Source organism: Mauremys mutica, chromosome 4 (assembly GCF_020497125.1).
Source record: "Mauremys mutica isolate MM-2020 ecotype Southern chromosome 4, ASM2049712v1, whole genome shotgun sequence".
NCBI lineage: Eukaryota > Metazoa > Chordata > Testudines > Geoemydidae > Mauremys > Mauremys mutica.
In genome coordinates, this window is record NC_059075.1 from 150,735,067 (window position 1) to 150,851,091 (window position 116,025).

Consider the following 116,025-nt stretch of genomic DNA (forward strand, 5'->3'; position numbering starts at 1 on the left):
CCTCACCTGGTGTGACTACAACAGTGATACAAGTTTATATCTTATTTCCCTAACTCCAGACATAGAAATAATCCATGCAAACAAATAGGATGAACACACTCAGTAGATTACAAGCTTTCTACTGACCTTTTGCATAAAGCATATTCCAGTTACATCATATTTACATTCATAAGCATATTTCCATAAAGCATATGGAGTGCAGTGTCATGCCTGCCCTTTAAATTCTCTGGGAATTTTGAAAGTCCCCTTCCGTGGAGTGCTCTCAGCGCATCTTTCCAGGTGACCCTGCCTCCATGCGCCAGGACATCCCCAGCATGAAGCAATGCCGAGGTGCTGGACCTCATCAGCATTTGGGGAGAGGAGGCTGTCCAGTCCCAGCTACGCTCCAGCCGTAGGAATTATGATACCTATCAAGGGCCATGATGAAAGGAGCCATGACCGGGACACACAGCAGCGCAGGGTTAAAGTGAAGGAGCTGTGGAACGCCTACCACAAGGCGCTGGATGCAAACCGCTGCTCCGGTGCTGCCCCCGTGACCTGCCGGTTCTACAAAGAGCTGGACGTGATACTTGGGGGTGACCCCACCTCCACTCTGAAGAGCACCATGGACACTTCAGAAGACATGGCAGCCCAGAGTGCAACAAGGCCGGAGAAAGAAAGAGGGAGCGAGGGTACTGAGGAGGAGGGGGGCCCAGAACCAGAGGATGGCCTGGCATCCCTAGATGCATGCAGCCAGGAGCTGTTTTCAAGCCCAGAGGAAGCTTGCCAATCACAGCATCTGATTCTTGGGGAAGAGCAAACAGCAGAGGAGGCGCCCAGTAAGCGGCTTTGATTTTGTGACGGGAGTTGTTGGGTGTGGGTTGTTGGGGCGAGGAGGGTTGCAGAAAGAAGGCTTGGCTGTGTGCATGCCTAGATGCAGAATAGGACATTGATGTTCTCTCTCACACCGCGGTAATCGGCATCAGTGACCTCATCGAAGGTCTCATGCAGAAGCTGGGCACTCCGCTTACGCAGATTCCTTGGCAGAGTTACTGTGCTCCTTGTCCCAGTAAGGGTAACATACCCACGCCACTGTGCCGTGAGGGGCAGCGGGACCATTGCTGCACACAGGCAAGCTGCATAAGGGCGGAAGCCGCATTCTTGCAGAAGACCCCCACCTTGCTTCCCAGGTCACCCTCAGAAGCGAGATATCTTCCAGGAAGAACCCAGCCTGTGGAAAATGTGGGGACAGTGTTGAGTATAGGGGCCCCCTGCAGCTGTTGGCTCTCCCCAGGACACAGGACCCCAGAGGACCGTATGGCCCTGGAACAATCAGTTCCCCCTGCCCTTGTGGTTACTCACCATTTCGGGGCTCTTGTGGGTTATGAGCACTCGCCTTGGGACAGGCAGTTTGTGCTGTTGTGTGATCTGTGCTTGTCTTTAAAATTGGCCGAATCATTGCTCTGTCTAGCGTTAACAATGCTGCCTCTGTAAAATGTTGCATTTTGGCCTCACAGATGCAACCTTGAGATCCCAGCCCTCCTTGTTATCAACGGCCGAAAGGTGGCGCAGCCTCAGGAACTGGCCACGAAGAAGCAAGGAGGACCTTCTGCACGAAGTCATGCAGCAGTTCCTTGCTGAAAAAATCAAAGATTACAGGAGTGGTGGGAGAACGAAAGGAGAGTTCGCCAGGAAAATGCGGATCACCGGCAAGAAACCATGGAGCGGCTCCTAAGCATTATGGAGGGCCAAGCGGACTCAATGCAGGTGCTCGTTGCACTGCATACAGAGCAGATCCGCACCCGCTCCCCCTCGCAGCCCTTGTCCCAAAACTCTTTTCCTTGCGCCCCCATGTGACCACCAACCTGCTTTACCAAACATCTGGTTTCTTATCACCACCAGCTGCCTCCTTCACCTTTACCTTCACTGTCCACCCCTGAAAACTCCAACCCTTACCCACTGCACTCAACCCCCATCCCCATGCAGTTTAGCCAGCCTGACGTGCAGCCCCCGTTGCATGGCCCTCCAGACAGCAAGGCTGCACATGATACCTGGACATGGGCAAATCTGTGAATGTTCTGACCCCACCCTGCCCTTCCCTCCTCCCACACAGCACAGATGTGTCATGCCATGTGTGTTTCTCCAGCAGGTGTGTTTCTTTTCAATAAATGATTTTTTTTGTTTTGGAAACATTTTTTATTGCATGAAGGAAAAGCGAGCATAGCCCAGGAAAGCAACAGGCAGCCCTATTTAGGGACAGCACTGCTTTCTTTGAATGAAGAGGGGGAGAGAAAACAATCCCTAAACACGGCTTGTTCCAGCTGACTCCTGTTGGTTAACCACGACCAACTTGACATCCAGTTTTGCGGTCACAAGAGAAAACCAACGACTAAATAGAAACTATGCTTTGCATGCTGGTATGTACGGACACTTCTCGACAGCGATGATCGCCATGAACGCAGGGTAGCAATTATAGGTAGAGAACTTGCACATTATAACATGGATGTCACAGCCTTAACCGAAACACACATCTCTGGTATCAGCCGGTTTACAGAGGTTGGAGGAGGTTATTCAAATTATTGTGTGGGCCTTCCTGAGGGACGTCCAAGACAAGCAGGAGTTGGCTTTGCCATCAAGACGTTACTAGTTCCCCAGCTTGAATCCCAGCCACACACCATCAGTCCTCACCTCATGACTGCAAAGCTTAGACTGGCTGAAGCATGGACAGTGCCTTGTACTTGTTAGCGCATACGCACCCACATTGCCTGCTGCAGACAATGAAACGGAGACTTTCTACGAGAGCCTGAATTCAGTGATCTCTTCATTACCTTTTAATTCCAAGCTATATATACTTGGCAATTTTAATGCTAGATTTTGTCAAGACTCCACCACATGGCACAAGGTGCTTGGACATTATGGCATTGGAAGGGAGAACTCAAATGGCTCCCTCCTGCTTCAAACTTGTGCACAGCATGAGCTTGCTATTGCAAGCATGTTCTTCCAACAAGCAAATTAATTCACCCTCGGTCTAAGCATTGGCCTATGATTTCATTGTATTACAAAACAAAGAGACATCTCTGATGTTAAGCTGACTTGTGCCATGTGTGTCACTGGCTACTGGTCTGACCATTGTATGGTACACACAGTGTCATCTCCTTGAGCCTCTTTCCACCAAAACATCATCATTCTGCTGTGTGCCAAAAGGAGTTGGATGTAGGTAAACTTGAAATGCTGAAGACACGAGCATTGTTTCAACTCAGTCTTGATGCCTCCTTAGCCATCAACAATGAAGGTCCAGAGCAGCCAGTCACTATTGAGGAGGGCCAGATCAACATCAAGGAAACAACCTATAAAACTGCTGTCGAAGTACTGGGTTTCCGAATATGCAAACGCAAGGACTGATTTGATGACAAGGACAATGATGCCTGTGCTCGTCTCGACAAGATGCATGTGACATACCTGGCTTGGATTAACGATAAAGAGAAAGCCTCCAGGAAATCAGCACACACTTGAGATAAGCAGAAGGCACAAATCAAATGACGGCAAATGAAAGAGGATTGGTGGAAATGTAAAGAGGTCAAACTTCAAGATGCAGCTGACAGACACGATTTTAAAGCATTCTATGATGGGCTGAAGGCAGTCTCTGGGCCACTCCGATGCTGGTTCTACACCAATGCGCTCTGCTGATGGCAGCACTCTGATTACAGATAGTACTGAAATCATTGATTGCTGGGCCAAACATTTTCACAATGTATTAAACCAGACACCAACTCTTGACAGCAGTGTTCTTGAAGAGATTCCTCAGTGGGCTAATGATTCACAGCTGGTTACACCCCCAACTCTCAATGAGGTACAAAAAGCTGCCAAGTAGATGAAATCTGGAAAGGCGCCTGGTGGTGATGCGACCCCATCGGAGATTTACAGACCTAAGTTTAGAACAACCTGAGGTTTTAAAAATAGACTGACAGACGCTGTCAACTGCGCCAGCGATTTATGAACTAGGCATTAAACTGTCACCTCCAGTCTTGTCACAGCAACAGAAGCTCAAAATTTGTACAGTTTGACTTGTGCAGCCGGCAGGCTGCCCCGGGCCTTGGGCTAGAGAGGATTTCTGCATCTCCCCCTTCCAGCACTCACCCAAGCCCAGAGTCCACTCCGAGTCACCTGCCAGGGTGGGTGGGCTGCCATGCTCCTCCCCTTCGCAGACACAGCCCTGCTCCCTTACAGCCAGGCTGCAGCGGCAGCAGCCAGCGAGAACAATTGTAACATAAAAGTGGGGATAGGGACATGCTGAATCGGAGCATATGAGGGTGGCAGCCTGGAAGTGCTGTTCGACCCAGCCTGCTGAGTCCAGGGACATATAAGGGGTCAGCTTGGGAGTGCTGATCAACGCGGTCCTCTCAGATGCGTTCTGTTAATGTGCGTGTGCTCATCTGATTCCAAGGAAGGAGGAACCCAGCCCTGGGGAACCTAGGTCCTGCAGGAGAGCTCCATTGGGAGAGAACTTGCAGCAGGCAGAAGTAGAGCTCCGTATGAGAACACAAGTGACACAAGCAGAACATTGATAGAATTACCAACACCCCCGCCAGGAGAGTAACCCTAATAAATGAGCGTACCCCAAAGTAATGGACAAATCTGCTAACATTTGAGCAGCAGCGTCTATGGTTTCAGCTAGACGTTTCATAAATGAACTTGATGGTGTGTTTCTGACATGTATCCTGAACAAAGGGCAGTTTGAATTAAGGCTTATCAACCTGTAACAAAACCCTCCCCTCCCAGAAAGGAAATAATTTAACAAATTACCATTGATACAGTCTTATGTATTTACATATTGACATAGCACCTTTCTGTCAGGATGGTTTTCACACCAACTCCAATTTGATCTTACAAAATATTGCATAGGAGATGGGAGTTTTCCTGCTGTGAGCAGACAGCATCCCCTTCCCATACTACAGCTATCTTCCAAGGTGGCTGCATTTTCCAGTCATACCCTACACTGATATCTAGGTCCTCTATTTGGGAAGTTTTTTTGTTGTTCTGGAGTCCACTCCTGCAAACCACACCCCCGGCCATTCACTGATCCAACAGATGAGCCAGGAACATTTGCATTTCTGCAAGTTATGGGGAGAGAGAGGAGACAGCCACTTCTTCCTAACCACACCCATCCCCTTGGGCACCAATTCTTCGCTCTCCGCTTGGGGCAGTGTTTGCCATTCACATCTCAACAAGGCCATCTAGCCATGCACCCAGGCCTGCGCGGGATTGTGCTGGGATAAGCACATGAAGGAGTGAAGGGGCACGGATACAGGAGGGCTAATGAGAGTGGTTGATTACAGCAGGGAAACTACACTTGGGCAAATATCTCATTTTTTATTGAGAGAAATGCAGTTTATTTGGTGGGATTAGTGGAGGGGTGTTTGGTATTGAAAAGGTACAAAGGCAAGCGTGAGGTATGCGTACTATAGAGGGGACATTTGGGTTTTAAATGCTCAATACAAGCCTCTGGGCATCCTGAAGGAAAGGTTTGGGTTCTGTGTGGTTACTTTATAAAAATGAACCCTGCATAGCCCTGATGACTCAGAGCCCACAGAAAGCCCCTGAGCTTTTCAGGAAGCATAACCTTGGGCCAGATAACTGCATTTGTGGCCCTCTGCCCTTGGCACTGTGTCTAATACATCAAGGGGAATGCCAAGCTTTGGCCTATCTGTTTACAAGCATGTCCAAAAACCAGTGTTTGTTCATGGTACCACTATTCTGAGAAACAGCTTGTAATTCCTGGAAACCCTGCCCCAGATGGCAAGTAAACCTAAAATGTCCTTTCATTGTTCTCTATTTTTATTCGTAGAATAGATCTCCTTCTCCGCTTTTCACCAACCGGAGCTGCATCAAGAAAAAAACATCTGGCTGTAATCAATTACAGTTGCCTGTAGCCATGTTGCAATTAGTTTGTTTTTTTTAAATGACCTTTTATTTCCTAGGCCACATTAGGAAGATCATGGCAAAGCTCCGTGGAAACCAACAGGATTTTTGCCTGAATACGGAGTGTAGGATTTATCCCTGAGTGAGAGAGACTTGGCAGGGCCATCGGTTACATTAGAAAACTGATTGTCTTACTTTTATTTGTAGGGGCTTAGGGCACCTCCTTCCTAAAGATTGATGGGCAGCTGGGACAGCAGAGGATGGAAAGACATCTGAGTCTCAGGCTATTGCACTGGGAATATTATAGTAACAAGTGCCTAGAAAATTGTCAGTTTGGCCCCAGCTTCCAGTATCTAATCTGTGTCTGGAACGTTAGACGCTCCCCCACTGCCTCGGGTAAGTAAAGACTTAATAAGGTGCAAAACAAACCACCATTTATTGAGGAAAGTGTATGGAAGGGGGGAAACCCGGGGGAAAGATAAATAACAAACACCTCAGTGGTTTCACCAGACAGGCATGAAGCCTGGCTCCCAACTACCCTTGGCGACACTTTGGGTTTTATACTTGCAGGTCCCAATGGCAGAGGCAAGCAGAAGATGGATGGCAGCTGATGACAACTGGAACCAGTCACCAGGCAATCCATGGGTTCCACTTGTACTGTCCCAATGTAGCTCGAGCAGGGGGAACACGGAACTGGAGCAGATGTTGTGGCTCAGGATCACTCTTCAATCTTCTCCAGGCAAGTGATGCTGGTGTTGAAGGTCCTCGGCTTCCGCGCAATTGACTGTTCTCTGGTTGCCTCTGTGACGGGCAGCGATAGTTGCTGTGCGCAGCGTCCTCAAGTTGTCTCAGTAGCGCAAAAGTTCTGAGGCTCTGGATCCTTCTGGAACCTTCTTCCCTTTTCCCGCCTTTCAGGGAACAGAGTGCCAGAGTCCATAGTGGTGGACTACCAAGATTGGGTCCAAGCCATAAATGTGTTCCACAGTACACACGAATAATCCTGATGTAAATTAGAATAACAGTGATATTAACAACAGCATTATCATATTATAACAGATGCATGAAAAATACCCTTACAAGGCCTTGTCCACGCAAAAGGCAGCTTTTGCTGACAAAACAGGGGAGGTGTGCACACCACAAAGCTGCTTTTGGCAGCAAAACTCGGCTGTTTTGCTGACAAAATAAAACCGCCTCAACGAGAGGCATAGAGCTTTTTGCTGAAAAAGCGTCAGTGCAGATGCTGCCGTTTGTTATATCGCCAGAACTGGCCTCCCTCCGTATCCCACAATGCCCACCGGGACCGCTCTGCTCACCGTTTTGAACTCGGCTGCCCTGCAGGCATGCGCCCCTCCACTTTCACAGCTCTGGGAATCTTTGATATTCCCCAGCCTGGGGAGCTCACGGAGCTGCTGGGATGGCTGTGGGAGAACTGGAAGGGACTGTGAAACATTGCTCTCCCCTGCCATAGGAACCCAGCAGCAGGCAGAGCAGGTTACTGCTGCTGCTGCTGGGAAGGCAGGGGAGGGAGGAAGAAACCATTCAGCCTGTTGTCTGAACTTAGAGACAGCATCCAGCACTCTCCCCCAACACACACTCTGTCTCTCTCACATAGACACCCTCCACAATGAGCCACCGACTTTCTAATCAGCTGGAGGGGGCTCGATCCCTGCTCTGCCCCAGGCCCTGCCCCCACTCCACCCCTTCTCCCCAAGGCCCCACCCTGCCCTGTTCTACCCCCTCCCTCAGCATGCCCTGCCCTCACTTCTCCCCCTCCCCACAGTGTCTCCTGCAATCTGTGGAACAGATGTTTATGGAGGGATGAAGGGGGAGGAGTTGATTAGTGGGGCTGTTAGGGGGCGGGAGGCACTGGGGAGAGGGGGAGGAGCTGATGGGGGGACTTCCACTGGGTTCCAAGCACCCACCATTTTCCCCCATAGGTGCTCCAGGCCCAGAGCACCTACAGAGTTGGTGCCTATGCCCCCCATCACATACTTCCCCAACACACACACTCTCCCCCAACCCACAAACTCTGTATCACACATACTTCCACCTTCCCCCCCACATACACTTCAGTTGAAAAGCAGCTGCCAATCTGGTAGGATGCCCATGGAACGACGGGATTGAGAAACATCCATCATGTGATGCTGTACCTGCCCCACGAGGCACTGTAAGCCCTTCCCAAAGCACCCTATGGCCAGTTCCATAGTGGGATAGCTACCCATGGTGCACTGCTTTGTATCAATGCAAGAACTGCTAGTGTGGATCTGCTCTGCCGACACAAGGAGCATTGTGTGGACATGCAACGGCAGTTTAATTAAAGCGGCATAACTTCTGTCGGCGAAACTCAGTAGTGTAGACGTAGCCTCAGACTGTTCCTCCCTTTCCCCAGAGAGAAAAATCCATTGGCTTGAATGTTGTTCCTATGCTGAAATTTTCCTTTTTGTGCTTTCCCACAGACCCTGTTCTATCTACATATGTCCCTACATAGACACATCTCCTTATCCTTTTTCTTTTTATTTATTTTTCAATTCCACATTTAGGCAGACTGCTAGGGTCAGATTTTCATACAATTCAAGCACGTGTTGTTACCACAATTACACACTCAGGTGTGTTGAATGCAAGTGCAAATTGCCAATTCTGTTGTTCCTTTATGCAAATGGAGCTTGAGGGCTACATATACTGTGACGGGGCAAGGCCAGATGGCTATAGGAAAGTAGTGAGAAACAGGCATGTTAGCCCCAGGCTAAACAAATTTCTGGTACCATGGTAACCAAATGGCAGTTGCTCCAGGTTAATCAAGACACCTGGGCCCAATTAAGATCCTTCTAGAAAGCAAGTGGAGATAGCTAGGTTGATTGGGACACCTGAAGCCAATCAAGGGCTGGCTGGAACTAGTTAAAAGCCTCCCAGTTAGTCAGGTGTGTGTGCGTGCCAGGAGCTGGAAGAGGAAGTTGTGCTGTTGGAGAGACTGAGCTGCACACACCATATCAGCCCCAAGGAAGGAAGCCCTGCGGTAAGGGTGGAGTGGAACTTGAGGAAGTGGGGGCTGCTGTGGTGAAGTAGCCCAGGGAATTGTATGTGTCCTATTTCTAAAAAGCCAGCTACCCTAGCTGATACTATTAGGGTCCCTGGGCTGGAGCCTGGAGTAAAGGGCGGGCCCAGACTCCCCCCCTTTGCCCCCTGATGAATCACTGAAACTGGGAGACAACAGAGACTGTGCGAGGGAGGGTAGCTTCTCCTCACCTCCCTCACGGGCTTATGATGAATATGGCTCAATAGGCGGTGACCCTTGCCTCTATAGAGAGAAGGGCTACGTGGAGGGTCATGGTGAGCCTCTGAGGCTAGTGAAATCCGCCAGAAAATGTGGGACCCACGGCGACAAGGACAGAGCTTTGTCACAATACCTTCTGAAATATAAGACCCAATACCAGATTTCTTTATGTGATCTGCATGTGTAGTTCCCATGTGGATTCTGATTACTTTAGTTAACTTCCACCGACCCAACATGAGAACTGGAAATGCCATCAGAAATTGTCTTCTGCACCTTTCAGTTTCCAGGCTGCTTACTGAACATTATATCAGATAAGCCACAGTAGATACCTCCTAGAGTGCCCACTACTGCCCCCCCCACCATCACTTGCTGCAGCAGAGAGCCCCCTAGTGCCTGCCCTGAGTGGGAGGGGAGGGGAGGGTGCCCCCTGCACTGCTCCCGCAGCGCTCTGGGCTAGTAAAGGGTTGTCTCCCTTGCAAACACTAGGCCAACCAGCTCCTTCTTAGCTTGAAAGCACTGTCAGGGACCCAGTGCATGGCAGCGTGGGACATGCCCTGGGGCCAGGCGTCACTCACAGAGGACAGCAGGGAGCTGAATCCTTCCTGAGACATCTCCAGCTGGAAGGAGCTGCCGCTCTGGGACTGGGTGCCTGGGGGGAGAGACAGACAGACATGGGAGAGACCATCATAGATGGAAAAGGCCCCATGTCCCAGTCCCTGCTCCCCTGAGCCAGTCATTCTTCCCACCTAGAGGCTGCATTGGATCTGGCACCCCATAGAGAGAAGGGCCTGAATCCCATTCCTCAACCCCTTGAGCAGAGGAGACAGGTATGAGATGTGTGGATGGAGCTAGACAGAGTGGGGCAAATGGGGATAGAGAAATAGACAGGGTTGAAAAGGAGAGAGAGAGAATATTTGAGGCTCATTCAAGCTCTGGATTCCCAGCTGCTCCTCATCCCATCTCAGCCTTGAAAATCCATTTCTAGAGTCCCAGGGCCAGTGTGGCCCCTCCCCTGGCTCTGGTACCTTCGATGGCGAAGATCTTCTCCTGCAACTGGTTCTGGATGTCCTGGAGGGCATCGTAATTGTCCACTTGGAAGACGTGCTCGTCAGTGGGCTCAGAGGCGATCACATGGAGCTCCTGTTGGGCAGCATCGCTGGAGAAGGTTTCACCGAACTTCACAGAGTAGAGGGAGGTACAGGGGAGACCAGGGCATCGGCGTCAGTCACAGCCAAGAGTCCTGGACCAACACCCAACCGCCCCGAGCCCTGCTGGGCCCTCGAGAGGCACTGCTCAGCCAGTGCCATGTGCCACTCCGGTGAGTGGAGGGAGAGCCACTGGAGCACCTAGGCACAAGTGTCAGTTTGGTGTGAGAAGAGAGGCCCATAAGCCTGGATTTATGGAGCCTGCCTCATTTTGGCACCGAGTTGTTGGTTGCATCAGCAGTGGGGCACAGGGGTCTTCTTGCCACAGAGACTGTCAGTGCTCTGGGGGCCTATAGTGAGAAGTGAGTGTGGGCAATGTCTCCGGGGGACGTCTCAGGGCAAGAGATGAAGGGGTGGGACCACCGAGCTAGACTGGGTGGGTTGTGAGCCATTGGTTCAGCGGTGGAGTTTAGGCACCTCCCAGTTGCTGGGCCCGACACAAGCAACAGACAAAGGTCGAACAAGGTCCAGTGGCTGGAAGTGGAATTTTCACCCATTCAGATCGGAAAGAAGGTGTCAGGTTTAACCGAGAGCGGAATTAACCATTGGAGCAGCTCACCACGGGCCTTGGTGGATTCTCCATCCCTGGCAAATTTTGTTCCAAGACTGGCTGGTTTTCTAAAAGATCTGCACTGGTTCCTGCAGGGATTATTGGGGTCAGTTCTGTGGCCTGTGCCACACAGGAGCTCAGACTAGATCATCGCAAAAGTCCCTTCTGGCCTGGGAATCTATGACTCTAAACCCGAGTTTGTTGATGAAAGGCAACTTATGTCAACCTCACTCTGTAAGCAGCTACACTAAAATGTAGCTCCCACCCATGTAACTCACCCACTACACTGACTTCATAACTCCACTTCTGCAAGGAAGCTTTTAGGTCAATGTACTTAGGTCGATGCAGTGTCCGTATAGTCACTGTGTGGCTAATATAGCCTGGGGCTCTGGCTGTTGGCCCTGGGCCATGGGGCTTCAGCAGTCAGTGCCCCACAATGCCCCACACTGATGGTTAAATCAGTACAAGGTCCCCTGGTGCGGATGCGCAGCACCGACAGGAGAGTAATGTGGACATGAAAAACCGATTTAATTCCCATGGTGGCTGTGTGACGACATAACTTAATTCGACCTAACCCCTGCATGGCTCCCTCTTGATAATGGTGCCCCCAGGAAGTTGCCCAGGTTGCTCACCCCTAAGACCGGCTCTGGTCTGAGTCACCAGGAAGGCGAGAAGATGCGCATAGTGACCATCTGCAGTTGTGCCTTTAATATTATCTCCTTGAGAAACTGCCAGCTCTCCTGAACTCCTTTCCCCCTTAGATTTCTGCCTACAGGACCTTACTTACCATCATGGTCAATGTGGGGTGTAAAACAGCAAAAGGCTGCCCCCTCTCACCCAGAGAGAAATGGTTTGGTTGGAAAGTTCAATGGGACACTGAAATCCATGCTGGGAATGTCTGCAAACAAGAGGGCCAGTGACAGGGATGAAACGGTACCTTTAATGCAGAAGCCACGTTTCAGAGGCTTGTCAACCACGCGGTGAGCAGATTACAAGACTTTGCCTGATCTTCCATCGATGATACAGGAATATCCAACAACTCTTGGTCCGCTCACAAGGATAACTTGGGGATCGTGTTGTCGAAACTCAGAGATGCAAGTCTTGCTGTAGAGGCAGGTAAAACAGGAGCAGCAAAGGTTCCTTGTTTGGTACACCGGGCAGGGAGCAGCCAAATCTCTCCTAGTCCCTTGGAAGTAGAAGGTCTTGTGACCTGGCCAGGATCCTGGACAAAGACGCAGGCAATCGGAGTGGTGGGGACAAAGGCTTCTCAAGAGGGTTTGGGCGAGGTAAAGAAAATCTTGTCAGAAAAGCCTGTTGTGGCCAGTCCAGCTTTTGGCCCAATGTGCACAGATGCCTCAGACACTGGTTTAGGTGCAGTTTTGATGCAGTCAGGGGAAAGTAACGAGAAGCAACCCTCTGGTTTCTTGAGTAAAAAACCGGTTCCCCTGCCCAACAGACTGACTGTCAAAGAAAAAGAGACTGCCATTGTGTGGGGAATCAGGTGGTTAAGGCCCTATCTCTTTAATAGCATATTCAGGGTGCTAGCTGACCACTCCCCGTGAACTGGTTACACACCAAATGCACCGTTTCCAATCTGCTGCGGTGGAGCCTGACGTGCAAGGAATATGTCATGTAAATTGTACCTATTAAGGACAATATACTAGCAGATGCTCCTGTCTGAGCCAATGCCTATGGATCAGTAGCTCACCCTCTGCAGCTTTGCAAGAGAGGATGAGTGACCCTGGGAGCCCCTCAGTGCCACCTGGCACAGGGACCCCCATACCATAACTCATACCAGGCCTGATGCACTCACTGCCCCTAACACACTGTCATAATACGGACCTACACAGTGTCAGGTAAGGTATCAGATGCAAATCAGTGAAACACTGGGTACAAAAATCCACTGTGTGATGTACATAGGGGTTGTGTTCAGAGTTACAGATGTGTGCTGGAAATATGTTCTTGGAATGTGCTTGGGAGGAAGTGTCTGCCCCAAGCCCGCCCTAGACAAAGGAACGTGGATTTATCTGCCTCACTGTCAGGCCGAGGACAATGAAAATACGTTGACATAGACGTTAAACAAAGCAATCGAGCTAACGAGCAATGGAGGGAAGAGCTTAGTGAGCTCACCAGGGACACAGACTCTGGCACTTCTGGAAGTTTTCCTGTTTCCTGAGGCAGAGACAATGGGATTTGGGGAAGTATAAGGGGACTAAAAAGACATTCTAGCTTCCAGCACATTGGGCAGAACATCCTCTGATTCTGTGACCACTGGGACCCTGGGGAGAACTAGAGATGCTGGTAACTGGGCATAAGTGAGAAAACTACTCAAGCAAAGATTGTAACTCACTAAGATTAAGTTTTAGGCCCTTGAAAGTGTGTTTGGTTCATGGCCAGACCTGTCCCTTTTTCTTTTCCTTAGTATCACGTAAATCTCTGTTCTTTGTTAATTAACTTAGTTTTACTATAAACCATCTCCGTGCTGTTGCATTGACGTATGAAGAGAGTCCTCAGCTAAGCTAACAGGCTGGTGTGTGGACATTGTCTCTTCAGAGGCACCAAAGAAAAATTTCTGTGAGTGTCCAGGGAGAGGGACCGGACACTGCAGGGAAACATCTCTGGGGAACTCAGGAACTGGGGCCACTGACCGTTACTGGCAAGGCAAGGTAAAGACTGGCAGAGCCTTGAGGAGTTGGCTGGAGAGGTGGACAGATGGGTGGCAGGGATCTGCCAACCAGTCTAATCTCCAGTAAAGCTCACTCCTAAGACAGAGGGGTTCTCTACCAAGACAGTTGCGCACAGTTATGGGTGTCCTGTAAAGAAAGTCACACTCTGTGCCCCATCTGGAGGCAGCTACATCTGTGTGGGCAAGGGATCCCTATATAAATGCTCAGCTTGGAAAGCGCATTGCTGTTGTGCAGGTTTGGAGGCACAAGGAGATGAACGAGGGTCCCGCTGTATATTTTTGAATGGGGAACAGGGTACTGGCTCTCAGTGTGGTTTTGCCACTTCCTCTTCTGTTTTGCAATTAGATGCCACAGGCTGGTTCCAGAGAAATTAGAAGCCACTAGCTCCCCATTTTTCTGAGTGGCTGACCCTCTGCAGCCTTGCAAGGGAGGATGGGTGACCCTGGGATGCCCTCGGTGCCACCTGGCAGAGGGCCCCCTGTGACGGTACCTCCCATAAGGCTTTATGGAAATATGCTTATGAATGGATATACATAACATAACTAGAATGTGTTTTATGCTACCTATACCATGTAACATATCTCAGTAAAGCTTATGATCTACTGAATGGATTAATCCTATTTGTATGCATGTATCATTTTTGTATTCAAAGTTATGAATGTTGGCCATATACTGGCTTGATTTCTAAATAACCTTTAGTAGAGCATTTGGTCAGTTCCTGGAGAAAGGAATGTTGAAGTTAAGTACCTAATCAAGAAACACTTAAAGGACAATGAATCATGGAAGGCTCCAATCCACATAAGAAGTCTACTTGAGGATGTTCAAGGTAGCATGTGATCCATGGCTGCTATCTGGTAAGAAACTGTGAGTCATGCATGGACATGTGACTTGCCCAGGTGACTCCAGAACTCCATCTTGGAGCTGGACTTTGCATAGGAGAGAGGAGGGGGTCTCCACCCACAGGAGAAAGTCTATTTAAGCCCGTGGGAGACCCCTCCATTTTGTCTTCAGCTGGCTAAAAGAGAGAACCTCTTCACCCCCGAGGATACTTGAAAGAAACTGGAACAAAGGACAGTAACTACAGGGGGTGTGAGTGATTGCTGGACCCAGACTAGAAGGAGGCTAGTCTGTAAAAGGAAACTTACTGGGTGAGATTTTTACCAGTATTCAGTTGTATGACTGTATTAGGTTTAGATTGGCATGGTTTATTTTATTTTACTTGGTAATTCACTTTGTTCTGTCTGTTACTACTTGAAACCACTTAAATCCTACATTCTGTATTTAATAAAATCACTTTTTACTTATTAATTAACTCAGAGTATGTGTTAATACCTGGGGTGCGGGTGGGGGAGACAGCTGTGCATATCTCTCTACCAGTGTTATAGAGGACAAACAATTTATGAGTTTACCCTGTATAAGTTTTTTTACAGGTAAAACGGATTTATTTGGGTTTAGACCCCATTGGGAGCTGGGCATCTGAGTGTTAAAGACAGGACACTTCAGTTAGCTGCTTTCAGTTAAGCCTGCAGCTGTTAGGGGACGTAGTTCAGACCTGGGTCTGGGTCTGCAGCAGGCTAACGGGTCTGGCTCAAACCAGGCAGGGCACTGAAGTACTAAGATGCCAGGGCAGGAAAGCAGGGGCAGAAGTAGTCTTTACATCAGGTGACAGCCCCCAGGGGGTTTCTGTGATTTAACCCGTCATACCCCCCCATACTATAACTTAGTGCTTCTCAAACTTTTGTACTGGTGACCCCTTTCACATAGCAAGCCTCTGAGTGTGACCCCCCCCCCCCTTATAAATTAAAAATACTTTTAAATATATTTAACACCATTATAAATGCTGGAGACAAAGCAGCCTTTGGGGTGGAGGCTGACAGCTCATGACCCCCCATGTAATAACCTCGTGATCCCCTGAGGGGTCCCGACCCCCAGTTTGAAACCCCTGCTGTAACTCATACCAGGCTTGATGCACTCACTGCTCCCAACACACTGTCATAATATCTTACATGACACTTTTTAGGTACATATTGGATAGAAACTAGTGACGCGCTGGGCACAAAAATCCATTGTGTGATGTACATAGGGATTGTGTTCAGAGTTATAGATGTGTGCCGGAAATATGTTCTTGGAATGTGTTTGGGAGGAAGTGTCTGCCCCAAGCCCGCCCTAGACAAAGGAACGTGGATTTATCTGCCTCACTGTCAGGCCGAGGACAATGAAAATACATTGACATAGCTGTTAAACAAAGCAATCGAGCTAACAAGCAATGGAGGGAAGAGCTTAGTGAGCTCAGCGGGGAACAGAGTCTGGCACTCCTGGGTACCTTACTGGTTCTGGAGGCAGAGACAATGGGCTTTGGGGAAGCAGAAGGAGACTAAAGACATTCTAGCTTCCAGCACATTGGGGACAGCACCCTCTGATTCTGTGACCACTGGGACCCTGGGCCTGGGGAGAGCTAGAGATGCTGGTAACTGGGCGTAAGTGAGAAAACTATTCAAGCAAAGATTGCAACTCACTAAGATTAAGTTTTAAGCCCTTGAAAGTATGTTTGATTCATAGCCAGACCTGTCCGTTTTTCTCTTGCTTAGTATCACTTAAAACAATGTTCTGTGTTAATTAACTTAGTTTTACTACAAATCATCTCCGTGCTGTTGCATTGACGTATGAAGAGAGTCCTCAGCTAAGCTAGCAGGCTGGTGTGTAGACACCAGGGGCGGCTCTAGACATTTCGCCGCCCCAAGCACGGCGACATGCCACGGGGGGCGCTCTGCCTGTCGCCAGTCCTGCGGCTCCGGTGGAGCTGCCGCAGGTGTGCCTGTGGAGGGTCCACTGGTCCTGCAGCTCCACCGAAGCCGCAGGACCAGCGGACCCTACGCAGGCACGCCTCTGGGATGTCCACCTGAGCCCTGCCTGCTGCCCTCCCGGCAACCAGCAGAGCACCCCCTGCGGCATGCCGCCCCAAGCATGCGCTTGGCGTGCTGGGGCCTGGAGCCACCCCTGTAGACACTGTCTCTTCAGAGGCAGAAAAGAAAAATTTCTGTGAGTGTCCAGGGAGAGGGACTGGACACTGCAGAGAAACGTTTCTGGGGAACGTGGGAACTGGGGCCACTGACTGTTACCGGCAGGGCAAGGTAAAGACTGGCAGAGCCTTGAGGAGTTGGCTGGAGAGGTGGACAGATGGGTGGCAGGGAGCTGCCACCCAGTCTAATCTCCAATAAAGCTCACTCCTTCTAAGACAGAGGGGTGACACAGTTGCGCACAGTTGTGGGTGCCCTGTAAAGAAAGTCACACTCTGTGCCCCCCGACCCCTGCCGGTGGCCACATCTCAGTGCTGGGCAAGGGATTCCTGTATAAATGCTCAGCCTGGAAAGTGTTTTGTTGTTGTGAAGGTTTGAAGGCACAAGGAGATGAACAAGGGTCCCGCTGTCTATTTTTGAATGGGGAACAGGGTCGTGACTCTTTGTGTGGTTTTGCCACTTCCCCTTCTGTCGTGTGATCAGATGCCACAGGATGGTTCCCGATAAGAACTGGGGAAATTAGAAGCCAGGTTGCCTCACTAGTTCCCCTTTTTTCTGAAGTGACCAACTCCCCTCCGTGTTTTTCTTTCCATTTCTGCATGTTCCGACAAAATATGTCAGACAAAAAAGAACAATCAAAGACAGTGGGGGTCTGCTGCTCAGCGGAGAAGTTGAGCTGGTAACAGAAGACGATAAGAAGGCAGAGTTGCTCGATGCCTACTTTGCTTCAGTCTTCTCACAAAAAATAACACGTGTCTGGATGACTAGCGAAGTTAGCAGTGACAATAAAGGGGAAGGGATGCCGATCGGGATAAGTAAAGAACACATCAGAGCTCTTCTGGCCAACGTGAATGAATTCAAATCAGCAGAGCTGGATGCTATTCACTGGAGGGTAGTGAAGTACTATTTCCAACCCCAACTGTTCAGAAATCATGAGGCAGGATCACCAAAAATCATGAGATTTTTTTAAAAATAATGAGATTATGTAAAAACAGGAAATTTGGAGTTATTTTTATTTGCGTTTGAGCTTTTAGGCTGCATTGGGGGCACATTTTGAAGCTTTCTCCACAGCCACAAGGGCTAGAAACTAATTTTTCTTTAATAATGAAGGCTGAAATCCTCACATATCCACTTGATTCCAGAAAATAATAATCATCATGAACCTCATGACAAAATCATGAGAGCTGGCAATTCTGCTGAAGGAACTAGCTGAAGAAACCTCAGCACCCCTAGCAATAATATTTACAAATTCGTGGATGACAGGAGAGGTCCCGGAAGACTTGGGAAGGGCTAATGTGGTGCCCATCCTTAAAGAGGGGAAAAGGGAGGAGCTGGTAAACTATAGACCAGTCAGGCTGACTTTGATACCTGGGAAGGTACTAGTGCAATGTATAAAACACTCAATTTGCCAATACCTGGAGGATAAAGGGGTAATCGATAGCAGCCAGCATGGAGTTTCCAAGAACAAATCATGTCAAACCAGCTTGATTTCCTTCTTTGACAGGGTAGCTGGTTTGGTGGATAGGGGGAATGTGGTAGACATAATATACCTGGATTTCAGCAAGGCTTTGACACGGTACCACATGACAGTCTCATAAGCAAGTTGGAGCAATGCAGGCTCGGCAGAACTACCATTAAGTGTATACTCTTTGTTTGTGGTTGTTTAACCAATTTTGTAACTATCAATGGAATGATGTCAGATTGGAGGGTGGTCTCAAGTGGGGTTCCACAAGGATCTGTTCTGGACCTGGTGTTGTTTAACATCTTTATTAATGACCTGGAAGTATGAATAGAGAGCTTACTGATCAAGTGTGCAGATGGCACAAAGCTTGGGGAGGGAGTTTGCCAATACTTTGAAGGGTAGAGCTAAAATTCAGAGGGATCTTGATAAATTGGAGAACTGGGCTATAGACAACCAAATGAAATTCAACAAAGACAAATATAAGGTGCTACACATAGGGAAGAAAAAACAAATGCACAAATACAGAATGGGGGAAAACTGGCTTGGCAGCGGCACTGCTGAGAAGGATTTGGGAGTTGTGGTGGATCACAACCTCAACATGTCAGCAATGCGATGCTGTTGCAAAAAAAGCAAATGCTATTTTAGGTTCCATTAACAGTGGCACAGCATGCAAGTTATGGGAGGTGATAGTACCACTCGGCACTGATTTGGCCTCAGCTGGAGAACTGTGTCCAGTTTTGGTCACAGCTGTATAGAATGGATGCAGAGAAACTAGAAAGGATCCAGAGACTAGCAAGAAAGATGATATGTGGTGGAATGCAAGTCATATGAGCAAATCCTGAAGGAACTGGGTATGTTTAAGCTTGGAAAAGAGGAGATTACGGGGAGAGATAGGGTGACCAGATGTCCCGATTTTATAGGGACAGTCCCGATATTCAGGGCTTTTTCTTATATAGGGACCTATTACCCCCCACCCCCGTCCTGATTTTTCACACTTGCTGTCTGGTCACCCTAAGAGGAGACATGATAATGGTCTTCAAATACTTGAAAGGCTGCCATAAAAAAGGTGTAGAAAAGTTGTTCTCTCTTGCCACAGAGGGCAGGACAAGAGGCAGTGGGTTCAAACTACAGCATAGAAGATTTAGATTAAATCTCAGGAAAAGCTTCTGAACTGTAAGAACAGCAGGACAATGGAATGGGCCTGCCTAGTGTTACCAGATTTTCCTGTTACTTTGGGGTACGCTCATTTATTAGGGTTACTCTTCTAGGGGGAGGGCGGGGGGGGGTGGTGTTCTGTAATTCTATCGATGTTCTGCTTGTGTCGCTTGTGTTCTCATACGGAGCTCTACTTCTCCTGCTGCCAGTTCCCTCCCAATGGAGCTCTCCTGCAGGACCTAGGTGCCCGAGGGCTGGGTTCCTCCAGCCCCAGAATCAGACGAACACAACCATGAACACACACAACACCAGAGTGCATCTGAGAGGACCAGGTTAATCAGCACTCCCAAGCTGACCCTTTATATGCCCCTGGACTCAGCAGACTGGGTCAAGCAGCACTTCCAAGGTGCCACCTTCATATGTCCCGAGTTCAGCACGTCCCTATCCCCAGTTTCACGTTACAATTGTTCTGGTAGTAACCCACTTGATGAGCAAACCCCACAGGATTTTTGGGCGCTGCAGGGATCTTTAGCTTAGGTACGAGGAGCTTTGCTGCAGAGCGAATGAGGAAGCCAAAAAACACCCACGACGGTGGGAGAGAGAGAGAGAGAGAGGCAACCAGCTTAACCATGAAGTCATTTATTGCCAGGTAATAACCATGCAAGGGGAGCCAAACAAACAAAACAGTGATAATATTAAATCAAACTTAAATTTGGTTATAAAAATCAGGTTTAGAAAACTTCAACCGATCACCCAAGTCAGGGTCAGAAGGCTACACCTAGAGAGAGAGAGAGAGAGAGATGGGTTCTCACCAGTCCATGGAGCTTGACTCGATCAGGGGTCGCAAGTGATGGTGATAGCTGAGGGTCTGAGTGCTGGAGACAGGCAGATCCCGCAGCACGATCAGTCAGGAGAAGATGAAGTCCCAGTGGAACTGATGCAGAGTTTGGATCGAGGCATCAGAACACTTACTTGAGCATGGGTAGGGGGTTTTGTAGGGAAAGAAGGGAGAACACTAGATTTGTTTACCGGTAAACTGATGACTCAAGGGAGTATACCAAAGTTGTTTTGTTCAGGCTAGACAATAGGAACAATAGATCAGGCTAGACAATGGATCATTCCTGGCTATGGGCGGTGTTCCTTGGAGAGAGCTCACAATGCAATTAGGGGGCTTCAGTAGTTTGGATACCAATTAAGGATTCATTACTAGAATTAGTCTGATAACTACTGAGCTGGGTGTGTGCAGCTGTGGGTCCATTAACATCTGGAGCAGAGATGCCCCATCATGCAGTGCTTCCCTGCTTTTCTGGTCCCAGAGTTCAGTGAGGTTCTTGCCTTGGAATCTCTGTTCTCCATCCTGTAGCCAATGAATATGCCTCCCTGTCCCATCTTCAATGCAAATGAGGCTAGGGGAGTTGCCTTAATCCTGTCACCCTTATCCCAGGGGTTTAGGTGTGTCTCCCACGGCCTTTTCATTGCTTTTTGAAAGTCTTTCTTCTGATCGGTTTTGGTTCAAGCAGAGGCTGGTGGGGGGGGGAAGGTCTTTCATGAGTCAGACAGGCTGGGTACTGCGCCCTGGTTCCCCAAGAAGACAGAGCTTACAGGTAACAAATGGCAACAAAAACTATTAGAGGTATTGAACAGCTTCCATATGAGGAGAGATTAATAAGACTGGTACTTTTCAGCTTGGAAAAGAGATGACCAAGTAGGGATATGATAGAGATCTCTAAAATCATGACTGCTGTAGAGAAAGTCAATACGGAAGTGTTATTTACTCCTTCTCATAACACAAGAACTAGGGGTCACGAAATGAAATTAATAGGCAGCAGGTTTAAAACAAACAAAAGGAAATATTTCTTTACACAGCACACAGTCAACATGTGGAACTCCTTGCCAGAGGATGTTGTGAAGGCCAAGACTATAACAGGGTTCAAAAAAGAACTAGATAAGTTCATGGAGGACAAGTCTATCAATGGCTATTAGCCAGGATGGGCAGAGATGGTGCCCCTAGCCTCTGTTTGCCAGAAGCTGGGAATGAACAACAGGGGATGGATCACTTGATGATTACCTGCTCTGTTCATTCCCTCTGGGGCACCTGGCACTGGCCACTGTCGAGAGACAGGATACTGGGCTAGATGGACCTTTGATCTGACCCAGTATGGCTGTTCTTATGTTCTCACACTGTTAAAATGTATTCCTTATTTATGGTCTGAATTTGTCTAGCTTAAACTTACAGCTATGGGATCCTGTTAGATTTTTCTTTGCTAGGCTGAAGAGCCCATTATTAAATATCTGTTTCCTAAGTAGATTCTGTGATGGGACAAGGCCAGATGGCTACAGTAAAGTAGTGAGGAACAGGTATGTTAGCCCCAGGCTAAACAAATCCCTGGTACCAGGTTAATCAAGACACCTGGGGCCAATTAAGATCTTTCTAGAAGGCAGTGGAGATAGCTAGATTGATTGGGACACCTGAAGCCAATCAAGGGCTGGCTGGAACTAGTTAAAAGCCTCCCAGTTAGTCAGTGAGATTCACATGTGAGGAGCTGGGAGCAAGAGGCACAAGGAGCTGAGAGGGAGAGGGTGTGCTGCTGGAGGACTGAGGAGTACAAGTGTTATCAGACACCAGGAGGAAGGTCCTGTGGTGAGGATAAAGAAGGTGTTTGGAGGCGGCCATGGGGAAGTAGCCCAGGGCGTTGTAGCTGTCATGCAGCTGTACCAGGAGGCACTATAGACTGCTGCAATCCACAGGGTCCTGGGCTGGAACCCGGAGTAGAGGGTGGGCCCGGGTTCCCCCCAAAGCTCCCAACTCCTGATCAGACACAGGAGGAATTGACCTGGACTGTGGCTTCTACCAGAGGGGGAGGTCTCTGGGCTGTTTTCTGACCCACAGGGTAAATCTGTGAGGCGAGCAAATCCGCCAATAAGTGCAGGACCCACCCAGGTAGAGGAGGAACTTTGTCACAATGCTTATAGACTGTAACGAAGTGGCCACTTAATTTTATCTTTGTTAAGCTAAATATATTGATCTGTTTGAGTAGATCAGTATTAGGCATATTTTCTATTCATTCTCATGGGAAGGTGCTCTCATGGATTGGTAACTGGTTAAAAGATAGGAAGCAAAGGGTAGGAATAAATGGTCAGTTTTCAGAATGGAGAGATGTAAATAGTGGTGTCCCCCAGGGATCTGTCCCCCAGGCCTATTCAACATATTCATAAACATATTCATAAATGATCTGGAAAAAGGGGTAAACAGTGAGGTGGCAAAATTGGCAGATGATACAAAACTACTCAACGTAGTTAAGTCCAAAGCAGACTGTGAAGAGTTACAAAGGGATCTCACAAAACTGGGTGACTGGGCAACAGAATAGCAGATTAAATTTAATGTTGATCAATGCAAATTAATGCACATTGGAAAACATAATCCTAACTATACATATACAATGATGGGGTCTAAATTCACTGTTACCACTCAAGAAAGAGATCTTGGAGTCATTGTGGATAGTTCATCCACTCAGTGTGCAGCAGCAGTCAAAAAAGTGAACAGAATGTTTGGAATCATCAAGAAAGGGATAGATAATAAGACAGAAAATATCATATTGCCTCTACATGAATCCATATAGCGGGTCCCATGAGGGGCAGCCTAGCCAGACAAGCCCCTCAGGGTTGAGCATGAGTCATGGGGGGTCCTGAGCCCACGTTCAGCCCTTACCCACTGTGACGGTGCTGCCCGTGGAAGCCAGCTGCGGTCACTCAATCAGGGTGAACTGCAAACAAAACGGGGCAGACAAACCCCAAACGCTGGTGGTTATTCCAATACTTAGATTTACCAAGCCAGCACAAAACAGCTTCTCTAGTACCTCACTGGTCACTTAGAAGTCCAAACCTTGCAGTTTCCTTAAAGTACCCAGCCTTAGGCCTCTGTCCAGACACACCTGTCAGATATGATGATGATTCCTGAAAATCTTATCTCATCATATAAAAGAAAAGGTTCTTCCAATCCCAAAGGATCAGCCACATACCCAGGTCCAATTATAACTTAGATCTTACCCAAAATACACGCTATAGCCAATTCTTATTAACTAAGCTAAAATTTATTAAAAAAGAAAAAAGAGAGCGTGCTGGTTAAAAGATCAATATAGATACAGACTTGAATTCAATTCTTGAGGTTCAGATACATAGCAGAGGTGATCTTGTAGTTGCCAAAAGTCCTTTCAGATATAGTTCGTAGGTTATAGTTCAATGTCCATATTCAGGGTGGCTCCAGTCAATGCTTGGGGATCTCAATCCTTGTGGCTTAAGGTTTCCCCCTCTTGAAACCCAAAGCAGATCTGAGATGAAGCAGGATCATGTCCCAGGCTTCTTATACATTTCCAGCAGCCTTTCGGCCTAAGAAAACAATAGGCTTAACTCCTTCTCCCAAACATCCTGGCAATTAGCACAGAGTAATTTATTCATTAAACAGTTCAGATACAGGTTACCACAACCTTCAAAGAGACACATAGACAATAACACTATTTCACTCAAGTATCATCATAAATGTTAATATTCCTTTTTGATCTTTGAATTAAAACTATAGCAATAGTCAAGACTTGTTTGCTGACATCACAAGACCTGAGCAAACATCTACCCTTCTACCTCTAACAATACAGACTTGCATTTCAAAGCTCTATTCATTTACAGATCTTCCTAACCCATCCTTAAGGTTCACCCGTGGGTCAGGTCAGTCGGTGAGGTGAGTTAATCGACTCTTTCTGGCCCTGTCATCTTTCAATGAGATATTATATCATACTCATAACGTCACACCCCCCAGCGCCGGCACTCCTGAACTGCTCCATGCTCCGCCCGAACCCTGTTGCAGCCTCCTGGAAGGTGATGGGTCCCTCCACATCCACGGCTCAGTGCCAGCACCGCAGGGGTTAAACAGTCACCAGTTAGAGCTTCCCCTATGGAGAATGGGCCAGTGCTTGGGGCTGAGGGGCCAGCTCCTTCTGGCTACAGGACAAACTCCACCCCCACCCCACCGTTCTAACCCACCAAATCCCAAAGCCAGGGATAGAATCCGGGCGTCCTGACTCCCAGCTCCTCGCCACCTGCTCCCAGCTGTCTAGCCCTCAAGAGCTATTTTATGCAAAAAATTCCCTGCATTCATTTGCATAGTGGTGGACACTACCACTTGAAAATAAAGATCATGAGTGGAGCTAGCGCTGCTGAACAAAGCCCTAGATTTATCTCCATCAGCTTTCCTGACATAGCTCTGTAGCTGGTGCACTTCCTGTAAGGGGAGAAGGGTCAGATCAGACTTCATGGACTGATAGATTCCAAGGCAGAAGGGACCATTGTGATCATCTAGTCTGACCTCCTGGTTAACACAGGCCAGAGAACTTCCCTGCGTTAATTCCTAACTGAACTATGGCAGATCTTTCAGAAAAATGTCCAATCATGATTTAAAATGTACAGTGATGGAGAATCCACCACAACTCTTGGCAAACTGTATGTGGTTGGTGTCACGGACTCATAGATCATGCCCACTCTTGGCCCTGTGCGGTCCATGGGGGGGTGCCCCTTTCAGTGAGACAGCTCTTTTCGGGGGTCCACTCTCTCTCGGGGTCAGGCCCCTCCACCGCCTGGAGCCGCACCTCTCTGAGCCTGAGCACATCTGTCTCTGCCGTGAACCCCCTCAGGGAGACCACTCGCTCTGGACCCCCGGGGCCTCCACCCCCCAAAGGGGATGATGCAACCCTGTTCTCTAGGCCAGAGTGACTCTCAGACAGCGTAAAACAGGAGGGTTTATTGAGAGTTGAACACAGCACAGGAAACTCTCAGGGCCTCAGGCCTGGCCTCCCTCAGCACAGCACATCCAAGTCTCCCCAGCATCCAGGTGGGCTCTGCCTGCTCCCCCTCTCCAGCCCAGAGCCCCCCTGCTTCCCCTCTCCAGCCCCAACCCCCCCCTCTGTCCATTGTCTTCTCTCCAGGTAAACAGGGTCGTAAACAGGGTTGCCTGGGCCTCCTCTCCTCTCTTCTGTCCTCTGGTCCCCTCTGGCTGGAACCGGCTGGTCAGGTCACCAGGGTCCTCTCTTTACAGCCCATTGTCCTCCCACTCACCAGAACCGGCTGCGACTCCTGAGCTGGGCCTCCAGGTCCCCAAGTTGCCAGGTGAGTCACTGAGGTATCCGTCCTCCAGGCCATTGGCTGGGGTCCCAAGTTCCCTCTCCTGTCCTTTGTAACAATAAACTCCCTCTCCCCTCACCTCTTTAAACCGGTAACACCCAGGGACACTGAGTCCCACTCGCTCCCTCTGCATGCAAACCATTGGAAAACATGAGAAAAAAACCCAAGAAAATCCCCCACTTCGTCACATCTCTCCCCCTAGTGATTTCAGCTGCAGCAGTCACTTAGCCAGTGACCTGGGGAAGTTCAGGCCCCCCACCCTGTGATAAATCATCAGCTATAACATTGGCACTCCCCTGCACATGGACCACCTCCATGTCATACCCCTGGAGGAGCAGGCTCCATCTCAGCAGTTTGGCATTAGCCCCTTTCATTTGATGTAGCCATGTCAGGGGTGAATGGTCAGTGTACACGGTGAAGCGCCGCCCAAACAGATATGGCTGCAGTTTTTTAAGGGCCCACACCATGGCGAGGCAGTCCTTCTCCATGGCCGCATAGTGCTGCTCCCGGGGCAGCAGCTTCTTGCTCAGGTACACAGTGGGGTGTCCTTCCCCCTTAGTATCAGTTTGCATCAGCACCGCACCCAGCCCTGTGTCTGAGGAGTTGGTGAACACCAGGAAGGGTTTGTTAAAATCCGGGTTTACCAGCACTGGGCCCTGGATAAGTGCCCCCTTCAGTGCACAGAGAGCCCTCTGGCACTGCTCGATCCAGACCACCTTGTCCGGCTTCCCCTTCCTACACAGCTCTGTGACGGAGCTGCCAGGGAGCTAAAGTGGGGCACAAACCTCCAGTAGTACCCCACCATCCCAATGAAAGCCAGGACCTGCTCCTTAGTCTGGGGAGCGGACCAATCCTTGATTGCCTCCACCTTGGCCGGCTCTGGCTTCAGGTGGCCGCCAACCACCTTGTGGCGCAGGTATGAAACCTCTGCCATCCCCACCTTGCACTTTCCAGCTTTTATGGTTAGTCCTGCATCCTGGAGGCGACCCAGCACCCTCTTCACCTGGGATACATGTTCTTCCCAGGTCTGGCTAAAGACACAGATATCGTCAATATACGCCAGAGCAAAGTCCTCCATCCCCCTTAGCAACTGATCCACCAGGTGCTGGAAGGTGGCAGATGCCCCCTTGAGGCCAAAAGGCAGGACCAGGAACTCAAAGGACCCTATTGGGGTGGTGAAGGCAGACTTCGCCCTGGCCTCCGGGTCCAAAGGCACCTTCCAGTAGCCTTTGGTAAGATCCGTGGTAGTGAGGTACCAGGCACCCCACAACTTGTCTAGGGTCTCATTGGTCCTACGCATGGGGTAGGCATTGGACACGGTGATGGCATTGAGCTTCCGATAGTCCACACAGAACCAGATCGACCCGTCCTTCTTGGGGACCAGCACCACCGGCGAGGCCCAGGAGCTGGCGGACGGCTGGATCACCCCTAAAGCCAGCATGTCCCCAACCTCTCTCTGCAGGTCCTGGGCTGTTTTTCTAGTGCTGCTGAATGGGGAACACCTGATGGGAGAGTTGGTTCCCGTCTCCACCTGGTGGACAGCCAGGTTTAGTGAGCCCAGGCCGGTTGGAGAACAGCTGCCAGTATGAATGCAGCACCTCTCTGATCTCTGCCTGTTGGGCAGGGGTTATCTGGTCTGAGAGGGGGATTGATTCCAGCAAGGGGTCAGCCCCAGCCTCAGGGAGGATCCTCTCCCTTCTCCTCCCACTGTCACATACAGCCAGCACCAACTTTTCCCTGTCCCAGGTTTCATCATGTTGACATGATACACCCGGTGGCTGTGTGCCCGGTTGGACAGCTCCACTACGTAGTTCACCTCGTTTACCTGGCTGATGACTCTGAAGGGGCCGTTCCAGGCAGCTTGCAGCTTGTTCTTCCTCACAGGGATGAGGAGCATCACCCTGGTCCCTGGTAGCATATGAGCGTGAACATGCTGAGCGGTCGTACCAGACCTTCCGCTTCCTCTGGGCCCTTGCTAGGTTTCCCCTAGCCAAGCCCATGTGCTCCACGCGCTTTTCCTGGAAGGTCAGTACATACTCCACCACTGATTCCCCATTGGGAGAGGCCTTTCCCTCCCACTCAGCCCTCACCAAGTCCAGGGGTCCCCTCACCTCCTCCCGTACAGCAATTCGAAAGGGGAAAACCCTGTGGATTCCTGGGGCACTTCCCTGTATACGAACAGCAGGTGGGGTAAATACTTGTCCCAGTCCTGCGGGTGCTGGTCCATAAAAAAGTTTTCAGCATCATCTTTAGGGTCTCATTGAACCTCTCCACCAGCCCGTTGGACTGAGGGTGGTATGCTGGGGCCCAGGTGTGTCAGACTCCCACAAGCACTGGAGCAGGGTTGACATGAAGTTAGACCCCCTGGTCTGTAAGGACCTCCTTGGGGAACCTCACTCTGCTGAAAATGGTCAGTAGCACATCTGCCATGGAGTCTGCCTCAATAGAGGACAAGGCCACCACCTCGGGGTAGCGCGTAGTGAAATCTACCACCACCAAGATATATTTCTTCCCTGACGGGGTCACCCTGCTGAGGGGCCCCACTATGTCCATGGCCACCTTCTGGAAAGGCTCTTCTATGATGGGCAAAGGGCTCAGACACTTATCTTGGGCCTTCCCTACCCTCTGGCAGCAGTCACAGGTCCTGCAATACTGTTGGACAGCATCAAAGACCCCAGGCCAGTAAAAGTTCTGCATCAGCCTTAGCCTGATGTGCCGGATGCCCTGATGCCCCGAAACGGGGATATCGTAGGCCAAGTACAACAGTTTGCGACGGTACTTCTGGGGAACCACCAACTGCCTCCTGACTTTCCAAGGTGCAGTTTGCCCTGAATCAGCCCATTCCTGGTATAGGAATCCCTTCTCCCACAGGAATCTCTCCTGGCAGTCCTCCCCACAGGTCCCTGCACTGCTGTGGCCAGCCAGCATAAAGATCGGGTTGAGCCACTAGTGATGATAAAAAAGAAGTTGAAGTCAAATCTTCATTCATTTGTCATATGATATTCCACTCTGTGTTCAAATGCTCTATTCTGTCTTGAGCACATGGCAGCCTCATTGCTGGTAGTGCCTCACTCCACTCAACTGTCAGTGTTTTATAAGACAGGGATCTGTAAAAGCTACGCAGAGGTTGAGTAGAATCTAGAAGTCGCTGTTGTAGATTTTCAAGACTCAAGTCTGTGTACTTTTTCAGTTGTCTTAACAAACACTTCTTGTCCTTTTCACTTAAGGATTCAATATAAATGCCTTCATTAGTCAACTTCTGGACTGAAGTCTTTGCTTCTTCCAGTACTTTTTCAATGGATAGCTCTCTGGTTGATCCAAATGTAGCTTCTACTGCTGGACAAAGATCTACTACTGTTGTAGTAGATGCCTGGATGGCATTGTTTAATGACCCAAGTGGTTTCAACAGTAGACTTACAAGAGTGAGAATGCCACTAGTCTTCTCTGAATGTAGTAGCAAAAGTAATCCACCAGCCTCACTACTTAGATCCATCCCATCTTGGTAGATACTTTCCAAAGCCAGTAATAATGGCTGGAGTAATTTTAAGACAACAGCCAAGGATCGCTCATGAGAAAGCCAGAGGGTTTTCCCAGGTTGGACTAATTTGAACTTCAGTCCCAGTGTATTTTCTACATTTTCCAAGATATTCAGTCTTTTTGGACTCTTGCTGAAAAAAGAATATAATGAAGACATTAAATGTATAGCTTTTAAAATGTCTTTTGAAGAGTCTGCAGCTCATACAAGCACTAGTTGGAGTAGATGATCTCTGCAGTGTGTATAGGAGAGATTAGTTACACTTTTCTCTGAGCAAAGCTTGTGCTCCACCATGTCTTCCAGAGAAGTTTGCAGCTCCATCAAATGCACAAGCAGCCATCCGTTTGGGGTCCAATGACAAGCATTTAACTCTAAGATGTGGGATGTCACAGATGCAGCCAATCTTTCTCCTATAACTTGAACATCTAGAAATGCATCTACTGGCCTACCACTGACATCAAGATAACATACACAAGGACTTAATACTTGATGCCCATTTGCATGGGTGCATTCATCAGCCATGTATGCAAATTTTTTTGAATGTGGTGAGAGAGTTCTTCACTTTTTCAACTGTTGAGTCTTTCACTGTTGCACCGCATGCTTCTAGCCAGTCAGTTGAGTTTCTTGCAGAAAGATAGTGAGCATTTGCTGGTCTTGTTCGGAACCAGTGTTCAACTTCAGGATGAACAAGTGACAATGCACTTAACATTGGCCTCCAGTTTGTAGTATCTCTTGCTTAAATAAAAAGTATGATGCCACAGCCATGTTTGTTCACATGAACTGTGTTGTGTCCCCAGCATTCTTAACAGCCTCATTAACACTCACCAGTGTTGTCTTTGGTCAGTGGAGACTCAGAGTTCAGTGGTGCTTTCACATGAGTTCACCTCACAGGTGGGAAGAAAGAAGGCACCTTGTTCATTCCTCCATCTGATCACTGTTCGCTCTGGCCACGGCTGTTCGTTGTGCCACCATTCACTCCATCGCTCTGTTGCCAATGGCCCTGCACCATCACCTTTGGCTGCCACCTGCCACTGTGACCTCTGCGAGTTGGTCTCTTGAGGTTCCACCCAGCTCTCGGTGATTTCAGCTGAGCTCTCAGTGCGGGAACCTCGCTGCTAGTGCAGTCTGGGCCGTCCCTTCCACAGGAACACTGTCCCCACAGCAGGACTAAGCACTTAGACCTGATTATCAGTGATTTCAGCTGCAGCGGTGGCTTAAAACAAAAGACTCTCTCTGGAGCCTAATCAGTTCTGTCTTTAAACAGTGGAGAGGAACAGGTCCCCACCCTCTCTCTTGATGCCCTCAATCAGCACAGGCTAAGTACAGTTCTACTGCCCGATACTCATACAATAAAAATTACAACATTTCTTTACCCCCCACATTCAAGTGATTTGTAACCCAACCCCAGCCAAAATCTGTCACTTGGGCAACACAGCTCTGTTTGCTGGATACCTAGGTAGATTAGGTGTGAATGTAAATACAATCTGGTCCTGAAGCCTTTTCCCCCTAGCCCCAGCTCATCACTAGCTGTCAGGGAGAGCTCATTTAGACTTTGCTTATAAATCATAATTTGAAATTATTAGGTTGGCCAACATCACCGAAATGAATGCACTGACATTGTCATAAAAAACAACAGCTGTATTAGGAAACTAGTCTATGTTCATACTTTTCAAATCTATTATACTTTTTCAGATACATGTGTTTTATGATACACTTTATATGCTTTTAAAGTGTGTATTAATGTTACAATTTCAATTCAAATTTCCAAACATTCACTACACTGGCAACACTGCATGTAACTAGTTCACAAAACTGGGGGGGGGGTGTTGGGGAAATTCAGGGGGGGGGTAAACACCCACATAGGAGGGTGTAGGGAAATCCCTGGATCCTCCTGCAGCTCTGTCTGGAATTCAGCTGCTGGGTTTGAGGATACAGCCCTGGCTGATGGTGCCTCAGTTTCCCCACCTTGGGATGGAGGCTCCGGCCCAGCCCTGTCAAGCCCTACCCTCGGTGCTTTGGTCCCCCACTTTGGGAGGTCCCGCATCTCTCTCTGGCTCAGGGTAAGGAACAGGGCGCTCTGAGTGCCATCCGGCCAGTTCTCCAAGTCATTACCCATTAGCACTTCGGGAGGCAGGTGATTGTGCACCCCGACCTCTTTGGGTCCCTCCTTAGCCCCCCATTTCAGGTGTATCCTTGCTACAGGCACCTTGACAGGGGGCCCGAACACTCCCCTCAGAGTCATGAAGACATTGGGCACTAGCTGGTCTGGGTCCACCACCTCGGACCGCACCAGCGTCACCTCTGCACCCGTGTCCCAGAACCCCTGGATGCTCCTTCCCCCCACCTCAATGGGGATGATGTGGCGATTGTCCCCCGGGGCCTGTCCCATGCTCACTCAGCGGATTGAGTACGGGCGCTCTGGACCAGGGCGCCTTCCTCTGCTGGCCTGGTCTGGCGGTCCCCTCCCCCTGGCACAGCCCTCTCGACTGCGGCCCCCTGGACTGGCGGTGCCCCCTCTCGGTGGGCATCCACCCAGTTGACACCCCGCAGGTTCTGCTTGGCCGCCATTTCCTTCATCTTCCTTCATCTTCAGGCATTGCGCCACCTTGTGTCCTGTTTGGCCACAGTAATTACATTTCAGGTCCCTCAAGTCCCACGAGGGGGGTCGGCCAGCCCTGTCATTCACGGGCACCCTTGAGTTGGGCTTCCTGGAGTCCCACCTTTGAGAGGTCTCTGGGTGACTCCCCTTCTGAGTCCCCAATGTGGGTCTCCCTCCTGCCCCTGATCTGCTGTCCACAAACTCATCCGCCAGCGCCCCTGCACTGCGCAGATCCTTGGGCTTCCGGTCCACTAGCCACATCTTAAGCTCTGGAGGGCAGATGTCATCCAGCTGCTCCAACCCCACCAGGTTATGCACGTCCTCTGCGGTGGTGGCCCTGGCGCCCTTCCCCCACTTGTGGAGATATTCCCCCAGCAGGTTGGCGACCTCCTTGTAAGTGACATCTGAGGTCTTGCGTAATCCCTGAAATCGTTTCCTGTACGCCTCGGGAGTCTGTTCAAACTTCAGCAGCAAAGCCTGTTTGAACAGGTCGCGTAGTCCCCCATCTCAACACCATCCATTTGGCTGAACGCCTCTATGGCCTTGGGACCCAGCAGGGGGGTCAGACAGCGCAGCCTGTCTGCGGGGTCAATCTGGTTCAGATCACAGGCCTTCTCAAAGGCTGTGAGGTAGGCATCAGTATTCCCCCCCTCCCAGCCCCTTGAACTGGGGCAGCAGTTTGGTGTCTAGATTCTCCACACCACTGGCATCTCGGGGCCCTTCCCCACTTACCCCTTGGCAGGCCCTCCTGGCACGCCTCTCCTCCAACTCCAACTTGTGCTTCCGCTGTACTGGACGGTCCTTTCGTTCTCTCTCCCTGTCCGCCAGTCTCCGTTCCTCCAGCTCCTTCGCTTTCAGCTCCAGCTCCAGTCTCTGCAGCTCCTCTAGGGAAGAGCCTGACTGGGGTCCCCCCGTGCTGACTGGGGAATCAGGTCTGATACACTCCCGGTCGCTACACAGACTGCCCCCACGGCTACTCCCCAGCTGTCCGGGCATCCCGGGAGCCCCCCTGGAGTCTGGAGCCTGTTCCTCAGACTGGTCATTCCCTACAAGCTGAGCAATCAGCCGCTCCTTAGTGAGCCTCCCGATGCTCAGCTCTCTCTCCCTGCACAGACGTGCCAGGTCGCTCTTACGGAGCTAGTTATAGGCCATTTCCAGGCTGGTTCCATTCAATCCCCTCGTTCTATCGCTGGCGGCCACTCACTGCAAAGCGCCTGCGCCCGCAACCAACCATCTACAGGGTGCATGCGCCAACCATCCTCTGCTGCCACATTGTCACAGACTCACAGACCGTGCTCACTCTTGGCCCCGTGTGGTCCATGGGGGGTGCCCCTTTCAGTGAGACAGCCCTTCGCAGGGGTCCACTCTCTCTCGGGGTCAGGCCCCTCCACCTCCTGGAGCCGCACCTCTCTGAGCCTTAGCTCACCTGTTTCTTGCCGTGGGCCCCCTCAGGGAGTCCCCTCGCTCTGGACCCCCGGGGCCTCCACCCCCCAAAGGGGATGATGCAACCCTGTTCTCTAGACCAGTGTGACTCTCAGCCAGTGTAAAAAGGAGGGTTTATTGAGCATTGAACACAGCACAGGAAACTCTCAGGCCTGGCCTCCCTCAGCACAACACATCCCAGTCCTCCTGCATCCAGGTGGGCTCTGCCTGCTCCCTCTCTCCAGCCCAAAGTCCCCCTGCTCCCAGCTGGGCCTCCGATATCCCTGGCCCCAAGCCCTGCCTCTGTCCATTGTCTTCAATCCAGATAAACAGGGTTGTAAACAGGGTCGCCCGGGCCTCCTCTCCTCTCTTCTGTCCTCTGGCCCCCTCTGACTGGAACCGGCTGGCTAGGTCGCTGGGATCCTCTCTTTACAGCCCATTGTCCTCCCACTGGCCAGAACCTGCTGTAACTCCTGAGCTGGGCCTCCAGGTCCCCAGGTCACCAGTCACTGAGGTATCTGTCCTCCAGGCCATTGGCTGGGGTCCCAAGTTCCCTCTCCGGCCCTTTGTAACAACAAACTCCCTCTCCCCTCACCTCGTTAAACCAGTAACACCCGGGGACACTGAGTCCCACTCCCTCTGCATGCAAACCATTGGAAAAACAAGGAAAAAACAAGAAAATCCCTCACTTCATCACAGTTAGTCAATGGTGAGTTAGGCTTCCTGTTAAAAATGTCGGCTTTATTTGCAGTCACAGACCAGGTCTGCACTCCCACTTACGGTGACAAAACGTATGTCTCTCATGGGTGTGAAAAAAATCATCCCCCTGAGCGACATAAGTTTCACTGGCATAAGTGATATTGTGCATATATATATATATATATACACACAATGTGATTATATGTTATAGGTCATTGGGACCTTGTATGAATGACTTATGCTTGGCATGAATGCATTTGTTTTAAGTTAGCAACCGAAGCAAGGACTATTAGAACTATTTGTTAAAAAACAATCTTATGTCCCAAGAAAAATATGGAAAATCATCAGAAAAGGAAATGACTCCAGCTGGACTGATATAAAATTGTATAAAAATTGGAGGAAATGACACACCTTGGATCATGGCAGCTCGCCCAGGATTGGCTCTTTGGATTTGTGTGGGTAGAGGGCCTAGTAAAAAAAGGCAAAGTACTGATGATGCGACAGAATGGACTATAAATAGGTGCCTATGATTTATGCAAATCAGAATAACTTATTGATCCAGAGCCCCGTGTGGATATAGATGTGGTTTTTCGCCGGCTCCCAGCATCTTATGATCTTACCCTGATGGAAGGAACCTCGACTGGCCATCGGGACCATCTGACCTTTGGACTCTGGGATAGTATGTTTGGGGTATGAACGTGGAGTGAGTAAGGTTTGTTTTGTAATCAATAAAGAGCATTTAGGGTATTATATACCAATACTGCATCCCATAGGGAGACCTCTATTGCAGGTCTAACACTGAGATGCAGCTGCCTCTGGGGTGGGGCACAGGGGCTGTTTATACAGGGATTCCTTGCCTGGCGCTGAGATGAAGCCACCTCCAGCATGGGTACAGGGGCTGGTTAGTCATCCAGCAACACAACTTAGAAGAAGCGAAGTCGACATCAGTGTAAACCCACCCCACTCCCTGAGTTTCCTCCATCATGGCCCTAGCCTAGCAGAGTCCTGCTTTGTTCCTGTGAGCTGCCACAGGGTGCAGCTGCCACAGGCCTGGGGTATGAGCTCCTCACTGGTGCAGATGAGTTGGGAGCCCTCTGCCCTTCTCACGCCGAGCGGCTCACACAGCCAAGGGGAGGCAGTGGCTCAGAGGGGTTTGCTCCTGCGGGAACGTCTGGGAGGGCAGCGTTTGTCCAGTGGTCATCACTGGGCGTAAGAAAAGTGTGTGTGGTTCTCAGTGCAGGGGTGTGTGAGCAGGTGTCTGTATGGTTTTTGTGTGTGTGTGTGTCTCTCTCTCTCTCTCAGTGGAGTGTTGGATTGTGACTGTCCATGTCTGGTTGTCTCAGTGTCATACTGTGTGTGTGATTATGAGTGTGTGTGTATTTGGGTGACTTAGGGTTGTTTTGTGTCATGTGTGATTTGTGTGTCTCAATATCGTCATGTGTCTGTCTCTGTCTCAGTGTAGTCTGTCTATCTGTTTAGCTGTGTGTTAGTCTCTCACTGCAGTTGTGTGTCTAATTGTGTATCTGTCTATCTCAGTGTAGTTGTGTGCCTGTCTAGGGGAGTTTGTCAGTCTGGTTGTGTGTGTTTGTCTTAGGGTAGGTGTGTTCACAGTATTTTCCCCAAGAATTGGAATTAGAGGGGTGTTTGAATTTACAAAGGGTGGGGATGGAAAATGATTAAATTAGCAACACCACATGTAACTAGTTGATCACTGGTGGGGGTGGTGGAGAAGGGTATGGGGGAGTTCAGGGTGTATGTATTTGGTCTTTGTTTTTTCGTCTGTCTCCATGTAGCTGTGTGTGCATCTGACTAGTTGGGTGTCTCAGTGTTGTTGACTTTTTCTTGTCTCTATTCTGCTCCCTGCCCCCTCTCCTGCCCCACACTGTTTGATGGGAGCAGGTCTTGCCCATCCCAGGCAGGGATTTCAGACTCGGTACCAGCAGGAGTGGGGATGGGGAGAACCTCTCCCTTAACTGCTTCCCCTCCCTAGCCTGTGATCAGATCCCTGTAGGGGTTCAGAAGCCTGAGTTTTGAGTATATCCAGCAGGCCCAGAGCCCTCCTTTAGGCTGGGAGATTACAGGTGCAGTGACTTTCCCCCGTGGCCTGAGCTGTGAGAACAGGTTCTGCTACTCTCCGGCCTCTCCTAGCCCCCAGGGAGCTGGGAAATGTGGCAAGCACAAGCTGGCACTTCTATCTCCTGCTTATTTCAGTGAAGAACTGTACGACCCTTGTGTCTAACATCTTGGCAGCAAATACTTCCCAGGGCCCCCCCTCAATCCCCAGGGCTCTGCAAGGAGCTGACAGGAAGCGTCACTTCGCTCTGTATCACAACTATCTCCTCCTTTCCCATTTCTTTTTGTCAACTGCACATGCTAGCTTGAGAAACACCCCCGAGCCCTCCCTGCCCCACCCATCAGTGTTTCTCTCTTTTCAGTATCACTTCTCTTTCCTCTGAACTCTGCTGCCTCCTCTCCAGGCAGCCTCCTTGAACCTCTCACTCCCTGCTCCCCACACACCCCTCACCCAGCACAGGATGGACCCCCTGCCTCTGCTCCTCTACCTGTGCGCAGGTAAGTGCCAGCCAGAGGGACTGGGAAACGCTGGGCTCCTCCACATGGGTGCCCAGTGAGTACCCCTCTGGCAGGGGGACGGAAGCAGCTGGACAGTTGGAGAACAGGCGGAGAACAGCCATGAGAATGATCAAAGTATTAGAAAACCTGCCTGATAGACTGAGCTCCTTGAATTTATCACTATTTAGATTCACAAAGTGAAGGCCCAAGGGGTGATGATCTCAGTCTATAAGTACCTGCGTGGGGAACAAATATTTAATAGTGGGCTCTTCAGTCTAGCAGAGGGAGGTCTAACAGGATCCAATGACTGGAAGCTGAAGCTAGGCAAATTCAGACTGGAAATGAGGTGTAACATTTCTAACAGTGACAGTAATTAACCACTGGAACAATTTACCAGGGGTCACGGTAGATTCCCCGTCACTGGCAATTTTACATCAAGATTGGATCTTTTTCGAAATGTTCCAGTCTAGTTCATACAGAGATTACTTCAGAGAAGCTCTCTGGCTCCTGTTACACAGGAAGTCAGGCTACATGAACACAGCAGTTTCTTCTGGCGTTCTAGTCTGTCATTCTGTGAAGGCTGATCTGCCCCTGTGACGCAACACAGGGTCCCTCTCCCCACATGAATCCAGGTCAGCAAGAGAGAAATCAAGGGCTTCATTCACCAGTGCTAAATGCACTCATTATATTTATTCTTCATGTGGGAATTTCTGCTCCTATGCAAATGAATGCATGGAATGATTTGTATAAAATGGCCATCCAGGGCTAGATACAAGGGAAACTTGAATGAGCTGTTGGGGAGGGGCTGGGAGTCAGGACTCCTGGGTTCTATCCCCAGCTTTGGGAAGGGAGTGGGGTCTGGTGCTCAGTCTCAGAAAGGTTTTGAACATAAGAACGGCCATACTGGGTCACACCAAAGGTCCATCCAGCCCAGTATCCTGTCTGCCGACAGTGGCCAACGCCAGGTGCCCAAGAGGGAGTGAACCTAACAGGTAATAATCAAGTGATCTCTCTCCTGCCATCCATCTCCACCCTCTGACAAACAGAGGCTAGGAACACCATTCCTTACCCATCCTGGCTAATAGCCATTCATGGATTTAACCTCCATGAATTTACCCAGTTCTCTTTTAAACCCTGTTATAGTCCTAGCCTTCACAATCTCCTCAGGCAAGGAGTTCCACAGGTTAACTGTGCGCTGAGTGAAGAAGAACTTCCTTTTATTTGTTTTAAATCTGCTGCCGATTATTTTCATTTGGTGGCCCCTAGTTTTTATATTATGGGAACAAGTAAATAACTTTTCCTTATTCACTTTCTCCACACCACTCATGATTTTATATACCTCTATCATATCCCCCTTCGGCCTGGTCTACACCTAAGATACGCAACTTCAGCTATGAGAATAGCATAGCTGAAGTTGATGTATCTTAGTTCGACTTACCTCGCGTCCTCATGGTGCGGGGTCGATTGCTGCGGCTCCCCCGTCGACTTTGCTTCAGCCTCTCGCCGAGCTGGAGTTCAGCAGTCAACAGGAGAGCGATCGTGGATCGATTTATCGTGTCTATGCTACACATGATAAATCGATCACCGATAGATCAATCACTACCCACTGATCCTGCGGGTAGTGTAGACATACCCTTAGTCTCCTCTTTTCCAAGCTGAAAAGTCCTAGCCTCTTTAATCTCTCCTCATATGGGACCCGTTCCAAACCCCTAATCATTTTAGTTGCCCTTTTCTGAACCTTTTCTAATGCCAGTATATCTTTTTGGATATGAGGAGACCACATCTGTACGCAGTATTCAAGATGTGGGTGTACCATGGGTTTATATAAGGGCAATAAGATATTCTCTGTCTTATTCTCTATCCCTTTTTGAATGATTCCTAACATCCTGTTTGCTTTTTTGACCGCCTCTGCACACTGCGTGGATGTCTTCAGAGAACTATCCACGATGACTCCAAGATCTCTTTCCTGATTAGTTGCAATGAACTTGCTGAGGCTAAAGCTAATGATGAGACTTTACGGAGGGTAATTAAGGCTATTACTGTTGGGTTGTCATAGAATCATAGAATCATAGAATATTAGGGTTGGAAGGGACCTCAGGAGGTCATCTAGTCCAATCCCCTGCTCAAAGCAGGACCTAATCTGCAACTAAATCATCCCAGCCAGGGCTTTGTCAAGCCTGACCTTAAAAACCTCTAAGGAAGGAGATTCCACCACCTCCCTAGGTAACCCATTCCAGTGCTTCACCATCCTCCTTGTGAAATTTTTTTTCCTAATATCCAACCTAAACCTCCCCCACTGTAACTTGAAACCATTACTCCTTGTTCTATCATCTGGTACCACTGAGAACAGCCTAGCTCCATCCTCTTTGGAACCCCACTTCAGGTAGTTGAAAGCAGCTATCAAATTGCCCCTCCTTTTTCTCTTCTGCAGACTAAACAATTCCAGTTCCCTCAGCCTCTCCTCATAAGTCATGTGCTCCAACCCCCTAATAATTTCTGCTGCCCTCTGCTGGACTCTTTCCAATTTTTCCACATCCTCATTGTAGTGTGGGGCCCAAAACTGGACAAAGTACTCCAGATGAGGCCTCACCAATGCTGAATAGAGGGGAATGATCACGTCCCTCAATCTGCTGGCAATGCTCCTACTTATATAACCCAAAATGCCATTAGCCTTCTCGGCAACAAGGGCACTCTGTTGACTCATATCCAGCTTCTCTTCCACCATAACTGCTAGGCAGGGCCGGCACTTCCATTAGGTGACCCTAGGCGGTCACCTAGGGCGCCAGGATTCGGGGGGCGGCATTTTGTGCGCTCCCCACGGGAGCTTCCGGTTCCGCTCCTGTCACACCGCCGAAGAAGGACCTTCTGCCAACGTGCCACGGAAAACAGCAGCAGGCAATTGAGCAGCTCAATGACTGCCACTGTCGCCTGCGCAATTTCGGCGGAGGGTCCTTCTTCGGCGGCGCGATGGGAGTGGAACAGCAAGCTCCCGTGTGCCCCGTGGGGAGCGCACAAAATGCCACCCCCTGAATTCTGCCTAGAACACCAGAAACCCTGGCGCCGCTCCTGCCCCTAGGTCCTTTTCTGCAGAACTGCTGCCTAGTCATTCGGTGCATGGGATTCTTCTGTCCTAAGTGCAGGACTCTGCACTTGTCCTTGTTGAACCTCATCAGGTTTCTTTTGGCCCAGTCCTCTAATTTTTCTAGGTCCCTCTATATCCTATCTCTACCCTCCAGCGTATCTACCACTCCTCCCAGTTTAGTGTCATCTGCAAACTTGCTGAGGGTGCAGTCCACGCCATCCTCCAGATTATTAATGAAGATATTGAACAAAACCGGCCACAGGACCGACCCTTGGGGCACTCCGCTTGATACCGACTGCCAACTAGCCATGGAGCCATTGATCACTACCCACTGAGCCCGATGATTTAGCCACCTTTCTATCTACCTTACAGTCCAATCTTCCAGCCCATACTTCTTTAACTTGCTGGCAAGAATACAGTTGGAGACCATATCAAAAGCTTTGCTAAAGTCAAGGAATAACACGGCCACTGCTTTTCTCTCATTCACAGAGCCAGTTATCTCATCATAGAAGTCAATTAGGTTAGTCAGGCATGCCTTGCACTTGGTGAATCCATGCTGACTGTTCCTGATCACTTTCCTCTCCTCTAAGTGCTTCAAAATTGATTCCTTGAGGACCTGCTCCATGATTTTTCCAGGGACTGAGGTGAGGCTGACTGGCCTGTAGTTCCCCAGATCCTCCTCCTTCCCTTTTTTAAAGATGGGCACTACATTAGCCTTTTTCCAGTCATCCGGGACCTCGCCAGATCGCCATAAGTTTACAAAGATAATGGCCAATTGCTCTGCAATCACATCCGCCAACTCCTTTAGCACCCTCAGATGCAGTGCATCCAGCCCCATGGACTTGTGCTCGTCCAGCTTTTCTAAATAGTCCTGAACCACTTCTTTCTCCACAGAGGGCTGGTCACCTCCTCCCCATACTGTGCTGCCCAGTGCAGCAGTCTGGGAGCTGATCTTGTTCGAGAAAACAGAGGCGAAAAAACATTGAGTACATTAGCTTTTTCCACACCCTCTGTCACTGGGTTGCCTCCCCCATTCAGTAAGGGGCCCACACTTTCCCTGACCGTCTTGTTGTTAACATACCTGTAGAAACCCTTCTTGTTACTCTTAACATGCCTTGCTAGCTGCAACTCCAAGTGTGATTTGGCCTTCCTGATTTCACTCCTGCATGCCTGAGCAATATTTGTATACTCCTCCCTGGTCATTTGTCCAAGCTTCCACTTCTTGTAAGCTTCTTTTCTGTGTTTAAGATCAGCAAGGATTTCACTGTTAAGCCAAGCTGGTCGCCTGCCCCAGGGCCGCCCAGAGGATTCCGGGGGCCCGGGGTCTTGGGCGGTGGGGGGCCCCCGCTTCGGCGGTAATTTGGCGGCGAGGGGTCCTTCCGTTCCGGGACCCGCGGCCAAAGTGCCCCAAAGACCCACGGTGGGGACCCCCCACCGCTGAATTACCGCCGAAGCGGGACCCGCCGCCGAAGTGCAGCCCCCACCGCGGGTCTTCGGGGCACTTCGGCGGCGGGTCCCGGGCCGGAAGGACCCCCCGCCCGCCGAATTACCGCCGAAGATCCGGCTGCACTCCGGCACCGGGTCCCGCTTCGGCGGTAATTCGGCGGCGGGGGGGGGGGGGGTCCTTCTGTCCTGGAGAGGAAGGAGCCCCCGCCAGCGAAGACCGGGAGCGAAGAAGCTCCGGGGGCCCGGGCCCCGCGACAGTTTTCCGGGGCCCCCGGAGTGAGTGAAGGACCCTGCTCCAGGGGCCCCGAAAAACTCTCGTGGGGGCCCCTGCTGGGCCCGGGGCCTGGGGCAAATTGCCCCTCTTGCCCCCCCCCTGGGCGGCCCTGGCCTGCCCTATTTACACATTGGAATGGTTTGTTTCTGCAACCTCAACAAGGATTCTTTAAAATACAGCCAGCTCTCCTGGACTCCTTTCCCCCTCATGTTATTCTCCCAGGAGATCCTGCCCATCAGTTCCCCGAGGGAGTCAAAGTCTGCTTTTCTGAAGTCCAGGGTCTGTATTCTGCTGCTCTCCTTTCTTCCTTGTGTCAGGATCCTGAACTCAACCATCTCATGGTCACTGCCTCTCAGGTTCCCATCCACTTTTGCTTCCACTATTAATTCTTCCCTGTTTGTGAGCAACAGGTCGAGAACAGCTCTGCTTGGTTGGTTCCTCCAGCACTTACACCAGGAAATTGTCCCCTACAGTTTCCAAAAACTTCCTGGATTGTTTGTGCACTGCTGTATTGCTCTCCCAGCAGATATCGGGGTGATTGAAGTCCCCCATGAGAACCAGGACCTGTGATCTAGTAACTTCTGTTAGTTGCCTGAAGAAAGCCTCGTCCACCTCATCCCTCTAGTCTGGTGGTCTCCCACCATGACATCACCCTTGTTGCTCACACTTCTAAACTTAATCCAGAGATTCTCCGTTTTTTCTGCTGTTTCATACTGCAGCTCTGAACAGTCATACTGCTCTCTTACATACAATGCAACTCCCTGACCTTTTCTGCCCTGCCTGTCCTTCCTGAACAGTTTATATCCATCCATGACAGTGCTCCAGTCATGTGAGTTATCCCACCAAGTCTCTGTTATTCCAATCACATCATAGTTCCTTGACTGTGCCAGGACTTCCAATTCTCCCTGCTTGTTTCCCAGGCTTCTTGCATTTGTGTATAGGCACTTAAGATAGCTTGCTGATTGTCCTGCTTTCTCAGTATGAGGCAGGATCCTCCCTCTTGCGCTCTTCTGCTCGTGCCTCCTCCTGGTATCCCACTTCCCCACTTGCCTCAGGGCTTTGGTCTCCTTCCCCCAGTGAACCTAGCTTAAAGCCCTCCTCACTAGGTTAGCCAGCCTGCTTGTGAAGATGCTCTTCCCTCTCCTTGTTAGGTGAAGCCCATCTCTGCCTAGCAATGGTCAGGACATTCCAGATCAACTCCACATTTTCAGTTCAAAGCAGAACTGTCTGTTAGTGATGGTGTATTGTTTAGAGGAAATAGAATAGTGGCGCCGAAGTTGTTACAAGCTGACATGCTCACAGGAGGACATGAAGGGCGCTTGGACCTGGAAAAATGTCAATGCAGAGCCAGGGAGAGACTGTACTGGCCACAAATGAGCAATGAGCTAGGGAAATTGTTAAAATGTGTGAAACAGGCCCCCAGTGCCAACCTGAACAGGGTAAAAGAGGCTGTGTTAGTCAGCAATGAACGGTTAAGGGCATGATCTAAAGTTGGCGTGGATCTATTTGCATACACAGATGAGGGCTCTGTTTTTACACTGGATTATAATTCTCATTCTCTGGAAGTTATTTTATTTGAAAATACCACACCAAAAACGTGGTATAATGCACATGAAATCCATATTTTGCAGACATGGAATCCCTGAAGTTATTTGCCCAGCGCTGAGATGCAGCCACCTATGGGGTGGGGCCTGGGGGCTGTTTGTACAGGGATTCCCTCACCCGGCACTGAGATGTGGCCACTTGTTGGGTGTCTCAGGGGAGGGATGGGGGGAGGTGTGACTCTGCCTCTCCGTGAGGCATGTGGGCTTGGTAAGATGTGGGCTCGGGCTGCGGTTGGTGGGCAAGAAGTGGACATGGTTGGCAGGGTCCTGCTGTAAAGCCACCACAGCTTCTTCCTGATTCAAAATCACATCTCCGCTGCCTGTGAAGCTGGGACCTCTCAGGGCACGGGGGGAGGTCACATGTTGTCATGGCTGAGAATGAGGATGACAGATTTGAGTCTGGGACTGGGGAGTTTGAGGCATATTGGGAGACGGGTCCTAAAAAAGGATGAAGGGAAGATTAGGGGAACCTGCTCCCACCCTCTCAGCACCCCCTTTGTCCAGCCAGCCCCACTATTTTCCTACCTCACCCCCCAACCCCACAATTCTACACCCCCCTTGCCCCACACCTGCTCCTCCTGCAAATCTGGAGGGTGTTTACCTCCTCCCAGCCTGGAGGGGGCCGCTCCAAGGGGACTTTCCATCCCAGGTCTGGGCTTGCAGGGATGGAGAGGGCAGAAGGGCTGAGGGAGAGGAGAGCAGAGCTACCCTGAGAGGTTATTACATTCCCTACTGCTCTCCCACAATTCCTCTCAGCCCTGCTTGCCTCCTGCGGCGGCCCTGATTGGCTACCCTTCCCCAGGAGGTTAAAGATCAGCCAGTTAGAGAGGGGTTTCCCCACTCACCCACTTCTCCCAGCCAGTTCCACGGGCGGAGGTGGGGAGTTAGTTAGCTACCCAATGCATTAGGGATTCAGTGTTGCCATCCACTGCCTGTTTCTTGTGTGACATGAGTTTAGGGAATCTCAAGCAGGAATCGCGAGGTTACAGTTGAAGCTCAGAGTTACGAACTGACAAGTCATCCGCACACCTCATTTAAATCAGAACTACACACCCAGGCAGCAGCAGAGACCAAAAGAAAAAACAAAAAAAGCAACTATAGTACCATGCTGTGTTAAAAGTAAACTACTAAAAATATAAAGGGGAAGCTGCATTTTTCTACTGCACAGTGTAACAGACGCAGACCAGTGGGGTACAGGAGTCTGGCAGAGGGCAAATATACTGGCCACTGGATGAGTAGTTTTCTGTTCCCTGAGTGACCAGAGCAGGGGATGCGCTAGAGCAATCAGGAACCTGCTAGAACCAATTAAGACAGGCAGGCTAAGTTAGACACTTGGATCCAATTAAGAACATACTAGAATCAATTATGGCAGGCAGGCTAATCAGGACACCCGGTTTAAAAAGGACCTCCCCTCAGTTAGTGGAGAGTGTGCAAGGAGCAGGGAGTGAGGTGATGTGCTGCTGGAGGACTGAGGAGTATAAGGGTGATCAGGCTTCAGGAGGAAAGTCCTGAGGTGAGGATAAAGAAGGTGTTTGGAGGAGGCCATGGGGAAGTAGCCCAGGGAGTTGTAGCTGTCACTCAGCTGACACAGGGGACATTGTAGACAGCTGCTATCCACATGGCCCTGGGCTGGAACCTGGGTAGAGGGCGGGCCTGGGTTCCCCACATCTTCCCAACTCCTGATCAGACACAGGAGGAGTTGACCTGGTCTGTCAGACACACCAGAGGGGAAGGTCTAATTTGGAAAGGGATCCGGCCTGTCCCTGACCCACTAGGTGGGACAGAGACTGAGGAGATTGTTCTCCATTTCCCCCATGCTGGCCAGTGCTGAGGTTAGCTGAGTGAATGGCAGGTTTGAGCCTCTAGCAGAAGCAGCCAAACTGAGGGCTGCTGTGAACCTCTGAGGCGAGCAAATCTGCCAAAAAGCACAGGACCCACCAAGGCAGAGGAGGAACTTTGTCACAATAGTAAAGTTTCAAAGCTGGATTATGTCAATGTTCAGTTGTAAACTGTTGAAAGAACAACCATCATGTTTTGTTTGAGTTACGAACATTTCAGAGTTACGAACAAACTCCATTCCCGGGGTGTTCATAACTCTGAGGTTCTACTGCATTTTACCTCTGTATTTGGCCCTGGTGCGACCCCTGCTGCAATAGTGAGTCCAGTTCTGGTGCCCACAATTCATGAAGGATGTTGATAAATTGGAGAGGGGTCAGAGAAGAGCCACAAGACAAATGAAAGGATTGGAAAACCTGCCTCATAGTGATAGACTCAAGGAGCTCAATCTAGTTAAGGGAAGGTTAAAGGGTGACTTGACCTGAGTCTATGAGTACTTATGAGGAGGACAAATATTTAATATTGGTCTCTTCAATCTAGCAGATAAAGGGCTAACACGATCCAATGGCTGAAAGTTGATGCTAAACAAATAAAGACCGTGTCTACACTAGTGAGCGTACAGCAGCACTGCCGTACCAATGCAGCTGCATCGATGTAAGATCACTCCTGTAGCTACTCTATGCTGACAAGAAAGAGCTCTCCGGTCAATGTAATTGAACAACCTCTACGGTTGTTTGCGGTGGTAGCTCTGTCGATGGGAGAAGCTCTCCTGCTGACATAGCGTTCTGAACACTACCACTTGTGCCAGCGAAACTTATGTTGCTCAGGGATATGTTTTTTTCACACCCCTGAGTGACATAAGTTTTGCTGCTGTAAGTGGTACTGTAGACATGGCCTGTGACTGCAAATACATTTTTAACAGGAAGTGTAATTCACCATTGGCACAGTTTGCCAAGAGTTGTGGTGGATTCTCCATCACTGGAAATTTTAAATCATGACTGGACATTTTTCTGAAAGATCTGCCATAGTTCAATCATGAATTAATGCAGGGAAGTTCTCTGGCCTGTGTTAACCAGGAGGTCAGACTAGATGATCACAATGGTGCCTTCTGCCTTGGAATCTATCAGTCCATGAAGTCTGATCTGCCCCTTCCCCCTTTACAGGAAGTGCACCCGCTACGGATCAGCGTCAGGAAAGCTGATGAAGACAAATCCAGTGCTTCGTTCACCAGCACTAGCTCCACTCATGATATTTATTTTTAAGTGGGCGTGTCTGGCGCTATGCAAATGAATGTGGGGAATGATTTACATAATACAGCCCTTGAAGGCTAGGGAGCAGGTGATGAGGATAGAATAGTGGTAGGCAGGACACCTGGGTTCTATCCCTGGACTTGGGAGAGGAGTGAGAATTGTTGGATTAGAACGGCGGGGTGGGGGTGGAATTCAGTCTTGTAGCCAGAAGGAGCCGGCCCCTCAGCCCCAACCACTGGCCCGTTCTCCATAGGGGAAGCGCTAACTGGTGACTGTTTAACCCCTGCAGTGCTGGCACCGAGCCATGGATTCAGTGTGGAGGTGGAGGGACCCATCACCTTCCAGGAGGCAGCAGCAGGGTTCGGGCAGAGCGTGGTGCAGTTCGGGAGTGCCAGCGCTGGGGGGTAAGGGCCAAACATGGGCTCAGGGCCCCACATGACTCGTGCCCAGTGCTGAGGGGCTTGTCTGGCTGGGCTGCCCCTCGTAGGACCCACTCCCCTGGGTGTGATGGGGCATCCCCTGAGCCCCCCTCTGCTCTTTCCCCGCAGGCTGATCGTTGGGGCCCCGCTGCAGACAGGAAACGTGAATGAAATCGGCAAAGTCTACAAGTGCGACCCGGGCTCCAGACGCTGCCAGGAGATCCCCATCCAGAGTAGGGGCACCCTGTGCTGTGGGGCGCTGCAATAGGATTGGGGTGGGAGCCAAGACTCTTGGGTTCTGTCACCATCTCTGAGAGGGACGGGGGGTCTAGTGGGTTAGAGCAGGGGGTGGGGATGGGAGCCAGGACTCCTGGGTTCTATCCCCAGCGGTGGGGGTGGGGTCTAGTGGTTACAGCAGGGGGAGCTGGGAGTCAGGAATTCTTGGTTCTGTCCTCTGCTCTGGGACAGGAATGGAGTTTATTTGCTCACCCTGGTCTGCATCTTTCCCCTGTCAGGGCCCCCCGATGCCATGAACATGTCCCTCGGTTTGTCTTTGGCTGCCCGAGGTTCCCAGTTCCTGGTAGGTACCACACCCAGGGGAGATGGGTGCTGGGACTGGGGTCCGACATTTGCTCCCTCATCATTCCAGGGGACAGATCCCCCCACAAACCCCGCTACTCATGGATGGTAGTAACTGGGCAGTGTCAGTGTGGCTGGAGCAATGGTGCAGAGGTGACAATTGGGTGACATCCCCAGGACTACATGACAACTGTGCGAGGGCTGTTGGTAACTCCCGTAACTGGAGGTGGGGGCACAAGGATGCAGTGGGGAATGGTGGTAGCCAGGTATCCTCACTTTGACTACAGTGACCATGAGATGATGTCGTGAGGGATGGAGGCAACTGGCTGATGTTGCCATGGTGACAGTGACTGGAAGGAAGCAGGAAGCTGACATAGCAGGAAGCACTGAAACTGGGTTGTAGCCATGGTGACAGTAACTGTGTGTGAATGTAGCAGGGAGTATGGCAACCAGGTGACATTGATATGGCATCGGTGACTGGGTGCTGCCATAGCAAGAAGCGTGGGAACCAGGTGATGCCCCTTTGTGGGTCCCGTATGCCCTAAGTGGGTCCCCTGCCCTGGCAGGGCCTTTCGCTGCACATCCATGGGAGGGAGCAGACCCCAGGTTCTCTCCCTCACCCTCAGTGCTCTGTTCAGAGGGGCACCTACTGACCCCGTGCTGTCTCGTGCCCCAGGTGTGCGGCCCCACGGTGCACCAGGCCTGCGGGGAGAACATGTACGTGAATGGCTACTGCTTCCTCCTGGACCAGAGTCTCCGGCAGCTCCGGTGCATCCCGGACAGTCTGCCAGGTGAGGGGTGACGCAGGGGTGGGGTGGGGGACCTGTGCTCTGGGGTCATGGGTGGGTACACGGGCCATAGGAAGGTGGAGGGGAGATGGGTCCATTGGTCTTGTATGGTTTGGTATAGCAGGCTAGGTGAGTCTGTTGGTTTGATTCAAGATGTGAGTGGAAACCAGGAGCCAGGACTCCTGGGTTCTGTCCCAGCTCGGGGATGGGGGTGGGAGTGGGGTGTATTTTTTTTCATTCCAGTGCATGTCATGCCCTACGCTCAGGACCCCTCAATGGCACGGATGGGATCATACTGCAACAGAGGGGCCCATTGGCTTGATCCTGGGTTGCAGGGAGGGGGCAAGATACCAAGTTAGATGGACCCATTGGTCTGGTCTAGCAATTTTTACCGGGTTTTCTCCATGTTTGTGGAGCTGAGTCAGGAGTCAGACGTATTTCTTTCCTGGCCCCATCAGAGTGTCCCAAAAATGGCACAGACATTGTGCTCCTCGTCGATGGCTCGGGCAGCATCAAACCTGAGGACTTTGAAAAGATGAAGACGTTTGTCTCTGAGATCATGAAGCGTTTCCGCAGCACTGACACGCAGGTAACAGGCTGAACCCTGACTACTTACTCTGCCCCTCGCAGTCAGGGCTGACCCCAATGCCCCAGTGTGGCGCTAGGGGGCGCTGTGCTGCAGGGAGCAGCAAGAAATTTTGCATGCAAAACCAGGAAAAAAATCCCACAAAACAAGCAACATCCCGACCACCTGCCCCTGAGTCCGATTCCTGCTTTTCTGACCCTCCACCTCTGGGGTTGTTTTTCTCTCTTCTCTCCTGTCTCCTCCTGCAGTTCGCCCTCATGCAGTATTCGCACAGATTTAGAGACCACTTCGACTTCTCAGAGTACAGGAGCAGTCGTGACCCTGATCAACTTCTCCAGGGGGTTGAGCAGCTTCATGGATCGACGTTCACGGCCAGCGCCATCCAGCAAGTGGTGTAGGTATTGCCCTGCTCCCGGTACTGACGCCACAGGGAATGGGCTGCGAGGACATGGGAGCTAAGGGACAGGGACTCAGGACCCCTGGGTTCTATCCCCAGCTGTGGGAGGGGAGTGGGCACTAGTAGGTTAAAGCAGGGTGGGAATGCTGGGAGCCAGGACTCTGGGGTTCTATTGCCAGCTCTGAGCCTCTGTTGCTGTGTGACTTTAAGCAAGTCACATCCCTGCCCTGTGCCTCAGTTTCCCCATCAGTAAACTGAGGACACTGACCTCCTTTGTTAAGGACTTTGAGATCTGCAAAGCCAAAGCAGTGGACGAGCGCTAGGTGTTGTTACATATCAATAACCCTCAGATGCATTCTTCATACCCCACTTTTCCAGGGAGGAGCTGTTCATCTCTGGGAGAGGTGCTCGGGATGAGGCCACCAAAGTTCTCATTGTGATCACAGATGGGAAGAAATTAAATGACCCGCTTTCTTATTCAGACGCCATCCCCGAGGCTGAGAGAGCTGGAATCATCCGCTACGCCATCGGGGTGAGCCGTGGCTGTGCGGAGAACTAGTATGGATCTGAGCCCGTGTCCATGTTCCCATCAGATAAGGGAGAAGAACTGACCCTGGATTAAGTATCAGAGGGGTAGCCGTGTTAGTCTGGATGTGTAAAAGCAGCAAAGAGTCCTGTGGCACCTTATAGACTAACAGACATTTTGGAGCATGAGCTTTCGTGGGTGAATACCCACTTCGCTTGCATCCGACTAAGTGGGTATTCACCCACGAAAGCTCATGCTCCAAAACGTCTGTCAGTTTATAAGGTGCCACATGACCCTGGGTTGTAACTGGGTCAATGTGTGACATTATAAGAGAGCTGGAGCTCCTCTGTTGTTCAGGTTGAGCAGAGCTTTCTAGTTAAAGGTTGGGTTTTCTGCCTACCCTACGGTCCATGTGCTGACTCAAATTGCCATGAAATTTGGTATTCCTCGTGGGGAAGCAGGTTAGCATTAGTGATCCAAATTTGGGGTCACTTGAACAAGGGGCTCCAGAGATACAGCCCCCCAGTTAAACAGCAAAATTACCTGGTTCTAATAAAGTTTTTTCTGCACACACCTGGGGCTAAAACAACAGCTCTGATCCTCCCCAAACTGGTGTCAGTCACTTGACATTTATCTCCATGAAACTGCTGAGCCAAAGAGATTGAAATGAGTCTCAGTAGCCTGATAAATGGCAAGTCTAGGCGACAAAATTAAGTCGACTTAACTTACGTTGTCACACAGCCACCTCAGTAATTCAATCATTTTTTCATTGTCCACACGATCGTCCTTCTGTCAGCAGTGCTTGTACCAGGGGTGCTTGTACCGACTTAACTGTCAGGGTGGGGCATGGTGGGGCACTGACAGCTGAATCCCCAGGGCCTGGGGCCAACAGCCAGTGCCCGCAGGCCAGGGGCGGCTCAAGCCATTTCGCCGCCCCAAGCACGGCAGCACGCCGCGGGGGGCGCTCTGCCGGTCACCGTTCTGGTGGCTCTGATGGATCTCCCGCAGGCATGCCTGCAGATGCTCCACCGAAGCCGCAGGACCAGCAGACCCTCCGCAGGCATGCCTGCGGGAGGTCCACCGGAGCCGCCTGCCGCCCTCCTGGCGACCGGCAGAGCGCCCCCCGCGGCATGCCGCCCCAAGCACGCACTTGGCGTGCTGGGGCCTGGAGCCGCCCCTGCCCCAGGCGATATAAGCAACACAGTGCCTATATGGACACTGCACTGACCTGACTAAATTCAGCTAAGTGCACCGGCTCTGGCAGAAGTGGAGTTATGAAGTCCGTGTGGTGGACATGTTACATGGGTGGGAGCTACATTTTAGCAAGGCTGCTTACAGAGTTATGCTGAAGTAAGCCTTACATCAACAAACTTGGGTTTAGAGTCATAGAGTCCCAGGCCAGAAGGTACTTTTGCAACCATCTAGTCTGAGCTCCTGTGGGCCAGAGAACTGCCCCAAATAATCCCTGTTGGAACCAAAGCAGATCTCCTAGAAAACCAGCCGGTCTTGAGCTAAAAATTGTTAGGGATGGAGAATCAACCACGGCCCGTGGTGAGCTGCTCCAGTGATGAATTCCCCTCACGGTTAAACCTGACACCTTCTTTCTAATCAGAATGGGTGTAAATTCCGCTTCCAGCCATTGGACCTTGTTTGACCTTTGTCTGCTGCTTCTGTCGGGGCCAGTGACCGGGAGGTGCCTGACTCCACCACTGAACCAACTGCACGCAACCCAGACTAGCACGGTGGTCCCATCCCTTCACTCCTTGCCCTGAGGCATCCCCCAGAGACAGTGCAGCACTCACCCCTCACTATGCCCTGGAGATTGAGTCATGCAGGACCCCAGAGTGCTGATAATCCCCATGGCAAGGAGACCCCTGTCCTCACTGCTGATACAACCCACACAGCTGGGTATTGAAATGAGGCAGGCTCCAAAACTCCAGGCTCCAGCGGCCTCCCACTCATCAGAGCGGCACATGGCACTGCCTCAGCTGTGCTTCTCTAGGGCCCAGCAGGGCTCGGGGCGGGTGGGTGTTGGTCCAGGGCTCTCGGCTGTGACTGACACCAATGCCCTGGTCTCCCCTGTACCTCCCTCTACTCTGTGAAGGTCGGCAAGGCCTTCTTCAGTGATACTGCCCAACAGGAGCTCCATGTGATCGCCTCTGAGCCCACCAATGAGCACGTCTTCCAGGTGGACAGTTTCGACGCCCTCCAGGGCATCCGGAGCCAGCTGCAGGAGAAGATCTTCGCCATCGAAGGTACCAGAGCCGGGGGAGGGGCCGCACTGGCCCTGGGGCTCTAGAAATGGGTTTTCAAGGCCGAGATGGGATAGGGAGCAGCTGGGAATCCAGAGCTCAACTAGGCCCCAAATATTCTCTCTTTCTCCATCCAACATGTTTCCATTAATCTATCTCCCTAAATACCCCTGGTGCTTTTCTCATCTGGCTCCCTCCTCACCCCCCCGGGCAGGGGACTGGCTGGCTCAAGGGGTTGAGGAATGAGATATGGGGCCTTTTCTCTAGGGGGCGCTGGATCCAATCCAGCCTCAAGGTGGGGAGAAGGGCTGGCTCAGGGAATGGGACATGGGGCCTTTACCGTCTGTGATGGTCTCTCCCGTGTCTGTCTGTCTGTCTCTCTTCTAGGCACCCAGTCCCAGAGCGGCAGCTCCTTCCAGCTGGAGATGGCTCAGGAAGGATTCAGCTCCCTGCTGTCCCCTGTGAGTGACGCCTGGCCCCGGTGTGTGTCCCACGCTGCCGTGTGCTGGGGCCCTGACAGCGCTTTCATGCTATGCAGGAGCTGGTTCCCTTAGTGCTCACAGGGGAGACAACCCTTTAATAGCCCAGAGCGCTGCTGGAGCTGTGCAGGGGGCACCCTCCCCTCCCACTCAGGGTGGGAACTAGGGGGTTTTATGCTCCAGCTGGGGCCCAGTAGGGGGTGATCACTCCCCTGGCCATCAGCACCGACCCCAGGGTCCCAGCACGATGCTAGGGGGTGCTGTGCTGCAGGTTCTGGCCTTGTCTAGTAAATACATTCTGCGCTGTCTGTTTCCTGTAATCAATCCCCTTTGCCGTGTGTATCGGTTTAGGACGGGCCTGTGCTGGGAGCGGTGGGAGCCTATGACTGGTCCGGTGGGATATACCTGTACGGGAGCGGCAGGAAGCCCAGCTTCATCAACGTATCCAGAACCTCCACTGACGTGAATGATGCTTACCTCGGTAAGAACAAACCCACCGAGCTTCCCTTACCTATTTAAACAGCCCACGTGCCCCACCCCAGAGGTGGCTGCATCTCAGTTCTGGGAAAGTTCTGTGCAGCACTGTTGTATGGCTGTTTCCCATCTCACCTCCCGATGTCCCTCTCTTCCTTTGAGGTTATTCGTCTCAGGTCATCACAGCCAATGGGCAGAGCAGCTACGTGGTCGGGGCCCCTCGCTATCAACACACCGGCAAAGTCGTCCTGTTCAGCCGAGATACCAACAGTGGAAAATGGACACCCAGATCGGAGCAGTTGGGAGAGCAGGTATGGGGAGTGTTACAGTAAAGTGGAGTGTGGGTGTGAGAGAGAGACTGCTGGAGGAAGCCTGTAAGTTTTGATATCATGTAATATTTGTGTTTTGGCTTCATCTTCAGTAACGATTCAGTCAGAGAGCTCAGGCAGGGGATAAACTTGACTGGTTTAGGGAATTGCACCGCAGCTGACACTCAGCATCTCTCCAATATCCCACTGCTGTTACCTTCACTTAGGGTCTAGACAGATCTCATGAGACGGATACAGACAGAGGCCCAGATACACCAAGGGACTTAGGCGTTGTGATGCTGCAGGGAGGCACCTACCCCTGCCAGTGATTCATGAAGCAAGGGAAGATAGGCACTCTTCCTCCTAGCCCACATGTCGGACCTCATCCAGTAGGCACCTTTAGAGCCACCAAGATCATCACAAACCAGCTGTAGGAGAAGAGGGAGGCCCCCCCTTATACCCTGGGGGAGACCTAACCTAGAACCTGGACAACCCTGGTTTGAGTCCCTGCTTTGCCTGATGAGGAAAAAGGCTTTAATCAGGGCTGCGCCATCTCTCATGGAGTGTTCTGACCACGAGGCCATAGGGTGGTTGTGATTTGCACACATTCTGCAGCCCAACTGATATTTAATTAGTCAACTAAAGTGGAACAATGTTAACAAAAGAGATGGAGGGAGCCCACAGCTTAGGGGTTAGAGCACTGACCTAAGAAATAGCAGACCCCTGTTCAACTCCTTCTCCTCTGACCACACATACCAGATGGTGCCCTGCAGGTGGAGCAGCCCCTATCTTCCCCCAGTTTGTGGATCATGCTGGGGTGCGGTGTGAAATGGGCAACTGGCTGCTTAGAGTAAGACAGCAGTGCACATTCCCTGCCCTTGTGTCAGCAACATAAGGAGCTTCTGCTGCAAAAACTTAGGCACTGTTGCTGGCACAGAGTGCCCGAGGACAGCAACAGTGGGGGTTCGTTGCCCGGTGTGCTTTGCTCCAATAAACACACCAAGGTGGAGAAGCAGACAAAGTTTATTTGAGATCTCAAAGCGGTGCCAGGAGACAGACATGTCTCAAATCAAGCACCCAGCTACAAGCAGCTTTTCTCTTTTTATACATAACTTTAACTAAGCCTCTTCTATCCCCCCCACTCCTCCTCTCTCCCCACCTTTCATTCCCATGTAGCAGATACACTTTGCAGTAGCAATTACATTAAGCAGTTAAGTCATACTTGGCGGCAACCAATCTAGCTCATTAGTAACTCTTCTGTGAACCGTTATCTTGTCTTACTTTCTTTGATCTGTTATTTTGCCCCTTAGCCAGGAGCAAGCAGGCCTCATTATAGCAGGCCTCATTATTACCTTCTGGTACAGGTGTTGCAACTGAGAACCATTCTCTGTTGCTGGCCTGATAGGTTGATTAAAGTTCAAACATGGAAAGGCTTTGGTCAGACATGGAGTGACTTTAGTTCATTCAGGCCTAGTACAGGAAGGCTTTATTGACACTTACGGTTTTCCACCCTCCTGAGTTACCTAGGGTTATGCCTAATGACACCAACAGCACCAAGTCAGATTATGCACCTATAGGGGTCAGCAGCCGCCACGCAGAGGTTTTGTGGATCACAGTGTCAGCTAAGTCTGGGGGTTAGGCACATAAGTCCCTTTGTGGATCTGGGCCAGAGAAACTCGGGCAAGGAAAATAATATTCCTAGTTATATTAACAGTGTCTGAAAAGGATCACATTACACTAACAAAGTGAATTTCTCCAAGATATAACTGCCTATACATTCCAGCTGAACAGAGCTTATAACAGTGACTCAGTCAGTGAATAAATTTTACTCGTGCTAGAACAACCTCTGAAAAGAATTGCACCACAACTAGCATTCAGCATCTCTCCAAGATCTAACTGCCTATACATTACAGTGATAGCGTCACCTGCTGTGCAGCGGGAGGGTGAGTCTAAGGATGGAATGAGTATTGGGACTGAATCCTTATCCCCATAGGGTGAGAAGGGTCCCAGTGGGAGAAGAAGGAGCAAGTGACTAAATTGAAGGGGTGACTTATCTGCCTCTCCAGATTAGCTCGTATTTTGGGGGTACACTGTGCGCTGTGGACCTCGACAGAGATGGGAACACGGACCTGGTTCTAATCGGAGCCCCCATGTACTATACACCTCTGAATGAAGGACGGGTCTATATCTGCCCCATTAACTGGCTGGTAAGAAAGAGAATGGAGCCTGGGGGAAGATGGATGGCCTGGGGTTCTTCTTGCCTGCACTGCCATGGGGTTGTGATGCAGAGAAAATGAGCATGGGAATAGCAGGCACGGTGCTGCAGGGAGCAGGATGGGGGGGATCATGAGAGGACGCTATTCCCTGCCATTCAGTGCTGGGTCCAATGCCCCAGAGTGGTGCCAAGGGGCGCTGTGCTGCATAGAGAGGGAAAGGTGGTCCTTTGGGGTGGGGGTACTCTCTGCTGGCTGTCAGTGCTGATCCTATCCCCATGTGTTTCTTTCAATGGGGCCTGCAGGGGGTGATGCAGAACTGCAGAAAGACACTGCAGGGGCAGACAGGGAAGACGTTCGGGCGCTTTGGGGCCAGCATGTCTGAAATCGGGGACATCAGCGGGGACGGACAGACGGACGTGGCCATCGGGGCCCCCATGGAGAATGACAATTGTGGAGCCTTGTACATCTTCCATGGGGAAAAGGGAGGCCTCAGTCCCCAGTACAGACAGGTGAGCCCAGCTCCTGCGGGGAGGGGTCACCACAGATCCTGAAAGAGACATCATGGGGCCCCACCGCCCCCTAGTGCCTATTAGCCTGTAGCAGCTGCTTTCCCTTCCCTCACCCTCTGCTGCCCCCTAGTGCCCATTATACAGTACAGCCGCCCCTTCCCCACCCCCTCCCTCCGCTGCCCCCTAGTGCCCATTATACAGCACAGCCGCCCCTTCCCCACCCCTCACCCTCTGCTGCCCCCTAGTGTCCATTATACAGCACAGCCGCTCCTTCCCCCCACACACACCCTCTGCTGCCCCCTAGTGCCCATTATACAGTACAGCTGCCCCTTCCCCACCCCTCACCCTCCGCTGCCCCCTACTGCCAATTAAACAGTATAGCCGCCCCTTTCCCACCCCTCACCCTCTGCTGCCCCCTGGTGCCCATTATACAGTACAGCCGCCCCTTTCCCACCCCCACCCTCCGCTGCCCTCTAGTGCCGATTATACAGTACAGCCGTCCCTTCCCTACCCCTCACCCTCCGCTGCCCCCTAGTGCCCATTATACAGCACAGCCGCCCCTTCCCACCCCCACCCTCTGCTGCCCCCTGGTGCCCATTATATAGTACAGCTGCCCCTTCCCCACCCCTCACCCTCCGCTGCCCCCTACTGCCAATTAAACAGTATAGCCGCCCCTTTCCCACCCCTCACCCTCTGCTGCCCCCTGGTGCCCATTATACAGTACAGCCGCCCCTTCCCTACCCCTCACCCTCCGCTGCCCCCTAGTGCCCATTATACAGCACAGCCGCCCCTTCCCACCCCCACCCTCTGCTGCCCCCTGGTGCCCATTATATAGTACAGCCTCCCCTTCCCCACCCCTTACTGCTCTCTCTGCCCCACAGCGCATAGAGGGGTCGCTGTTCCCCAGGAGGCTGCAGTACTTTGGCCAGGCCGTCAGTGGTGGGACAGACCTGACAGGGGACGGACTCCCAGACATCGCGGTGGGAGCAGAAGGACAGGTCCTGCTGCTGAGGTGAGTTACTCTGTGTCGTTGCACTGCTCCACCTGACAGTCTCAGGCCTTATCTACAGTACAGAGTTTTTTTAATAAAAGTTATGTCAATGATCAAGAAGCGCTATAATTTCATCGCTATTGCATGTTCATACTATGCTTATCAGGGCCGTAGCAACAAAGAACGTGGCCCCCTCCGAACATATGTCTGGGGCCCCTTACAATGCAGAAACTGGAATGCGGTATTGATTTTATACAATATACAGGGTTCATATTATGTATACATAGGCCTACAGTGTACATGTATTCCGTATTTACGCAAAGCGCTTCTTTCGAGCCTTGTTCTCCGCAAATTGGTTAATCAATGCGTCATAGTTCAGAGATCTGGCAATCTTGTTTTCGATTGAGATAACTGCAAGCATAGAAAGCCTGTCATCTGTCATGGTTGAGCGCAGGATATTCTTGATCAGTTTCATTCTGCTGAAGCTCCTTTCAGCACCGGCGACAGTAACTGGTGTGGTCAGAAGAATTCTGATGCAAATGCAAAGATTCGGATATATCTCCTGAAGGCTGTTCTTGTATATGTACGTTAAAAAATTGTTTGCCATGACAAGTCCTCTCTCTTTCTCGATGACATAAATAAAATGATTCAATTCCATTATGAGTTCGGTGGCATCAATGTCTCCCATTTTTCTTTCAAAATTTTTGCTGTGATTTTCCAGTTCATTTTCTCTATGACACTGCTTCAGGCTGTTAGTGTTGTACAGAAATCCAAACAACTTATACCACCCACCAGTTGGTCAAATCACGATGAAACAGAAGATATGGCCTGATCAGTGAGAATAAGAAAGAACTGCGATTTGAATTTTTCTTCGGCAGAAAGACGACTCGAATCATCAGCACATTCGTAATCAAACATTCTCTTCTTACGTCTCACCCTGGTTTCTGGAAACACCTGCTCAATACCCATATGCTCTGCTATTTCACGTGCATTTGTGACCACAGAGTTATATCCTGTATTTCGATAGTCTTCCAAAAACTTCATTGTAGCACCGACTTCTGCCTGCAGTACGTCAATTGACACATCTGGTGACTGAATTAATTTGCTGGTTTTATTGACGTGAAATAGTATATCGTACCACGTGTACACAGTCAGAACAAAAGGCCACGTAGTAACATGGTCTAAAAGCGCATCGGCTTCTGTTGCTGTATTGCCATCTTTCTTTTCGAGTGCATATTCTCGCAAAGATGACAAAGCATTGCACAATTCTTCAAGGTGATAACGCAATGGCTTCACAGCATCAATTCTCGACTCCCAACGAGTGTCCGATAACCCTTTAACAGATATTGGCATATGTTCTTGAAGTATATCCCAACGTGAAGGTGACGAAGAAAAGATAACGTATATTCTGTTAATCAGACCGAAAAAGTCAATGGCATATTTCGATGACTTTGCCGCGTCTGAGATCACAAGATTCCAAGTGTGAGCTCCACATGGTACATACAAGGCATGCGGGCTTGAACTCCTTTATTCTTTCCTCTCATATTTGCGCCGTTATCATAAGCTTGGCCTCTCATGTCAGCAATGTCTATTCCTAAGTTGTTTGCCTTTTCAAGAAACGCTTCCAATAAGCCCTCGCCAGTTGTATCATGAACATTAAGAAAACCAACAAACGCTTCACGAATATTGACACCATCTTCACCGTTGCATTCAACAAAGCGTAACACCACAGACATCTGTTCTTCAAGTGACACGTCAGGAGTACAGTCCAAAATAACTGAATAATATTTTGCTTTTTTAAGCTGCGCTATGTTGGGCTCTTGAATGTTACTGGCAACAAGTTGAATCAGCTCGTTTTGGATCTGTGGACTGACGTACTGAACATGTGTCTCTGCCTTCTTAATCCTCTGTAAAAGTTCGCTGAGGACAGTATCATACTTTGCAAGCAATTCAAACAGTCCCAAAAAGTTGCCATTCGAAGGATCGCCGAGCTTTTCATTACTTCCTCGAAATGCCAAGTTTCTTTCGGACAAGAAAATAACGACATCAGCCATGCGTTTGACAACATTTTTCCAGAAATCTCTTTCAGAAAAGCCTGCAATTCGAGTTGGTCAATAGATGTACTGTTTACTATGCCTGACCGAAGGTCAAACCATTTCACCATACAGTCTTGATGACCTTTGCCTGTTTCATGCTGCTGAAGTCTTTTTGACAGTGCTTTCCAAGCAGATGTTCCACGACGTAGCGGTATGTCACCAGTGCCAAATAATTTACAACAAAAACAAAAAATGGCATCTTTCTGAACTGAGTACATTAACCATGAACGTCTTATTTTCTCGCCATTTGCCATGGTTCAATAGAAATGAGTACTTGTGAACCTTCGTCTTTCCTCGTTAAATGGAAATTCGTAACTTTCATTCTGCTGCGGTGGGCCACGTGCAACAATGTCACACGCTTGCTTGTCCGATATTATAGACGGCCAATCTCCTGGATCATCAGTCAGTGGTTCAGATTCAGATACTTCTTTCCCGGCAGCAGCTGGAATATCTGTCACAGTTTGTTTGGTAGAACAACTGGCTTCACCTTCGACCTCACTTGAAGCACTTCTGGATACTTCTGGATATGATTCGTCGCTGCTAGCGCTGTCCGCTTCATGTGCCTGTACCTGTACATTGGATTGCGGTGCAAAATACGTTGACAACTTTGGAATTTTCTCAAGTTCCTTCTCGGCATCTTTTGCTGCCTTTCGTTTACTAGCTCCGCTCTTATATGTTCTCTTAGACATCACAAAGCATGCTTCTGCGTTGGAAATGATAAAAAAATAAACAACGAAATTAATAACATTTATCCGCCGACCGCCATTATGAACACAAATACACATTCTTTGAATGGGTCCAACTAAAATTCGAAACTGACCGACAGACAACTGATGTAGCCAATAGCGTTATTATGTATCATAATGACTTCACGGTTTTGTCAGTAAAACCAACATGGATTGTGCAATAGCGTCAATAAACGTCACTTACCTAGTTATACCTTACATTTTTTTTGCCACTTTTAGGGGCCCCCTTCCTTGCGGGGCCCCCTCCGGTCAGAGGGTACGGAGGGTGCTCGCTACACCTGTGATGCTTATTGTGTCGGCAGAGCGCGTCCACACTTGGTGCTCTACCATTGACAGTGAGAGCAGTGCACTGCGTGGGTACCTATCCTAGTGTGGGACTCGTCACATTCTGTAGCTAGGAGTTGTGGGAAGGTGGAGCGGATCACAGCGCCTCATGGGTGCTAGCTCAATGTCCCATGATGCTTTATTTTCTGTCCCAGCATTCCATGGTCCTCTGACCACTTTTGGTGGCATTTTTTAACATTTCCTGTTTACTGTGCACCCACAATCTCTACGTGAAAAGATGGATCCCACAATGCTCTCAACTGTTTTTATCACTTTTGTGAACACATCACAGCTGGTCATACAGTACATCATGAGCACCCAATCTGAACAGGAATCAGAATTGCCTGACCTGCTGTGTGCCATGGAAAGAAACAACACCAGATTACTTTTGGCATTCATGGAGCAGCTGAACATGGTGGATCATCACTTTTGGGCTCAGGAAACAAGCACTGAGTGGTGGGATCGCATCATTTACAGGTCTGGGATGACAGTTTGAGGCGCAAGTGGTGTTCTCATCTATCCTCCCTGTGGCAGGAAAAGGCCAGGGTAGAGACCGTCGAATCGTGGAAATCAACGAATGGCTACGCAGATGGTGTCGGAGAGAAGGGTTTGGATTCTTTGACCATGGGATGGTCTTCCAAGAAGAAGGATTGCTAGGCAGAGACGGGCTCCACCTCACGAAGAGAGGGAAGAGCATCTTTGCAAGCAGGCTGGCTAACCTAGTGAGGAGGGCTTTAAACTAGGTTCACCGGGGGAAGGAGACCAAAGCCCCGAGGTAAGTGGGGAAGTGGGATACCGGGAGGAAGCACAAGCAGGAGACTGCAAGTGGGGAGGACTCCTGTCTCAGACCGAGAAAGCGGGACAATCAGCGAGTTATCTTAAGTGCCTATATACAAATGCAAGAAGCCTGGGGAACAAGCAGGGAGAACTAGAAGTCCTGGCACAGTCAAGGAATTATGATGTAATTGGAATAACAGAGACTTGGTGGGATAACTCACATGATTGGAGTACTGTCATGGATGGATATAAACTGTTCAGGAAGGACAGGCAGGGCAGAAAAGGTGGGGGAGTTGCGTTGTATGTAAGAGAGCAGTATGACCGCTCAGAGCTCCAGTATGAAACTGCAGAAAAACCTGAGAGTCTCTGGATTAAATTTAGAAGTATGAACAACAAGGGTAATTGTTATACCAATATAATAAAAACCAGCAGGATCTTATTAAGAGGGATAAGGCAAAGATGCCACATTTATTGTAAATATAATAGTAAAGCAAAAGACAAAAGCAAACAACGTTGTTTTACTACTTATTTCTATCACTACTTATTTCTTATACACACACACACACACACATTTATTCACACAATCATTCATTCAGGTTCTGTATAGATGTTATAGTTACCAGCCTAGATGTTGCTCATGCCAAGTTACTGGCCAGGTATCTTGGTCATGAGGATGGAGCCGAGTCTGTGTCAGATGCATCTGATGCTCCTGGAGGCTGGCAGCAGAACCATAGACTTAAAGTCCTCAGTCTTTAGAGTCCAGTTTTATAGGAATTTATTCCTATGTCAGTTCCTGAGAGTTGCTTCATTTTGCTGTTGCTAAATCAATCAGCAGGTGGCTGGCTCCATGTTGTCAGATGCTTGTTTTTCCTTCCTTTGAGGTAGTGGGGGTCATCTGGTTGATCCCACTTGACACCTTCTTCAGCCAACACTGAATTATTCAGGCTGGTAACTCCCTAACCATTCATTCACATACATTCTCTATCTTAATCACATTTAGTTAACTGTCTCTTTACCTTTTGGGGTGTTACCAATTTATGTGAGACTCCCTGTCTTTTAACAAGCAAAGATAAAGTGAGATGAAAACTTACAGAGGGTGGGGGTCTTTATCTATACACTATAACAGCTACTGTTTTGGCTTACTTAGAGTTAATTAATGTTTAACAAGTTTTATACAAAGTATTTCTTTGAGCTTAACAAGTTTTATACCAAGTATCTCTTTGAGCAGGCTTCACACAGACACAGCTGCTAGCTTGCAGGTTAGAGGCTAAATGTTGGGAATAACAAATTTACTTCTAACATAAATCTTAAGTTATAAAGTATTAATTAACAATAAATCAATAAATCATTTCTCATATAAACCATGTTTAATATAAACCTTCTTTAATATCCCTACATAATGTAGTGGTGGGAGTCTGCTACAGACCACCGGACCAGGGGGATGAGGTGGACGAGGCTTTCTTCCAACAACTAACAGAAGTTGCTAGATCACAGGCCCTGGTTCTCATGGGTGACTTTAATCACTCCGATATCTGCTGGGAGAGAAATACAGCAGTGCAATCCAGGAAGTTTCTGGAAAGTGTAGGGGACAATTTCCTGGTGCAAGTGCTGGAGGAACCAACTAGGGGAAAAGCTCTTCTTGACCTGCTGCTCACAAACAGGGAAGAAATAGTAGAGGAAGCAATAGTGGATGGGAACCTGGGAGGCAGTGACCATGAGATGGTCGAGTTCAGGATCCTGACACAAGGAAGAAAGGAGAGCAGTAGAACAGAGACCCTGGACTTCAGAAAAGCAGACTTCGACTCCCTCAGGGAACTGATAGGCAAGGTCCCCTGGGAGAATAACATGACGAGGAAAGTAGTCGAGGAAAGCTGGCTGTATTTTAAAGAAACCTTATTGAGGTTGCAGGAACAAACCATCCCGATGTGTAGGCAGAAAAGTAAATATGGCAGGCGACCAGCTTGGCTTAACAGTGAAATCCTTGCTTGTCTTAAACACAAAAAAACAGCTTACAAGAAGTGGAAGATTGAACAAATAACCAGGGAGGAGTATAAAAGTATTGCTCAGGCATGCAGGAGTGAAATTAGGAAGGCCAAATCACACTTGGAGTTGCAGCTAGCCGGAGATGTTAGGAGTAACAAGAAGGGTTTCTTCAGGTATGTTAGCAACAAGAAGAAAGTCAAGGAAAGTGTGGGCCCCTTGCTGAATGAGGGAGGGAACCTAGTGACAGAGGATGTGGAGAAAGCTAATGTACTCAATGCTTTTTTTGCCTCTGACTTCACAGACAAGGTCAGCTCCCAGACAACTGCACTCTGCAGTACGGTATGGGGAGGAGGTGACCAGCTCTCTGTGGAGAAAGAAGTAGTTCGGGACTATTTAGAAAAGCTGGACGAGCACAAGTCCATGAGGATGCTAAAGGAGTTGGCCGATGAGATTGCAGAGCCATTGGCCATTATCTTTGAAAAATCATGGCGATCGGGGGAGGTCCCGGACGACTGGAAAAAAGCTAATGTAGTGCCCATCTTTAAAAAAGGGAAGAAGGAAAATCCAGGGAACTACAGGCCAGTCAGTCTCACCTCAGTCCCTGGAAAAATCATGGAACATGTCCTCAAGGAATCAATTCTGAACCACTTAAAGGAGGGGAAAGTGATCAGGAACAGTCAGCATGGATTCACCAAGGGCAAGTCATGCCTGACTAACCTAATTGCCTTCTATGATGAGATAACCGGCTCTGTGGATGAGGGGAAAGCAGTGGATGTGCTATTTCTGGACTTTAGCAAAGCTTTTGATACAGTCTCCCACAGTATTCTTGCCAGCAAGTTAAAGAAGTATGGGCTGGATGAATGGACGGTAAGGTGGATAGAAAACTGGCTAGATGGTCAGGCTCAAAGGGTAGTGATCAATGGTTCCATGTCTAGTTGGCAGCCGGTATCAAGTGGAGTGCCCCAAGGGTCGGTGCTGGGGCCGGTTTTATTCAATATCTTCATTAACGATCTGGAGGATGGTGTGGACTGCACCCTTAGCAAGTTTGCAGATGACACTAAACTGGGAGGAGTGGCTGATACGCTGGAGGGTAGGGATAGGATACAGAGGGATCTAGACAAATTAGAGGATTGGGCCAAAAGAAATATGATGAGGTTCAACAAGGACAAGTGCAGAGTCCTGCACTTAGGACGGAAGAATCCCATGCACTGCTACAGACTAGGGACCGAATGGCTGGGCAGCAGTTCTGCAGAAAAGGACCTAGGGGTTACGGTGGACGAAAAGCTGAATATGAGTCAACAGTGTGCCCTTGTTGCCAAGAAGGCTAATGGCATTTTGGGTTGTATAAGTAGGGGCATTTCCAGCAGATCGAGGGATGTGATCATTCCCCTCTACTCAGCACTGGTGAGGCCTCATTTGGAGTACTGTGTCCAGTTTTGGGCCCCACACTACAAGAAGGATGTGGATAAATTGGAGAGAGTCCAGCGGAGGGCAACAAAAATGATTAGGGGGCTGGAGCACATGACTTATGAGGAGAGGCTGAGGGAACTGGGATTGTTTATTCTGCAGAAGAGAAGAATGAGGGGGGATTTGACAGCTGCTTTCAACTACCTGAAAGGGGGTTCCAAAGATGATGGATCTAGACTGTTCTCAGTGGTAGAAGATGACAGAACAAGGAGTAATGGTCTCAAGTTGCAGACGGGGAGGTTTAGGTTGGACATTAGGAAAAACTTTTTCACTAGTAGGGTGGTGAAGAACTGGAATGGGTTACCTAGGGAGGTGGTGGAATCTCCTTCCTTGGAGGTTTTTAAGGTCAGGCTTGACAAAGCCCTGGCTGGGATGATTTAGTTGGGTTTGGTCCTGCTTTGAGCAGGGGGTTGGACTAGATGACCTCCTGAGGTCCCTTCCAACCCTGAGATTCTATGGTTCTATGAACTGTGACTGCAGAACTTTCAGATGCAGAAAGCCACCTTCCTGGAACTGTGTGTGGAGCTCACCTGAGCACTGTGGTGCAAGGACAGTGGATAACAAAATGAGAGCAGCCCTGTCAGTGGAGAAGTGTGTGGTGATTGCTTTGTGGAAACTGGCAATTCCAGACTGCTACCAGTCACTCACGAATCAGTTTGGAGTTGAGAAGTCGACCGTGGGTGCTGTGTTAACACAAGTGTGCAGGGGCATTAATCGCATCCTGGTATGAAGAACCATCACTCTTGGCAATGTGTGTGAAATAGTGGATGGCTTTGCAGACATGAGATTCGCAAACTGCAGCAGGGTGCACATTCCAATTTTGGCCCCGAACCATGTGATGGAGCACATCAATAGAAACGGGTACTTCTCCATGGTATTGCAGGTACTTGTTGATCACTGCAGCCATTTCACTGACATCAGGACAGGGTGGTCCAGGAAGGTGCATGATGCACGCCTCTTGAAGAACAGTGGTCTATACAGAAAGCTGCAAGCAGGGACTTCCTTTCCACACCAGAAGATTCCAGTGGGGGATGTTGAAATGCCCATAGTGATCCCCGGAAACCCAGCTTACCCCTTACTCCAATGGCTCATGAAGCCTTACACAGGAAACCGAGACAGCAGCAAGGAGCGCTTCAACAGTAGGATGAGTAGATGCAGAATGACCCTGGAATGTGCTTTGGCAGATTAAAAGTGCGCTGATGATGCCTTTATGGCAGGTTAAATCTGAGTGAGAAAAAGATTTCAAAGGTCATAGCTGACTGCCGCACACTCCATTATCTTCTGGAGGCTAAGGGTGAAAATTTCCCCTTGGGGGGAATGCTGCAGCAGATCACCTGGCTGCTAATTTTGAGCAGCCTGGTACCAGGGCTATTAGACTGGCACAGTGTGGGCGGGTGGGGGGGCAGTTTGAATCAGGGAGGCTTTGAGGCAAGATTTTGAGATTGTGAACCAGTAATGTGTATTTCTATACAGCAATCTGCCATGCTTCATTAAACTCAATTATCTTATTTGGCCTCACACTTGTGATTCTTAGCTGGGATTTGTAGTAAGCAAATTATTAGAATGCATGTATGTTACTAGCAGCAACGATCCCTATGTGAACACATGGGTAGTCAGTGAATGGCAGGGTTGGGGACACTAGCCCTTGCCGAACCCGCCCCTTCTGCTCAGGGCCCTAACCCTCCCATCCCTCCCCCTTCCCTGGGCTGCCTCACTGCCTCCACCCTTGGAGCACCAGGTGGAGGCTGCCCCCAGGCTCGGAGTGCTAGGCATGCAGCACACCCCATCCCAAGCCTCAGAGCACTTGGCGGGCAGGCAGTGTGCCCCCATAGCCTCAGCGCACTGGGCAGGTGTGCAGCATATTACCACTGAGCCCAAGAGTGGCAGGCAGGTGGGTAGTATGTCCCCCCCAGCCCAGGAGTGGTAGGCATGCAGGCACCATGTCTGTCCCCCAGTCCAGGAGTGATGGGCGAGGGGGCAGCTCATTTCCCCCCAGGCCTGGAGCACCAGTGGGGTGAGCAGTTCATTCTCCCTCAACCCCAGAGTGCCAGGCGGGCGGGAATCTTGCGCCTCCCCAACCCTGGAGCCCCAGGCGGACAACGCGCCCACCCCAGCCCCGGAGCACCTGACTGGCAGCGCAGCCCCCCAGCCCCTAGCGCCGGGCAGGTGATGCAAGCACCGGCTCCAGCTGGCTGCAGTCCGGCCCCTACTTGCCCGAGCCCCAGGCTGGGGCCCAGGCCAGGGGGAAGAGCCACAGCAGAGCACGGAGGGAAGCAGGAGGCAACCTGGGGGTGAAGCATGGGCAGGGCCGTGCAGGACTGTCTGGGGAGGCTCAGCCTTCCCCGGCCTTTGATACCCGCTGCCCATGCGTGTAGGACACATATAAAGATTGTTTCTCTTCCAGAGAGTTTGTTTTTATTAAATGCCAGTTAACACACACAGAAGGCTTGGTGGGAAGGGAGATAAGAGTGCAGGGCAGGGGAGGCTCTCATAGCTGTGTGTATGTCCAGCTATCAATTTGGAAGCTGCCTGAAGGGTTGGAGCGAATGGGATCCCGAGACATTCCGGGAAGTTGCAAGGAATGTTTGGGAGGAGTTTGGGGAGGGCAGGGAAAGCTGCTCTGTATCAGCCATGGGACGGGGGGGAAGAGTTAATCTGCATCTGTTCTGCCTGGAGTGTGATCAGGGACTTAGCATCTCTGTTTGCTCCTCCATCACTTTTATCATCCTCTCATGGGCCTTTAGAATGCGCTTCTCACACCCCTTTCTGTCCCGTCTTCCCATTTCTCTCAGCACCATGTGTTCTCTTCTTTCTGACTCAGGGGATTGGAGAACCTCTCTCAACCTGTCCTCCTCGCTCCACCTTGGTTGCTTCCTTATCTGGCGTAGGTGCTGTGCCAGTGTGTAGTGGGGGTTCCTTGAATGCCACATCTGCAGATGCACAAGAAACAATGCACAGAAGCATGATTGTTAGTTCATGCACAGCATTGAATTATTACAGTAAAATACACCTCTTGTAACATACCAATCACTGTCACAATGTCCCTTGGCAAGCGCACATCTCAACGAACACCTTAAATATGGTGAGTATGGCCTAGGTGAGGGGGTGGACATTCAAAATGGGGCAAAGGGTGTTAATACTTTCAAAGGATCAGTGAAGGCGACTGGGGACAATATTGTAAGTTGTGCCACCATTTTCCACAGGCAGGGGTCATTGAAGCTGATACCGCACTCCTGAGGGTAAGCAAAGGGCACATCTACTGCATGCGTCCAGGTTGAGACCTGGTCCCTATGCTGCTCACCCGTGTGCCTCTTTGGTCCCTGCACTAGTGATTGCCGAGTGGTGCGGGAAAGGAGGAAGAGACAAAGCAACTTTGCCAAGGAACCTTTGGCAGAGGATTGGCAAGTACCTCCAGGGAGTTTCCTAGAGATCTCTCTGGAGGATTCCCATGAAATCTGGGTGAGGATCAACACACTCTTCCACTGCACTGCTAAGCTGCACAGGGAAATGCACGGCACACAGGAACACAGCAAGTCTTGCACACTTCAATCTGTTCCTTCACCCACTACCACAGTATTCAGAGCAAAGGACAGCTGTCTGCCAGGTAATCGAGCAGTATCTGCTCAAAAAGATCACTTACCAGGGGTCTCCTCTCCTGCATTGTGCTCACTGGAGACGGACTGCTGGGTCTGGCTACACCCCTCCAGAGTGGAAAAGAGCTCCTGACTCACCGTGGTACGGGACGACCCTGATGTGGGATCCACAACGTCCTCCAACTTGAACTTCTTGTCCACGACTTCATCCTCAGGGTTAGGTTCACTTTCCATTGCCTCCCGTCCCACGAACGAGTCCATGGGGCTCTTGGCAATGGAAGTGGGGTCACCACAGAGGATGGTGCCCAACTCCTTGTAGAAGCAGCAGCTTTTGGGCACAACACCGGAGTGAGGGTTTGCCTCCCTCGCCTTCTGGTACACCTGCCTCAGCTCCTTTATCTTCACTCTGCACTGTGTCCCGATTTGTAGCTCTTCTCACAGAAGCCATGAGAAATGTGCCCATGGGTCTTGAAGTTCCTATGACTGGAGCGGAGCTAGGACTGGACCGATTCCTCTCACAATAAGGCTTCCTGCCTGTCTTGGCACCGCTCTGCACATGCCCTGGAAACAGTCAGCAAGTCTGGTTCCTAGGTTGGGGGGGCAGGAGGCTCCACATACCTCTCTTGCCCTCAGGCACCAACCCCCTCAGCGGTGCTGGAGCTGGTGCTCAGGGCAGGGGCAGTGCACGGAGCCCTGTGCCCCCCCCACCCTGGAGCTGGACCTTCTGGCCGCTTCCAGGGTGCAGGGTGGTGCCAGCCAGAACAGGTATGGACTAGCCTGCCTTAGAGCGGCAGCACCGCCAATTGGACTTTTAATGGCCCGGTCGGTGGTGCTGACAGGAGCCGCCAAGGTCCCTTTTCCACCGGTTGTTCCAGTTGAAAACCGGACACCTGGTCACCCTATCAGGAAGGGCATTGTGGGACACCTCCAGGAGGCCAATTATAGCGACATAACCAAGCACAGTCTTTACACTGGCACTTTGTCAACAAAACTTTGCCATGAAAAGCTCTGTGCCTCTCGTCGAGGTGGTTTTATGTTGTTGGCAAAACACGAGAGTTTTGTCGCCAAAAGTCACATTGCAGTGTGTGAACCTCCACTGTTTTGTGGACAAAAGCTGCCTTTTGTAGAAAAAAAACTACTGTGTAGACAAGGTCTTAGTATAGTGTGTGTGTGTCTGTGTGTGTGTGTGTGAGAGAGAGAGAGAGAGAGAGAGAGAGAGAGAGAGAGAGAGAGACTGGTGCCCCCTGCTGAATAATGGCACAACGACAGCTCTGTTGCTCCCTTCTCTGCCCCCCAGGAACTCCTCTAGCAGAGCTGCGTGTCCATAACCTGTCTCCCTGGGGTGCTGTGAGCACATACAGGCTGGGTGGGAGGCTCTGTGGAGGGAGGGGGCCTTGCCCCATTGCAGAGAGCAGCTGGGTGATGGTTCTGTTCCCCCCCCCATGGCAGGTCCCGGCCGGTGCTCAGAGTCAGGGTCTCCATCAGCTTCCAGCCCCCAACCATCCCCACCTCGGCCTTCAACTGCCAGGGGCAGGAGCAGCTCAACACGGAGGCCAGCAGGGCAGAGGTCTGCTTCACCGTCACTAAGAGCACCATGGACAGCCTAGGTCAGACCAAACCCACCCCCTGCTCCCCTCCCTCCTGAGCCAACTAGTCTCCTGATCTGAGGATGGATCAGAGCCAGCGCCTCCTAGTGGGGAAAGGCCTCGTGTCCCATTTCCACTTGAGGTTCCTGTTCTCAATTTCTCTATCCTTCGTTTCTCCTCCCCTGTAGGCAACAATATCTCCGGCACCATCCAGTACAGCCTGGCCCTGGAACCCCGGCGGACGAAGATCCGAGCCGCCTTCGACTCTACCGGCCCCTTCCTGAGCAGGGAGCTGCAGCTCGGCATCGAGACGAGATGTGAGACGTACCGGATAACGTTACCTGTGAGTGTGTGTGGGGGGGTCCTGTCTCCTTTCCCTCCCACTGTGTCTGCCCCTCGCTCCCAAATCACCCAGAGAACAATCCTCTCTCCTGGTTGCACCCAGCCCCCACCCCCCTTACCCTTCAGGGTCCCAATGTGTCACTCTGTCTCCCCAGCTCTGTCCAGAGGACACTGTGAGCCCCATCACCCTGCGTCTCAACTACACCCTGATGGGGGAGCCCATCGCTGCTGCCGGCCGCCTCACACCCATCCTGAGCGAGGACTCTGTGCCAGTGTCTGCAGGCTCGGTAAGGTGCCAGAGCCAGGCCCCGTGCTGGGTCTACTGCAGGGATCGAACCAGTGACCGTGGGATTTGAAAACAGAGTCTGGAAATTAAGAGGCAGCAGCAGCCTCTAAAACCCCTTTACACAGTGTAGCCGCTAGAGGGCAACAAAGATGGATGCTGAATTTGCCTTGGCATCTCTCCTCTGTGGGAACACTTGAACCTCTCCTCAGAGCTGCCAACATTTCTGTCCAAAACACAAAATATTTTCATTAAAAAATGATTTTTGCTGGACAATTTTCAATATTTATTCTGGCCAGGGCCCCCTAGAGGGGACAGACCCCAAGTCCTGTTCCCCATCCCCCCGAGCCAGCCAGTCCTCCAGCCGTGGCACTCCTAGAAGTGTGAAACTGCTGCTGGGCAGAGAGTGAGGAGGAAGAGTGTTTCTCGGGGGTTGGGGGGCTGATGATGGGTTTAGCTGTCCCCCGGTGCAGGGGACTGGCAGGTGCTGGGGTAATGGGAGGGTCCCTGGGTCCCTGCGTTGTCATTCTGGCAGGTGGTGCTGCAGCCCCCTCCCCACCCACTCTGATCCTACTCCCCTGGGTCTCCCCCCAGCTCCCGTTTCAGAAGGACTGTGGCACGGATGACCGCTGCGATGACCAGTTAGAAATCTCCTTCAATTTCTCTGGGTAAATCACTGAATCCTCCCCTGAAAGCACCTACCACTGTGGGACCCATCCGGCTTGATGACGCCTCAGATCTTCAACATCCAGCTGGGGATGTTGTCAGATGTCCAGTGCTGATGGATCCTGGGTGGGGGGTGTGAAGGGTTGCGCCCCCCGCTTCGGGCTGCCCCTTGATGTACTGGGGTACCACTGAGCCTGCCGGTTCCACCAGCCTGGGCTCCCTATCACTGTTCTGCTGAGCCAGGCCCTCCAGCCTCCAGCACACACCCAGCTAGGGACACACCCAGCTGTAGAAAGACACAGACACTGAAATCAGTTCTGCCTGGGAAGACTCAGCTTGGGAATTGCCCAGCACTCAGGAACACCTTCAGAAGTGTAAACCCAAAATTATATTGTCTTGCACTGCACAGAAAACTGTACAGTGTAAGCTCATGAAAATCGCCCCCTCCCTCAATGTGGAGGAAGATCTGCACAGCTTTTTGCCCCCCCAGTTATGAATTACACAAACTGGTTTAGAGAAAACAAGCACAAGGTTAATGACTACAAAGGACAGATTTTAAGTGATTATAAGGGATAGAAAACAGATCAAAGCAGATTACTGAGCAAATAAAACAAACTCGCAAACTACGCTTAATACACGAAAGAAACTGGCTACAAGTGGTAATTTCTCACCCTAAATGTTTTTTAAGCAGGTAGCAAAGTTTCTTGTAGACAAACCGCTCTTGCTTGCAGCTTAGCCCCCCAGATATTCCTGCCACAGGCCAGACACCTTCTAGCCCAGGTCCAGTCCTTTCTTCCCCAGATCAGTCTTAGGTATTTTCAGCAGCATCTTGGGCAGGGATTCAGTGGAGATCCGGCCCTGATAAACTCACTTCCCTGCCTTATATAGGATTTACATATGGCGGGAATCCTTTGTTTCCCGGTTTGATCCCCATCCCCTATTTGTGGGAAAATACTAGCATTCTAAGATGGAGTCCAGTACCAGGAGACATGATCACATGACCCTGCAGTGTCAAAGCAGCCATAAATCCTCCAGAAGACTTCACAGGAAGGTTGCAGATTAGCATCTTCAAAATCCTACTGTTCTCCCTAATGACAGATTGACTAATCAGCCAGCCAGACTGCATTTTGTCTGGTGGGTGTTCCGCAGGTGCAAACCCACTTGTAATTGTTACATAGTCAATATTCCTAACTTCAGATACAGAAATGATACATGCATAGAAATAGGACAATCACATGCAGTAAATCATCACTTTTCCAATGATACCACATGGGACCCATCTTGCATAAAATACAAATTAGTTATGCCATATTCATATCACAACAATATCTCTGTGAAGAATATGGGGCGTAGTGTCACAGGCTGCACTGCTGTGGGGAAGATGCACCGCTGGAAGCTCACAGCGCTGGGCTCTCCAGCTGGGCACTGCCAGAGGAAGTTCACAGAGCAGCCAGGGCACTGCCCTGAGGAAGCTCACCCCTTTCTCTCCCCCTTAGCTTGAGCACCCTGGTGATGGGAGTCAACCCCGAACTCAACACCACCGTTTCCATCCAGAACCGTGGGGAGAATTCCTACAGCACCACGGTGCAGTTCTTCTACCCGGCCGCGCTGTCCTACCGCCGGGTCCTGCTGATCCAGGTACCCCAACGCGCACCGGGCATGAGGGGCAGCCTCTGCAGGGGGCTCCGTGCTGCAGGGAGTGGACAGGGATCTCAGCAGGAGGCACTATGCTATAGGGAGTGGGCAGGGGGCTCTTCAGGGGTGCTGAGCTGTAGAGGTGGGTGGAGGGCTTGGTAGGGAGTGCTGAGCTGCAGGGAGTGGGTGGGAGGCTCGGCAGGGAGTGCTGAGCTGCAGGGAGTGGATGGGGGCTAGGCCGGGGCACTGTGGGCTGCGTCTCTCACTGGCTGGTCCCCTGTGCTCAGTCTAACAGGACTGTGGCCGTTAAGTGCAGCTCGGCCGTGGGCTCCGAGGAGCAGACTCAGAGAAACAGCACCTGCCACATCAGCCACCCCGTCTTCTGGAGTGGAGCTGAGGTAAGGACAGGCCCTGGCCTCAACCCTGGCCTCAACCCTGGCCTGTGAACTCCCCAGGTGTGAACTAGGGTTTCCAGGTGTCCTATTTTTTAAGGGAACACCCGGTCGAATAGGAACCCTGGCAGCTCCGATCAGCACCGCTGACCGGGCTGTTATAAATCTGGTTGGTGGAGCAGCGAGTCTTAATCAGGCTCCCTGCCTGCCCTTGCTCCTCAAGGCTCCGGGAAGTGACTGTCATGTCTCTGCAGGGGTGATGAGGGAAGCGCCGTGTGCTGCCCACACCCCAGCACTGGCTCCGCAGCTCCCTTTGGCTGGGAACCGTAGCAAATGGGAGCTGTAGGGGTGGCGCCTGTGGGCTTTCACAGCAGGCACTGCACAGAGCTGCCTGCCTGCACCTCCGCCTAGCGGCCCGTACCTTCTGGGAGCAGCATGGAGCCAGGGCAGGCAGGAAGCCTGCCTTAACCCCACTGTGCTGGTGACCTGGAGCCGCCTGAGGCCAGCATAGCCCGGCGGAGCCCAAACCCTAACCCCCCTCCTGAACCCCAGCCCCCTGCTCCAGGTTAGAAACCCCTCCTGCACCCTAACTCCTTCCCAGACCGTGCACACCCACCCCCACCCCAACACCCTGCCCAGCCCTGAGCCCCCTTCTGCACCCAAACTCTCTCCCAGAGCCCGTACCCTGAACATCCTCCCACACCCCAACACCCTGCCCAGCCCTGAGCCCTCTCCCACACCCTGAACTCCTTTTTCCTGGCCCCACCCCAGAGCCCGCATCCCCAGCTCCTTCCCCAGCCCAGTCAAAGTGAGTGTGTGGGGGCAGAGAGCCACTGAGGTGGGGGGGGGGGGGGCTGGAGTGAGTGGCTGCAGGGCCTACGAGAACGGGAGGGGCAGGGGAGGGGCCTTGGGGCAGGGGCGGGACAAGAGTGTTTGGTTTTGTGCCATTAGAAAGCTGGTAACCCTAGTGTGAGCCCAGCTGGGAGCAGAGAGGGGCAGTTCCCTGGGGTCAGCCCAGGCTGTGACAAGGGATGTGCTGGGGAAAGCGCCCTGGGGAGCCCGGCGAGTCAGTGCAAACAGAGCCCTGAGGTCACTCCAGGGCTGGGGTCAGGCCCTGCCGGGGCTGCAAACCAAGGGCCAGACCTGTGGGGCTGGAAATCAGGCCTCACGGGGGCAGAGAGGGGAGGGGCTGTCCCTTAATAGGATGGTTAATGGGGTGTTGTCATGGCATGAAGCGGGTTGAGGTCTGTGGATCCCAAACCGCATTAGCGCTGTCTGTGGCCAGGGGCAGGGTCGTGTTAACACCTTTGCCTCCCTGGGCCCATTTATTCCATCTAAGTTCATACAACAGACCCCCTGATCCCCTGTGCCTGCCCCGCCCCCGCAGTCTTTGGCAGTTCCCCAGGCCCTGACACTCATCCCACGGTGTTTTCCAGGCCGTTTTCGTCACCACCTTCGACGTCTCCTCTGAGGCCGACCTGGGGGGCAGGCTGCAGATCACGGCCAAGGCCAGCAGGTGAGGGGGCTGGGCAGGGCCGGGGGGTGGATTAGGGTTTTGTGGGGCCCCTGTGCCAGAGCAAATGGGGGACCCTCCCAACCTCTTCTCTCTGCATTCCCTCCCCCCGCCCCTGTTCTCCCAGCTTTCCACCCGGGGAGCTCGGTGGGGCTCAGGGAGCAGCAGGAGAGCCGGGCAGGCGGAGCGGGACGGGACACAGGGCCACCCATTTTTCCAGGGGCCCCTAATTGGCTGGGGTCCCTGGGCAGAAGCCCCATTGGCTAATCCACCACTGGGGGTGGGGGCAGTTGGAGGGGGCCGTGCACAGAGCAGGGCCAGGCAGAGGCCTGTGGTGCAGCCTCCCTGCACAGTTACCTGCCTGCATCTCCTCACATCTCTCCCCTTTGCCCTCCCCTCCCCCCAGTGACAATGGCGGCCCCATCACTGAGCGCATGATTCACCGGGCGGAGCTGCCGGTCAAGTACGGCATCTTCATCATCCTCACCAGGTAGGTCAGTGCGGAGATGGGTGGGGGGAAGCGCCCCCTGCTGGGCCCCCTGTTCCCTGCAGAACAGCGCCCCCACGCAACACCACTCAGCAGCCCCATCCATCTCTCTCCTGCCTTCCATCCTTTCCTCCCCCAGCCTCGAGGAGTCGACCACGTACGTCAACTTCTCCGCCGAGGAGGCAGGGACAAGTGTGCCAGTGACACATCGGTACGAGGTGAGGCTGGCGGCACAGAGTGTGAGGGGGGAGATGGGTCTCAGAGCAGCTTCCAGTGAGTTTCCCAGGTACTAGAGCCCCCTAGGGCCGTCAACTTTCAATTCACATAAAACTGAACACTCCTGCCCTGCCCCTGCCCTGAGGCCCCTCCTCACACTCACTCCATCCCCCCTCCCTCCATCGCTCACTTTCACCAGTCTGGGGCAGGGGTTTGGGAGAGGGTGAGGGCTCCAGCTGGGGGTGCAGGCTCTGGGGTGGGGCCAGGAATGAGGGGTTTGGGGTGAGTGAGGGGGCTCCAGGCTGAGGCAGGGGGTTGGGTGCCGTGGGGGGGGTCTGGGCTGTGGGCTGGGTAGGTGGTATCCAGGAGGGGCCAGGAATGAGGAGTTCAGGGTGTGGGAGAGGGCTCCAGGCTGGGGAAGGGGTTGGGGTGCAGGGGGGCTGAGGGCTCCAGCTGGGGGGTGTAGGCTCTGATCTAGAGACAATGATTAGCTGTTTGGGGTACAGAAGGGGACTCAGGGATGGGGAAAGAGGGTTGGACTGTTGGGGGGTTGGGGTCCCAACGGCACTTTCCACAGCTCCCAGAAGCGGCCGCCAGGTCCCTGCAGCCCCTAGATGATTGGACAGCCAGGAAGACTCCATGAGTAGCCCTCGTGCCTACAGGTGCCAACCCTGCAGCTCCCATTGGTCGCAGTTCCTGGCCAATGGGAGCTCTGGAGCCAGCCCTCAGGGCAGGGACAGCGCTCAGAGCCTCCCTGGCCACCCATACATCTGCGGGCTGCAGGGACCTCGCGGCCGCATCCAGGAGCTGCGTGGAGCTGGGGCAGGCAGGGAGCCATCTTAGCCCCAGTCCCCTCCTGCGCCGCTGAACCACCTGGGTCCCTTTTCGACCAGGCGTTTCAGCCAAAAACCGGATGCCTGGCAACCCTAGAGCCACCTCTGCGAGGGATCCCTGTATGTACAGCCCCAGAGCCCCTCCCCAGAGGCAGAACTGCCTGAATGGGATCTAGTGGATTAAAGCACAGAGGGGGAGGGGTGGGCAGGGAGCCAGGACTCCTGGGTTCTATCCCAGCTCTGGCAGGGCAGTGGGATCTGAGGGTTAGAGCAGGGGCTGGGGATCAGAGCTCCTGGGTTCTCTTCCTGCGTGCCCTATGGAGAGTCTGTTTCTTTCAGGTGAAGAACCTGCGGCAGCGAAGCATCCCCATCTCGGTCACGTTCCAGTTCCCCGTGGAGCTGAGCGGGGTCCGGGTGTGGGACGCCTCTGAGGTCGTCCCCTCCAAGGTACCTGCCTCTCCCTGCCCGTGTGTGTGTGTGAGATGGGCCCAGTGACACCTGCTCTGCTCTACAGCGCCCCCTGCTGGGACAGGCTGCCTAGGGGGGATAGGCCACATGTTCTCCTGGCCCCCCCCCAACTTCCTGCAGCCAGCCGGTTACCTACCAAGGGGCTGGATTGTAGCCAGCGCCCCCTAGAGGGGAAATGCCCCATGTCCCCTTCCCGACCCTATTAACATCATGTCTCTCTCCCTCCATAGCCCCAGCTGGCTCAGTGCATCAGTGAGGCTGAAACGCCCGGTTCGAAGGACTTTGTGAAGCAGATGAGCGAGCGCCCCCTGCTGGTGAGTATAGGCTGATGCGGGTCCCACCAACCCCTTCCCCTCACAACTAACACAGACAGCGAGTGGGGAGCTGGGCTGGGTGAGGGACCCCTGCTATAAACAGACCCAGACCCTCATGGCCATGCTGAGCCCCTACCCACGCCCTGCCTCACCCCGCGATATCCTTCCACCCCCAGGACTGCTCTGTGGCCACCTGTAAGAAGATCCGGTGCAGAATCGCCTCCCTGGAAATGCAGCAGCCACTGGAGTTCATGATGAAAGGGAACGTCAGCTTCCAGTGGGTCTCCCAGGTACGAGAGCTGCCTCTGCCTCCCAGCACCGGGCAAGAGATCTCCCCAAGTGAACAGCCCCTGAGCCCCTCCCCAGAGGTGGCTGCATCTCAGTGCCGGGCAAGGGATTGTCCCTGTGTGAACAGCCTGTAAATTGCTCTGGGTCCCCCTGGGCTGATGCTCTGGGCTGGTTTGTGTCATTTCCGGTCAGGGACGGTGAATTTCTCTGTTCCAGACTCAGCAGCAGAAAGTGAGTCTGGTGAGCGAGGCCCGGATTGAATACGAGGAGGAGAAATACACCCAGAAGGAGGGATTCATCCAGCGCCAGGTACCAGAGTGACTGTGCCCGGGATAAAGAGAGCATCGGCTAGTGGTTAGAGCTGGGAGCTGTTCCTGCTCTGGGAGGAAGTGGGGTCTGGGGATTTAGAGGAGGGCGGGTGATGGTGCCAGGACTCCTGGGTCCCCATCTCACAGCTCCTCTCCCCCAGGTGCAGACGGTGGTGGAGCGCTCCGAGGTCTATAACTACCTGCCCATCATCGTGGGCAGCAGCGTGGGGGGCCTGGTCCTGCTGGCTCTCATCACCGCAGCCCTCTACAAGGTGAGTGGGGCAGGGCTCGGACCCCTCCCCCACTGCCCATCACCCTGGGGGCGGGGCCTGTGGTTCTCCCAGCTGTTGGGGGAGGAACAAGGGTTTTTCCTTCGGAGGTTCCCACAGCTTGTCCCTCCTGCTCCTCCACCATGAGCCTGTGTCTGTCTGGCTCTCACCATCTCCCCTCTTTGTCTCCTTCCAGCTCGGTTTCTTCAAGCGCCGGTACAAGCAGACGATGGAGGACACTGTGAAGGGCGAGGGGCCTGGCCCAACTCAGAGTGCCACTGCTGGCAACCCCCCTGCTTCCGATGCCCCCAAACAATAGCCCCCCATGCGCCAATGCCCCCAGCTTTGCCTCCCTCTGGGTTGCCCCAAATCCACCCCCGCCCCTTTATGTTGCCACCTCCAAGATGCAGAAAAATTGGTCACTGGCCACCGTCCCACCATCAAAACACGTCCTAGTGCCAACTAGAGCCAATCGTTACTCAGATTAGGCCTAGCCGAATTCTCTTTGTCTTTTTATAATTTTGATGGAGAACACTGAAGTTTATTTTAGGTATTTTTTAAAAGTTCCATCAATTTAAATTTTGATGTGGAAAATTATGGGTTTTAAGTATCTTTTCCCCCTGTTTTTATCAATTTAAATTATCCCAGTTGTAGGAATTTGTCTGTGTGTGGAGGGGTTCGGGCAATATCTGGAGGTCAGACAATGATTTAATGGCAGTAAAGGTTGAGATTAAAAAGTTAAAGCTTTATAATTATGCTTGGAAGGATAGATTTATCTCAGAAAATGTATTCACCACACGCACACAAGCTGCTGGCAAAATATTTCCATTGCTAATAATCGAAATTTGCAGATAAGCGTTAAATTTGAGGAAATTGACTTTATAACTATTCAAACACAAATTATTAACATCACATGTCAAAATATACAAAGTTTGACCTTTTTAAAATGAACGAATTTTAAAATTTTATCATTAGAATTAAGGTTTGATCCTCACAGGAATTTTCCATAACTGAAAATTTAAATCAATAAAAATTGAAAAACAAATGGTTAGAAATAAACATTGATACTGTCTGTGGAAGTTACTTAAAAATAGCATTCTGCCAAGCCTATTTATAACCTTTAAAACCACAAATTGTCAACATCACATGAAAATGTACAAAGTAATTATCCTGAAAGCTGCCCCAAGGACACCGGCATGGCCACAGTTTTCTACACAGTGTGGTGGGTTTTTAATAAGCTCTCCAGGAGCATTGTTTGTTCTTTGTCTAGATTAACATTTGGATTGTTATCGCCGGACACGTTGTGCCATTGGTTTGTACCCGTGTGCGGTGAAACTGATGGTTGCTGACAATTACCACTAAAAATCTCGTTGTCCCGAGCTACTTAAAACGCAGTATGAGCAGGCAACAAAAACGACCACCAAAACCCCAAGCCCCTCTCTGTGTATTTCTTCGTTCTGTTAGGGAATGACAGATCCTCGGAGCTGCCTGTTCTCCTACCCCAGTGTGGAAGTAGAGAAAAGGATAAAGGGAATTTGAACGCAGATATCTTAACTTCTAGGAATAAAGTAAGAGTCAGGCTAACACTAGCTCTAATAACACGTGATTTCAAGGCAGGGCCTAGGCAAGTGGAAAGCGAATAGGAAAAAACTGTAAGAGATACTGTTTTTTGACCTTGTGTTCGATAAGAATGGAATACAGACTCTAGCAGGAACTGCTGAGAAAAGTAAGATATCAGAAGGAATCTGTATAAACAAGATGCGGTTGTTGATTATTATTGTCTGTACCAAAAGGTATAAATGCTTGCCCTAATTGTTTATCTAATGGCGACCTGCCTAGGACGGGGGAAACCCTGTCCGGGTGTATTCTCCCCTTGCAAGTGTCAGGAAAATAAACTGTCTCTGACTTGTTGCAACCAACCTGAGAGTGAAGACTCTGTTTTCTTCCACAATTTTGGTGCTGTGACTCGGATGGCAATGCCCGACTGAGACAGCGACAACTACTGCGGACTGTTCCTCTTTGAACCCCAAGGCACCAATCAAGAGGTAAGAGACCTTTTGAAATCTCTACTGGGGTGTCATAGGAGGACTGCCTATGGGGATGTCTGTCCCTTTGGGGTTTACGCCATCCGAATTTATTGATTTTGCAACAAGATCAGATGCAGAGTGGTTCTGAGGAATTTGTTGCCGCCTCCAATTAAGGTGAGTTATTGCACTTCTGAGGAATAACTTTTGCCACCCTCAGTAAGGTTAATGCACCGGTGCTGAGGGGTTTTTGCCACTTCAATTAAGGGAAAGTTCGATTGAGTCCGGACATAAAGAATTAAAGTTTAAGATTATTATTAAATAAGATTCATCTAGATACGGGGAATGAATGCGTGTGCGTTAATGAATGAACGGGGGTATGAGCCGCTGACCAGGTCTAAGACTTAAGCTGACTCCAGCCGCCCCAGGGCTACCCCATGTGGGAGTTCTGAAAGCAAGGGGGGGTCAGCTGAACCTTGTGACCCAGCGGAGAGGTTTCCCACTAGTCGGTTGGACCCCGTGACCCAGTGGACCCTTTTTCCTGTGAGAGAGTAAGAATTTTCGTTTAGCTTATGCGCTGCTGACCTAGTGGACAGGGCACACCCCGGTGTGATTGGAAAATGAGGGGGGGGACAGACAGTGTAAGAATTTTCCCACACCGTCAAAGGGAACCCCTGCATACTATATGTATGTGCATTATGGTCCTAGGACCTGCAGGTATTTAGAACATTGGAATTTTTACATGCGTGATAATCCATCTAAACAATTACCACTAGAAGGTACCTTTGATCTAGATAAAATCATATACCTCAGAGGAACCCTTACATCACCAAAAGCCTCTAACACACAGTGGCAGCAATTTGTCTATTGGTGGGAGGAAGCTACAAAGAGACTCCATGAGTCTCGAGTGCGGCGTCTGAAGGACTCCCAGGAAAAATTTAAAAACTCAAGTACAAGATTTGAAAACTAAATGCAAAGCATCCGGATGCCTCCCTACCCAAACCACTTCATCAACCCCCTCGGCTCCTTTATATCCCCAATTAGTTAAGGCTGAAAGGGAGGCGGGAAAGGAACGGGTTAATCTGAAAATTCAGCTTGGCCTAGAGATAGAGAGAAAGCTGCTCTGCGTTCAAGGTCAAGAACCAACACAGTCTGTCTTGCTCTCCATGCCAAGCACCAAAAAACCCAGCTGGCTGTGAAACATATAGACAGAGGCAAAACAAAGGCAACACAAGTTCCAGGACTGAGGTTACATTTGCAAAGGTTGGCCGCCCAGTGAGACCCAACAGTCTGCCTTTGCGAGCCTGGAGCCGGTGTGGTTTGGGGATGCTGAAGAAGCCACAGGCAGCCGGCTTGGACTGGAATACTGAGCAAGAGAGACCCCAGGGTGAAAAAACCCAAGAGCAGAAGCAAGTTGGAGATTTTTTGCAGCGTACCTCTGGACAACCTGTGCACAGGATAACCTCCCGTCTACCTCTCTCTCTCTGTCTCTCCTACCCCTGGGCGTGGCCAGCCCGGGCAGTGTGTTTGTGAGTATGAAAAAAATAAAAAAAACGTTGGAGGTGGGTCTACCCCCAGTCGTAGCAGGATCAGGCAGTAAGAGGAGTTGGGGAAAAGGGAAGAGATGTGTACCTGACAGCTAGAGAAAACTGAACAGTTAAAACACCAATTGGCCGTGCATTCTGTCCAGGTGGTAAGCCTCACGGGGGAGGACTCAGGTAGCCTTGTGAGTGAGAATGTTTAAGAGCAGGACCAGAAGGGGTGGGGAAGACCACCCTCCTTGCTCATATTGGTAGTGGAACAAAGCCTGTGCCCATGGAAAGGGACGGTGCAGCAAGGAAAAAAGGATCGGGCGCAGACAGGCAGGCAGAGAAGAAAAAGAAAATGGAAAACCGGTTGGAAGCCTTGAGGGGTACGGCGGCAGGACTAAGGGAAAGCAGTAAGTATGGGCATGGGGAATTTAAACCCCTGGACTAATAATTTGGATGGTAAAATTTGAGTTGATTGGGATGTCGTTTTGGGGAAATAAGCAAGTGATTTAAGGAAACAGTAAGAAGTTAACGCTGTAGTTGCTGGAGGGAATTATCAGTTGGATTTTGTAAAAAACGCTAAAAAGAAAAAGAATTCTTGGTTTCTTTGCAGCCATTCTGAAGGAAAACTGGGCCCTTTTCCAAAGAAATGTCTGTAAATAAATCCAGGCAAAGAGATTATTTAATTAAAATCATTTGACTATGAACACTTTAGTTGGATTAGAAAAAACATACTGGGTGTCTATTGGAATTTAACCACCCCAAATGAATGAAAGGAATGTCAAGGAAAAGAACATGTGTGGTGTATATTGTAAAAGGGGTGAGGAAGATGCAAATATGCAATGCTACTTAATTAAAATCCTATTAGGCTCCAAGGGGCTACAATAGGTGGTGTGTTTTTAATTGTGTCCCTTTTAAGTAAAAGTTTAACCTGTGAATGGCTTTGGATCTGAAAGCGAGCCAGAAAGCGTCTGTGTGCTAATGCAAATTACCTAATTGATAAGGTAGAAGCCACTGAAACCTGGCCTACCTATGAAACAAACACAGAAAAATATGGGGGTAATTCCTCTGTTTTGCCTGCAATCAGCAAGGGTATTTGTATAAGAAAGAAATATTTTAAACAAGGACTGATCGCCCCAGAAGGGGTAGAAATATGTTTTTGTCTTTTAGAAAATTAGAGAAAGCTAATGCCAGCGGAGGAGCAATCCAACATACCATGCATTTACTGGCACAAGAGAAACTGTGTTCTGTGTCCTTGTGGTGTTCTGTCTTATGGCTAGAATTGTTGTGTTTAGTTTTCTACAGGACAGCCTAGTTCAAAACCAAATGGAAGGGTTAGAGCTAAATGCGGATACTTCTTTTATCCAACTTGGAATACAAAGTGGTTTGGATACTATCAAAAAATATTAAGGTTTTAATATACGTGACAGAGGCTGCACCACAAGCTGAGAAATGTTCTTGGAGTGCTGTTGGGTGCACTTTACACCCTGATCACCTTTGGTGGTCCCTGGATGGCAGCCTGGTTACGCCTCAGGTGCTCTTGCCCTATTTGCTCGGGTGCACCACTGGATGGCACACATGTGGAAATGGGGGATAATTGCTGCAGTTAATGAGATTGGTATGCACCTAATTTTGATTTTCCTGGTTGTTGGGTGTTTTCCATCTCTGTAATCTTAGATCTGCTGTTTTTCTTCCTGCTGCCCTTGCTATTTTGCAGGCCTGTGCAGCTGGATTTCTTTCGGGCACATTCAAGCCCCCGTCTTTCTCGGCTGTCAGACAAGTCTCGGCTATGAGCAGTGTCCTTGGGCGGGAGCCAGCGTCTTGTCTTCGGACTGAGTTTGCTAGCTGCAGTGTTGAATTCATTCGTTCTCTGCTGCTTCTTTCTTCTTCTTCTCTTCCCCCCCCCCCCCTCGGCCTCTCATACCTGCAAAGGAAACTTCCACTTTCCACTCACACACCTTTGACCCTCCCCAAAATGCTTGGCAATGCTTGCAACAGGGTTGGCCACATACACTGCTGATTTGCCTTTCCTGGAGAGTCACTGAGGGAGGAGGGTCAGCAACATATTATTGGGAAAGCAGTTAAAGCTAGAAAAGCAGCACATCCCTTGGGGTCCTTTTGTAAATATTCAGATTGATTTTATTCAAATTTCTAAATGATGTAACTATGAGTATATGTTAGTATTTGATGTTTTTCAAGCTGGGTTGAAGCCTTCCCCTGCAGAAGGGCAGACACCAAGTCCGTTGTGAAAATTTTGCTTAAGGATTTCATTCCAAGGTTTGGCATACCTGTGAGTATCAACAGTGATCGTGGTTGTCATAAACAGATAGTTAAGGGTTAATGTCTCTTTTACCTGTAAAGGGTTAACAAACTCAGTGAACCTGATGGACACCTGACCAGAGGACCAATCAAGGGACAAGATAATTTCAAATATCTGTGGAGGGAAGTCTTTGTTTGTGTTCTTTGTTTTGGGGGTTGTTCTCTCTTGGGATTAAGAGAGGCCAGACGTACATCCAGGCTCTCCAAGCTTCCTGAAATATTTCCTTCTATTCAGTATAGTGAGTATTAGCAAGGCGGATTAGTTTTGTGATTAATTTCTGTATTTGCAAATGTGTGTTTGCTGGAGAAATATCTTTATTTCTGTTTGCTGTTACTTTTGATTATTCTGAGAAAGGGGGGTGGGGGGGGAAGTCCCTCTAGGTTTATAAGCTAGACCCTGTAATATTTTTCATCCTGGTGTTACAGAGATAGTGTTACTTTCTTTCTTTCTTTTAATAAAATCTTTCCTTTTAAGAACCTGATTGATTTCTTCCCTTGTTTGGAACCTCAGGGGAAGAGGAGGGGGGAAGGTGAATCCCTCTTTGTTTTGATTCAAGGAGTTTGAATCAAGGTGATCTCTCCCGACGGCTAAGGGAGGAGGAGGTGGGGGAATGGGCTATTTCCCTTAGTGTTAAGATCCAAGGAGTTTGGATCGGTGTTCCCCCGGGAAAGTTTTGGGGGAACAGGGAGTGTGCTAGACACTGGAATTTCTAGCTGGTGGCAGCATTACCAGCTCTAAACTAGAATGTAGTTTAGAGGAGCCCATGCAGGTCCCCATCTTGTGGACGCTAAAGTTCCAAGTGGGGAATAAACCTATGATAGTGGTACTCATTTTACTGGACAGATTGTAAACGACTGAATTGTCGAGTAAGCACTGAATTAGTTACAGCACATTCTTTTTGTGTAAATTAGTATGTACACACCTACATGTGTTAGAACACCCCAAAAACCCTTATTAAGTAATAAAAACAGTCATTCTGTTAGTAAACCCACACTACCTATTGTGCACAGCATTACGCATATCACACAGACATTTTGACCTTGAAAATATATTTCTTTGCAACAATCTGTTGCCACAAATATCCCTGACAAATCTCCCGGCAATTCTCAGGGGAGGGGGGAAGGGGTCATAAGCCAGGGCTTGTTTATGCAGGTGGGAAAGGAAGGGAGGAGGACATAACATTTCTTTTACCTTCTTTCATACAAAGGGAATTATTCAACAGCTACATTTCTCATGCAGCTGCATTCTTATTCATTTTTACAAGCAACGGGCAAGGGAAAATATGGCAACTTATTTATTAAACAAAGAACTACAGCCTTCTTACGCCTTTGTCCCCCAATGCCATGTCAGAACATTAGCAGCTTCCCATGTCTGTTTGTTAACCCTCACATATACCAACACTCCTCCACTCTCTTCAAAGCAGGGCCCAGGCACTCCTCCTTCTCGCACACTGAACGGAGGGGCATTCAGGCTGGAGGCCCTGGCTCCAGCTAGCCTGATAGCATGATCCATGGATCATGATCCATGGATCATGCTACGAGTAGAAAGAGAAGGCAGTTTGTTGGTGTCACTAGGCATGACTCTAGGTAACTCAGGAGGGTGGAAAACCACAGTGTCAATGAAGCCTCTCTGTAGTAGGCCTGAATAAACCAAAGCGCTTCCATGTTTGAACTTTAATCGACCTAACAGGCCAGCAACAGAGAATGGTTATCAGTTGCAACACCTGTACCAGAAGGTAATAATGAGGCCTGCTATAATGAGGCCTGCTTGCTCCTGGCTAAGGGGCAAAATAACAGATCAAAGAAAGTAAGACAAGATAACGGTTCACAGAAGAGTTACTAACGAGCTAGATTGGTGGTTGCCAAGTATGACTTAACTGCTTAATGTAATTGCTACTGCAAAGTGTATTTGCTACATGGGAATGAAAGGTCGGGGGAGAGGGGGAGATAGAAGAGGCTTAGCTAAAGTTATGTATAAAAAGAGAAAAGCTGTTTGTAGTGGTGTGCTTGATTTGAGACGTGCCTGTCTCCTAGCATATTTGAGATCTCAAATAAACTTTGTCTGCTTCTCCACCTTGGTGTGTTTATTGGAGCGAAGCACACCGGGCAATGAACCACTGTTGCTGTCTCGGGCACTCGGTGCCGGCAACAAGTTCATAAATGGGTAAGCCACCGAATTTATAAATATGGTGTCATAAATATAAAGGGAAGGGTAACAGCCGTTATGTATGCAGTAACATAAAATCCCTCCTGGCCAGAGGTACAGAATCCCCTTACCTGTCACAGCCCAATGGACTCACAAGTGGGAGAAGGTGGTAAATCCCTCCACAGGTTTAATATGCAGCAGGTTGTAAAATCCCCAGACCCTCATTCCGTGGCTTGAGGACACAGTTCAGGGAGTAGGGGGGTCCCCAAAACAAATTCCCTGCCTGACTAACTAAAAGATGGTGCCCTTACAAACTCCACGAATGATCCTCAGGTTCAGAGATGACTCTGGACTCCTGGGTCACTGCAGAGGGGCTGATCTTTGCAGGCTGAGATCCTCGTCAGGCTGCGTCAGTCCCAGGATTTCCCCTCACCCCAAAGGGGGGTGCAGGGCTCAAGGTGCAGGTTACACAACTACACTAAAATCCAAATTGTCGTCTCCTAGCCCAGCGTCCAGACACACTCCCAGCAGGCAGCAGCCCTGGACTAGCAGCCAGGGCAGAGCTGACCATGTGGTGACTGGTCTCCCCTAGGGAGCTGGGGGGTGAACTCAGCCTGGCTGGGGAAGTTTCCCAGCAAAACTCTACAAACTGTGAATCATCAGTGGAGAAGGAAAAACCCAGCTGAGGGATCTGCGGTCAGGTCTCTAGAGGCCAGTTCCCAGGGGGAACCCTGCATGCAGGCCTGGGACTCACCAGCTCCCCACACAGCCAGTCCTGCCCTTGCCCTGGCTGGCTCCAGCCTCTCCAAAATGGCTTCTCCCCTTTCCTGAGGTCCCTGGGAGGGGCATCTCACTCCCTATTGGTTGCCTTGGCTCCCCCTCCCTGAGCTGCCAGAAGACAGAGCCCCAGGAATCTAGGTAATTTCCATGGGGGTTACACTTTTATAACACCACAACTATTACTTTTTGGCATTTTTACAACTCCCAACCATTTACTTCCTTCCAAACTTTGTAGTATTGATTTTTATAAAGGCTACTTGTAACTCTTCATTCACTTTAAATGACTTACTTGTGCATACAATTCTTTAAGGTGGTACATTTTGCCTGTAATGATGTAGCCACCTAGTAAATCCGTGCAACACAGCTGCCCTACCCTGTGCTTCCTTTACCTTGGGATTCTTTAAAAAGGCAGTAAAACATTTGTCTCTCTGGTCACCCACGGACATTTCACTTAATTTTTTTAAATGAAATGCAGCAGACTTCTGTCATGCTTTGTCCAAACAAACTTTTCACTAAGTATCCAAAGTACCATCCATTAAAACTTCAGAAAACCAAAAGTGTGAGAGAGGGGATGGGCAGGAGGGGGAGGCAGAGAGAGAGAGAGAGAGAGAGAGAGAAATGGGGGCCGGGGAACAAGAAGTTTGCTTTAAGGCATCTACTTGACCCTTGAGGGTCAGGTTCTTTGACTTAGGACAATATAAATCGTCCATAGATTTTCAGCCATTCTGACTGCCAGCACGTTGTGATGATTTACTGTGCTCTTTCTTCAGCAATTTGCTGCAGAGTTTCCACTTTGCTTTTAAGACTTGTAACCTCCTCCCCTAAACCTGACAGACCCTCACACGGAGCCTGCAGCAAAACAGCCTTTTTCTTATCCTGGCAGCACTTGGACACCAGGAAGCTTCCACCCATCCCTGGATGACTGGCCAATCCTGACAATCCCCAGAGGGAGCCGCATGAGGACCCTCCATCTCCTCACCAGTTTATTAATAAACTTTTTAACCAGGGTTGCAGTAAAGGGCCCGTTCAAGTTCAACTTACTCATCGAATCCATGGCGAGACGTGGTGATCAGGCACAACTCTCCCCTGGAATCCTGTTCGTGACGCCAGATGTTAGAAGAAAACAGCAGACTGACCCGAAAGGCGGATTTGAGTACGAGCTTCTTTATTGCAATACTTGTTCCCCTCGATTCAATTTTTGAGTAAGCACCGAATTAGTTACAGCACATTCTTTTTGTCTAAGTGAGTATGTACACGCCTACATCCGTAACAACACCCCAAAACCCCTTATTAAGTAATAAAAACACCCATTCTGTTAGTAAACCCACCCTATCTATTGTGCACAGCATTACGCATATTAAACAGACATTTTTACCTTGAAAATACATTTCTTTGCAACAGCTTGTTGCTACAAATCATCCTGGTCAGCAATTCTCAGGGGAGGGAGAAAGGGACCATAAGCCAGGGCTGATTTATATAGCTGGAAAAGGAAGGGACGGGGAAATAACATTTCTTTTACCTTCTTTTACCCAAAGGGCATTATTCGACTGCTACATTTCTCATGCAGCTGCATTCTTCTAAATTCTTATCAGCAACAGGAAAAAAAAAGGCAACTTATTTATTAAACAAAAAACGACAGCCTACATATGCCTTTGTCCCCTAATGCCATGTCAGCAAATTAGCAGCTTCCGATGTCTGTTAGTTAACCCTAACATATCCCAACGAAGGGAACTTAAAAAAATGCCTAAAATTAACTTCAACGTTCTCCATAAAAATTATAAAAATATCAAGAGAATTCTTCCAAGCCTAATTTGAGTAACGATTGACTCTAGTTGGCACTGGATGCATTTTGTTGGTGGGAGGGGGGCCATTGACCAATTTTTATGCATCTTGGAGGTGACAACATAACGGGGCGGAGGTGAAGCAGCTCAGAGGGAGGTGAAGCTGGGGGCGTTGGCTCATGGGGGGCTATCAGAAGCAGGGGGGTTTCCAGTGGTTGTGCTCTGGTTTAGTCCAGTCCCCTCGCCCTCCACACCATCCTCCATCCTCTGCTTGTACTGGCGCTGGAAGAAGCCGAGCTGGAAGGAGACAGAGAGGAGAGATGGTGAGAGCCAGACGGTGACAGGCTCATGGTGGAGGAGCCGGAGGGATGGGCTGTGGGAATCTATGAAGGAAAAACCCTTGTTCCTCCCCCAACAGCTGGGAGAACCACAGGCCCCGCCCCCAGGGTGATGGGCAGTGGGGGAGGGGTCCGAGCCCTGCCCCACTCACCTTGTAGAGGGCTGCGGTGATGAGAGCCAGCAGGACCAGGCCCCCCACGCTGCTGCCCACAACGATGGGCAGGTAGTTATAGACCTCGGAGTGCTCCACCACCGTCTGCACCTGGGGGAGAGGGGCTGTGAGATGGGGACCCAGGAGTCCTGGCACCATCACCCACCCCTGCTCTAACACACCAGACCCCACTTCCTCCCAGAGCAGGGACAGGACCCAGGAGTCCTGGCTCCCAGCTCTAACCACTGGCCGATGCTCTCTTTATCCCGGGCACAGTCACTCTGGTACCTGGCGCTGGACGAATCCCTCCTGGGTGTATTTCTCCTCGTATTCAATCCGGGCCTCGCTCACCAGACTCACTTTCTGCTGCTGAGTCTGGAACAGAGAAATTCACCGTCCCTGACCGGAAATGACACAAACCAGCCCAGAGCATCGTCCCAGGGGGACCCAGAGCAATTTACAGGCTATTCACACAGGGATCCCTTGCCCGGCACTGAGATGCAGCCACCTCTGGGGAGGGGCTCAGGGGCTGTTCTCCTGGGGAGATCTCTTGCGTGGTGCTGAGAGGCAGCTCTCGTACCTGGGAGACCCACTGGAAGCTGACGTTCCCTTTGATCATGAACTCCAGTGGCTGCTGCATTTCCAGGGAGGCGATTCTGCACCGGATCTTCTTACAGGTGGCCACGGAGCAGTCCTGGGGGTGGAAGGATATCGCCGGGTGAAGCAGGGGGTGTGTAGGGGCTCAGCATGGCCATGAGGGTCTGGGTCTGTCTATAGCAGAGGTCCCTCACCCAGCCCAGCTCCCCACTCGCTGTCTGTGTTAGTTGTGAGGGGAAGGGGTTGGAGGGACCCGCATCAGTCTATACTCACCAGCAGGGGGTGCTCACTCATCTGCTTCACAAAGTCCTTCGAACCGGGCATTTCAGCCTCACTGATGCACTGAGCCAGCTGGGGCTATGGAGGGAGAGAGACATGATGTTAATAGGGTTGGGAAGGGGACATGGGGCATTTCCCCTCTAGGGGGCGCTGGCTACAATCCGGCCCCTCGGTAGGTAACCGACTGGCTGCAGGAAGTTGGGGGGTGGGGCAGCGGATTATGTGGCCTTTCCCCCCTAGGCAGCCTCTCCCAGCAGGGGACGCTGTAGGGCAGAGAAGGCATCACTGGGCCCATCTCACACACACACTAGGGCAGAGAGAGGCAGATACCTTGGAGGGGACGACCTCAGAGGCGTCCCACACCCGGACCCCACTCAGCTCCACGGGGAACTGGAATGTGACCGAGATGGGGACGCTTCGCTGCCACAGGTTCTTGACCTGAAAGAAACAGACTCTCCATAGGGCACTGCAGGAAGAGAACCCAGGAGCTCTGATCCCCAGCCCCCGCTCTAACCCTCAGACCCCACTGCCCTGCCAGATCTGGGGATAGAACCCAGGAGTCCTGGCTCCCTGCCCACCCCCACCCCTCCGTGCTTTAATCCACTAGATCCCATTCAGGCAGTTCTGCCTCTGGGGAGGGGCTCTGGGGCTGTACACACAGGGATCCCTCGCAGAGGTGGCTCTAGGGGTGCCAGGCATCCGGTTTTTGGCTGAAACGCCTGGTCGAAAAGGGACCTGGTGGTTCAGCGGTGCAGGAGGGGACTGGGGCTAAGATGGCTCCCTGCCTGCCCCAGCTCCACGCAGCTCCTGGATGTGGCTGCGAGGTCCCTGCAGCCCGCAGATGCATGGGTGGCCAGGGAGGCTCTGTGCGCTGCCCCTGCCCTGAGGGCTGGCTCCAGAGCTCCCATTGGCCAGGAACTGCGACCAACGGGAGCTGCAGGGTTGGCACCTGTTGGCACCTGCCTCAGTCTTCCTGGCTGTCCAATCATCTAGGGGCTGCAGGGACCTGGCGGCCGCTTCTGGGAGCTGTGGAAAGTGCCGTAGGGACCCCAACCCTGCAACAGTCCAACCCTCTTTCCCATCCCTGAGTCCTCTGCTGTACCCCAAACAGCTAATCATTGTCTCTAGATCAGAGCCTGCACCCCCCAGCTGGAGCCCTCACCCCCCCTGCACCCCAACCCCCTTCCCCAGCCTGGAGCCCTCTCCCACACCCTGAACTCCTCATTCCTGGCCCCTCCTGGAGACCACACACCCAGCCCACAGCCCAGACCCGGCACCCAACCCCCTGCCTCAGCCTGGAGCCCCCTCACTCACCCCAAATCCCTCATTCCTGGCCCCACCCCAGAGCCTGCACCCCCAGCTGGAGCCCTCACCCTCTCCCAACCCCCTGCCCCAGACTGGTGAAAGTGAGCGATGGAGGGAGGGGGGATGGAATGAGTGGGGGAGGGGCCTCAGGGCAGGGGCAGGGCAGGAGTGTTCAGTTTTGTGGCGGCCCTAGGGGGCTCTAGTACCTGGGAAACTCACTGGAAGCTGCTCTGAGACCCAACTCCCCCCTCACACTCTGTGCCGCCAGCCTCACCTCGTACCGATGTGTCACTGGCACACTTGTCCCTGCCGCCTTGGCGGAGAAGCTGACGTACTTGGTCGACTCCTCAAGGCTGGGGGAGGAAAAGGATGGAAAGAAGAGAGAGGCGGGAGTGTGATGGATGGGGCTGGAGAGTGGGGGTGGGGTGTCATGTCCAGAAGGGGGCGCTGTTCTGCAGGGAACAGGGGGCCCAGCAGGGGGCGCTCCCCCCCCCCCCCCATCTCCGCACTGACCTACCTGGTGAGGATGATGAAGATGCCGTACTTGACCGGCAGCTCCGCCTGGTGCATCATGCGCTCAGTGATGGGGCCGCCATTGTCACTGGGGGGAGGGGAGGGCAAAGGAGACAGATGTGAGGAGACGCAGGCAGGTAACTGTGCAGGGAGGCTGCACCACAGGCCTCTGCCCTGCCCTGCTCTGTGCACGGCCCCCTCCCACTGCTCCCACCCTGCCCCCCGGCCCTGCCCAGCCCCCTCACCTGCTGGCCTTGGCCGTGATCTGCAGCCTGTCCCCCAGGTCGGCCTCAGAGGAGACATCGAAGGTGGTGACGAAAACGGCCTGGAGAACACCCGTGGGATGAGTGTCAGGGCCTGGGGAACTGCCAGAGACTGCGGGGGCGGGGCAGGCACAGGGGATCAGGGGGGCTGTTGTATGAACTTAGATGGAATAAATGGGCCCAGGGAGGCGAAGGTGTTAACACGACCCTGCCCCTGGCCACAGACAGCGCTAATCCGGTTTGGGATCCAGAGACCTCAACCCGCTTCATGCCATGGCAACACCCCATTAACCATCCTATTAAGGGACAGCCCCTCCCCTCTCTGCCCCAGTGAGGCCTGATTTCCAGCCCCCCAAGTCTGGCCCTTGGTTTGCAGCCCCGGCAGGGCCTGACCCCAGCCCTGGAGTGACCTCAGGGCTCTGTTTGCACTGACTCACCAGGCTCCCCGGGCGCTTTCCCCAGCACATCCCTTGTCACAGGCTGGGCTGACCCCAGGGAACTGCACCTCTCTGCTCCCAGCTGGGCTCACACTAGGGTTACCAGCTTTCTAATGGCACAAAACCAAACACCCTTGTCCCGCCCCTGCCCCAAGGCCCCTCCCCTGCCCCGCCCCTTCTCTAAGGCCCCACTGCCACTCACTCCAGCCCCCCTCCCTCAGTGGCTTTCTCCCCACACACACTCACTTTGACTGGGCTGGGGAAGGAGCTGGGGACACGGGCTCTGGGGTGGGGCCAGGAAAAAGGAGTTCAGGGTGTGGGAGAGGGCTCAGGGCTGGGCAGGGTGTTGGAGGATGTTCAGGGTACGGGCTCTGGGAGAGAGTTTGGGTTCAGAAGGGGGCTCAGGGCTCAGCAGGGGGTTGGGGTGGGGGTGCAGGGTCTGGGAAGGAGTTAGGGTGCAGGAGGGGTGTGACGGTGCTGCCCGTGGGAGCCAGCTGAGGTCACTCAATTAGGGTGAACTGCAAACCAAACGGGGCAGACAAACCCCAAATGCTGGTGGTTATTCCAATACTTAGATTTACCAACCAGCACGAAACAGCTTCTACAGTACCTCACTGGTCACTTAGAAGTCCAAACCATGCAGTTCCCTTAAAGTGCCCAGCCTCAGGCCTCCGTCCAGACACACCTGTCAGATATGATGATGATTCCTAAGAATCTTACTTCATCATATAAAAGAAAAGGTTCTTCCAATCCCAAAGGATCAGCCACATACCCAGGTCCAATTATAACTTAGATCTTACCCAAAATACACGCTAGAGCCAATTCTTATTAACTAAGCTAAAATTTATTAAAAAAGAAAAGAGAGAGAGTGTTGGTTAAAAGATTAATCTACAGACAGACTTGAATTCAATTCTTGAGGTTCAGATACACAGCAGAGTTAAGCTTGTAGTTGCCAAAAGTCCTTTTAGAAATAGTCCATAGGTTATAGTCCAATGTCCATATTCAGGGTGGCTCCAGTCAGTGACTGGGGATCTCAATCCTTGTGGCTTAAGGTTTCCCCCTCTTGAAACCCAAAGCAGATCTGAGATGAAGACTGATCGTGTCCCAGGCTTCTTATACATTTCCAGCAGCCTTTTGGCCTGAGAAAACAATAGGCTTAACTCCTTCTCCCAAACATCCTGGCAATTAGCACAGAGTAATTTATCCATTACACAGTTCAGATACAGGTTAGCACAACCTTCAAAGAGACACATAGACAATAATACTATTTCACTCAAGTATCATCATAAATGTTAATATTCCTTTTTTGATCTTTGAATTAAAACTATAGCAATAGACAAGACTTGTTTGCTTGCATCACAAGACCTGAGCAAATATCTTCCCTTCTACCTCTACCAATGCAGACTTGCATTTCAAAGCTCTAGTCATTTACATATCTTCCTAACCTGTTCTCAAGGTTCACCCATGGGTCAGGTCAGTCTATGAGTTAATTAACTCTTCCTGGCCCTGTCATCTTTCAATGAGATATTACATCACACTCATAACGTCACACCCCCAACGCAAAATTGATGCAGGAAGGGATGACACAAACATCACTGACTGCATCCCAAAAGCTCCCCATCCTGGGTTTTGTCTTATTACAGTTTGTATTGGTTAGAAGCCATGTCACTGTATAACAGAAATGGTTTATCCAACTTATGTTCAATAACATGATTGAATCTTTTTATGAACTTAAGGTAAAACTCACTTAGAACAATAGTGGATTGGATCTGCCCTGACACACCAGTAACCAAATCTGTCCTCAGCCCCTGAAGCACAGACTGCTCACTCACAAAATTAGCATGGAGATGGTTTTGTTCCAACACCATTGTCTTTTCAACACGCTGGCCACACACAGCCACTTGGTTATGGGGCTGCTCACTTTCTTAACAGCTTCTGCTCCATCTGAGACCTTTTTAAAGCTACCCACACTGGATCTTTCACAAGGAAAGTTAGTGGATCCATTCACAACAGAAAATTTCTGGCTGTTAGGAACTGAAACTATCTTGATTAAATCACTTTCACACCCTTCAGTTGCAGTAAACTGCTTGCACAGATTACCAGGAGGATTTTTCTCCTTAGCAGCTTCTCTAAGCAACAATTTACCTTTCACAGAAATTTTGCTTTTACCCTCTTCACCCAGGGCTTGCTCTAAAGGAACACTTTTCTGAGCCACAACAGACTCTTTCTGGGTTTTACTTACATCCATGATCACCTTTGGCCCATCAGGCAGATTTCTACACAATTCCCTTTCAGGCCAACTTATAGACTTTCTGGATAACAGGTTAGAAGCATTCTCCTTCCCTTGGCCATGAACAAGTTCAGGAATCTTTTCCTTTTTGCTACAAGTTGTTAAACTGTTAGTAGGTAACACAATTAAATCACCTTTCTGCTCCCCTTGTGCCCTGGCTAGGGTATCACCCTGACCAGACAGAGCTGCTACACCCTTTTCCAACCACACATTAGCAACTGGCAAACTACAAGCACCAGAATTGTCTGGTCTCTGGGATTTTGCTAAGACACTAACTGGATGCAACCTAGTCACAGTGCCATTCTCCCCAGCAGACACAAAGTTAGGACCATTCCCTTCCTGGGCTTTAGCTGTATTTACAACCAACTTCGAGACAACTGAATCACCCTCAACCATCACAGGCTGAAAGGCCCCTTCTGTCTGCTTCACAGACACAGAATAGCCGGAGACACATTCTCCTTTACCAGACACACAGCTTGGGATTTCACTTCCCTTGTCCCAGCACACAGGGCTGTTCACAGACAACTGCTTGGAGACTGGGGTAGCTTCCTTCATAGGCAAGTCAATACCCCCGACCGACATAGGCACATTCCCTCCACTGTCACATTTCTCCACACAGGACACAGGTAAGGGACAGGGACACTCATCTTCCACTATCCCTCCCTTCCCAAACTGCTGACTGGACAAAGCCATCAGCTCACAAGGCTGCCTAGGCTTATCCAGACTTTCCCTGCCAGGCACATTGCCACTCCCAACAGATAAACTGCTGCTCTTTTCACTACACTGAGCTACTTCCAGCAAATCACAGTTACCCATTTTAGGTTCACTTTTACAAGCTGTACTAGCCACCAATCCATCACCCATCACAGATCTACCCTTTCTTTCCTCAGTTAGGGCTTTCACCTGACCATCTACTTTAATCTGCTTCTGAGAAATGTTCTCCTCACCAATGAGATTTTTCTGCTCCTGATCTAATTCCAGATTCACTTCTGAGACATTAGACAGACATTCAGAAACTTCATTCACAGACAAACAGCTATTTCCCACCAGGTTAGAATCCCCCTCTGCATAGCCATAGCAAAACTGGTTAAACACAGAAAACTGCCCAGAGTAATACCACATATCCACATAGTTATAAACTGGATTTTCAAGAGGATACAGTTTCTGCTGTTCTTCCCTTGCTTTTTTGACTTGGAGCTGGAGTCTAGCAGTTTCTTGTTGCATCTTCTGGGTCTCCTGTTTCAGCTCCTGTTGCCTCTGTAGAGCTTTCTCCTCAGCAGCCAGCAGCTCCAGACGCCCCTTACGAGCTTTTTCTTCTCTCTCAGCAGCCTCCTTCTTTCTTTTAGCAGCTTCTTTCTCTCTTTCAGCAGCTTCTTTCTCTCTTTCAGCAGCTTCTCTTTCGAATTCAGCTATTTTTTGCCTTTCCAGCAATCGAAGATCTGCTAGTTTCTGTTCATGCTCCAGTTGCAGTTTATTTGCTGCCTTATTTATTCTAATTGTTTCTGCATTTTCTGTAGCATCAGGTAAGGGCCGTGCTCCTGCCTCCTGATCACTGGCCGTTAACAGATCTCTCATTTCTTGATTTGTAGCTTTCTTTCTAAAGCTTATCCCCTTTCCTGAACACAAATCTTCCAGGGCTTTTTTGTCAAGACCCTCATATGCTCTTTGCTCATCCATTGCAACTGCTCCTTAACCAACCAAACTCTCAATACCAAAATTCCAATTTGGATAGCGTGGGGTTCTGACCCAAAGCTTAATTGACCTGGTTCTGTGGATCCTAGCACGACTACGCCACTGTGACGGTGCTGCCCGTGGGAGCCAGCTGAGGTCACTCAATTAGGGTGAACTGCAAACCAAACAGGGCAGACAAACCCCAAATGCTGGTGGTTATTTCAATACTTAGATTTACCAACCAGCACAAAACAGCTTCTACAGTACCTTACTGGTCACTTAGAAGTCCAAACCATGCAGTTCCCTTAAAGTGCCCAGCCTCAGGCCTCCGTCCAGACACACCTGTCAGATATGATGATGATTCCTAAGAATCTTACTTCATCATATAAAAGAAAAGGTTCTTCCAATCCCAAAGGATCAGCCACATACCCAGGTCCAATTATAACTTAGATCTTACCCAAAATACACGCTAGAGCCAATTCTTATTAACTAAGCTAAAATTTATTAAAAAAGAAAAGAGAGAGAGTGTTGGTTAAAAGATTAATCTACAGACAGACTTGAATTCAATTCTTGAGGTTCAGATACACAGCAGAGTTAAGCTTGTAGTTGCCAAAAGTCCTTTTAGAAATAGTCCATAGGTTATAGTCCAATGTCCATATTCAGGGTGGCTCCAGTCAGTGACTGGGGATCTCAATCCTTGTGGCTTAAGGTTTCCCCCTCTTGAAACCCAAAGCAGATCTGAGATGAAGACTGATCGTGTCCCAGGCTTCTTATACATTTCCAGCAGCCTTTTGGCCTGAGAAAACAATAGGCTTAACTCCTTCTCCCAAACATCCTGGCAATTAGCCCAGAGTAATTTATCCATTACACAGTTCAGATACAGGTTACCACAACCTTCAAAGAGACACATAGACAATAATACTATTTCACTCAAGTATCATCATAAATGTTAATATTCCTTTTTTGATCTTTGAATTAAAACTATAGCAATAGACAAGACTTGTTTGCTTGCATCACAAGACCTGAGCAAATATCTTCCCTTCTACCTCTACCAATGCAGACTTGCATTTCAAAGCTCTAGTCATTTACATATCTTCCTAACCTGTTCTCAAGGTTCACCCATGGGTCAGGTCAGTCTATGAGTTAATTAACTCTTCCTGGCCCTGTCATCTTTCAATGAGATATTACATCACACTCATAACGTCACAAGGGGTTTCTAACCTGGAGCAGGGGGCTGGGGTGCAGGAGGGGGGTTAGGGTTTGGGTTCCACCGGGCTCAGCTGGCCTCAGGCGGCTCCAGGTCACCAGCACAGTGGGGTTAAGGCAGGCTTCCTGCCTGCCCTGGCTCCGTGCTGCTCCCAGAAGGTCCGGGCCGCTAGGCGGAAGTGCAGGCAGGCAGCTCTGTGCAGTGCGTGCTGTGAAAGTCTACAGGCGCCACCCCTACAGCTCCCATTTGCTACAGTTCCCAGCCAAAGGGAGCTGCGGAGCTGGTGCTGGGGTGTGGGCAGCACATGGTGATTCCCTCATCACCCCTGCAGAGACATGACAGTCACTTCCAGGAGCCTTGAGGAGCCAGGGCAGGCAGGGAGCCTGATTTAGACTCGCTGCTCCACCAACCAGATTTATAACAGCCCGGTCAGCGGTGCTGATCGGAGCTGCCAGGGTTCCTATTCAACCGGGTGTTCCCTTAGAAAATAGGACACCTGGAAACCCTAGTTCACACCTGGGGAGTTCACAGGCCAGGGTTGAGGCCAGGGCCTGCCCTTACCTCAGCTCCACTCCAGAAGATGGGGTAGTCAAAGTGGCAGGTGCTGTTCCTCTGAGTCTGCTCCTCGGAGCCCACGGCCGAGCTGCACTTAACAGCCATAGTCCTGTTAGACTGACCACAGGGGACCAGCCAGTGAGAGACGCAGCCCACAGTGCCCCGGCCTAGCCCCCATCCACTCCCTGCAGCTCAGCACCCCCTGCCGAGCCCCCCACCCACTCCCTGCAGCTCAGCACTCCCTACCAAGCCCTCCACTCACCTCTACAGCTCAGCACCCCTGAAGAGCCCCCTGCCCACTCCCTATAGCATAGTGCCTCCTGCTGAGATCCCTGTCCACTCCCTGCAGCACGGAGCCCCCTGCAGTGCCTGCCCCTCATGCCCGGTGCGCTTTGGGGTACCTGGAGCAGCAGGACCCGGCGGTAGGACAGCGCGGCCGGGTAGAAGAACTGCACCGTGATGCTGTAGGAATTCTCCCCGTGATTCTGGATGGAGACGGTGGTGTTGAGTTCAAGGGTGACCCCCACCACCAGGGTGCTCAAGCTAAGGGGGGAGAAAGGGGTGAACTTCCTCAGGGAAGTGCCCTGGCTGGTCTGTGAACTTCCTCTGGCAGTGCCCAGCCAGGGACCCCAGTGCTGTGAGCTTCCAGCGGTGCATCTTCCCCACAGCAGTGCAGCCTGTGACACTACGCCCCATATTCTTCACAGAGATATTGTTGTGATATGAATATGGCATAACTAAGTTGTATTTTATGCAAGATGAGTCACATGTGGGATCGTTGGAAAGGTGGTGATTTACTGCATGTGATTGTCCTATTTCTATGCATGTGTCATTTCTGTATCTGAAGTTAGGAATATTGACTATGTAACAATTACAAGTGGGTTTGCACCTGGGGAACGCCCACCAGACAAAATGCGATCAGTCTGGCTGATTAGTCAATCTGTCATTAGGGAGAACAGTAGGACTTTGAAGATGCTAATCTGCCACCTTCCTGTGAAGTCTTCTGGAGGATTTATGGCTGCTTTGACACTGCAGGGTCATGTGATCATGACTCCTGGTACTGGACTCCATCTTAGAATGCTAGTATTTTCCCACAAATAGGGCGTGCGGATCAAACAGGGAAAGAAAGGATTCCCGCCACATGTAAATCCTATATAAGGCTGGGAAGTGAGTTTATCAGGGCTGGATCTCCACTGAATCCCTGTCCAAGATGCTGCTGAAAATACCTAAGACTGATCTGGGGAAGAAAGGACTGGACCTGGGCTAGAAGGTGTCTGGCCTGTGGCAGGAATATCTGGGGGTCTAGGCTACAAGCAAGAGCGGTTTGTCAACAAGAAACTCTGCTACCTGCTTAAAACAACGTTTAGGGTGACAAATTACCACTTGTAGCCAGTTTCTTTTGTGTATTAAGCGTAGTTTGCGAGTTTGTTTTATTTGCTCAGTAATCTGCTCTGATCTGTTTATTATCCCTTATAATCACTTAAAATCTGTCCTTTGTAGTTATTAACTTTGTGCTTGTTTTCTTTAAACCAGTTTGTGCAATTCACAACGGGGTGGTGGTGGGGGGGGAAGTTGTGCAGATCTTCCTCCACATTGAGGGAGGGGGCGATTTTCATGAGCTTACGCCGTACAGTTTTCTGTGCAGTGCAAGACAAGACAATTTTGGGTTTACAGTCCTGTGTGTACTTGAGTGCTGGGCAGTTCCCGAGCTGAGTCTTCCCATGCAGAGCTGATTTCAGTGTCTGTGTCTTTCTGCAGCTGGGTGTGTCCCTACCTGTGTGTGTGCTGGAGGCTGGAGGGCCTGGCAGAGCAGAACAATGATAGCGAGGCCAGGCTGGTGGAACCGGCAGGCTCAGTGGTTCCCCAGTACATCAAGGGGCAGCCCGAAGCGGTGGGGGGGGGGCCCGCAACCCTTCACACCCCCCACCCAGGATCCATCAGCACTGGAAATCTGGCAACGTCTCCAGCTGGATGTTGAAGATCCGAGGTGTGATTAAGCCGGACGGGTCCCACTATGGTAGGTGTTTCTGGGGAGGATTCAGTAACTTACCCAGAGAAATTGAAGGAGATTTCTAACTGTTCATCGCAGCGGTCATCCGGGCCACAGTCCTTCTGAAACAGGAGCTGGGGGGAGACGCAGGAGAGCAGGATCAGAGTGGGTGAGGAGGGGGCTGCAGCACCACCTGCCAGAATGACAATGCAGGGACCCAGGGACCCTCCCGTTACCCCAGCACCTGCCAGTCCCCTGCACCGGGGGATAGCTAAACCCATCATCAGTCCCCCCACCCCCGAGAAACACTCTTCCTCCTCACCCTCTGCCCAGCAGCAGTTTCACACTTCTAGTGGTACCATGGCTGGAGGACTGGCTGGCTCAGGGGGGTGGGGAACAGGACTTGGGGTCTGTCCCCTCTAGGGGGCCCTGGCCAAAATAAATATTGAAAATTGTCCAGCAAAAATAATTTTTTAATGAAAATATTTTGTGTTTTGGACAGAAATGTTGGCAGCTCTGAGGAGAGGTTCGAGTGTTCCCACAGAGGAGAGATGCCAAGGCAAATTCAGCATCCATCTTTGTTGTCCTCTAGCGGCTACACTGTGTAAAGGGGTTTTAGAGGCTGCTGCTGCCTCTTAATTTCCAGACTCTGTTTTCAAACCCCGCGGTCACTGGTTTGATCCCTGCAGTAGACCCAGCACGGGGCCTGGCTCTGGCACCTTACCGAGCCTGCAGACACTGGCACAGAGTCCTCGCTCAGGATGGGTCTGAGGCGGCCGGCAGCAGCGATGGACTCCCCTGTCAGGGTGTAGTTGAGGCGCAGGGTGATGGGGGTCACGGTGTCCTCTGGGCAGAGCTGGGGAGACAGAGTGATACATTGGGCCCCTGAAGGGTAAGGGGGGTGGGGGCTGGGTGCAACCAGGAGAGAGGTTTGTTCTCTGGGTGATTTGGGAGCAAGGGGCAGACACAGTGGGATGGGAAGGAGCCAGGACCCCCCCCCACACTCACAGGTAACGTTATCCGGTACGTCTCACATCTCATCTCGATGCCGAGCCGCAGCTCCCTGCTCAGGACGGGGCCGGTGGAGTCGAAGGCGGCTCGGATCTTCGTCCGCCCGGGGTCCAGGGCCAGGCTGTACTGGATGGTGCCGGAGATATTGTTGCCTATGGGGGAGGGGAAACGAGAGATAGAGAAATTGAGAACAGGAACCTCAAGGGGAAATGGGACACGGGGCCTTTCCCCACTAGGGGGCGCTGGCTCCGATCCACCCCCAGGGCAGGGGATTGGCTGGCTCAGGGGGGAGGGGAGCAGGGGCTGGGTTTGGTCTGACCTAGGCTGTTCTTGGTGCTCTTAGTGATGTTGAAGCAGATCTCTGCCCTGCTGGCCTCCGTGTTGAGCTGCTCCTGCCCCTGGCAGTCGAAGGCCGAGGTGGGGATCGTGGGGGGCTGGAAGCTGATGGAGACCTTGACTCTGAGCACCGGCTGGGACCTGCCATGGGAGGAACAGAACCATCACCCAGCTGCTCTCTGCAATGGGGCCAGGCCCCCCTCCCTCCCCAGAGCCTCCCACCCAGCCTGTATGTGCTCACAGCACCCCAGGGAGACGGGTTATGGACACGCAGCTCTGCTAGAGGAGTTGCTGGGGGCAGAGAAGAGAGCAACAGAGCTATCGTTGTGCCATTCTCCAGCAGAGGGCAGCAGTCTCTCCCTCTCTCTCTCTCTCTCTCTCTCTCTCTCTCTCACACACACACACACACACACACACACTATACTAAGACTTTGTCTACACAGTAGTTTTTTTTCTACAAAAGGCAGCTTTTGTCCGCAAAACAGTGGAGGTTCACACACTGCAATGTGACTTTTGGCGACAAAACTCTCGTGTTTTGCCGACGACAGAAAACCACCTCGACGAGAGGCATAGAGCTTTTCATGGCAAAGTTTTGTTGACAAAGTGCCAGTGTAAAGACTGCGCTTGGTTATGTCGCTATAATTGGCCTCCTGGAGGTGTCCCACAATGCTCTTCCTGATAGGGTGACCAGGTGTCCGGTTTTCAACTGGAACAACCGGTGGAAAAGGGACCTTGGCGGCTCCTGTCAGCACCACCGACCGGGCCATTAAAAGTCCAATTGGCAATGCTGCCGCTCTAAGGCAGGCTAGTCCATACCTGTTCTGGCTGGCACCACCCTGCACCCTGGAAGCGGCCAGAAGGTCCAGCTCCTGGGGGCGGGGGCACAGGGCTCCATGCACTGCCCCTGCCCTGAGCACCAGCTCCAGCACCGCTGAGGGGGTTGGTGCCTGAGGGCGAGAGAGGTATGTGAAGCCTCCTGCCTCCTCCCCCCACCTAGGAACCAGACTTGCTGACTGCAGGAAGCCTTATTGTGAGAGGAATCGGTCCAGTCCTAGCTCCGCTCCAGTCATAGGAACTTCAAGACCCATGGGCACATTTCTCATGGCTTCTGTGGGAAGAGCTACAAATCGGGACACGGTGCAGTGCAGAGCGAAGATAAAGGAGCTGAGGCAGGTGTACCAGAAGGCGAGGGAGGCAAACCTTCACTCCGGTGTTGCACCCAAAACTGCTGCTTCTACAAGGAGTTGGGCACCATCTTCAGTGGTGACCCCACTTCCATTGCCAAGAGCCCCATGGACTCGTTGGTGGGACCCGAGGCAATGGAAAGTGAACCTAACCCTGAGGATGAAGTCGTGGACAAGAAGTTCAAGTTGGAGGACGTTGTGGATCCCACATCAGGGTCGTCCCGTACCACGGTGAGTCAGGAGCTCTTTTCCACTCTGGAGGGGTGTAGCCAGACCCAGCAGTCCGTCTCCAGTGAGCACAATGCAGGAGAGGAGACCCCTGGTTAGTGATCTTTTTGAGCAGATACTGCTTGATTACCTGGCAGACAGCTGTCCTTTGCTCTGAATACTGTGGTAGTGGGTGAAGGAAGAGATTGAAGTGTGCAAGACTTGCTGTGTTCCTGTGTGCTGTGCATTTCCCCGTGCAGCTTAGCAGTGCAGTGGAAGAGTGTGTTGATCCTCACCCAGATTTTATGGGAATCCTCCAGAGAGATCTCTAGGAAACTCCCTGGAGGTACTTGCCAATCCTCTGCCAAAGGTTCCTTGGCAAAGCTGCTTTGTCCCTTCCCCTTTTCCCGCACCACTCGGCAATCACTAGTGCAGGGACCAAAGAGGCACATGGGTGAGCAGCATAGGGACCGGGTCTCAACCTGGACTCATGCAGTAGATGTGCCCTTGCTTACCCTCAGGAGTGAGATATCAGCTTCAATGACCCCTGCCTGTGGAAAATGGTGGCACAACTTACAATATTGTCCCCAGTCGCCTTCACTGATCCTTTGAAAGTATTAACACCCTTTGCCCCATTTTGAATGTCCACCCCCCCCCACCTAGGCCATACTCACCATATTTAAGGTGTTCGTTGAGATGTGCGCTTGCCAAGGGACATTGTGACAGTGATTGGTAAGTTACAAGAGGTGTATTCTACTGTAATGATTCAATGCTGTGCATGAACTAACAATCATGCTTCTGTGCATTGTTTCTTGTGCATCTGCAGATGTGGCATTCAAGGAACCCGCACTACACACTGGCACAGCACCTATGCCACATAAGGAAGCAACCAAGGTGGAGCGAGGAGGACAGGTTGAGAGAGGTTCTCCAATCCCCTGAGTCAGAAAGAAGAGAACACATGGTGCTGAGGGAAATGGGAAGACGGGACAGAAAGGGGTGTGAGAAGCGCATTCTAAAGGCCCATGAGAGGATGATAAAAGTGATGGAGGAGCAAACAGAGATGCTCAGTCCCTGATCACACTCCAGGCAGAACAGATGCACATTAACTCTTCCCCCCTCCCCTTGCTGATACAGAGCAGCTTTCCCTGCCCTCCCCAAACTCCTCCCAAACATTCCTTGCAACTTCCCGGAATGTCTCGGGATCCCATTCACTCCAACCCTTCAGGCAGCTTCCACATTGATAGCTGGACATACGCACAGCTACGAGAGCCTCCCCTGCCCTGCACTCTTATCTCCCTTCCCACCAAGCCTTCTGTGTGTGTTAACTGGCATTTAATAAAAACAAACTCTCTGGAAGATAAACAATCTTTATATGTGTCCTACATGCATGGGCAGCAGGTATCAAAGGCCGGGGAAGGCTGAGCCTCCCCAGACAGTCCTGCATGGCCCTGCCCATGCTTCACCCCCACGTTGCCTCCTGCTTCCGTCCGTGCTCTGCTGTGGCTCTTCCCCCTTGGCTTGGGCCCCAGCCTGGGGCTCGGGCAAGTAGGGGCCGGACTGCAGCCAGCTGGAGCCGGTGCTTGCATCACCTGCCCAGCGCTAGGGGCTGGGGGGCTGCGCTGCCAGGCAGGTGCTCCGGGGCTGGGGTGGGCGCGTTGTCCGCCTGGGGCTCCAGGGTTGGGGAGGCGCAAGATTTCTGCCCGCCTGGCACTCTGGGGTTGAGGGAGAATGAATTGCCCACCCCACTGGTGCTCCAGGCCTGGGGGGAAATGAGCTGCCCCCTCGCCCATCACTCCTGGACTGGGGCACAGACATGGTGCCTGCATGCCTACCACTCCTGGGCTGGGCGGGACATACTACCCACCTGCCTACCACTCCTGGGCTGGGCGGGACATACTACCCACCTGCCTGCCACTCCTGGGCTGGGGGGGACATACTACCCACCTGCCTGCCACTCCTGGGCTGGGGGGGACATACTACCCACCTGCCTGCCACTCCTGGGCTGGGGGGGACATGCTACCCACCTGCCTGCCACTCCTGGGCTCAGTGGTAATATGCTGCACACCTGCCCACTGCTCTGAGGCTATGGGGGGCACACTGCCTGCCCGCCAAGTGCTCTGAGGCTTGGGATGGGGTGCGCTGCATGCCTAGCACTCCGAGCCTGGGGGCAGCCTCCACCTGGTGCTCCAAGGGTGGAGGCAGTGAGGCAGCCCAGGGTAGGGGGAGGGATGGGAGGGTTAGGTCCCTGAGCAGAAGGGGCGGGTTCGGCAACGGCTAGTGTCCCCAACCCTGCCATTCACTGACTACCCATGTGTTCACATAGGGATCGTTGCTGCTAGTAACATACACATGCATTCTAATAGTTTGCTTAACACAAATCCCAGTCAGGAATCACAAGTGTGAGGCCAAATAAGATAATTGAGTTTAATGAAGCATGGCAGATTGCTGTATAGAAATACACATTACTGGTTCACAATCTCAAAATCTTGCCTCAAAGCCTCCCTGATTCAAACTGTCCTCCCCGCCCCCATTGTGCCAGTCTAATAGCCCTGGTACCAGGCTGCTCAAAATTAGCAGCCAGGTGATCTGCTTCAGCATTCCCCCCAAGGGGAAATTTTCACCCTTAGCCTCCAGAAGATAATGGAGTGTGCGGCAGTCAGCTATGACCTTTGAAATCTTTTTTGCAGATTTAACCTGCCATAAAGGCATCATCAGCGCACTTTTAATCTGCCAAAGCACATTCCAAGGTCATTCTGCATCTACTCATCCTACTGTTGAAGCGCTCCTTGCTGCTGTCTCGGTTTCCTGTGTAAGGCTTCATGAGCCATTGGAGTAAGGGGTAAGCTGGGTTTCCGGGGATCACTATGGGCATTTCAACATCCCCCACTGGAATCTTCTGGTGTGGAAAGGAAGTCCCTGCTTGCAGCTTTCTGTATAGACCACTGTTCTTCAATAGGCGTATACCATGCACCTTCCTGGACCACCCTGTCCTGATGTCAGTGAAATGGCTGCAGTGATCAACAAGTACCTGCAATACCATGGAGAAGTACCCGTTTCTATTGATGTACTCCATCACATGGTTCGGGGCCAAAATTGGAATGTGCACCCTGCTGCAGTTTGCGAATCTCATGTCTGCAGAGCCATCCACTATTTCACACACATTGCCAAGAGTGATGGTTCTTCATACCAGGATGTGATTAATGCCCCTGCACACTTGTGTTAACACAGCACCCACGGTCGACTTCTCAACTCCAAACTGATTCGTGAGTGACTGGTAGCAGTCTGGAGTCGCCAGTTTTCACAAAGCAATCACCACACACTTCTCCACTGACAGGGCTGCTCTCATTTTGTTATCCACTGTCCTTGCACCACAGTGCTCGGGCGAGCTCCACACACAGTTCCAGGAAGGTGGCTTTCTGCATCTGAAAGTTCTGCAGTCACAGTTGTCATCCCAGACCTGTAAATGATGCGATCCCACCACTCAGTGCTTGTTTCCTGAGCCCAAAAGTGATGGTCCACCATGTTCAGCTGCTCCACGAATGCCAAAAGTAATCTGGTGTTGCTTCTTTCCATGGCACACAGCAGGTCAGGCAATTCTGATTCCTGTTCAGATTGGGTGCTCATGATGTACTGCATGACCAGCTGTGATGTGTTCAGCACAGTGATAAAAACAGTTGAGAGCATTGTGGGATCCATCCTTTCACATAGAGATTGTGGGCGCACAGTAAACAGGAGACGTTAAAAAATGCCACTAAAAGTGGTCAGAGGAACATGGAATGCTGGGACAGAAAATAAAGCATCATGGGACATTGAGCTAGCACCCATGAGGCGCTGCGATCCACTCCACCTTCCCACAACTTCTAGCTACAGAATGTGATGAGTCCCACACTCGGATAGATACCCACGCAGTGCACTGCTTTCACTGTCAATGGTAGCGCACCAAGTGTGGATGCGCTCTGCCGACACAATAAGCATAGTGTGAACATGCAATAGCGATGAAATCATAACGCTTCTTGATCATTGACATAACTTTTATTAAAAAAACTCTGTAGTGTAGATAAGGCCTCAGACTGTCAGGTGGAGCAGTGCAATGACACAGAGTAACTCACCTCAGGAGCAGGACCTGCCCTTGTGCCCCCACCGCGATGTCTGGGAGTCCATCCCCTGTCAGGTCTGTCCCACCACTGATGGCCTGGCCAAAAAAGTGCAGCTTTCTGGGAAACAATGACCCCTCTATGCGCTGTGGGGCAGAGAGAGCATTAAGGGGTGGGAAGGTGCGGCTGTACTGTATAATGGGCACTAGGGGGCAGGAGAGGGTGATGGGTGGGGAAGGGGCGGCTGTGCTGTATAATGGGCACTAGGGGGCAGCGGAGGGTGAGGGAAGGGAAAGTGGCAGCTACAGGCTAATAGGCACTAGGGGGCGGTGGGGCCCCATGATGTCTCTTTCAGGATCTGTGGTGACCCCTCCCCGCAGGAGCTGGGCTCACCTCTCTGTACTGGGGACTGAAGCCTCCCTTTTCCCCATGGAAGATGTACAAGGCCCCACAATTGTCGTTCTCCATGGGGGCCCCGATGGCCACGTCCGTCTGTCCGTCCCCGCTGATGTCCCCGATTTCAGACATGCTGGCCCCAAAGCGCCCGAACGTCTTCCCTGTCTGCCCCTGCAGTGTCTTGCTGCAGTTCTGCATCACCCCCTGCAGGCCCCATTGAAAGAAACACATGGGGAAAGGATCAGCACTGACAGCCAGCAGAGAGTACCCCCGCCCCAATGAACCACCTTTCCCTCTCTATGCAGCACAGTGCCCCTTGGCACCACTCTGGGGCATCGGACCCAGCACTGAATGGCAGGGAACAGCGTCCTCTCATGATCCCCCCCATCCTGCTCCCTGCAGCACCGTGCCTGCTATTCCTATGCTCATTTTCTCTGCATCACAACCCCATGGCAGTGCAGGCAAGAAGAACCCCAGGCCATCCATCTTCCCCCAGGCTCCATTCTCTTTCTTACCAGCCAGTTAATGGGGCAGATATAGACCCGTCCTTCATTCAGAGGTGTATAGTACATGGGGGCTCCAATTAGAACCAGGTCCGTGTTCCCATCTCTGTCGAGGTCCACAGCACACAGTGTACCCCCGAAATACGAGCCAATCTGGAGAGGCAGAGAAGTCACCCCTTCATTTTAGTCACTTCCTCCTTCTTCTCCCACTGGGACCCTTCTCACTCTATGGGGATAAGGATTCAGTCCCAATACTCATTCCATCCTTAGACTCACCCTCCCGCTGCACAGCAGGTGGCGCTATCACTGTAATATATAGGCAGTTAGATCTTGGAGAGATGCTGAATGCTAGTTGTGGTGCAATTCTTTTTAGAGGTTGTTCTAGCACGAGTAAAGTTTATTCACTGACTGAGTCACTGTTATAAGCTCTGTTCAGCTGGAATGTGTAGGCAGTTATATCTTGGAAAAATTCACTTTGTTAGTGTAGTGTGATCTTTTACAGACACTGTTAATATCACTAGTAATGTTATTTCCTTGCCCGAGTCTCTCTGGCCCAGATCCACAAAGGGACTTATGTGCCTAACCCCCAGACTTAGCTGACACTGTGATCCACAAAACCTCTGCGTAGCGGCTACTGACCCCTATAGGTGCCTAACCTGACTTGGTGCCTAAGTTTTTGCAGCAGAAGCTCCTTATGTTGCTGACTCAAGGGCAGGGAATGTGCACTGCTGTCTTACTCTAAGCAGCCAGTTGCCCATTTCACACCACACCCCAGCATGATCCACAAACTGGGGGAAGATAGGGGCTGCTTCACCTGCAGGGCACCATCTGGTATGTGTGGTCAGAGCAGAAGGAGTTGAACAGGGGGTCTGCTATTTCTTAGGTCAGTGCTCTAACCCCTCAGCTGTGGGCTCCCTCCATCTCTCTTGTTAACATTGTTCCACTTTAGTTGACTAATTAAATATCACTTGGGCTGCAGAATGTGTGCAAATCACAACCACCCTACGGCCCCATGGTCAGAACACTCCATGAGAGATGGCGGAGCCCTGATTAAAGCCTTTTTCCTCATCAGGAAGAGCACGGACTCAAACCAGGGGTTGTCCAGGTTCTAGGTGAGGTCTCCCCCAGGGTATAAGGGGGGGCCTCCCTCTTCTCCTGCAGCTGGTTTGTGATGATCTTGGTGGCTCTAAAGGTGCCTACTGGATGAGGTCCGAAATGTGGGTTAGGAGGAAGACCACCAGTCTTCCCTTGCTTCATGAATCGATGGCAGGGGTAGGTGCCTCCCTGCAGCATCACAATGCCTAAGTCCCTTGGTGTATCTGGGCCTCTGTCTGTATCCGTCTCATGAGATCTGTCTAGACCCTAAGTGAAGGTAACAGCAGTGGAATATTGGAGAGATGCTGAGTGTCAGCTGTGGTGCAACTCCCTAAACCAGTCAAGTTTATCCCCTGCCTGAGCTATCTGACTGAATCGTTCCTGAAGATGAAGCCAAAACACAAATATTACATGATATCAAAATCTTACAGGCTTCCTCCAGCAGTCTCTCTCTCACACCCACACTCCACTTTATTGTAACACTCCCCATACCTGCTCTCCCAACTGCTCCGATCTGGGTGTCCATTTTCCGCTGTTGGTATCTCGGCTGAACAGGACGACTTTGCCGGTGTGTTGATAGCGAGGGGCCCCGACCACGTAGCTGCTCTGCCCATTGGCTGTGATGACCTGAGACGAATAACCTCAAAGGAAGAGAGGGACGTGGGGAGGTGAGATGGGAAACGGCCGTACAACAGTGCTGCACAGAACTTGTCCAGAACTGAGATGCAGCCAGCTCTGGGGTGGGGCACGTGGGCTGTTTAAATAGGTAAGGGAAGCTCGGTGGGTTTGTTCTTACCGAGGTAAGTATCATTCATGTCAGTGGAGGTTCTGGATACGTTGATGAAGCTCGGCTTTCTGCCTCTCCCGTACAGGTATATCCCACCGGACCAGTCATAGGCTCCCACCGCTCCCAGCACAGGCCCGTCCTAAACCGACACACACGGCAAAGGGGACTGATTACAGGAAACAGAAAGCGCAGAATGTATTTACTAGACGAGGCCAGAACCTGCAGCACAGCGCCCCCTAGCAACGTGCTGCGACACTGGGGTCGGTGCTGACAGCCAGGGGAGTGAGCACCCCCTACTGGGCCCCCCTACAACTTCCTAGTGCCTGCCCTGAGTGGGAGGGGAGGGTGCCCCCTGCACAGCTCCCGCAGCTCTCTGGGATAGTAAAGGGTTGTCTCCCCTGTGAGCACTAAGGGAACCAGCTCCTGCATAGCATGAAAGCGCTGTCAGGGCCCCAGCGCACGGCAGCGTGGGACACACACCGGGGCCAGGCGTCACTCACAGGGGACAGCAGGGAGCTGAATCCTTCCTGAGCCATCTCCAGCTGGAAGGAGCTGCTGTTCTGGGACTGGGTGCCTAGGGGCAGAAACAGACAGACAGACACGGGAGAGACCATTGCAGACGGTAAAGGCCCCATGTCCCATTCCCTGAGCCAGCCCTTCTCCCCACCTCGAGGCTGGATTGGATCCAGCGCCCCCTAGAGAAAAGGCCCCATGTCCCATTCCTCAACCCCTAGAGCCAGCCAGTCCCCTGCCCGGGGTGGTGGGGAGGGGGCCGGATGAGAAAAGCACCAGGGGTATTTAGGGAGATAGATTAATGGACACATGTTGGATGGAGAAAGAGAGAATATTTGGGGCCTAGTTGAGCTCTGGATTCCCAGCTGCTCCCTGTCCCATCTCGGCCTTGAAAACCCATTTCTAGAGCCCCAGGTCCAGTGCGGCCCCTCCCCCGGCCCTGGTACCTTCGATGACGAAGATCTTCTCCTGCAGCTGGCTCCGGATGCCCTGGAGGGCATCGAAACTGTCCACCCGGAAGACGTGCTCGTTGGTGGGCTCAGAGGCGATCACATGGAGCTCCTGTTGGGCAGTTTCATTGAAGAAGGCCTCGCCGACCTTCACAGAGTAGAGGGAGGTACAGGGGAGACCAGGGCATTGGTGTCAGTCACAGCCGAGAGCCCTGGACCAACACCCACCCGCACCGAGCCCTGCTGGGCCCTAGAGAGGCACAGCTGAGGCAGTGCCATGTGCCGCTCTGATGATTGGGAGGCCGCTGGAGCCTGGAGTTTTGGAGCCTGCCTCATTTCAACACCGAGCTGTGTGGGTTGTATCAGCAGTGAGGACAGGGGTCTCCTTGCCATGGGGATTATCAGCACTCTGGGCCCTGCATGACTCAATCTCCAGGGCATAGTGAGGGGTGAGTGCTGCACTGTCTCTGGGGGATGCCTCAGGGCAAGGAGTGAAGGGCTGGGACCACCGTGCTAGTCTGGGTTGTGTGCAGTCAGTTCAGTGGTGAAGTCAGGCACCTCCCGGTCGCTGGCCCCGACAGAAGCAGCAGACAAAGGTCAAACAAGGTCCAATGGCTGGAAGCGGAATTTACACCCATTCTGATTAGAAAGAAGGTGTCAGGTTTAACCATGAGGGGAATTAATCATTGGAGCAGCTCACCACGGGCTGTGGTGGATTCTCCATCACTAACAATTTTTAGCTCAAGACCGGCTGGTTTTCTAGGAGATCTGCTTTGGTTCCAACAGGGATTATTTGGGGCAGTTCTCTGGCCCACAGGAGCTCAGACTAGATCAATGCAAAAGTCCCTTCTGGCCTGGGACTTTATGACTCTAAACCCGAGTTTGTTGATGTAAGGCTTACTTTAGCCTAACTCTGTAAGCAGCCTTGCTAAAATGTAGTTCCCACCCATGTAACATGTCCACCACACGGACTTCATAACTCCACTTCTGCCAGAGCCAGTGCACTTAGCTGAATGTAGTCAGGTCAGTGCAGTGTCCATATAGGCACTGTGTTGCTTATATCGCCTGGGGCAGGGGCGGCTCCAGACCCCAGCACGCCAAGCACGTGCTTGGGGCGGCATGCTGCAGGGGGCACTCTGCCGGTCGCCAGGAGTGTGGCAGGCGGCTCCGGTGGACCTCCTGCAGACATGCCTGCGGAGGGTCCGCTGGTCCCGCGGCTTCGGTGGAGCATCTGCAGGCACGCCTGCGGGAGGTCCATCGGAGCTCCGGGACTAGCGGACCCTCCGCAGGCACGTCTGCGGGAGGTCCACCGGAGCCACGGGGCCGGTGACCGGCAGAGTGCCCCCCGCGGCATGCTGCCGTGCTTGGGGCGGCGAAATGGCTTGAGCCGCCCCTGGCCTGGGGGCACTGGCTATTGGCCCCAGGCCCTGGGGATTCAGCTGTCAGTGCCCCACCATGCCCCACCCTGACAGTTAAGTCGGTACAAGCGCCCCTGGTACAAGCACCCCTGGTACAAGCACTGCTGACAGAAGGACGATCGTGTGGACATGAAAAAATGATTGAATTACTGCGGTGGCTGTGTGACAACGTAAGTTAAGTTAACTTAATTTTGTCGCCTAGACTTGCCGTTTATCAGGCTACTGAGACTCATTTCAATCTCTTTGGCTCAGCAGTTTCATGGAGATAAATGTCAAGTGACTGACACCAGTTTGGGGAGGATCAGAGCTGTTGTTTTAGCCCCAGGTGTGTGCAGAAAAAACTTTATTAGAACCAGGTAATTTTGCTGTTTAACTGGGGGCTGTATCTCTGGAGCCCCTTGTTCAAGTGACCCCAAATTTGGATCACTAATGCTAACCTGCTTCCCCACGAGGAATACCAAATTTCATGGCAATCTGAGTCAGCACATGGACCGTAGGGTAGGCAGAAAACCCAACCTTTAACCAGAAAGCTCTGCTCAACCTGAACAACAGAGGAGCTCCAGCTCTCTTATAATGTCACACGTTGACCCAGTTACAACCCAGGGTCATGTGGCACCTTATAAACTAACAGACGTTTTGGAGCATGAGCTTTCGTGGGTGAATACCCACTTCGTCGGATGCAAGCGAAGTGGGTATTCACCCATGAAAGCTCATGCTCCAAAACGTCTGTTAGTCTATAAGGTGCCACAGGACTCTTTGCTGCTTTTACACATCCAGACTAACACGGCTACCCCTCTGATACCTAACCCAGGATCAGTTCTTCTCCCTTATCTGATGGGAACATGGACACGGGCTCAGATCCATACTAGTTCTCCGCACAGCCACGGCTCACCCCGATGGCGTAGCGGATGATTCCAGCTCTCTCAGCCTCGGGGATGGTGTCTGAATAAGAAAGCGGGTCATTTAATTTCTTCCCATCTGTGATCACAATGAGAACTTTGGTGGCCTCATCCCGAGCGCCTCTCCCAGAGATGAACAGCTCCTGCCTGGAAAAGTGGGGTATGAAGAATGCATCTGAGGGTTATTGATATGTAACAACACCTAGCGCTCGTCCACTGCTTTGGCTTTGCAGATCTCAAAGTCCTTTACAAAGGAGCTCAGTGTCCTCAGTTTACTGATGGGGAAACTGAGGCACAGGAAGGTGACATGACTTGCTTAAAGTCATAACACAACAGAGGCTCAGAGCTGGCAATAGAACTCTGGAGTCCTTGCTCACAGCATCCCCACCCTGCTTTAACCTACTAGTCCCCATTCCCCTCCCACAGCTGGGGATCGAACCCAGGGATCCTGAGTCCCTGTCCCTTAGCTCCCATGTCCTTGCAGCCCATTCCCTGTGGCGTCAGTACCGGGAGCAGGGCAACACCTACACCACTTCCCGGATGGCGCTGGCCGTGTACGTCGATCCACGAAGCTGCTCAACCCCCTGGAGAAGTTGATCAGGGTCACGACTGCTCCTGTACTCTGAGAAGTCGAAGTGATCTCTAAATCTGTGCGAATACTGCTTGAGGGCGAACTGCAGGAGGAGACAGGGGAGAAGAGAGAAAAACAACCCCAGAGGTGGAGGGTCAGAAAAGCAGGAATCGGACTCAGGGGCAGGTGGTCGGGATGTAGCTTGTTTTGTAGGAATTTTTTCCTGGTTTTGCATGCAAAATTTCCTGCTGCTCCCTGCAGCACAGCGCCCCCTAGCGCCACACTGGGGCATTGGGGTCAGCCCTGACTGTGAAGGGCAGAGTAAGTAGTCAGGGTTCAGCCTGTTACCTGCGTGTTGGTGCTGTGGAAACGCTTCATGATCTCAGAGAGAAACGTCTTCATCTTTGTAAAATCCTCATGCTTAATGCTGCTCGAGCCGTCGACGAGGAGCACTATGTCTGTGCCATTTTTGGGGCACTCTGGTGGGGCCAGGAAAGAAATACGTCTGACTCCTGACTCAACTCCACAAACAGGGAGAAAACCCGGTAAAAATTGCTAGACCAGACCAATGGGTCCATCTAACTTGGTATCCTGCCCCCTCCCTGCAACCCAGGATCAGGCCCATGGGCCCCTCTGTTGCAGTATGATCCCATCCGTGCCATTGAGGGGTCCTGAGCGTAGGGCATGACATGCACTGGAATGAAAAAAATACACCCCACCCCCATCCCAGAGCTGGGACAGAACCCAGGAGTCCTGGCTCCTGGTTTCCACTCACATTTGAATCAAACCAACGGACTCACCTAGCCTGCTATACCAAACATACGAGACCAATGGACCCATCTCCCCTCCACCTTCCTATGGCCCATGTACCCACCCATGACCCCAGAGCACAGGTCCCCCACCCCACCCCTGCATCACCCCTCACCTGGCAGACTGTCCGGGATGCGCCGGAGCTGCCGGAGGCTCTGGTCCAGGAGGAAGCAGTAGCCTTTGACGTACATGTTCTCCCCGCAAGCCTGGTGCACCGTGGGGCCGCACACCTGGGGCACGAGACAGCACGGGGTCAGTAGGTGCCCCTCTGAACAGAGCTCTGAGGGTGAGGGAGAGAACCTGGGGTCTGCTCCCTCCCATGGATATGCAGCGAAAGGCCCTGCCAGGGCAGGGGACCCACTTAGGGCAGAGGGACCCACAAAGGGGCATCACCTGGTTCCCACGCTCCTTACTATGGCAGCACCCAGTCACTGATGCCATATCAATGTCACCTGGTTGCCATGCTCCCTGCTACATTCACACACAGTCACTGTCACCATGGCTACAACCCAGTTTCAGTGCTTCCTGCTACGTCAGCTTCCTGCTTCCTTCCGGTCACTGTCACCATGGCAACATCAGCCAGTTGCCTCCATCCCTCACGACATCATCTCATGGTCACCGTAGCCAAAGTGAGGATACCTGGCTACCACCATTCCCCACTGCATCCTTGTGCCCCCCTCCAGTTATGGGAGTTACCAACAGCCGTGGCACAGTTGTCATGTAGTCCTGGGGATGTCACCCAATTGTCTCCTCTGCACCATTGCTCCAGTCACACTGACACGGCCCAGTTACTACCATCCATGAGTAGCAGGGTTTGTAGGGGGATCTGTCCCCTGGAATGATGAGGGAGCAAATGTCGGACCCCAGTCCCAGCACCCATCTCCCCTGGGTGTGGTACCTACCAGGAACTTGGAGCCTCGGGCAGCCAAAGACAAACCGAGGGACATGTTCATGGCATCGGGGGGCCCTGACAGGGGAGAGATGCACACCAGGGTGAGCAAATAAACTCCATTCCTGTCCCAGAGCAGAGGACAGAACCAAGAATTCCTGACTCCCAGCTCCCCCTGCTGTAACCACTAGATCCCACCCCCACCGCTGGGGATAGAACCCAGGAGTCCTGACTCCCATCCCCACCCCCTGCTTTAACCCACTAGACCCCCCGTCCCTCTCAGAGCTGGTGACAGAACCCAAGAGTCTTGGCTCCCACCCCAATCCTATTGCAGCGCCCCACAGCACAGAGTGCCCCTACTCTGGATTTGGATCTCCTGGCAGCGTTTGGAGCCCGGGTCGCACTTGTAGACTTTGCCGATTTCATTCACGTTTCCGGTCTGCAGCGGGGCCCCAACGATCAGCCTGCGGGGAAAGAGCAGAGGGCGGCTAAGGAGATGCCCCATCACACCCAGGGGAGTGGGTCCTATGAGGGGCAGCCCAGCCAGACAAGCCCCTCAGCATTGGGCACGAGTCATGTGGGGCCCTGAGCCCATGTTTGGCCCTTACCCCCCAGCGCTGGCATTCCCAAACTGCACCACGCTCTGCCCAAACCCTGCTGCTGCCTCCTGGAAGGTGATGGGTCCCTCCACATCCACACTGAATCCACGGCTCGGTGCCAGCACTGCAGGGGTTAAACAGTCAAACAGTTAGCGCTTCCCCTATGGAGAACGGACCAGTGGTTGGGGCTGAGGAGCCGGCTCCTTCTGGCTACAAGACTGAATTCCACCCCCACCCCGCCATTCTAATCCAACAATTCTCACTCCTCTCCCAAGTCCAGGGATAGAACCCAGGCATCCTGACTCCCAGCTCCTCACCACCTGCTCCCTAGCCTTCAAGGGCTGTATTATGCAAATCATTCCCCACATTCATTTGCATAGCGCCAGAGACGCCCACTTAAAAATAAATATCATGAGTGGAGCTAGCGCTGGTGAACGAAGCACTGGATTTGTCTTCATCAGCTTTACTGACGCTGATCCATAGCGGGTGCATTTCCTGTAAAGGGGGAAGGGGCAGATCAGACCTCATGGACTGATAGATTCCAAGGCAGAAGGCACCATTGTGATCATCTAGTCTGACCTCCTGGTTAACACAGGCCAGAGAACTTCCCTGCATTAATTTCTGATTGAGCTACAGCAGATCTTTCAGAAAAATGTCCAATCATGATTTAAAATTTCCAGTGAAGGAGAATCCACCACAACTCTTGGCAAACTGTGCCAATGGTGAATTACGCTTCCTGTTAAAAATGTATTTACAGTCACAGGCCATGTCTACACCACCACTTACAGCGGCAAAACTTATGTCACTCAGGGGTGTGAAAAAAACATATCCCTGAGCAACATAAGTTTCGCTGGCACAAGTGGTAGTGTGCAGAAAGCTATGTCAGCAGGAGAGCCCTCCCATCGACAGAGCTACCACCGCAAACAACCGTTGAGGTTGTTTAATTACATTGCTGGGAGAGCTCTTTCTTGTCAGCATAGAGTAGCTACAGGAGTGATCTTACATCGGTGCAGCTGCATTGGTACGGCTGTGCTGCTGTACGCTCCCTAGTGTAGACATGGCCTTTGTTTGTCTAGCATCAACTTTCAGCCATTGGATCGTGTTAGCCCTTTATCTGCTAGATTGAAGAGACCAATATTAAATATTTGTCCTCCTCATAAGTACTCATAGACTGGGGTCAAGTCACCCCTTAACCTTCCCTTAACTAGATTGAGCTCCTTGAGTCTATCACTATGAGGCAGGTTTTC

At 51.2% G+C, this 116,025-nt stretch overlaps 2 protein-coding genes across 2 annotated transcripts; one reads left to right on the forward strand and one right to left on the reverse strand.

Annotated features, from left to right (window-relative positions):
• The first annotated feature begins 36,202 nt into the window (after positions 1-36,202).
• LOC123369117 (integrin alpha-D-like) lies at positions 36,203-78,858 on the forward strand. Its single transcript, XM_045014478.1, has 30 exons — positions 36,203-36,239; positions 45,940-46,135; positions 46,280-46,383; positions 46,666-46,730; positions 47,406-47,520; positions 47,976-48,106; positions 48,352-48,497; positions 48,879-49,032; positions 51,131-51,281; positions 51,666-51,739; positions 52,109-52,238; positions 52,394-52,542; positions 54,606-54,746; positions 55,058-55,264; positions 56,146-56,276; positions 68,691-68,848; positions 69,016-69,170; positions 69,325-69,456; positions 70,047-70,120; positions 71,615-71,756; positions 72,041-72,151; positions 73,582-73,661; positions 74,065-74,148; positions 74,285-74,363; positions 75,534-75,641; positions 75,893-75,976; positions 76,153-76,266; positions 76,481-76,573; positions 76,734-76,844; positions 77,038-78,858. The coding sequence occupies exons 1-30, from the start codon at positions 36,203-36,205 to the stop codon at positions 77,158-77,160; spliced, it is 3,579 nt and encodes a 1,192-aa protein (XP_044870413.1). The 3' UTR covers positions 77,161-78,858.
• LOC123369119 (integrin alpha-X-like) lies at positions 67,872-114,243 on the reverse strand. The gene is made up of 28 exons (XM_045014480.1): positions 114,193-114,243; positions 113,406-113,520; positions 112,829-112,959; positions 112,438-112,583; positions 111,903-112,056; positions 109,590-109,740; positions 109,131-109,204; positions 108,640-108,769; positions 108,336-108,484; positions 106,761-106,901; positions 106,243-106,449; positions 105,865-105,995; positions 100,348-100,505; positions 100,026-100,180; positions 99,742-99,873; positions 99,078-99,151; positions 97,429-97,570; positions 97,034-97,144; positions 90,850-90,929; positions 90,609-90,692; positions 90,366-90,444; positions 89,117-89,224; positions 88,781-88,864; positions 88,491-88,604; positions 88,199-88,285; positions 87,911-88,021; positions 86,681-87,717; positions 67,872-70,404 (listed from the first exon to the last, which is right to left on the reverse strand). Exons 1-27 carry the CDS (start codon positions 114,241-114,243, stop codon positions 87,598-87,600), a joined length of 3,219 nt encoding a protein of 1,072 aa, XP_044870415.1. The 3' UTR covers positions 67,872-70,404; positions 86,681-87,597.
• Between the last annotated feature and the right edge of the window lie 1,782 nt (positions 114,244-116,025).

Bases quoted from the DNA above. Each gene is read 5' to 3' on its own strand.
- LOC123369117 (XM_045014478.1), top strand. From the start codon at position 36,203: ATGGACCCCCTGCCTCTGCTCCTCTACCTGTGCGCAG. The intron at 56,277-68,690 runs GTGAGTTACTCT...CCCCCATGGCAG, and splicing joins GGACAGGTCCTGCTGCTGAG to GTCCCGGCCGGTGCTCAGAG. The intron at 76,574-76,733 runs GTACCAGAGTGA...CCTCTCCCCCAG, and splicing joins AGGGATTCATCCAGCGCCAG to GTGCAGACGGTGGTGGAGCG.
- LOC123369119 (XM_045014480.1), bottom strand. From the start codon at position 114,243: ATGAACATGTCCCTCGGTTTGTCTTTGGCTGCCCGAGGCTCCAAGTTC. The intron at 112,584-112,828 runs GTAACAGGCTGA...CTCCTCCTGCAG, and splicing joins TCCACAGCACCAACACGCAG to TTCGCCCTCAAGCAGTATTC. The intron at 99,152-99,741 runs GTAAGGTGCCAG...GTCTCCCCCCAG, and splicing joins TGCCAGTGTCTGCAGGCTCG to CTCCTGTTTCAGAAGGACTG.